This window comes from Myxine glutinosa, chromosome 8, assembly GCF_964187855.1.
Source record: "Myxine glutinosa chromosome 8, kmMyxGlut1.1, whole genome shotgun sequence".
Taxonomy (NCBI): domain Eukaryota; kingdom Metazoa; phylum Chordata; class Myxini; order Myxiniformes; family Myxinidae; genus Myxine; species Myxine glutinosa.
This window is the reverse complement of record NC_136268.1, coordinates 6,058,107-6,202,285: the sequence shown is the minus strand read 5'-3', so window position 1 is coordinate 6,202,285 and position 144,179 is coordinate 6,058,107. Positions and strand designations below refer to the sequence as shown.

Below are 144,179 nucleotides of genomic sequence, written 5' to 3'. Positions count from 1 at the left end.
AGAAGTACAAGAACATCAGGGTCCATGCTGAGGACTATAGCTCGTTGCAAATTCTTCTGAGCAGCATTAAATCCACGAATAACTAATCTGTTGTCTGCTTCTTCATGTGTGAGAAGTACAGGTTTTGAAGACACCACAAATTCAGGGTTATCACATTCCCCTGCTACTACAAGTTATTGATCCTCTGGTAGTTTATCTGCCTGTAACAAAAGTTATTTGGCCAGGGACTGGATGGGATTGACCTTATTTTCATCCATGTTGACGACATTGGCCCAGGATGTTGGTAGCTGGATTTTCCTAAGAATCAATAATTCTGTGAATTTTCCTTCCATTCATTGTTCGCCGTGCCATTGTTCTTGATCTGATTCTATTGGTTTGATGTGAATCGTAACACTACACACTTCTACACACAACATCCAGTCTGGTGCCTGATTCTGAGAAGTGGCTAAAAATATCTCGGCAATAAGAATCAGCAAGGTCATCAATTTATGTGCCGTCTCTCAACGTTAAACAGGTGACCCATCTGCCAGCATTCGTTGGTGGACATTAAAGGTCCCACGGTATCCTTCGTGAAGAGTAGGTGAGCTATCACCTGCACCCTGCCCAAATTACAAATTCCTGCCCTAACCAGCAGAGGGCACTGATTCAGCAGCACAGCCACACCCTCAGCCAATGATGCTATCTCACAGCCTTGTGTTGCATACCAATGAAGAAGTGACAAAGGTACAGGTGCTAGTTCATGCCTAAGTAACGAGGGAATGTTAATTTATCTATCACTGGCAGGAGCACTCAGAAGTCACGTGAATAGATCCTGGTCTGCCTTGATAATATTGGTTTGCTCAGATTTTGTGGTCGCTTGCACAGTATGAAGATATAGTGGATGCTGGTGTCTTCTGAAACCTCAGGGTGATGGATGCCCCGGGTGTCTGGGTATGCGGGTGTGTTCTGAAACCTCAGGGAGATGGATGCCCCTGCCTTGCATAACCCCAGGTCACCTGTAGGCAAGGTGTAGTACCTGTCAGCCCCTCTTACCCAGGGTAACGGTCCGCAGCCATGAGGTTTAAATGGTAGATGGCTCTGCACATCTGGTGGATGAGAGTCCAGCCGACTCCAATAGCACAGGCGGAAGAGGGTGAATTCCCCAACGGCCAGCAGAGGGATGGAGAGGACCCCCCTCCGCCCCCCCGCCCTCCCCCCGTTTATACTACACACTTGCCCATGTGTACCAGCCATATGCAATGTCATCAGTGCCCGAGGAGACTCGATTTCTTCTTCTTCATGAAGATAAACGAATGTTTTGAGTATCACTAAAATTTGCTGAGGGGTTCATGGGTTCACTTATTGCTGTAGGGGGCACTGCACTATAGCTGACCCCGTGTGACCCTGTTTACTCTTCTGTTGTTTCGTCGCCACTTTGCTTTCTATGAGTGGATTTTTATTGGTAAATGGAAGATGGAGATTCACGGCCTTCATAGCTGTCAAAATGGCTTTGGGGTTTTACTTCTCCTGCACATGTTGGGCTGGTATCTGTTCTTCACTTCACGGACGTTCTTTACAAGATGGCGTCATCACGTATACTCGCGAGGCCTTGCTGAACCAGCGTTTCAATGGTATTGGTGGTGCTACGCAGAGTTGTGAACTTGGCATTGAATGGTGTTTTCAGAATTAAGGAAAAGAAAAAATGAGGTTCTCGTGGAGGTCTTCGTCAGCGGCTTAAACGCAGAAACCACAAGGTACCACTTCCTGTTTTGACTTTGATTAAGTCTCGCTCGATAAAGAACAAAACTGATGAACTTGATGCCCTCCTGAGGTTCGACTGGTACTATCGGACCTCATCTGTGGTGTGTTTCACCGAGACATGGCTTGGTGAGGGGGATGACGTGTCCTTTGATGGATTCGAGATGATCAGGGCCGATAGAGTCGCGTCATCAGGTAAGGCCAAAGATGGCGGTTTGTGTATGTTGGTGAATTTGAATTGGGCCAAACATTTTACGGTACGTGAACGGTCCTGTTCCAAGGACGTGGAGATACTGACGGTGTCTTTCCGACCCTACCACCTGCCACGGGAATTTGGTCAATGCACTATTATTCTGGTGTACACACCGGGGCCGGACTTTAAATACGCATCGGAACGAATCGCAGAAAGTTACAATGGAGCGTCCGCCCGTTCAGTGGATCAATAAATCCTGATTCTTGGGGATTTCAATCGATGTGATCTCAATCAGGAACTCCCTCAGCTCGATCAGGAACTCCCTCAGCTCTATCAGGAACTCCCTCAGCTCTATCAGGAACTCCCTCAGCTCGATCAGGAACTCCCCCAGCTCGATCCGGAACTCCCTCAGCTCGATGAGGAACTCCCTCAGCTCGATCAGGAACTCCCTCAGCTCGATCAGGAACTCCCCCAGCTCGATCAGGAACTCCCCCAGCTCGATCAGGAACTCCCCCAGCTCGATCAGGAACTCCCCCAGCTCGATCAGGAACTCCCTCAGCTCGATCAGGAACTCCCCCAGCTCGATCAGGAACTCCCTCAGCTCGATCAGGAACTCCCTCAGCTCGATCAGGAACTCCCTCAGCTCGATCAGGAACTCCCTCAGCTCGATCAGGAACTCTCCGAGCTCGATCAGGAACTCCCCCAGCTCGATCAGGAACTCTCTCAGCTCGATCAGGAACTCCCCCAGCTTGATCAGGAACTCCCCCAGCTCAATCAGGAACTCCCCCAGCTCGATCAGGAACTCCCCAAGCTCGATCAGGAACTCCCCCAGCCCGATCAGGAACTCCCCCAGCTCGATCAGGAACTCCCCCAGCTCGATCAGGAACTCCGTCAGCTCGATCAGGAACTCCCCCAGCTCGATCAGGAACTCCCCCAGCTCGATCAGGAACTCCCTCAGCACGATCAGGAACTCCCCCAGCTCGATCAGGAACTCCCCCAGCTCGATCAGGAACTCCCCAAGCTCGATCAGGAACTCCCCCAGCCCGATCAGGAACTCCCCCAGCTCGATCAGGAACTCCCTCAGCTCGATCAGGAACTCCCTCAGCTCGATCTGGAACTCCCCCAGCTCTATCAGGAACTCCCTCAGCTCGATCAGGAACTCCCCCAGCTCGATCAGGAACTCCCCCAGCTCGATCAGGAACTCCCTCAGCTCGATCAGGAACTCGCTCAGCTCGATCAGGAACTCCCCCAGCTCTATCAGGAACTCCCTCAGCTCGATCAGGAACTCCCTCAGCTCGATTAGGAACTCTCAGCTCGATCAGGAACTCCCCCAGCTCGACCAGGAACTCCCCCAGCTCGATCAGGAACTCCCCCAGCTCGATCAGGAACTCCCCCAGCTCGATCAGGAGCTCCCTCAGCTCGATCAGGAACTCCCTCAGCTCGATCAGGAACTCTCTCAGCTCGATCAGGAACTCCCCCAGCTCGATCAGGAACTCCCTCAGCTCGATCAGGAACTCTCTCAGCTCGATCAGGAACTCCCCCAGCTCGATCAGGAACTCCCCCAGCTCGATCAGGAACTCCCCCAGCTCGATCAGGAACTCTCTCAGCTCGATCAGGAACTCCCCCAGCTCGATCAGGAACTCCCCCAGCTCGATCAGGAACTCCCTCAGCTCGATCAGGAACTCTCTCAGCTCGATCAGGAACTCCCCCAGCTCGATCAGGAACTCCCTCAGCTCGATCAGGATCTCCCTCAGCTCGATCAGGAACTCTCTCAGCTCAATCAGGAACTCCCCCAGCTCGATCAGGAACTCCCCCAGCTCGATCAGGAACTCCCCCAGCTCGATCAGGAACTCCCTCAGCTCGATCAGGAACTCTCTTAGCTCGATCAGGAACTCCCCCAGCTCGATCAGGAACTCCCCCAGCTCGATCAGGAACTCCCCCAGCTCGATCAGGAACTCCCCCAGCTCTATCAGGAACTCCCTCAGCTCGATCAGGAACTCCCTCAGCTCGATCAGGAACTCCCTCAGCTCGATCAGGAACTCCCCCAGCTCGATCAGGAACTCCCTCAGCTCGATCAGGAACTCCCTCAGCCCGATCAGGAACTCCCTCAGCTCGATCAGGAACTCCCCCAGCTCGATCAGGAACTCCCTCACGTCGATCAGTATGTGGATGTTGCTACCCGTGGTAACAGGACGTTGGACAAATGTTACAGTAACATTGAACATGCTTATGTGGCGAAATGTGCTCCTGCGATCGGACAATCAGACCATAAGGTGGTCCATCTCTTACCTACGTACAGACCATAAGGTGGTCCATCTCTTACCTACGTACAGACCATAAGGTGGTCCATCTCTTACCTACGTACAGACCATAAGGTGGTCCATCTCTTACCTACGTGCAGACCATAAGGTGGTCCATCTCTTACCTGCGTACAGACCATAAGGTGGTCCATCTCTTACCTACGTACAGACCATAAGGTGGTCCATCTCTTACCTACGTACAGACCATAAGGTGGTCCATCTCTTACCTACGTACAGACCATAAGGTGGTCCATCTCTTACCTACGTATAGACCAAAGGTGAAACGAATGCCAGTTCCGTGCAAGACGTTAAATCCAGAACGGCGGAGGATAACGAACGTTTGAAGGGCTGTTTCCTATGCACAGACTGGGATGTATTTTTCGACTCTTGTGACGACCTTGATGAACCTACTGAGACGATCACAGATTATGTGAAGTTCTGTGAGGACCTCGTGACCACAGAGAGAACCATTCGCATGTTTCCCAATAACAAACCTTGGGTTACCGCTGAAGTGAAGGTGTGTTTGATGAAGAAGAAGCGTGCATTCCTGAAGAAGGATGACTCCGCCCTCAGGGTGGCGAAGAAGGAATTGCGCTCTGTCATCGGCAAGTGTAAACGGTCGTACAAGGATAAGATTGAAGAACAACTCCACGATGGTGATGCTCGTAACGCTTGGAGGGGACTCAGGCATATGATGGGAATGAATGAGAGGCTCAAGGATGGTAGATTGTCCACTAATGTTGCGGATTCCAAATTTGTGGATGAATTGAGTGACTTTTACGTGAGATTTTGAATAATTGTGTATGTTTGTGTGTCAATTTTTTTTTGTTTTGTGTGTCAATCTTACAAGAATATTCAGAAAATTCGTAAAATAAAATAGGAATATAATTTGATTATGATCATTATCTCTTTTGTCAAGGGCGATGGAATATACAGATTTGATGTGCTAGGTTATGAGCAGCCATTAATTAAAAGTTAAATTGTGAGTAATTTTGGGATTCCATTTTTGATAGAATTTATATGAGAATAACAGCTATTTATGGATAGGAGCTTCATAAACAAAATGAGTACAAAATTAGCCAAATTTGGAAGTGGTCTTACACTGACTTTCCAGAGTACTCTGCTCATGGATTTTTACATATATAAACTTGACCTTTATCAGCATATAAATTGTGCTGTATGTATGGATGTGTCTTAGGCATAGATGATATGGGCAGATAGTAAAGACAAGTTTGTTGAATTGAACTATTGTGAGTTTTAAAACGGAATGCATTGTGAATCTTAAAACCAAGGGGCAGACGTGAACGCGCTGTTATGTTTTTTTTACACTCAGAACACGATGTTACGTGTACCTGCAACATATTTTGTTAATCTGCCACACCTATATTGGCATACTGGTGTCAGTAGTATTCACTAAGTTGCATAGAAATGGAGGAGCAACTTTTAAGGGAGTATACAACCACTTATTTGGATATTTTCTACAACAGTAGGGGTTTCAATAAGTGGTAGCTGTACACATGGGATTTATCAAATTAAGTGATGGAGTTTAAACAAAGTTACTGGTAAACAGAAGGGAAATGGATAGTAAATAAATTCTTCAATGCTGGGTACATTTAATGAGATATTACAAAGACTTATAAGAGCTACTGTTCTTCCTTATAGCAGTGGGAAAAGAGAGAATTAGAACCAAATGAATCTATAAATGAATGTGATAGGGATAATATCCTCAATTTGTGTTACTTATTTGATTGTGGGTAAAGGAATTATTTTATCGTAATAGATTGTTAACAGCAGCCTGCAATGTCCTGAGAGTGTGCATCCATGTAATTAGAAATCCCAGATTTGTTTTTACAAACAACATTTTGGTAGAGGTCTTATGTGGACGAGCACTTCCTTGGTAGAAAAAAAGGTACTGCATGTTGGCAGCCACTTTTGCGGCCATTTAGGCCAAATAAATTGAGAGGAAATTGTAGTTCAATAAGTAATTTACACATGGCTATTTGCAAAAGGGAAGTTGTTGCGATGGGAAACATTTCTGAAGGTTTATTAAAGTGTTATAATATGACATGTGTCAAGGCAAACTATTGGATGGGAAAATTAGATCTGGTTATAGAATGAATTTGCTGACCCTTTGAAGTAAATTCTTTGAATTGATTGTTTTACTAGTATTTTGAGTTCAACTTGGAAATAGTTTGGTAGAGCTTTGTTAAAACCTATGGTTGTGGTATTTTGGAACGAATTCACAGATCATAGGAAGTTGATAACAATAGAAACAAATATGGACCCCGGGAGATAGGGGCATCAGGAAAAGGCAAATAATCAGATTTATGTTACATATTAAGGGATTTTTCTTTAGTCACATTTTAAGAAGTTGTTAGTTTGGTATATAATGTTGAATGTCATTGACATATAATTATGTTATAGGTATGAACATATACGAGGAGTAGCAGCTGAGATACTCCAATATTTGTTTATTGGATTAGTGGTTATATTGGCAATAGTTTTAGTGGTGGCTTGCTTGAAAACCTTAGTGATGGTGGGTTTGAATAAGATAACAAACAACACTATGATAGTGCAAGCAGCCACAAAAGAGGAAATAAACAAAGCAACAAATGAGGAAATGAATGTGGAACCACAAGAGGAAGACGTCTATGGCGACATGAATACTGAGATTCAACGATTGAATCAAGTAATGTTGCAAATGAATACAGTAGAGTTAAAATAAGGGCATAACAACTTGTTGTGAACTATGTCCGTTTTACAAGATCGATGAACTCATATCACCACAAGTTACACTGTTAAAGAAAAACAAAAAGCGGGGAGGACTATGCTAATAATACATTATGCATAGTTTGCTTGTTTGCAAGATTTGTTGGGAATTAGATACTCCTGTTTGTGATTTCAATCATATATACTCATTATTAATGCATTTATTTTCTTTGAAGTTGGGTTACAATACCTGCATGAGTTTAATTTTTGAATTATATGAACCTGAAAGCAATTGTGGATGCTATTCTTAGTTTAATAGTGAAAAACACATGTCTGATTTGAATATTATTTGTGAGAAGTTGTTATAAAATATAGTGATTTCATGTTACAATGTACCCCATCTGATTCAATCTGTGTGGAGAGCAGATATAAATGTGGCTGAGTAAAGGGAAGACCAGATCACATCCCAAATGGAGTGCTAACGACATCTGGGAAAAGTTTGAAAGGACAATTTGTGAAAAATGAAGTTAATTCTGGCATACACCCTCTTTCTCAAAGAATGTTGAAGAAATACTCCGTTGTAAGATGGATGTTTACCTTCACCAAGGGAAAATTATGTGACCATTTGTCTGGATCACACTGCAACATACGAAAAAGGGCGATCACTTACTTTTGTTCAAATACCTCGAACATTTATCACATCAGCAATTGCAGGACGATGACATTGTACCTGCAACGTCTACGGGATACGGTGACGTGTGTCATTACTTCACCAACTTCCGGGGAGCCAGCATGGAGCTGCAAGCGAACGTCTGCGCCTTTTCCTTCACAACAGCTGTGCACGATTCTGCTGTGTGCTCCTGGTATGGACCATGGACAACTGAGTACCATGGTCCCAACATCATCATTGCGGATGCATCCGGCATCCCTGCTCCACATCTTGTTGATAAATCAACATCACATCAACACTTGCTCCATGCTCATGATGAGTGAGGAGGCAAGTCGACTACAACTGGATGGAGGCCTTGTTCAAATCTACTATGGCTCACAGCAAGAGTGGCAAGGATGCTGCATGGAGAGCAGAGTCAGTCTATGACTCTGCCCAGCTATCACAACAGCAGAAAATCCTACGCAAATAGTGTAGGTGTTATGAAGACATTTGAAGAAAAAATGTTTCATGCTGGAATTTCAAACACAAGTGATCCGCCCCTTTTTTTTCAAACAAAGAAAGTAAATATTTGATTAAAGGCAAACATTTTGCCAAATGTTGCAGATGCTTTATTATTTTAATGATGAACTGAAATTATTGCGTTTTGGTGAAGGTGAAATGTTTTGTGATCTTTATGCAAATGAGTTGAATTGAATTATCAACATAGAAAGAGTCAATGAACAAGGAAATGTATTGTGATCAAAATTCTTCCAGAATGACGGTGTATGCCTTGGGAAATTGAATTACCAGATTAGTGGTTTGAATATTTAATGTGGTAATGTTTAGATTAATGGTTAATATAAACATAAAAGAAAAAACCGGGGACTGTCAGGGAATAAATATTCTTATTGACAATATTGCTAGAATATATCTCAATGTGATCTTGTATAAAGTGGATTATGTTTTGCTTTACAAATGAGACAAGAGCAATATAATTCAAGACAGAATGTGTACCGCTCTTGGACTGCCATCTGTGTCTATCAATAGTTAGCCTGTGTTCCATAGATGGAGCACAGGCTGCAAATTCTCCCTCAGCAGGTCAGAGCATTTGACCTCTTGAACAGAAATAATGTGGTGCTCTCAGTCTCCCAAAATAGAGGGCTGGCCAAAAGAGCCAAATAAAGGCTTTTGGATGAAGGAGTCTGGGCCTTTAAAACCAAGAGAAAGTTGCGATTGGAGAGCAGAGAGAACTGGGAGAGTGACGGAGAAGCAGTGGACTGGGAGAGTGACTGAACAACTGAAGACCAGTTGACCTGATCAACCAACTGGAGACTGGTCAACAACTGAACAAGGTTCAACAAAAGACCTACAGAAGGAGCTACAGCCACGACCGACAGACAACGTCATTAATATCTAATTAGTACATTTAGTAGAATACAGCAAAACTCTCAAAAAGTGAATAAAACATGGATTTTGCTAAAATGAGTTTCTGGAAGTTTTAATATTAGAACAGGAGTAGAAATAATTCTTCCACACAGGAAACCGAGTCAAATGTGAAGCTCTCTGTGAGGATCTAGATACTCGAGCATGTCACATACCTGTAATTTGTGAACCTGATGTCGTCAGGTGTTTTAGGGCGTTGAGTAAAAAGAAGGCTTGTGGTCCAGATGGCGTCAAGTCTGGTATTCTGAAAGAGTTCTGTTTAGAACTTAGTAATGTTTTTGCTCGATTGTTTCAGTTACTTTTGGCGACTCACACTGTTACTATTTGTTGGAAAAAGTCCATCGTTATCCCCATGCCAAAAAAGGTTCACCCAAAGCAGCTCAATAGACCTGTTGCCCTTACCTCCATCTTGTGTAAATGTCTGGAGAAATTGATAGTGAAGTTTATAACATCAGATGTAACTCCGAAACTGGATCCTTTACAATTTGCATACAAAGCAAGACGAGGTATTGAAGATACCTGGCTCAGCTTACTTCATCTAATCACAAGTCACCTTGACCAGAATGGAACCTATGTCCGTGTGTTATTTATTGATTTATCGTCAGCCTTTAACACTCTGCAGCCATTTACCCTTTGATAGTGTTGAGTGACCTGTGCCTGAATCACTATATCATACTCTGGGTTGAAAGTTTTTTTTACGAGACCGTCCTCAGCAGGTGAGGGTGAATGGTAGCTTATCAAAGTTATCAATCTTGAATACTGGTGCTCCACAAGGCGGTGTATTGTCACCTCTGCTGTTCAGTTTGTACACCAATGGATGCGTGGCTCTTAAAGAAGTTTGTAACTTTATTAAGTATACAGACGATATCGCCATTGTTGGCTGTCTTTCCGATCAATCATCTTTTGTATCTTTACCTCGACGAGATTGACACATTGAATAAGTGGTGTGGGGACTTTTGTCTGACTGAATGTGGACAAAACTAAAGAGATGATTTTGGACTTTCGGAAAGGTCACAATCATGAGCCTGTAACCATAAATGGTGATAAGGTGGAAATTGTTAGCAATTGTAAATACCTGGGCACCTTTATTGATAGCAAGTTAACTTTTGATGGAAATACTGATGCTGTGTACAAGAAATCAATGCAAAGATTGTATCTTCTCAGGAAGTTGAATTCATTTGGTGTTAGGTCTCGTCTGATGCGGATGTTAACAAATTCCTTACTGGTCAGTGTTTTATCATTTAATTTGATTTCCTGGTCCAGTTATCTTAATGTGCGGAATAAGTCACGATTGAGAAAGGTCATTACACTGGCATTAAAAGCTGTAGGTGGGCCTCAACCAGTCTGGAGTCTCTATACTTGCGAGCATTGAAAAGGAAGTCGATGCAGGTGTGTACTGATGAAAGTCATTTCTTGATCGGACTTTTTGAAAAACTGCCATCAGGGAGACGCTTTCGTGTAAGGAGGATGAAGAAGAACATTTTCACAAAGTCATTTGTACCATGTGCCATTCAAATGCTAAATTCAAATTCCTCGACATTTTGCTGTTCAGTCAATCTTTCATATTTTATATTTATATTTATTTTATATTATTTTTATTTCATATTTTATATTTATTTTATATTTTGTATCTTTTTATTTCGTTTTCTTATTACTCCCGCCATGGAGTAATGCATTCACTCATGTCCGTGTGTGTTCGTGTGTTTGTGAACAAGATATCTGGAAAAGTTCTGAATGGATTTGGATGAAAGTTGTTGGGATGATTGCCCTTGGGATAAGGAAGAATTGATTAGCTTTTGGTGAAGCTCAGGATGTTATTCCGGATCCAGGAATTTTTTGAAGGATTGTTTACCATTGGAAGATAGGGCTCATTTTTTTTTAAACATTATCTTCTATATATTCTATATTTAACATTGTGATATGAAAATAGTTTTCATATTTGTTGTAAATGTAGTTTAAACTCGTGGTTATGCGTTAGAGTGGTGTATTGTTTTTTGTCAGCGTCGTCTTCAATGTTCATTTTTTTTTCTAATAAAGACATATTCTGTCATTTTAAAACCACAAAAGTGTGTATTAGGTTTCCCCATTTCATAAAATGCATCGTTTGATACATATAATGCTTTAAAACTGTTTTTTTTTTTTTTTTTTTTTTTTTTTTTTTTTACCTCAGAAGAGATATCAACATTTAGCTCAGCGAATGTCAATCGCGGTGTCAGTATTTGATGAACTTATAAAGACTTAGTTCCAGATTTGTCAATGACTGAGGTATATTAACAAACGAATAAAACAGATTTGGCAAAATTCCAACTTTTTTTAAAAAGATCGCATATTCACCCAGGGTTGTGAGAGGCTGAAGAAGAAGAAACCTCGCATGGGCTTTCCCAGACCAAATAAATAATTCTGGTTCTGGCTCTACGATTTTCAGGTTTATTACTCCCACCAGGGAGTAACGCATTCGATCGTGTCCATCCGTGTGTGTGTGTAGGTGTTCGTGTGTTTGTGAACAAGATATCTGGAAAAGTTCTGAACGGATTTGGATGAAAGTTGGTAGGATGATTGCCCTTGGGATAAGGAAGAATTGATTAGTTTTTGGTGAAGCTCAGGATATTATTCCGGATCCAGGAATTTATTTGGGAAATTTTTTTGGGAAAGATTTATTCTGTTTCACTGCATTAAAGCTTTTATACTTATTCTTAAATGATGTTTTTCTCCTCTAATTCCGAGATATATCAAAATAAATTCTCTGACAGTCAGGGCTTACTTTCTTTTTCATTTATTGTTTTGGGGAGAGGGGATGTTAAACAAAACGTATTATTCCAACTAAACCCACGGCGGGAGTATGCGCTCTACTGAGTGGCGTTCTAGTTACCTTTGTGTTTTATGTTTTAATGATTGTTAACTTACGGTGTCACCAAATAATAATTTCCCTGTATATGGGATAATAAAGATTTATTAGTAGTTATAAATCACTATAATAGAGAGTTCACTAATAAATCATGAAAAAGTTATACTTCCACAAATACCATGTTCAAGCATACTTGATTAAAATCATAAATAAAATAATAAATCATTACATCATGACATAGTTATGTAAATTAGCCTCCCATCCCCTTCTGCCCTCAAACATGACAGTTATTTTGACATTCGTGAAAATAACTACCATTATTATTATTTTAAACAACCAAACCTAAATCTGACATTTTATTACACAAATACACATATATCATGGAAAATATTTCCCAACTCGTTTCATCCAACAACAGTTGGTTTGATTCTGAAGATTTTCCACCCTTATTATGTCCTTTCATCTGTGTACCTAGGTCAAATGCGTACTATAGTATATCTATACATTAACACTGAAAATACCTGATGCTGGGAGGGAGTGAGGTGGTGAAGCCTCGGTCGACCCGTGTCTGTCTATTATTTATGCTTTTTGATTGTGAGTTAGAGTATGAGTACATCTATTAATTACATATTATTGGACTGGGAATACATCTATCAATTATGTACTATTGGAACGACTTTTAGACCCAAACAAATATTGGAACATACCCTATATACCTTTTGACCCTTCAGACACCAAATACCTTTTAAACTGTGCCCTCCATAAGTATTGGAACAGTGAAGTCAGAGTTGTTATTATTGCTATATGCTCAATAAATTTGGATTTGAGATCAAAAGATGAATATGAGGCCAGAGTACAGAATGTTAGATTTTATATATTGGTATTTATATGTATATATGTTTTACCATTGTACAACAATAACACTTTTTATGTTCACTTTCCCCATTTTAGGTAAGTATAAGTATTGGAACAGATGACTGACAGGTGTTTCATGTTGCTCAGGTGTTTTGTGTCGCATTGATTGTTCACACTTAAAAGAGCTGTGAATGTCGAGTCTTGGTTTTAGCCTTTTCTTTTGCCTTGGGAGTCTGTAGGCATAAACCAACATGAAGACCAGAGAACTGTCTATGAAAGAAAAACAAACACTTTGGAAGCTGAAAGAACAGAATAATTCAATTAGAAATAGTACAATAATCCATCGCACAATAATCGGGCAAAGAAAATACAACAATTTGGAATATCTTGAAAAAGAAAGAAACTACTTGGTGTACTTAGCAATGGACAATGGCCAGGTCGGCCAAGGAACAACTGCAGTTGATAACAAAAAAATCACCACAGCTGTGAGTAAAATCCCTAAAACAACTGTCAGCAACATCACCAACAACTTCCAGAGTGCATCGGTGAAAGTATCACAATCGATCGTTTGCAGAAGACTTTGACAGCAGAATTACAAAGGCTACACTGCAAGATGCAAACCTCTCATCAGCACCAAAAATATATAAAGGCAGATTAGAATTTGCCAAGAAGTACAGAGGTGAAACAGAGTTCTGGAACAAGTGTTATGGACAGATGAGACCAAGATAAACCTTTCCCAAAGTAATGGAAAAGTGAAAGTGTGGAGCAAAGAAGGAACTGCATCTGATCCAAAGCAAAATACCTCATATGTGAAGCAGGTTGGAGGTAGTGTCATGGCTTGGGTTTGCATGGCTGCTTCTAGAACTGGCTCACTCATCTTTATTGATGATGTAACTAATGATGGCAGCAGCAGAATGAATTCGGAAGTGTACAGAAACATTTTGTCTGCCTATGTACAATAAATTGCCTCCAATCTCATTGGGCAGCGCTTCACCATGCATCAAGGCAATGACCCAAAACACACTGTCAACGCAACCAAGGAGTTCATCAGGGGAAAAAGTTGAAGGTTTTTGGCCAAGTCAATATCCTGATTTTAATCCAATGGAGCATTTAACTTGCTGAAGAGGAGACTAAAGTCATAAACACCCAAAAACAAGCAACAACTGAAAATAGCTTCAGTAAAGACTTGACAAAGCATCTCAAAGATAGATACCAAGAGTTTAGTGATGTAATTTGGTCACAGGATCGATACTGTTATTGCATGCAAGGGATATGTAACCAAATACTAACTATTATATGACTTTAACTTACTTTAAGTTGATCAGGTCCAATACTTATGCTTACCTAAAATGGGGGAACTGAACATAAAAAGTGCTATTGTTTGACAATAATAAAACATATAAACACAGAAATACAAAGAAATAAAAGCTGACCTTCTGTACTATTGTGTCATATTCATCTTTAAATCTGCGAGCAGCGAGGACGGGGTCTGCAAGCAGCAAATTTGATTGGTCGAGAAGATGAATTATGCCGCAATGTTTTGTCCAGGTACTGATAAACGGAATGCTTTTGAAAGCGTGAAAAAGGCGATTTGTATTCTTCAGTGTTCAAGTCTATAACTCAATCTAAATAAAATAAAGATTTTAAAGGTTGTATAATTGTTTTTCGAAAGTTTACCACCACAGGTCTTCTGCCCCATATTACTTAACACGTTACATTATTTATTTTTGTCTGTTCTTTGTGTCCTTTATGACGTCCTTAAAAGCAGTAAGTTTCCTGTTTGGAATGATTTTCAATTTAATTTGACACCAGACAGACAGAGTTAAATAATTATCTCCTCTCTGTGCATGTGCGATCAGGACAAATTCAAAGCCAAATTACTGCTAAACTTCAGGTTCGTTTTTTTCCCGATTTGTGTTCCGATTCGTGTTCAAAATATAACATGAAATTTAAATTAAGCAAGTCAGGAGACGACGATGGTTCACGAGCGAGCGGTATTCAATGACAAAGGACAGACTATAACCGAAAAAGGCCCAGACTGTGGTTCGGGGGCCCACGTGGTAGGTGTCGGCCCCCGACATGCGGCGTACATGTCTATTTACAAAGGGCCCCAATGCGCTGCGTGCGCAAGCCTTTAAGAGCCAGCTGTACGTAATTGTGTGTGGTGCTGGCCTGGAAATGTCAAAACGAAGGTTACTGACCTTGAAATGAGATAGAAAATAATGTATAATCAGTTATGAGGTTAGTTAGCTACACAATACCGAAAATTCGGTTCGATTCCGACAACTTTGAAAATTTGACCTTTGTGACCTTCAAAGGTCAAAGGTCGAAGATTCTGAAATTTGTTGGAAAACTTGTATTTCATGATGTATGTGATAATATAAAATCATGTACGACATTTCACCCTATCAGGAAGCGAACAATGTAATAAAACCATCAAAAATCGACCTTTCTAAATTTCATGACCTTGTGACCTTGACCTTGGGGCGAAAATGAAAAATCGAGCTCCGTGGGGCTAGACACATGACATTGGCCTAACCAAATACCGAAACCCCTGTCAGATTCCACCAAACCCCTCGGAGAAGATGTAGCTTGAACTCGATTACCCCCTAAAAAGATCTTTTTCGGGCGTCGTTCCGCCCACAATTGGCGCAATACGCCCACTCTAGGCAGGACACAAATAGATCATGTTATAAACCTCCCACCCAAGTTTCATCAAGATCGGATGATATCATCGGGTAGTTATCCTGCGGACAGACAGACAGACACACACCCATGCCGAATATAGTGGTCACTCACTATCACTCTGTTTGATAACTCGTGAACCAATAGTACCTCGATCATAAACTGACGTTTGTATACGGATGGACGGTCAGACAGACAGACAGACAGACAGGCAGAGATAGACAGAAAAAGTGAACCAATTACATAACCCCGCTTTTCTTTCGCTTCACGCATGTGGGGTAACATTGTTGCGAATACGTTGAATACGTTGTTACGGAGAGGCACATGAAGCCAAATGTGCTTCATTGGGCTTGGGGCGACCAGTGAAGAGTGGCAGTTGAGGGAAGGGAGGAAGTAACACATGACTGCTTTTGCCCATCATTGTGCCAAACAGTTTATTAGCCCCCATTGGACTTGGTCTAAAACGGCGGCTTATGGATTGGGTCTCTTCCATCCGTCGGACAGTGTGTGCGTCTGCAACCATATCTTGGAGATGTATGGACCAATTTTATTAATATTTGGCACAAGACAATACATGATGGTTTACATATGCACATCATTTTGTTTCACGATGCGATCAAAGATGGCCGACTGGCGGCCATTTTAGATGTAAAAAAAGTCATTGTTGAACACGTCCTCAACCATTTCTCGGATATGCATTTACCGATGTTTTTCAAACTTAGCACAAAGATAAGGAATGATGGCTTACATATGCTCACGTCATTTTCTTTCGAGACCAGATCCAAGATGGCCGACTGGCAGCCATTTTGTTACTTCAATGTGTCCCCCTGCATTTCTCGACAGACATGGATTGATTTTCTTCAAACTTGGAACAAAGACAACACATGAGAGGATACATTTGCAGAACATTTTGTTTTGTAATCCAACCAAAGATGGCCGAATGGTGGCCTTTAACTCTGTACAGCAAAATTACTGAAACCACAGGAGCTATGACATTTTATCTCTTTCCCTCCTGCGCATTGCTATCTCTTGGAAAACATTTCCACCAAACTGTACTGTTGAGGACTTTTCTTTTCTCCCGCATTCACACTTCAATGCTCTGCAATGTGTCCAAATATATTGACAATACTACACAAGGGATTTCCTGGCAGGTAATAAGGATTTATCTCTTTCCTGAACCATTTACAATGTTGAGTGACTTTGAAGATGTTGTTGATGATGAATCTTGACAAATTCCTCAAGAAAATCTCCAGAATATTCAACATTATTTGTCATGTATTGAGTCTCACTCTGTACAAACATGGTGTTAATGCATTTGATTACTTTGGTTCCATTTTCTGTTTTATTTCAAGCAGGTCTGTGACACCACAGACGGACATCTCAGGTTATATTCACATCTGTCATCGAAGGTGGAAGGAGGTTGTGTTTAGGAAGGAGGAAGGAGGATATCTCAAAACATGGTGGACACATTCAGACAAAACTTGGTAGTGGAGCGGTTAAGTGCAAAAGTTGTGCACTTCTGGCAGAAAGCATGAAATTTGGCACACGGGGGTTTTCGAGTATGCTAAATTCAATAAGAAGAGGAGGCAAGTCGTAAAATGATTGCTTCTGGTTCAAAATGGCGGATTTCAAAATGGCCGCCAAGTAAACCGATAAAAACGTGTATCTCATATATTGGTTACATAGCGATGTGTTTGCAAAGCCAAAATAAGTAACATATCATTATGCCAACTCTACATTGCTTCTGCACACTAAGATTTACATTTAGTGCTGCCGGAAAGAGCATGAAGGCATATGGACAATGCTTACGTCTGCGCGCCGAAAAATTGAACCAATTGGTACAATATCGACACAATTTTTTAAATTAAACATGATTGATTTTACATAGTATTATGTTGAATAATATCACTTGAACTGTGAAAAAACATTGCAACCTTAACGCTTATCTAATATCATTAAAATATAGAAATTGTCTGCAACAAATATGGTAGCTTAATGAGAAATACATTATATACACGTAAACGTCCAGTGTTCTCAGTCCCTGGAACATTGGCCTGCACATAAATACAACTGGGTACACGGAAGGCTTGCTTTAGAACATTTGCACCTCCTAGACCAGCTCTTTTTGCACTGACATTTTATAAGTTCGCGGCACGCTTTCGATGCTTCCGGGAGAGTTGTCCACAGGGATGTCCAGCTGTCATCGGTGTCTGTCATCCAGCCCCATTCCTCTGGTGATGGTAGAGTTGGACTTGGGACAAGTGCTTGTCCCCATATATGACCAGCTTGATACGCAGCCCACTTTACATGTTGCTTCAGGGTGCCGGCTGTTGGAGGAATGTTCTCAATCTTCCGATTACCGTACGCAAACAGATGTTGACGAGCCTCGTTGACCGTTTTCAATGATGAAGTCCTACTGTAAAGCAGCACGAAATACCTCTCCAATTCGCTCATATCACTCTCAGATACCTCGCTAGGTGTACGAGACAGGTTGTTGAAGACATGTCCAAGATGTGGAAGAGAGCGCCAAACATCCCACACTGTCTTCTTCCCTACACTGTGGACGAATGATTTACACACAGAAGTTTCACTTTGAACAAATTGCTCAATCCGCTCACGAGCAATACCAGGATTGTCATGTGTCACATGTTGCGTTAGAGATAATGCAGTGCCATGAAAGGAATCTTGAGCTGATGATGACGAGGGATTGTGGTCTATATTGTCGAGGTTCCCGGTAGTGTAGAGTCCGGTTCTGATTAAAGTAGGGCAAACAACACCATCTCGCTCAAATTGATCAATCACTTTATTAGCTTCGTCAGTGGATACTTGTAGTACCCTATCGTACGACGCTGATATACCTTTCTCAAACATGATGTCTACCAAATCACGCTTTCTGGTCTTGTTATGGACCAGAAGACCCAAGTATAGTGGAAGTTGAGTCTCACGATCGGGATTGTGCCTTACAAGTTTAGTTTCCTTGCGAAATCGTTTCACAGCATTGTAGCATAACAACTGGGACAACGATGATACGGTGCTCTGTATCTGTAGCTCTGTATAGCTCTGTACTGTGTTGCTGGCAGTTTGGCTCTTGATATTTGTACCACAGAGTATCATCTGGACCAAGGCTAGCAAGGATGACGGAAGGTTGCTGTAGTGAAATCGTATTAATGCTGAACCCAGGAGATGCTCGCTGCTCGCTGACACCGCTAGGGGGGCGCGGCTATAAGACCCGATGCGGCCGCTGCTCTAGGGACTTCTCCTGTGACATGTTACATTGACTAGTAGACTCGTTAACGGTACGTACCGCATAGAATATTACGCTTGCTTTCATTGAACTATATTGTGGATTGACCTATGTGAAGCCAAACCTTATTTCTATTGCATCCCTGTATTTGCAGAATGATGTCAAAGGTCTTAATGGAATTAAACCAACAGATGGACTAAAGTTGTGGACTTGAATGATTTCCACAACACTTAATTCCATTAAAATCTACGGCCATGGCGGGCAACAAGATGCTGGTGGTTTCGCAATTCTGCGCCGATCCGCAAGCCCCGGATGCTGGTTTGCAACTGACTCACTGGTTGAAAACTTTGGAGAACCAGTTCGCTGACCAGGACATCGAGCCGACAGCTGCCGCGAAGCTAGCAGCGCTCCAGTCCAACGTCGACTACAAGGTGTACAACAGTATTGCGCGATGTGCGACGTACGAATTCGCTGTTGCGGAGCTCAAGCGATTGTACATAAAGAAAAAGAGCGTGGTGTATGCTCGTCGTTTGCTGTTATCACGACGCCAGCAACCAAACGAGCCGATGGATCACTATGCCCAGGAGCTCCGGCAACTCCTGCTAGACAGCATCCAGGAGCCACGGACTCACGAGCAGGTTCAAGATGACCTTCTCCTAGACGCTTTCGTCTCCGGAGTCTCCTCTCAGGACCTCAGGTTCAAGCTCTTGGAGAAGACCGACCTGACCTTCACGGCGGCTCTAGAACAAGGAAAAATATATACCGAAGCGTGGCTGCAGTCGAACGACTATGATCGCACGCGCCTCTTGGCGGGGACCTCGCTACACGCACGGCCGGAGAGCGCTACCGCCGATGAACCGGGAGCGGACCCGCTCGCGGAACTCCAGGTTGCCCCGGCGGAGGATCCGGGGATCCTGATGGCTGCCGCTATGGCCAGACCCAAGGCCTTATGCGGAGCCACATGCTACTTCTGTGGGGGTCAACGACATCACCGGTCAGTGTGTCCGGCTTGGGACGCAATATGCCATTTGTGATCGCAAAAGGGGCACTATGCAAAAGTGTGCCGGAAAACCACACGCGGTTCGCGGCCGCGCGCGACCTTGAATGGGCTTATTGCAGAGCCGATGGGCCGAGCACGGAACACGGCGCCTTACCCAGCTTTGATGGGCAGTGCCCCTCCTTGCGGGCCCCTGGTCGCCCAATCGACCTTGGCAAGAGACACCGAACAGCCACATCAGTCTCATCCTCAATCGGACACGGAACGTGCGTCCTTGACTAGACTCCGGGCAATGCGAGGGACTTTGGGGCCTCGCCAAACCCCGGCGGTATGTACCCGCTACGTCTCTCAAGAGCGTACAGCGTCCACTGGCGGCGACGCGTTTGGTACAAACTACGGAGGCCCATACTCGTCAAACGGCGATTTTGAATGGCAAGACTACGGAGGCCCATACTCGTCAAACGGCGATTTTGAATGGCAAGACTACGGAGGCCCATACTCGTCAAATGGCGATTTTGAATGGCAAAACTGCGGAATGCATGGGAAGGCTCTCTGACGGCTTTAACGAATGCCCCATGAACAACGAATACTCCGGCAACGACCGCAACACTGCTGATTGCATGGGAACGCTCCCTGACAACTTATCCGAAACTCCACGAGCACCCTCTGACGCCGGGAAAGCTGTGGCTGGCATAGGACCCACCCGCGAGGCGTGACCGACCCACTCAGGAGGTTCGGTCCCACTCCCAGCAGGCTCGTCCTGCCTGGCTCAAGCCGTTATTCCCCTCATGGTCGAGGGCCATTGTGTGCGTGCCTTGGTGGATACAGGGTCTACGGATAGTTTTATCGATCAGCGACTCGTGCACAGGCATGGTTGGCAGGGCTTGGGGACTACGAGACGGATCTTCATGGCTTCCCAGGGACTTCGGCTCAGCACGAAGGGGGAATGTCGATTGAAACTTGTGATAAAGGGACGGGTTTTCCCAGATGTACACCTCATGGTCTTACCTGCTTTATGCGCTGACATTCTGTTAGGACACGATTTCCTTAAGCGGCATGGACGACTGGAAATGGAGTTTGGTGGGCCAGACACGCTTGCTGTTGGTGGGACTGACACGCTTGCTGTGTGTGCCCTAGCGAAAATGGAAATCCAGCCACTTTCGCTGTTCCCCAATTTAACCTCCGACTGTACACCTGTAGCGGTAAAATCACGGCGCTACTCTCGAGCTGACATGCAATTCATTGCGGGAGAGACAGCTCAGCTCTTGAAAGACGGCATCATATAACCCAGCCGGTCGCCGTGGCGGGCCCAGGTCTTAGTGGTGTGAAGCGAAGCACACGGCAGACGCATGGTAATCGACTATTCCCAAACGATTAACCGTTTTACACAGCTGGATGCCTACCCCTTTCCGGGGATGGACGCGCTGGTGCGACAGGTGGCCCAATACTCGGTCTACAGCACTCTCGATCTCCGTAGTGCATATCATCAGATCCCTATCTCTAGGGCAGATCGTATCTATACCGCTTTTGAGTCGGGGCAAAGGTTGTACCAGTTTACTCAATTGCCTTTTGGGGTGACGAACGGGGTCACCTATTTCCAGAGGGCCATGGATGACCTCATTGCGAGGGAGAACTTGACCGATGTTTTCGTCTATCTAGACAATCTTACGGTTTGTGGGTATGACCAAGGGCACCATGATGCTAATCTGAAGCGCTTCCTCGAGGTCGAGCAGAGGTATCGCTTAACCATGAACGAAGCTAAGTGTCAATACTCCCTACGCAAGATAGATCTTCTGGGGTACACTGTGACCCATGGCTCTGTCGCTCCGGATAAGGAGCATCTGCGACCTCTGCTCGACATGGCCCCTCCCAGCGATCGGGCGTCCCTGAAGCGCGCTCTCGGGCTATTCGCCCATTACTCTAAGTGTGTCCAAAATTTCTCCACGAAACTTCGCCCCCTTGTGGCCTGCGACACATTCCCTCTGCGTCCGGCCGCTTTAGCGGCCTTTGAGGGCCTAAAGGCCGACATCGCCAGTGCCGCTGTGGGGACGATCGACGAGAGCGGATCTTTCGTCCTAGAAAGTGATGCCTCGGATCATGCCATAGCGGCGACCCTCTCCCAAGGAGGGCGCCCGGTGGCTTTCTTTTCACGGACTCTTACTTCCGCTGAGCGGCGACATTCGTCTGTCGAAAAGGAAGCGTACGCGATCGTCGAGTTGATTCGGCGATGGCACCCATACTTACTCGGGCGGTGCTTCCAAATTATCACGGACCAACAAAGTGTTGCGTTCATGTATGACACCTTACACGCCCAGCGCATTAAGAATGAGAAAATCACTCGCTGGCGTATAGAGCTTGCCGACTTCTGCTACACTATCAAATACCGCCCGGGGAAGGATAACCAGGTCGCCGACGCCTTATCGAGACCGGTTACGTGCGCGGGTATCGTCACTCTGGAGGGCCTACGCGTTTTGCAAGACACTGCAGGGCATCCGGGTGTGACGTGTTTCGCTCATTTTGTGCGTAGTGGTAATCTACCGTACTCGATTGACGATATCCGCCGTATCTGTCGCGACTGCGCTATATGCGCAGAAATCAAACCACGTTTCTATAACCCTCCCCTGGGGACACTGGTTAGGACTACGAGGCCGTGGGAAAGATTGGCGATGGATTTCAAGGGCCCGTTGCCGGTGTCGAGTAACTCTCGCTCTCTGCTCACTATCGTCGATGAGTACTCGCGATTTCCTTTTGCTTATACGTGCGTGGATATGACGGCTGCCACGGTAATGCGATGCCTGCAGAATTTGTTCTCTATGTTTGGGTAGCCGGCCTACGTGCATACAGATCGGGGTGCGGTCTTTTTGTCTCAGGAAGTGCGAGGCTACTTGCTCCAAAATAACGTCGCTTCTAGTTATACCACGCCATACAGACCCCAAGCGAATGGGCAGATCGAACGCTTCAACGGGATTATATGGAAGGCTGTCATGCTCAACTTCCGGACCCTCGGCCGGGGCCTCGATAAATGGGCTTGGTCGCTACCTGCGGTGCTGAACTCAATTAGGGCTCTCCTATGTACGGCCACCAACCAGACTCCCCACGAGAGACTTTTCCACCACCCGAGGAGCTCGGGGTGTATCCGGTCTTTACCCAGTTGGCTCGCTGAGCCCGGGCCGGCCTATCTCAAACGGGCGGTCCGCACGAGCAAGTACGACCCCTTAGTGCACAAAGTGCAGGTATTCCAGGCTAATCCCGAGCATGCACGTGTGATGACGGCAGATGGGCGTGAGTCCACTGTCTCCGTACGCCATCTTGCCCCATGCGGGGTCACCGACCCTTATAAGGAATCGGACGAGTCAATCTATGAGACTATGGACTCTTCCGACACTTCCGTCACTGAACGTCTGCCGACCCTCCCTTCGCCACAGCCACCCTTGCCTGAAGGCTTGGCGGTACCCCCTTCGTCACCTGACTCCGGCAGCTACTCCGACGCCGGGGTCTCTGGGTTACGTGATGCCGTACCCGGGGAATTTCGGACACGTGCTGGCAGGGAAATTTGCTGCCCGGACCGGTACGGTTGGGCCGACTGATACCATAATTCCGCACCCTGTTAATGCTGATGCCTCGCTCGCTTCTAGCCGAACGGCAGTGTAATTCTAACGGTGGGGAGAATGTAGTGAAATCGTATTAATGCTGAACCCAGGAGATGCTCGCTGCTCGCTGACACCGCTAGGGGGGCGCGGCTATAAGACCCGATGCGGCCACTGCTCTAGGGACTTCTCCTGTGACATGTTACATTGACTAGTAGACTCGTTAACGGTACGTACCACATAGAATATTACACTTGCTTTCATTGAACTATATTGTGGATTGACCTATGTGAAGCCATACCTTATTTATATTGCATCCCTGTATTTGCAGAATGATGTCAAAGGTCTTAATGGAATTAAACCAACAGATGGACTAAAGTTGTGGACTTGAATGATTTCCACAACAGTTGCTATGGTGAGTATCCAGTAAAGACCCTGAGAAGGACTGTTTTACCTCAAACAACTTTCTGCGTACAATTTGTGCGGCCCTTATGAGTGTGACAGCATCACTATCTGGGTCTGTCTGACGAGCAGTAAGTATTGCATCACCTATATAATCTTTGAATGAAAGGATCACATCATTTGATTTGGTCTTGTTTGCCTCTAAGCCTGGTAATATAGCGAGGAGCTTTTCCTTGAGTCTAGTGGCATGAATATACCCTGGTTTATCAGCTGTGAGCTGATGTAGGCGATCCTTGTACAAAACAAAAAGATCTGCCAGTTTAAAAATCTTGTTTCGCTTCTCATCGCTCTGGTGTGCATCTTCTATGTACGAGACCAATTCTGCTCGAGCCATCGAGTCTGGCGTAATATCGCGAGCTTTGTTTGTAGTGTCTTGGTGTCGTTGATATGATCTGTACCTCGTATACAAATCAGTCATACAGATCTTGTGATATGTAGCGTCTTTAGCTGGCATGTCGCCAGAACTAAGTTTAGCGAGCAACTTTGTATCATTCAGTGCTGTCGCCATTAGCCGAACATTCTGATCGACATTCATTGTCTCTACACAGTGATATTTGTGTTCAGTTTGTATAGGTTGATCGCAGAAGAAACATACGGTAGCGTCATCTGACTGACCGAAGGATAAGTTGCACCGAAGTTTATTTTTAACAGGCGTTGATGCTTTTGACGAAGTACCTGTGTCCTGTTTGGCATTTCGTTTCCGAACCCTGTCAATTTGTTGTTTGTTACAGGATAGATAGCATGTTTTGTGCCATTTAGCATTATTTCTAGTAAGCGTTTCTTCAATACCAGATCCATCGTCCAATCTGGCAATATTCATGGAGAATGGAACAGCGTCTAAATCCTTCAATGCGTGGAGATTCTCTGATAAAGTCTGGTATCCTATAGATCTGTAGGACACATTGCGGTTCCTCTTTGGATCTACCAATACTTCGGTGCTGGCTTCTTGACATAGAACACACAGTGACCAGTCTGTGCCTTGACCTGGTGTGTCTGGTAACACGAGCTTGATTTTCTTTGACATCACTTCAGTGTAGCATGGAGACTACCACCAAACACCAAACCCTGGAAAGATAGAACACACCTCAATCAGTACAGATGAATACTATTCATAGACTTCAACATCATTTATCATTTATGTTATGCAAATATAAGATAATAACCAGTGGACTGTTCGAACCATTTATCCACTGTACCAAACTGCAGAGAAAAACAACAACACAAGTTATTTTTACCACATTTTAATGACCATGGCACTTTCACTAAACACACCAACGGTGCTGTTAGCTCACCAACGTTATGTCAAAATAAACGTGATGACAAAATTAAAACGTCACAAAAATTCATGGTGTGATATTAATGAAAAATATTGTGTCAATATGGTGTCAGTTGTGTCAATTTTATAGGCACGCAGGGTTGAACGTTATTAATATGCCTTCAGGCCCTCACTGGTACCAAATGTACATCTTGATATGAAGAAGCAATGTACAGTTAATAATAATGATATTCTAGCTATTTTGGTTATGCAAACACATTGCTATATGCCCGATATATGAGATACACGTTTTTTATCGGTTTACTTGGAGGCCATTTTGAAATCCGCCATTTTTAACCGGAAGTAATCATTTTACGACTTGCCTCCTCTTCTTATTGAATTCAGCATACTCGAAAACCCCCGTGTGCCAAATGTCATGCTTTCTGCCAGAAGTGCACTACTCTGGTGTTTTTTGGCACATATCCGCTCCACTATGGTGGACTGGTTGGGGGTGAATTGTTTTGTTTCGATTTCGAATTGTTTCGACGAATTGTTTCGATTTCGGTGAATATCCGGATCCGGATACGAGAAATGTTAGTGATTCTTGACCATTGAGTTATCGGGCCAAAAACGATATACTGTATGGCATGATATTTCAAAAAGTTATGGATGGATTCGGACTAAACTAGATGCATGTTGAGTTGGTAAAGCCCCAGTCCCACTGTGGCGATTTTTCAAGCGAACCACAAGGAAACAGTACGAAAATGTTACAACGATTTAGGCCACTAATAATTTCAAAAAATGCCACCGGGATTGCCAGATCTGGTTGAGGAACGAATCAGCAGGACAATATTTGCGAATCAACTTGATTAGCAACGATGTCGTAGAATAAACTCGACGCAGAAAGAACTAGAACGAGGCAGTGCGACGTGTGAGCCGAAGTAACACGAAGTAGGTGAAGACGCACAACGACATGTTACGAAACGCAACGGAACAGGTAGACGAAGAACGGAAGCGCAACTAACTAGAACGAACTGGAAAGAACTGGAACGTGTCAGAACGATGCAGTACGAATTGTTCGGAGGCTAAAAATATCGCGCATTTCCGAGGCGCTTCGCCAGAGTTGTGAACATTTCCTTCCACGTTGGACCAGGTGGGCGACACCATGGTTGTTCTGAACATTCTGTAACTGGACCTGCAACAAATATGTCGGTAGAGTGAATGATACTGTATGAAAAACCTAGCTGTCAATGATACAAAAGTACTGGGCTAGCATGATGTTATATATTATTTTTAATAATTTCATGTAACTAATAACCTGCAGTAGGTCGTGTGCTCGGTGTAGTCTCTGAAGAGGGGTGAGGATGACAACCGACAGGAGGCACAGTGACTTTAAGAACCACATAGTGATGAACCACAGTGATGTGAGCTAGTCTGGAAACTGACTTCGAGGAGAATCGGGCCCTTCTTATATACCCCTCGTACCCAAAATCGTGCTGGGTCTACTGGCATCGTTATCTACCGTTCTACGTCGTCATGGTCGTTCTGTATTCTTTCTTCATCTCATACAGCCGTTGTAACTCCTTGTGCCTCGTTGCTTTGTCGCATCGCTGTTCGTTCTTAATCTTCTCTGCTTTCTGCGATTACCAACGACCGTCGTTCTTCCTCATTGCGCATCGAGTCAGGTCGTCCGACCACCGTCCTGTGTCTTCTCTCCTCGCGGCAGAAATTGAACCAGAACCACAACGGAAAGCGGCGATCTTAACAACGAAGCGGTGAGAGTCACAAAGAATTGCAAAGAAGAGGAAGGATTACACGCGAATACACAACGACAATGGGCGAATGTGATTAAATCGTTGCGGCGCAAGGACAGTTTGAACATTTCAAAACTGTCGTAGTGCCTCCACGAGTCGAGACGAGCTGCACGATGCGCAAGGAAAGTTTAACAGAACAAGGACGAACTAAAAATTATCAGAACGTCCAAAGCGATTTTCTCCACGAATGCCAGATCGTTGTGGTTCGCTAAAAGAAATCGCCGCAGAGGGACTAGGGCTTTAGGTGACAAGAACAAGCCAACTCGATTTGGGTTCAGGTCGGAGTCCAGATACGACCTATTATTGGGATACAAAATGTAAACTGTTCGTCCTGGTGGAGGTATGCACTCTACCGAGTGTCGTTTTAGTTACCTGTCCGCTGCACGGGTCATCCCGATTGACCTGGAATTTTAAGAATTTGCATATCGGGGCACTGAATTGGTTCATCAATCAGAAGCTAGAAACTCATTGTTTTTTTTTTGTTTTTTTTTTAGATCAAAAGGTCAAGGTTGCATAAAATCGCCAATTTTCACCAGATTGACCTAAAATTTAAGGGTTTGCATATTAGGCAGGTTCACTATGTCAATAAATTATATTTCGTTCAAAATCATGGTAGATTAGCAAACCTATACATTTTTGGAAAGGTTATAGCACAAGGAAACTAAAAATCAATGTTTACATTTGGAGAGATACCTGTATGGCGGCCATTTTGGATTTTCAAAATGGCCACTGTAAAATACATATTTTGTTCTATTTCTGCCTCTAATTACCCTAAAAACTTTTTAAAAATATACTAAACCTATATTTTCAGGGACAAGGAATCCAATGAAAGTATCAAATTAGTGCTATGGGGAATGGTAAGACACGAATCAAAGGTTTTGAATTGCAAAATACTGTCTTTATATTCGCGATAAGTTGCATAATCAAATACATGTTATCATTTTGTACAGGCAGTTAATAACATCAAAATGTGTCACAATAATTCATATCACCAAACATACACAGGCAGTCAGCAAAATCATATATACACATGCAGTCAGTATAACTTCACATCTACACAGGCAGTCAATGACAAAATATACACAGGCAGTCAATGGCATCAAACATACACGATTACAGAATATGCCATTTAGAGTTCGTCATCACTGTCCTGTGTGTCGTATCCGACAATATAGTCCGCATCGTTTTCACAGTCCGTTCCACACAAGCAAAGGTCGGTCAAATTGATTGGCAAATCGAATTGGTCGAATGGTCGATCGAATCGAATTCGATGAATCGAATCGAATCCGTCGAATGGTCGATCGAAGCGATTGGTCGAATGGTCGAATTGGTCGAATGGAATTGGTCGATTGGTCGAATTGGTCGAATCGAATTGGTCGGAATTGGCAAATGTAAACATTGATTTTCAGATTTTCCATGTAATAACGTTTCCAAAAATGTATAGGTTTGCTAATCTACCATGATTTTGAACGAAAAAACATAGTGAACCTGACTATATCGGGGCACTGAATTGGTTCACTAATCAGAAGCTAGAAACTCATTGTTTGTTTTTGGGTTTTTTTTAGATCAAAGGGTCAAAGTTGCATACAATCGCCAATTTTCACCAGATTGACCTAAAATTTAAGGGTTTGCATATCGGGGTACTGAATTGGTTCACTAATCAGAAGCTAGAAACTCATTGTTTGTTTTTTGTTTGTTTTAGATCAAAAGGTCAAGGTTGCATAAAATCGCCAATTTTCACCAGATTGACCTAAAATTTAAGGGTTTGCATGTCGGGGCACTGAATTGGTTCATCAATCAGAAGCTAGAAACTCATTGTTTTTTTTTGTTTTTTTGTTTTTTAGATCAAAAGGTCAAGGTTGCATAAAATCGCCAATTTTTTACCAGATTGACCTAAAATTTAAGGGTTTGCATATCGGGGCACCGAATTGGGTCATCAATCAGAAGCTAGAAACTCATTGTTTTTTTTTGTTTGTTTTTAGATCAAAGGGTCAAAGTTGCATAAAATCGCCAATTTTCACCAGATTGACCTAAAATTTAAGGGTTTGCATATCGGGGCACTGAATTGGTTCATCAATCAGAAGCTAGAAACTCATTGTTTGTTTTTTGTTTGTTTTAGATCAAAAGGTCAAGGTTGCATAAAATCGCCAATTTTCACCAGATTGACCTAAAATTTAAGGGTTTGCATATCGGGGCACTGAATTGGGTCATCAATCAGAAGCTAGAAACTCATTGTTTTTTTTTGTTTGTTTTTAGATCAAAGGGTCAAAGTTGCATAAAATCGCCAATTTTCACCAGATTGACCTAAAATTTAAGGGTTTGCATATCGGGGCCCTGAATTGGGTCATCAATCAGAAGCTAGAAACTCATTGTTTTTTTTTGTTTTTTTTAGATCAAAAGGTCAAGGTTGCATAAAATCGCCAATTTTCACCAGATTGACCTAAAATTTAAGGGTTTGCATATCGGGGCCCTGAATTGGGTCATCAATCAGAAGCTAGAAACTCATTGTGTTTTTTTTGTTTTTTTTAGATCAAAGGGTCAAAGTTGCATAAAATCGCCAATTTTCACCAGATTGACCTAAAATTTAAGGGTTTGCATATCGGGGCACTGAATTGGTTCATCAATCTGAAGCTAGAAACTCATTGTTTGTTTTTTGTTTTTTTTAGATCAAAAGGTCAAGGTTGCATAAAATCGCCAATTTTCACCAGATTGACCTAAAATTTAAGGGTTTGCATATCGGGGCACTGAATTGGTTCATCAATCAGAAGCTAGAAACTCATTGTTTTTTTTTTGGTTTTTTTTAGATCAACAGGTCAAGGTTGCATAAAATCGCCAATTTTCACCAGATTGACCTAAAATTTAAGGGTTTGCATATCGGGGCACTGAATTGGGTCATCAATCAGAAGCTAGAAACTCATTGTTTGTTTTTTGTTTTTTTTAGATCAAAAGGTCAAGGTTGCATAAAATCGCCAATTTTCACCAGATTGACCTAAAATTTAAGGGTTTGCATATCGGGGCACTGAATTGGTTCATCAATCAGAAGCTAGAAACTCATTGTTTTTTTTTTTGTTTTTTTTAGATCAACAGGTCAAGGTTGCATAAAATCGCCAATTTTCACCAGATTGACCTAAAATTTAAGGGTTTGCATATCGGGGCACTGAATTGGGTCATCAATCAGAAGCTAGAAACTCATTGTTTGTTTTTTTTAGATCAAAAGGTCAAGGTTGCATAAAATCGCCAATTTTCACCAGATTGACCTAAAATTTAAGGGTTTGCATATCGGGGCACTGAATTGGTTCATCAATCAGAAGCTAGAAACTCATTGTTTGTTTTTTGTTTGTTTTAGATCAAAAGGTCAAGGTTGCATAAAATCGCCAATTTTCACCAGATTGACCTAAAATTTAAGGGTTTGCATATCGGGGCACTGAATTGGGTCATCAATCAGAAGCTAGAAACTCATTGTTTTTTTTTGTTTTTTTTTAGATCAAAAGGTCAAGGTTGCATAAAATCGCCAATTTTCACCAGATTGACCTAAAATTTAAGGGTTTGCATATCGGGGCACTGAATTGGGTCATCAATCAGAAGCTAGAAACTCATTGTTTTTTTTTGTTTTTTTTTTCGATCAAAAGGTCAAGGTTGCATAAAATCGCCAATTTTCACCAGATTGACCTAAAATTTAAGGGTTTGCATATCGGGGCACTGAATTGGTTCATCAATCAGAAGCTAGAAACTCATTGTTTGTTTTTTGTTTGTTTTAGATCAAAAGGTCAAGGTTGCATAAAATCGCCAATTTTCACCAGATTGACCTAAAATTTAAGGGTTTGCATATCGGGGCCCTGAATTGGGTCATCAATCAGAAGCTAGAAACTCATTGTTTTTTTTTGTTTGTTTTTAGATCAAAGGGTCAAAGTTGCATAAAATCGCCAATTTTCACCAGATTGACCTAAAATTTAAAGGTTTGCATATCGGGGCACTGAATTGGTTCATCAATCAGAAGCTAGAAACTCATTGTTTGTTTTTTGTTTTTTTTAGATCAAAAGGTCAAGGTTGCATAAAATCGCCAATTTTCACCAGATTGACCTAAAATTTAAGGGTTTACATATCGGAGCACTGAATTGGTTCACTAATCAGAAGCTAGAAACTCATTGTTTGTTTTTTGTTTGTTTTAGATCAAAAGGTCAAGGTTGCATAAAATCGCCAATTTTCACCAGATTGACCTAAAATTTAAGGGTTTGCATATCGGGGCCCTGAATTGGGTCATCAATCAGAAGCTAGAAACTCATTGTTTTTTTTTGTTTGTTTTTAGATCAAAGGGTCAAAGTTGCATAAAATCGCCAATTTTCACCAGATTGACCTAAAATTTAAAGGTTTGCATATCGGGGCACTGAATTGGTTCATCAATCAGAAGCTAGAAACTCATTGTTTGTTTTTTGTTTTTTTTAGATCAAAAGGTCAAGGTTGCATAAAATCGCCAATTTTCACCAGATTGACCTAAAATTTAAGGGTTTGCATATCGGGCCACTGAATTGGGTCATCAATCAGAAGCTAGAAACTCATTGTTTTTTTTTGTTTTTTTTTAGATCAAAAGGTCAAGGTTGCATAAAATCGCCAATTTTCACCAGATTGACCTAAAATTTAAGGGTTTGCATATCGGGGCACTGAATTGGTTCATCAATCAGAAGCTAGAAACTCATTGTTTGTTTTTTGTTTTTTTTAGATCAAAAGGTCAAGGTTGCATAAAATCGCCAATTTTCACCAGATTGACCTAAAATTTAAGGGTTTGCATATCGGGGCCCTGAATTGGGTCATCAATCAGAAGCTAGAAACTCATTGTTTTTTTTTGTTTGTTTTTACATCAAAGGGTCAAAGTTGCATAAAATCGCCAATTTTCACCAGATTGACCTAAAATTTAAAGGTTTGCATATCGGGGCACTGAATTGGTTCATCAATCAGAAGCTAGAAACTCATTGTTTGTTTTTTGTTTTTTTTTAGATCAAAAGGTCAAGGTTGCATAAAATCGCCAATTTTCACCAGATTGACCTAAAATTTAAGGGTTTACATATCGGAGCACTGAATTGGTTCACTAATCAGAAGCTAGAAACTCATTGTTTGTTTTTTTTAGATCAAAAGGTCAAGGTTGCATAAAATCGCCAATTTTCACCAGATTGACCTAAAATTTAAGGGTTTGCATATCGGGGCACTGAATTGGGTCATCAATCAGAAGCTAGAAACTCATTGTTTTTTTTTGTTTGTTTTTAGATTAAAGGGTCAAAGTTGCATAAAATCGCCAATTTTCACCAGATTGACCTAAAATTTAAGGGTTTGCATATCGGGGCCCTGAATTGGGTCATCAATCAGAAGCTAGAAACTCATTGTTTTTTTTTGTTTGTTTTTAGATTAAAGGGTCAAAGTTGCATAAAATCGCCAATTTTCACCAGATTGACCTAAAATTTAAGAATTTGCATATCGGGGCACTGAATTGGTTCATCAATCAGAAGCTAGAAACTCATTGTTTGTTTTTTGTTTTTTTTAGATCAAAAGGTCAAGGTTGCATAAAATCGCCAATTTTCACCAGATTGACCTAAAATTTAAGGGTTTGCATATCGGAGCACTGAATTGGTTCACTAATCAGAAGCTAGAAACTCATTGTTTGTTTTTTTTAGATCAAAAGGTCAAGGTTGCATAAAATCGCCAATTTTCACCAGATTGACCTAATATTTAAAGGTTTGCATATCGGGGCACTGAATTGGTTCATCAATCAGAAGCTAGAAACTCAGTTTTTTTGTTTTTTTTAGATCAAAAGGTCAAGGTTGCATAAAATCGCCAATTTTCACCAGATTGACTTAAAATTTAAGGGTTTGCATATCGGGGCACTGAATTGGGTCATCAATCAGAAGCTAGAAACTCTTTTTTTTTTTTTTTTTTTTAGATCAAAGGGTCAAAGTTGCATAAAATCGCCAATTTTCACCAGATTGACCTAAAATTTAAGGGTTTGCATATCGGGGCACTGAATTGGTTCATCAATCAGAAGCTAGAAACTCATTGTTTTTTTTTTGTTTTTTTTAGATCAAAAGGTCAAGGTTGCATAAAATCGCCAATTTTCACCAGATTGACCTAAAATTTAAGGGTTTGCATATCGGGCCACTGAATTGGGTCATCAATCAGAAGCTAGAAACTCATTGTTTTTTTTTTGTTTTTTTTTAGATCAAAAGGTCAAGGTTGCATAAAATCGCCAATTTTCACCAGATTGACCTAAAATTTAAGGGTTTGCATATCGGGGCACTGAATTGGTTCATCAATCAGAAGCTAGAAACTCATTGTTTGTTTTTTGTTTTTTTTAGATCAAAAGGTCAAGGTTGCATAAAATCGCCAATTTTCACCAGATTGACCTAAAATTTAAGGGTTTGCATATCGGGGCCCTGAATTGGGTCATCAATCAGAAGCTAGAAACTCATTGTTTTTTTTTGTTTGTTTTTACATCAAAGGGTCAAAGTTGCATAAAATCGCCAATTTTCACCAGATTGACCTAAAATTTAAAGGTTTGCATATCGGGGCACTGAATTGGTTCATCAATCAGAAGCTAGAAACTCATTGTTTGTTTTTTGTTTTTTTTAGATCAAAAGGTCAAGGTTGCATAAAATCGCCAATTTTCACCAGATTGACCTAAAATTTAAGGGTTTACATATCGGAGCACTGAATTGGTTCACTAATCAGAAGCTAGAAACTCATTGTTTGTTTTTTTTAGATCAAAAGGTCAAGGTTGCATAAAATCGCCAATTTTCACCAGATTGACCTAAAATTTAAGGGTTTGCATATCGGGGCCCTGAATTGGGTCATCAATCAGAAGCTAGAAACTCATTGTTTTTTTTTGTTTGTTTTTAGATTAAAGGGTCAAAGTTGCATAAAATCGCCAATTTTCACCAGATTGACCTAAAATTTAAGAATTTGCATATCGGGGCACTGAATTGGTTCATCAATCAGAAGCTAGAAACTCATTGTTTGTTTTTTGTTTTTTTTAGATCAAAAGGTCAAGGTTGCATAAAATCGCCAATTTTCACCAGATTGACCTAAAATTTAAGGGTTTGCATATCGGAGCACTGAATTGGTTCACTAATCAGAAGCTAGAAACTCATTGTTTGTTTTTTTTAGATCAAAAGGTCAAGGTTGCATAAAATCGCCAATTTTCACCAGATTGACCTAATATTTAAAGGTTTGCATATCGGGGCACTGAATTGGTTCATCAATCAGAAGCTAGAAACTCAGTTTTTTTGTTTTTTTTAGATCAAAAGGTCAAGGTTGCATAAAATCGCCAATTTTCACCAGATTGACTTAAAATTTAAGGGTTTGCATATCGGGGCACTGAATTGGGTCATCAATCAGAAGCTAGAAACTCTTTTTTTTTTTTTTTAGATCAAAGGGTCAAAGTTGCATAAAATCGCCAATTTTCACCAGATTGACCTAAAATTTAAGGGTTTGCATATCGGGGCACTGAATTGGTTCATCAATCAGAAGCTAGAAACTCATTGTTTTTTTTTTGTTTTTTTTAGATCAAAAGGTCAAGGTTGCATAAAATCGCCAATTTTCACCAGATTGACCTAATATTTAAAGGTTTGCATATCGGGGCACTGAATTGGTTCATCAATCAGAAGCTAGAAACTCAGTTTTTTTGTTTTTTTTAGATCAAAAGGTCAAGGTTGCATAAAATCACCAATTTTCACCAGATTGACCTAAAATTTAAGGGTTTGCATATCGAGGCACTGAATTGGTTCATCAATCAGAAGCTAGAAACTCATTGTTTTTTGTTTTTGTTTTTTTTAGATCAAAAGGTCAAGGTTGCATAAAATCGCCAATTTTCACCAGATTGACCTAATATTTAAAGGTTTGCATATCGGGGCACTGAATTGGTTCATCAATCAGAAGCTAGAAACTCAGTTTTTTTTGTTTTTTTTAGATCAAAAGGTCAAGGTTGCATAAAATCGCCAATTTTCACCAGATTGACCTAAAATTTAAGGGTTTGCATATCGAGGCACTGAATTGGTTCATCAATCAGAAGCTAGAAACTCATTGTTTTTTGTTTTTGTTTTTTTTAGATCAAAAGGTCAAGGTTGCATAAAATCGCCAATTTTCACCAGATTGACCTAATATTTAAGGGTTTGCATATCGGGGCCCTGAATTGGTTCATCAATCAGAAGCTAGAAACTCATTGTTTTTTTTTTGTTTTTTTTAGATCAAAAGGTCAAGGTTGCATAAAATCGCCAATTTTCACCAGATTGACCTAAAATTTAAGGGTTTGCATATCGGGGCACTGAATTGGTTCATCAATCAGAAGCTAGAAACTCATTGTTTTTTGTTTTTGTTTTTTTTAGATCAAAAGGTCAAGGTTGCATAAAATCGCCAATTTTCACCAGATTGACCTAAAATTTAAGGGTTTGCATATCGGGGCACTGAATTGGTTCACTAATCAGAAGATAGAAACTCATTGGTTTTTTTTGGTTTTTTTAGATCAAAGGGTCAAAGTTGCATAAAATCGCCAATTTTCACCAGATTGACCTAAAATTTAAGGGTTTGCATATCGGAGCACTGAATTGGTTCACTAATCAGAAACTAGAAACTCATTGTTTGTTTGTTTTTAGATCTAAAGGTCAAGGTTGCACAAGATTATCAATTTTCATTTTGTATTTTTTGTTAATGGTGGTTTTCCTGCAGGTAAGAAGGTAAGAAAAATTGTTTTTGTTATTTTTAGCATATGGAAGAAGAAGAATACGTCTGAATACAAACGAACGCGGATGGGCTTTGCATTTTCAGATGCTTTCTCGTTTCATTTGTCCTTAATTTACAAGATTAATCAGTGTTCTCAGCAAGTGTGCAAAATAAAGATATTGTGCAATTTTGTCCATGAGGTGCCATGTTTTAAAATGGTGGAATGTTAGTTACGAGTCGTTATCTGCAGGCATGCTTTGTCATAAGGTGTTCCAATTAATCGATCACACATACACTTACACACACACATACACGCACACACACACACACATACACGCACACACACACACACACACACACACACACACACACACACACACACACACACACACACACACACACACATACACACACACAGCATTGCCAAACAGCCTTTTGGCAACCTTTGCGCAGGATTGATGGGCTAAATGTCCTCTGCATTGAGGTTCGTGATTCCATTGTAAGCGACCCCCCCCCCCCACCCCCACCCTTACCCCCCATCCCTGAATTGAGGTCAAATGAGAATCACGAGGCATCTGCTGATAAAAAGCCCTAGGAATGCAGTCCTGGAAGTTAGAACAAGAAACTGTACTGCATAACCCCTGCTAATGAGAAATCGGTGCACCTAGTGTGAAATGGAAGAATTGCCAGGCGACGAAGGGAAAAATGGTCATTTATGCCATCGTGTCCTGGTCACATGGGCATCCAATTGGATTTAATCCATCATCAGGATCTGTAATGACTTTTACATCTTCGTAAATACAACCAGGACAGCCAGGCTCGCATCCCCTCCATGGCACTGCACCAAATGGCAGTAATCATCAAATTCCACCGGGTATTGAACTCAAACCCAATAACCCTGAGAAAATGTTCCTACCACTGAGATATCCTTCCATTATAAATGGTTTAAAAAAAATTAAATTTGATGTTTTTCCCCGAGATATTCTGGTGAACTCTTCTTTCGGTTTGCTTCGAGAGGCTTTCCGAACCAGCTCACAAATCCAAACACAACATACTCAGTACAACTATCAGGGATGCCTCTTCGTGGTGGTTGTACCACCCAATGCAAGTCTGGTGCCAAATCTTCCCCATTCTGCTGCCAGGCTTCGTCAGGACAGAGCGGGGACTTTCAGAGAGCTGATCGGTCTTAATCGACCGGCCCTTCCCTCTTGTCTCGATCTCTTCTCTCTCTCTCTTTCTCACTCTCACGGTCGCTCTCTCTTTCTCTTTCTTTCTTTCTCTAACTCTGTCATGGCCTTTACTTTGTGAAAGCAGGAGTACACCATCCTGGATGTGGGGAATCTCTGGGTTGCTCCTGGGAAATCGATCGGAGTCTCCGTGCTGCGGGCTTTTTCGAGAGAACTGTCTGGGGCTATACAACAAGAACAACACCAACAACAACAAACTCAGAAGAGTCCCTCTTGGTGAAGTCTCCCATTGGTTCTCTTCAACCTGTCGAAGCGAGGCCTCTGTACACAGTGCAGCGGAGCGTGCTTCGAGCCAGTGGAGCTCTCTCGGTGGTTCTTGATGTTTTTACAGCAAAAACCTCAGATAGAGATTTGCCAGGAGGTACAAGGTCCTCGTTGCTCTCTCGTCGCAGACTTTTCAGTTTCCTTCTGGCTCTTTTATGCACAGTGCTGTCACCAACTGCTTTCTCTTTCTTCTTTGACATTCTTTATCAGCATACTGGCTCACAAAATTTAATTGCAAGATTGCGTGTGCCCATCAGTCTTTCTTCTGTTGAAACCGTCTGATCAAATGTTTATTTGCTTCCATGAAATCCCGTCTGCCATGCAATGGAAGAAGCACTGCCAACATCTAGGCTCTCTGCTCACCTTCACCGTTTCATTCCTCTTTTCTCCCACCTCTGGAACAAACTCCCTCACTCTCTTCAATCGCACTCCTTCCTCCAGGTCTTTAAAACAGCTGTTCACCACCATCTCGTATCCCCCATCCAAAACCTTGATCTGTTGTACCCCCGTTAATTCACCCCCAGATCCATTTTTTGAAATACCGACTTCTTTCCTGGAAGTCCTAGCAGTGTCCATGTGTTTGTTTGTTTTTTTTTACCAGAAATTCAGAAATAAACCTCCTCACGTCGGATTATGGTTTCCGACCTTTCATCTCCGAAAACCCATCAATCCAGGTGAAAGCCACTTCCGTTACCTGCAGATGCAGTCTGTGTCTATCCCATTGCACTCTCTACTACATTTCACAACAATGAACTGTCCAATTCTTTATGGTTCCCAGCGGAGGATTCATGCTTTAATGGCGAGGATTTATGTTTTAACGGCTTCATGGCTCACAAATTCGTTTTGATGTTCATTTTGTGGCCACGTAATGCAAACCGTGAAGCCAGTTCACAAGACGCAAGCGATTCTCTTGGAGATACACCAAGGAACTCCTTTCACCTCCATTGGTGGGACCCTTGGGTTGGTTGATAGGTGGCCTCGAGGTATGCACACTCGCTTCTAAAACACCTAGCCTGGGTTTGAATTCCGACCCAGCTACTGTCGACCTGGTGTTTCACAGGCAGAGTGATTCATCAATGTGTGTGCCGTCCATCTGATGGACGTCAAATAGGCGTCTCGTCTGCCGACACGAGTTGGTGGACGTTAACTATCCCAAGGGGTCCTTCGTGAAGAGTAGGTGAGATATATCGGACACTTTGAAACAAATTCCAGATTCCTGCCCTAACTACTGCTGGGAGAGCTATGGCAAATCATCCAGTGTGCCCTTGCCTTAGAAACTGCTTCGAATGGGCCAATGGCATCCTCCTACTTTGAAGTTCCTTGTAAGGGAACTAATTACCCTCGCCAGAGGAGAGGGTATTGCATTTGAGTCCGTTTGTTTGTTTGTCTGTTTGTTTGTCTGCACAGAATAAATATGATTTTCTCTGCAACCGTTGGTCCAATTGACAGTAAATTTTCACCATTGGTGCAACTCCACCTGTAGAATTTTTTAATGATAATTATGACGTCATAGGTCACGTGGTTCGGCCGCCATCTTGAAAAAAACCGAAAAACTTTGCACCTCTATCTATCTATAATTCCAGTAATCTCTGTCTGTCTGTCTGTACGTCTGTACGTTTGTCTGTGACCGCTGTTTCTCGACAACCACGGGTCCGATATACTTTTAACTTGCCAGGTATATTGCTGGGGACCCGAGGATGTGCCTTTTCAAGGTTTCATATTAATCGGACAATTACTTACCGAGCTATGTCCAAGAAACGATTCAACCAATCAGAGAGCAGCGAACGATCGCGTGTGCCGAACGTGGCGGGCACACTCTGCCTCGGATGGCACATTTGAGAGCGTATTCATTTATTTCACGTTTGCAAACTATGTTGGCGTTAAACTATGTTTTACAACTAATAAAAACGAATTTTTTTTTTTTTTTTTTTTTTTTTTTTTTTTTTTTTTTTTGTATACAAGATCGAGGCTCGTGAAAGAGCGAACATTAATCACACAGAAAGACAAACCGACACATAAAACATATAACATAGGGAGCGGTAGACAAGATGGGGGGAGAGGGGGAAGGACACAAACACAACATTTGAGAGCAGGGACCGAGAGACATGGAGACATCGAGAGATCTGAGAGAGGGCGAGGGCTTTGGGGGGGGGGGGGCATGGGAAGGGGGCGGTGGGAGAGGTATAAAACATATGGACACTGCCAGGACTTCCAGGAAAGAAGTTGGAATTTCAAACAAGGTGGATCTGGGGTGAATTAGCGGGGGTAGAAAAGATCAAGGTTTTGGATGGGGGAAGATAAGGGATGGTGGTGAACAGCTGTTTTAAAGACCTGGAGGGAGGAGTGGGATTGAAGGGAGTGAGGTAGTTTGTTCCAGAGGCGGGAGAAAAGAGGAATGAAAGAGTGAAGGTGAGCGGAGAGCCGAGATTTCGGCAGTTTAACCATCAGAGGGTTGCTGGCAGATCTTGTGCGACCTGTAGGAATATTTGGGGGACAGAGCACAGAGAGAGCTGGGGGTGCAAGGCCGGAGAGGAGTCGGTAGAAGACAGAAAGACCACCTACCTGCCTGCGGTGAGTGAGTGAAAGGCCCTCAGAGATAGCTTCATCGCGGGAGATTCCAATAATTCTGAAAGCTTTGGTTTCAACAGCGTGAAGCCGAGCTAGGTGTGAGGCAGGAGCACCGGCCCATAGGGGAGAACAGTATTCCATTGAGCTGCGGATGAAAGCCTTGTATGTGGTGAGGAGCTCAGGTGTGCCGAGGAAGGACTTGGCACGACGGAGGATGCCCAGTCGGCGACTGGCTTTGGAGGCCAGCTTGGAAATGTGGTTTTCCCAAGAAAGATCATGGCAGATAGTGAGACCCAAAATCTTGAGCGACAGAACTTCTTGGAGAGGATTGTTGAGAAAGTAGATGGGAGGGTTGTCCAGTCGATCTTTTCGGAGAGACATAGTAAGAGTGTGAGATTTGTCAGGATTGAAAGACATGTTCCACTTGTTTGACCAGTCTGTGATTTTGTCCAGGTCTTCAGAGAGTGAGGAGGCAGCAGACTGCCGATCTGAGGGAAGAGGAATGGAGCGGCAGAGAGTGGAGTCATCAGCAAAGAGATAGAGAGGATTTTCGAGAGAGTCAGAGAGATCATTGATGAAGAAGATTGATGAAGATCATTGATAAATTTGCGTTTCATTCGCTTTCCTGCGCGTTTGTGCACGCGATGGCGATTTCTTTACCAAACTCCGGAAGCCGTTCGCTTTGGACCAAACCATTGCATGTAAATAGAGGGGGGGGATTGTCACCACTCGCAAGCCGTTCGCTTTGGACCAAACCATTTCATGTAAATAGAGGGGGTGGGGGGGGATATAATTTTAGATATAGATATAGTACGGGCATGCCCTAGTATCTCCAAAAGCGCTGAATAGAAAAGTTTGAGACGTGGCTCATTGTAAAGAACTCTTCATGGGGAATAAAATATTTTAATGATGATGTCATAGGTGCCTCCATTATGATGTCATAATTCGACCGGTACAAAACTTCATCCAATCAAGATGACATTTCTTGAGCGCCATGTCAGCATAAACTGGTGGAGAAAATAAAAATGACGTCATCGGTTACGTGGTTCGGCCGCCATCTTGGAAAAACCGAAAAACTTTGCACCTCTATATCTCCGAAAGCCCTGAATAGAAAAAATTGAGACGTGGCTCATTGTAAAGAACTCTCCATGGGGAATAAAATAAGTTAATGATGTCATAGGTGCCTCCATTATGACGTCATAATTCGACAAGTACAAAACTTCATCCGTCAAGATGAAATTTCTTGAGCATAATCTCGGAATAAATTAGTTTAGAAAAAAAAAATGATGACGTCATCGGTCACGTGGTTCGGCCGCCATATTTGTTTGAACACAAAAGCCTTAAAACCACTGAAAATACATCCTGGCGAGGGTTTGCAATCTCTGATTGCTCTTTTTCTTGTTTATTTCTTGCAAAGTGCTTGCAGCTCTAATTCCATCAAATATCCACAGCAGGAATGGTCTTCTGAAACTATCTTTATTTGTACAGTAATGTTTTGCTAAGTTATGCCCTGTAGTTGTCATCAAGGCTTTCTTTTTAGATTAGACAACAGCCCGCATAGCTCAGCTGTGACATTTGCACAAACCTGTTGTCGGAATGTTTCTGCTGGGGATGTCAGATATGCTGGGAACAGAGTTGCTTTTCATATTTTACCTGGACGATCTCTTCGATTTAGCTGCTCAGACGGAAAATCAAAGCAGTCAAATCAAGATTATTGGATGTTGCCCTTACCACGGACGCACATTACGTTAAGGTCATCGGGTGATGAGGACTTGTGGGTTGAAGCATTCTGAGGTCATACCGGAACCTATTTTGGACCTTGTCTGCTCCACTGGATTAAATTTGCACCATCTCTCTGGCTCCGACCTCACCCTCTCTGACCACTTAGCCATCACTCTGACCATCAACATCCCCGCCCCAACACCAAGGCATTATCGCACAATCAACTTCCGTAAGCTAAACGCTCTTTCACCTACCTCATTCTCATCCACCCTCTCTGAAAAAATGTCCACTTCTCCCTTCATTGACCTCCACACCCCTTCCGACCTCACTGACTACTACAACCACACTCTCTCCTCCTGCCTTGACCAGCTTGCGCCTGTAAAAACCAAAACAGTTTCTTTCACCCATTCTGCTCCCTGGTTTACCCCTGAACTCCGCCTGATGAAAACTCGTGCTCGCCAACTTGAAAGACTCCGCAATAAAACGGGTCTCACAGTTCACTCCCAAGCCTACAAGGACCACCTACAACACTACAAAGATGCCCTCTCCCGCGCCCGCTCTGCCTACTACTCTCAAATTATCCACTCTGGCTCCGGAAACCCAAAATCACTCTTCTCGACAATAAACAAACTCCTCCGCCCCCTGAACACCACCACCCAGTCATTCACAGTAGACAACTGCATCTCCTTCCTCTCTTTCTTCCAATGCAAAATTGACAACATCTACAACAGCTTGACCACCGCTGCACCCGCTCCCCCTCCAACCACCTGCCCCCCCTTGTCCTGCCATCCCCTGTCTCGGTTCTCCCCAATCTCCCCTACTGACCTCTCTGAACTCCTCATAGGAATGAAAACTGCCACCTGCACTCTTGACCTCATCCCCTCCAGCTTTGTCAAAGCCTCCCTCCCTGCTCTCTCTCCACTTATCATTGCAACAATAAACTCCTCCCTGTCTACAGGCATCGTCCCACCTTCCCTCAAAATTGCTGCTGTTACCCCCATTCTAAAAAAACCTGGTCTAAACCCTGACACCCTAAACAACTTCAGACCCATCTCCAACCTACCCTTTCTGTCAAAAGTTTTGGAACGCGCTGTAGCCACTCAACTCAAACATCATCTCTCTGCCAATAACCTGTATGAAACATTCCAATCCGGATTCCGCTCCAACCACAGTACTGAAACTGCTCTCCTCAAAATCACCAACGACCTTCTCCTCTCCTCTGACGCTGGCAACCTCAACATTCTCGTCCTCCTCGACCTCAGCGCTGCCTTTGACACCATCGATCACACTATCCTCCTCACCCGACTTGAATCCACCTTTAACGTTACCGGCACTGCCCTCTCTTGGATTAAATCATACCTCTCTGACAGATGCCAGTTCATCTCCATCAATAACTGCAAATCCCCCACTGCTCCCCTCCCCCAAGGTGTCCCCCAAGGTTCAGTTCTTGGCCCCCTCCTCTTCATCCTTTACCTGTCCCCCCTCGGTCACTTAATCTGCCGTCATGGTCTCCAATTCCACTGCTTCGCCGATGACATCCAGCTTTTCATCTCCACCAAGTCCGTCTCCACCGACACCCACTCTATCCTGACAAACTGCATCACTGAAATAAAATCCTGGCTTCAAATCAACTTCCTCAAGCTTAACTGTGATAAATCTGAAATAATCATCATTGGCCCAAAAACGCTCACAAAATCCACCCATAACTTTGCCCTCAACATCGACGGTATCCCAGTATCCACCTCCCCTCACATCCGGAATCTTGGCGTCATCTTTGACCAAACCCTTTCCTTCGACAAATACACTAAACAGATCACAAAGTCAGCCTTCTTTCACCTGAAAAACATTGCCCGTCTCCGTCCATCCCTCTCCTCCACGGCTGCAGAAACCCTCATCCACGCCTTCATCACCTCCCGTCTGGACTACTGCAATAGCCTCCTCTATGGTTCACCCTCAAAAATCACCAATAAACTCCAATACATTCAGAACTCCGCTGCCCGTCTACTCACCCATTCCCGGACCCGTGACCACATCACCCCCGTCCTTTACAAGCTTCACTGGCTCCCCATCCCCCAGAGAATCCAGTACAAAATCCTCCTCTTGACAAACAAAGCCCTCCATAACCTGGCCCCATCCTACCTGGCTGACCTCCTCTCCAGACACACTCCCACCCGCAACCTCCGCTCTGCTGGTACCAACCTCCTGACCCCCTCCATCCGGACCAAATTCAGATCCTGGGGGGACAGGGCCTTCTCCATCGCTGCTCCCACCCTCTGGAACTCACTACCTCACACCATCAGAGACTCCTCCTCACTCACCACATTCAAAACATCACTAAAGACCCACCTGTTCAACACTGCATTCAACATTCAACCCACAGCATTTAACCCCTGACTATCTCTTCTCCTTCTCCCTCCTTTTGCTTTAAATATTTCCCTATTGATTCTTGTCTTTTTGCAATTGTTGTTTTCATGTATTGTTATGCATTATTTTTGCCACTCTGTCAAAGCGCCTTTGGGCTTCTGGAAAAGCGCTATACAAAATAAATGAATTATTATTATTATTATTATTATTTGTGGAAACGTATGTACTTTTCCTTCTGCAAATATATTATACCTCAAATAGCAATTTCCCGGATGAGAGATACCTGCATAATTTATGGTCAGGTCATTTCTAAAATAGATCATGTCTCAGATGATACTGGTAAACATGCAATCCAGTACTACTTGTTTGTGGTCAGTTTGTCGGCAACTAAACTGGCTCCCCCACCTGGGCTCGCCCAGGTGAGGAGGGTTTGTGACACACCCATCAATATTAAAAACAAGTCTTGTCAAAGGCAGAGGAGCTCATCATGAGCCAATACCATGTCAATACAACCCACCTTCTCCCTCAATCATCTTGCATTGCTTGTCAATGGGCATAGGGCAAGTTGGGTGAAGTATGTGCGGCAGAAGATGGCACGTATTCTGCAACACTTGAAATTCCAGCGCAGGTGTGGCAGGTATGGAATGTCCTGTAGTGACTTTGATGAAGCCATCTGCCAAAGTTTTGCACACCGGTGGTCTAAGTGTGATGGTCGTGTACACGTTGAGCAGAGTGACAGTGGTACACAGCAGCTACTCGGACAGACTCGGTCTAGACTGCCTTTTTCAAGGCTAGGACATCCGACCTCCATGAAGGAAGCCGCAAGAATAGGTGGGGTAAAAAAAGCTCACTTTGGCATCAACCTGGCCAGCATATCGCTGGAGGTACCCTCTTCCAGCGGTAGGAAGCAAATGAGAATTAATTCTTACACTTGGCACATGGAATGTCAGACCAATCGCAGACATTTTATCTACCAGACCAGGGCGCAGTTTACGACGAAGTCGACGGGGGCATTATGTTTTCAGGTTGTCTATCCATCCGTCCATCCGTGATAAGTTTTCGTTACCGTGATAACTTGAGAACGGCTGAAGGGATCTTAGTCAAACTTGGTACAGGTATGTATAATTACGTAAAGATTAACTGATTAGATTTTGGGGTCACGAGGTCAAATGCCAAAGGTCAGAGATCATGTTAGGTAAACATCCTGTTACCGCCAACAACTGGTGAACCAGTGATGGGATTCTGACCTAATTTGGTACAGTTATGTAAAATGATGTAAAGATTAACTGATTAGATTTTGGGGTCACGAGGTCAAATGCCAAAGGTCAGAGATCATGTTAGGTAAACATCCTGTTACCGCCAACAACTGGTGAACCAGTGATGGGATTCTGACCTAATTTGGTACAGTTATGTAAAATGATGTAAAGATTAACTGATTAGATTTTGGGGTCAAGAGGTCAAAGGTCAAAGTCTGTAATATGTCTATAACTGGAGAACGGCTGAAGTTATCTTATTCAAACTTGGTATAGGCATGTATAGTGATGTAAATATTAACTGATTCGATTTTGGGGTCAAGAGGTCAAAGGTCAAAGTCTGTAATATGTCTATAACTTGAGAATGGCTGAAGTGATATTATTCAAACTTGGTCTAGGTATGTATAATGATGTAAAAATTAACTGATTCGATTTTGGGGTCAAGAGGTCAAAGGTCAAAGTCTATAATATGTCTATAACTTGAGAACGGCTGAAGTGATATAATTCAAACTTGGTCTAGGTATGTATAATGATGTAAAGATTAACTGATTCGATTTTGGGGTCAAGAGGTCAAAGGTCAAAGTCTGTAATATGTCTATAACTTGAGAACGGCTGAAGTGATATAATTCATACTTGGTACTGGTATGTATAATGATTTAAAGATTAACTGATTCGATTTTGGGGTCAAGAGGTCAAAGGTCAAAGTCTGTAATATGTCTATAACTTGAGAACGGCTGAAGTGATATAATTCAGACTTGGTCTAGGTATGTATAATGATGTAAAGATTAACTGATTTGATTTTGGGGTCAAGAGGTCAAAGGTCAAAGTCTGTAATATGTCTATAACATGAGAATGGCTGAAGTGATATAATTCAAACTTGGTATAGGTATGTATAATGATGTAAAGATTAACTGATTCGATTTTGGGGTCAAGAGGTCAAAGGTCAAAGTCTGTAATATGTCTATAACTTGAGAACGGCTGAAGTGATATAATTCAGACTTGGTCTAGGTATGTATAATGATGTAAAGATTAACTGATTTGATTTTGGGGTCAAGAGGTCAAAGGTCAAAGTCTGTAATATGTCTATAACATGAGAATGGCTGAAGTGATATAATTCAAACTTGGTATAGGTATGTATAATGATTTAAAGATTAACTGATTAGATTTTGGGGTCAAGAGGTCAACGGTCAAAGTCTGTAATATGTCTATAACTTGAGAATGGCTGAAGTGATATAATTCAAACTTGGTACAGGTATGTATCATAATTTAAAGATTAACTGATTAGATATTGGGGTAAACAGGTCAAAGGTAAAAGTCTGTAAAAGGTCTATAACTTGAGAATGGCTGAAGTTATGTTATTCAAACTTGGTGCAGGTGTATAATGATGTAAAGATGAAATGATTAGATTTTGGGGTGAAGAGGTGAAAGGGCCAAGTCTGTAATATGTCTATAACTTGAGAACGGTTGAAGTTATCTTATTCAAACTTGGTACAGGTATGTATAATGATGTAAAGATTAACTGATTAGATTTTGGGGTGAAGAGATGAAAGGTCAAAGTCTGTAATAGGTCTATAACTTGAGAACAGCTCAACAGATCTGATTCTAACTTGGTACAGATATGTATAATGATGTAAAGATGAAATGATTAGATTTTGGGGTTCCAAGATCAAAGGCCAAAGGTCAGAGGTCATTTCAGGGGATTGAAATTAAAACATGGTACAGGTATGTATAATGCTGTCAACATGAACTGATTACATTTCGTGGTCAAAGGTCAGAGGTCATGTCAGGTAGAAACGTGATAACTTGTGAACAGCTGAAGGGATTTAAATTCAAACTTGGCACACGTATTGTTATGATGTAATAATGTGGGTGGAGGCATATCAGACGACGTCGTGACGTCGGAGAGTGCCATTCTAGTTTAATAGAGTACTGGATAAGTATGGAATTGACATTGCAGCCTTACAAGAGACCAGGGTAGCAGATCGCAGCCATATAAAATAAAGAGAATACACCTTTTACTGTTCAGGAAAAACTGCTTAGGAAAGGATGGAAGCAGGTGTTGGTTTTGCAATCAGGAATAGCATTATAAAGAAACTTTCATCTTTGCCAATCCCTGTCTGAGACAGAATCCCACACTCAGGGTACAGATAGGCAAAGATAGATATTCCACCATCGTATCAATCTATGCCCTGACAATGACTCCTGCTGAAACTACCATTGAAGCTTTGTACCAGCAGCTTTGAGATTCCACAATATCCTCTTTATGGGGGATTTCAATGCTTGAGTTGCCTTAGATAATGAGATCTGGAAGCGTGCCATCGGCTCATTCGGAAAGGGGAAGTGCAGTGCCAATGGTGAGAGATTACTGCAGCTTTACAATGAAAATAAATTGTCCATCACAAACACGTACTTTCAAATACCTGAGAAGTGGTTCTTTTCCTTGTTCCATCCGCGACCAAGAACTCACAATCGTATCGACCATATTATTACCAGAAGGAGGGATTTCACAGATGTTGGTTATACCAGAGCCATGAGGGGTGCAAACTGCTCCACAGAGCACTACCTCATCCATAGTAAGCGCAAACTGAACTTCATTCCCCCCCCCCCCCCCCCCCAAGAGAAAGAAAGGCCCAAAACCTAAAACAAGGCTCAACACTTCAAAATCGAAAGATCCAGAAGCACAAATAAAACTGGCAGCCAACATCAACACTGCCCTATGTGGCCTAAATTTGGATGGTGACATAAATAACCAGTGGGATCAGCTCAGCAAGCCACTGTATCTGGCTGCTCTTGAAACCCCAGGAAAAGCTCAAAGGAAGCATGCTGACTGGTTTGATGGCAATGATGCCATGAAATGCTGCTTGAAGCCCGAAGAAATCCCAACGCGGTCCTTCCAGAGACACAAGAAGGGCTAGGTTGAACTTGAAACAGATGAAGGCTGTGGTTCTGAAGAAGACACGTGGAGTGAAAAACAACTTGTTGGAGTATGAAGGCTGAGGAATTGCAACATCGTGCGGACATCAAAAACATGGAAGCCTTCTTCTCAGAGCTTAAGTCAGTTCACAGCCAACCATGTGCCTTCCTAACCCCAGTATAAAGTGCAGATGGCTCACAAACCTTTACAGAAAACAAAGACATCGTAAATCGTTGGAAAGAATATTTTGAAGACCTTCTTCAAATAAAAATAAAATAAACAAGTCAAGAGACGACGACGGTTCACGAGCGAGCGGTATTCAATGATAAAGGACAGACTATCAAGTCGATCTTCACGATCATCGACGATTGATGCATCAAATCGGGACCATAATCAGTTATGAGGTTAGCTAGCGACACAATACCGAAAATTCGGTTCCATTCCGACAACTTTGAAAATTTGACCTTTGTGACCTTCAAAGGTCAAAGGTCGAAGATTCTGAAATGTGTTGGAAAACTTGTATTTCCTGATGTATGTGATAATATAACATCATGTACGACATTTCACCCTATCGGGAAGCGAACAATGTAATAAAACCATCAAAAATCGACTTTTCTAAATGTTGTGACCTTGTGACCTTGACCTTGGGGCAAAAATGACAAATCGAGCTCCGTGGGGCTAGACACATAACATTGGCCTAACCAAATATCGAAACGCCTGTCAGATTCCACCAACTCCCTCGGAGAAGATGTAGCTTAAACTCGATTACCCCCTAAAAGGACATCTTTTTCGGGCGTGGCTGCGCCCACAATGGGCGCAATACGCCCACTCTAGGCAGGACACAACTAGATCATGTTATCAACCTCCCACCCAAGTTTCATCAAGATCGGATGATATCATCGGGTAGTTATGCTGCGGACAGACAGACAGACAGACAGACACACAGACAGACACACACCCATGACGAATATAGTGGCCACTCTGTTTGATAACTCGTGAACCAATAGGATTTCATGTCAGCCAACTGAATTCAACCACCAACTATTTTTGAGGTTAAAAGGATGCTCTACTGAGTACCATTCCACTCTGTTCTGTTTTTCCAAGTGTCGCTCTGCAAGTGATTTTTCATTTGTATGTCTGTCTGTTTGTTTGTCCGTACAGAATAAATATGATTTTCTCTGCAACCGTTGGTCCGATTGACAGGAAATTTCCACGATGGTGCACCTCCACCTGTATAATTTTTTAATAATAATTATGACGTCATAGGTCACGTGGTACCAGTGCCATCTTGGAAAAACTGAAGAAAATTTGCACCTCTATCTCCCAAAGCGCTGCATAGAAAAAATTGAGACATGGCTCATTGTAAAGAACTCTCCATGGGGAATAAAATATGTTAATCATGATGTCGTATGTGCCTCCATTATGACGTCATAATTCAACAAGTACAAGACTTCGTCCGATCAAGATGAAATTTCTTCAGCATCATCTCGGGATAAATTGGTGGAGAAAAAAAAAATAATGACGTCATTGGTCACGTGGTTCGGCCGCCATCCCAGAAAAACCAAAAAAAATTGTACCTCTGTCTCCAAAAGCGCTGCACAGAAAACATTGAGACGTGGCTCATGGTAAAGAACTCTCCATGGGGAATAAAATATGTTAATCATGATGTCGTATGTGCCTCCATTATGACATCATAATTCGACAAGTACAAAACTTCATCTGATCAAGATGAAATTTATTGAGCGTCATCTTGGGATAAATTGGTGGAGAAAAAAAATAATGATGACGTCATTGGTCACGTGGTTTGGCCGCCATCCGAGAAAATCCGAAAAAAATTGTACCTCTATCTCCGAAACCACTCCATGGAAAATATTTAAACATGGCTCATTGTCAAGTACTCCCCTTGAGGAATAAGATATATTAATGATGATGTCATCTGTACTTTAATTATGACGTCATAATTCGACAAGTACAACGCTTGATTCAATCAGTATGAAAAAAAATTTCTCCGCTATTGTTGGTCCGATTGACACGAAATTTTCACCATAGGAGCGCCTCCTCCTGTATAATATTTTAATGATAGTTATGACGTCATAGATCACGTGGTACAGGCGCCATCTTGGAAAAAGCTTGCACCTCTATATCTCTGAAACCGCTCCATGGAAAAAATTGAGACCTGCCACATTGTCAACTACTTCGCATGCGGAATAAGATATGTTAATGATGTTATCATCGGTGACTTCATTATGACGTCATAATTCAACAAGTATAACACTCATCCAATCATTACGCCTTTTTTTTATCTCAGCAACTGTTGGTCTGATAGACACGAAATTTTCACCATAGGAGCACCTCCTCCTTCATAATATTTTAATCATAATCATGACGTCATAGGTAGAGGAGTTTGTACTCACCCGATTGACGTGAAATTTAAAGAATTTGCATATCGAATTGATGGTTTTTCATGTCACTGAATTGGTTCACTAATCAAAAGGTAGAATTTGATTGTGTTTTTTTTTAGATAAAAAGGTCAAAGGTCATCAAGGATGCATAAAATCATCAATTTTCGTCCAACTGACATGAAATTTGAAGAATTTGCATATTGGGTCACAGAACTGGTTTACCAATCAAAAGCTCGAAGCTCATTTTTTTTTTTTTAGCTCTAAAGCTCAAAGGTCATGGCTGCATAAAATCATCAATTTTCATTTTTTATCTTTACCACCACCACAGAAGGTGGATCCACCGAAGGTGGATGTAGGTTATGTTTTCACCCCCGTCTGTCTGTGAACAAGATATCTCAAAAAGTTGTAGAAGGATTCAGGCGAAATTTGGCAGATAAGCAGCGAATGTGACAAGGACGAAATGCGTATTGATGAAATAACAAGGAGTTATTTGCAAGTATAGACTTTCGACACCATTACAATATTGATGAAATGTGTCAGCAATTTGCTCATCTTGTCATAATGGACGAAGTGTATGGCCAACCACGAATCCACGACACCATTAGAACCCTTAGACCCCCAATTAACTTAATAACCCCATTAGACCCTTTAGAACCCTAATACTCCTAATACACTTAAGAACACTATATAGACCCTTTAGAACCCTAATACTCCTAATACACTTAAGAACACTATATAGACCCCATGAGACCCTTTGGAACCCTCAGAACCCTTTTACCTTTAAGACCCTTTGACATCATTAGACCCCTTCACCGTTTATATCATTTCTAGCCTTTGAGACTCCTTTTAGACCCATAGACCTTACAAACCCTTTAGACCCTTACATCACTCAAATCCCTTGACTCCCTTTTGATGTCGTCGACCTTAACACCCTTCAGACCCTTTAGGCATGTTAGACATCTTTAGACCAGTTTAGACTGCTTGAACCCTTGCCCATTTAGAGCTGTAGACCTTTTTAGACATTTTAGACATGTTAGATCCCTTTAGTTTCGACGCCTTGAAACCTCTGAGACATTTACATCCTTTACAGATTAGACCATTTAGACCCTTTTGAGGCCTTGTACCCTTTAGAGTTTAGACCATAACTACTGTTGAAACATACCCTTTTGACCATTAGATCCTACCATCTAGAACCTTTTAGACACACACCACGCAAACATCTCAAGTCTTCTTGAAAAACAGATGATTATTTTGTCAGCAAGTGAGGCACAAACTCCCTGAGAGAATGGGTACCCTGCTAATGTAGTGAAGAGAGTAATTCGTGTAAACGGTTAAATGGCAAGTTGTGTGGTGGGCCTGATGTTTTTGCTGTATCTGTTTCTTCATAAGGTGTATCCTTGTAACTTCGTCACAGATGATGTGGCAAGCAACACTTACACAAGTACACTAAACACATATGATTTGTGCCTGCAATTTTCAGCGTCTTGGTGATGAATCACATGTCTGTGCACATTGTAACATTCAGTTCACAGTGCATTGTAATGCGATTAAAATGATTTCGTTTTTATGTTGGAAAGGAGTTTTTGTTAACAGCTTTGTTAATGGGGCATGAATTAGCATCCTGGAGCTCGTGATGCTCTGCAGAATTGCCAAGGGAAGTCTGGATGGATGGGAATTTTTTGTGGATTCAACATCTAGGTTCATGGTACAGCAAGGGCACCGAGGGCAAAAGGGCAATGTGGTGGCAGTGGGGTCACTCCTGTTTCTCTTCACAGCATCCATCACATGCTCTATTCCCATCATCTTTCGCAATTCATCATTTGTCTTCCTCTCTCTCAACGATACCCCACACATCCACCGATCCATTCACATTTCCACCCTTTCCAGCCTTCGTTGCTGCTCAACGTTCATTACCCATGTCTCGCTCCCATAAATCATAACACTTCTCATCACACATGCAGCATACACCTTTCCCTTCAGCTTCAACGACACTCCCCTCCTCGTCAGCACGCCACTCGGTTCCCGAAACGTCTTCCATGCACATCTCACTCTTGCAACCGTTGCAGAGTCTGATCCACCTTCTCCATTCAGAATGTCTCCCAGGTAACAAAATGTTTTCACACCTTCCAGCTTCACGCCGTCTCCAAGATCCAACTCAACATTTCCTCCATCTGCAGCTCCCTCTGTGCACACCTTACATTTGAATGTAGCTGCCACACTGGTTAATGACCCTCTCAGACCACTACATTTTTGATGAACCCACTCAGCGCACATTGTACATTGAATGGAGTTCACTCCGCCACCCTTCCTGCACACAGCACGTGGCCACTTCCCAGTTCTTTCCACCTCACCACATGCTTTACCACTTGCCATCACCTTCGCTTTTCCGATATTCACCTTCAGACCTTTTGTCTCCATACATTCCTTCCACTTGTTCATCTTCTCCTTCAGTCCATCCATACTTTCCGCAATCAACACCAGATCATCTGCATACAACAACTCCCACGGTAAACCCTCCTTTACGTTCTGAGCCAGCACCTCAATCACAGCTACAAATAGTAGTGGACTTAGTACCGACCCCTGATGCACTCCCACCTTCACCTCAAACTCACCACTGTTCCCGCCCTTCGTCCTTACAGCTGTGCGTGCTCTTTTGTACATTGCCATCACTACTCTGATCAACCATTCCTCCACTCCTAACTTCCTCAATGCCCATGTCAATACTTCAAGTGGAACCCTATCGAATGCTTTCTCCATATCAACAAACCCAAGAAACTTCCAACAAACCCAAGAAACCCTTCTTGCTTCACACAGAGCAGCAGATTATAAAAAAGTCAATGTTTAGTGGGGACTTGGTTTTGATTTTGGACTTAGTCTATAGTCTTCTTTTTAAAGTCTGCTCTTTGGCCGATCTTAGTTGACATTGATCCTCACCTTCCATTCGCCTCGATAAAGCTTGGCTGTGTATACAGTTCCTCTGTCTCCAGGACCGTATTCTTCTCCAACATGTTGACGTAGTTGACAGCTGTTGTTGGTTGTACCCTGGGGCTACTTTTTTTTTCTTTTCTTTTTTAACCAATCGATGTGTAACCTGTCATGTCTGGCAAAAAATGTGATATTTGAGAACAGCTGAAGGGATTTAAATCAAATTTGTTTATTTTTAGGACGACCAATGAGGGCATCTGCCTGTTGTTATGGGCAAGGACTACGCAGAGACATAATGGCTACGCAATCGCATTGCTATAGTTTACTTCTACGTCAAATGTTTCCACTTCAAATGCATGTACAAACTTTTCCCACATCAAAAAGGCACAACTATGCACAAGCACAACTATGTGCTTTCAAATCTAGCACATATTACACAGCATCTTATTGCATAGTGTACACCTGGACCACAAGGAGCTAAGTGGCGTCCTAAAGTCGTCGGTGAAATAGACCATATTAAAAGGGAAAGGAAAATTTTAAGTTAAATCAGTTGGTTAAAAAGGTGAAGATAAACGGTACAAAGAAACGTATACGCAGGAGAAGGCCATTTGGCCCATCGTGCCCGTACAATTTCCACCCAGCAGCCCAACCACCTGTTTAGGTGGTGCTAATTACACAGCCAACCCCAAAAACGCAGAGCATTTGGAAAGGTTACCGGAATACAATGGCCTAGTCTTTGCAGAATGTAACGTGTAATCTTGAACATCCACGATCGAAATGCAGACAGCCGGCTTCACACCCCCGTCCAAAGGACAGCGTGCGCATCTGGATTCCATACTCGTTGAAAACATTTGAAACCATGTAGTCTAGTAGGAAGACTAGGTCCCCCTGCACCCCCCGGAGATATACGTCTAATCAGTGTTTCTAGATTGGAAAAAATGTGTAGAAAATGACTAGCTATGGCCCCAAGCTGAAACAATGTCCCACATACCATTTTTATGCAAATTACTGCTGCCATTATCAAAAAAAGACTAGGTCCCCCTGCACCCCCCGGAGATATACTTCTAATCAGTGTTTCTAGATTGGAAAAAATGTGTAGAAAATGACTAGCTATGGCCCCAAGCTGAAAAAATGTCCCACATACCATTTTTATGCAAATTACTGCTGCCATTATCAAAAAAACGATTTTTGACATATCTCAGCCAATATTGCAGATAATTGAAAAATGAAGGTGTCTAGACCCATGTTTTGAAGGGCATAGATCATGATAGAACTATTCATAACATGATTACATGTGTCTATGGTATACTAGTATGCTAATTAGTGCTTTATTTACAAAATAATCACAGTTTTACGAAATAATAGACTCATATTAAGGTCCGTCTACACAGACGTTAACACAAAGTTTTATTTTTCTAAATACCCTGTGAAATTCACCGAATGCCCTGTGAAACCTGGGATTCTTCTCCAGCTTTTTCAAGGGCCCGACTTTTCCCTTCCCTTTGAAGGCACTGGTGCAGTCTTCTCCGCTGAACACATAGTACCCCAGGAGAGTGGCACAGTAGTCCTCTCCCAGGGATTCTGCCAGCTCAGAGACGTTGACAAGTTGGCGATGCTTCCCTGACCCTGTATCCAGGTACACCGTCAGCTTGATGTTGTGGGCATGGTGGAGCAGGATCAGGAGGATGTCTGTGTCCGGTGTTCTGACTACAGCGTTCTTGTATCCGATGGTAGCAGCATGATGGAGGTACAGAACCACCCTGGTATCAGTCTCTTCCTGGTTGCTGTAGATCGTGGGGAGTTCACGTACCTCGACCTGAAACACAAAAAGGCACCGCATTTCAATCACCAGTCACTGCCAGTTTCAGTATATCTCCGGGGGGTGCAGGGGGACCTAGTCTTTTTTTGATAATGGCAGCAGTAATTTGCATACAAATGGTATGTGGGACATTTTTTCAGCTTGGGGCCATAGCTAGTCATTTTCTACACATTTTTTCCAATCTAGAAACACTGATTAGAAGTATATCTCCGGGGGGTGCAGGGGGACCTAGTCTTTTTTTGATAATGGCAGCAGTAATTTGCATAAAAATGGTATGTGGGACATTTTTTCAGCTTGGGGCCATAGCTAGTCATTTTCTACACATTTTTTCCAATCTAGAAACACTGATTAGAAGTATATCTCCGGGGGGTGCAGGGGGACCTAGTCTTTTTTTGATAATGGCAGCAGTAATTTGCATAAAAATGGTATGTGGGACATTATTTCAGCTTGGGGCCATAGCTAGTCATTTTCTACACATTTTTTCCAATCTAGAAACACTGATTAGAAGTATATCTCCGGGGGGTGCAGGGGGACCTAGTCTTCCTACTAGACTAATGTTGCTAAAATAAATCCAGAGAGCTATTGTAATTGCATTTTTCAGCCACATGAAACTTGTATTAGTCTTAAAAGCTGCAGTTAGCTGTCATGGTTATCTGCATCACACATGACTCCACAATAAGGCGGCAATTTGGAACAGACAATGAAAAATAAAAATCCCACTCAAAAATATCTAATCATTGCACATCATTTTGTAAGATGTGATGAGGACATGAACACAACTTGTACCTCAAGATGCTCAGAACCAGGATTCAAATCCCATATACCATGTGCGTTTGTCCATTGTCTACTGATGTCCTTATACTTAATGTCCCTGGCGTGCATGTGGATTATGTACTAGATCCACCAAAGGCATTATAATCCTTACATCAATGGAGAAAGAAAAACGTTATCGTATTTAATTTCAAATAATGTGTCATTTACCAACGGCCAATAGACCTGAGGTCACAATCTGCTTTGTTATCTGCAACGAACAGAATTTCCTGCTTCCATTGTGCATGCCAACTGAAAGGGCTGAAGAGAAAGCGTTCAGATGCAGATACTAAATTAATTATCATTTGAAACTACCTTTCCTTCATGGAGGGACCAAACTTATTATTTTGCACCTTATTGTAAATGCTAAGCATTATACTCGTGTGTGTGTATGTATATACGGTATATATATATATATATATTGTTGCGGATCTCTCCATCGGCCTTTTTCCCTTTATCAAGGGGGGATCAACCCCCTTGTCTTTGACTGACCGACGTGAGTCCTGAAGTTGCACAGCTACCCCCAAAGAGGCAGGTGCACAACCTCGTTCGTACCGCAGACAGATGTTAATTGCCGAGCGGTTTAGCAACCGTGGCACGAACCATTAACAAGAGACTAGACCCGATTCCTAAACGTTGGCCAAATCGTGCCACAGGTGTCCAATGAGGGAAATCACAAAGACGATGGATGTAAGGGAAAGAAAGGCAAGGTAGGAAGAACAAATCTAATTTATTATTATTATTTACAAGACCAAAAGAACCAAGGAGAATGGAAAGATAAGAAAATAACGACAGAAAGAGGGATGGACCAGAAGGACACAGTGCAACACTAGCTTATACTATACAGTCTTACTTGACCCCAGGACAAGACAAAAGACAGACTACGAGCACACTTACACGGGGGATGAAGGCAGGAACGAAGGACTGGAAGGAGAGGAAGGTTCAGCTGGAGCAGAGGAATGGCTGGACAGACGAGGCGGGATCACAGGGCGGGGAGGATGCGGGTGGTTGGTATGATCGCGGCCCGAGTTGAGCAGCCACCGACTCTCCTCAACCGTCTCTCGTACGGCGACGTTGCTTTGTGGCTGCAGCTGCCATCACCGCTCAAGCTGCCGTGGTCAAAACGGCGATGGTCTCCAAGCTCGTTGGTTCGTGGGGGCTCCCTTGGTCATCCACTTCCTCAATCGTCTCAGGTGGGGGTGCGTTGCGTGCTTCCCAAAGACCCAGCTGCCGCATCACCCAAAAGGCTTGTGCGCATGCTTTTATAGTGCGCCTCGCGATCAACCCGTGCCACGCCCGTGCTGGTATCTCACCAGTCCTGACTTGCGGGTGGGGGCTCGCTGGCTCCACCTTCCGATGACGATGGCGGAGACACGCCTTTCTTCTCCGAAATTACCTCGTGGCTAATGGTGGAGTGCAGTTGGCAATTGCTGACAAATGGGGAATTGGAAGGGAATCTACCTTATTTTACTTCGGTGCAATGCAGTGGCAATTATTGGAAGACAGAGCCTTAACTTAATACACATAATAAGGAGATAACTACTGAAAAGGGGAATCTATGATTTGCTACGTGATTGTATATGGACTAACTAAGGGATGACCTTTGACCTTTACACACAACACGGAGGGTGATATTTACACACAAAAAAAACACAATTCTCAAATCCACAACACTGCACCCTCATCCTCTTAGGCACGTCCCGGGCCTATTAAACTTTTACCTTTAGTGTGGCACGTAGGTGTAATTCCCTCTACAATTAACCTGACCCTGAGTGCAACAGTTTTAAAACACAAATAAGTATGTCCCCCTGCTGCATTGCACCCTGCCTAACAGATTTACGCCCACAGGATAACCGAATTGTGGAATTGTCTTCAAACTACACATTTACGGTGGGGAGCATTATTTACAATTGACGCTGGTATTTACAAAACTAACCCAGGACCTGTGATTGTTCTTTTTTGGGGGGGGGGGGGGGGGAGACAGCCTGTGCTGCATCGACGCACCATAAAGCACCAAAAACGCATCAACCAGTGCACAGTCATCACAGTCCATGACAAAAATAACAACCCCCTGTTGGTGTCTTGCTCTTCGGCTCCCTCTGCTGGCTATTGTCGTTCAAGATGTTGTCTTTCTTCTTTGCTGGCGGCCTATTTGCAATAATAAAAACAAGCACAGAACATGTCCATTGTGTTTTATTTATGGCCCACAGGGCCGACTATGAGTGGTTCACCTGTATGGCATAGGTGCCATGTTACCAAGGTCCGCCAGCAAGATATCGGGCCATCATGGCCGGTTCCAGCAGAGGGGCCATGCCCCAACCCGTGGGGTCCATGAGTGGTGCTCAGCCACAGACATGTGGTCCATTAGTGGTGCATCGATGCAGGCAGCTGGTTGCGGCGGTTCTGGCACACAATGGCGGACTCCCGCACGCTCCCCTCGGCGCCCAGTGGCACACAGACCTCGTGTGGGAGACAAAGGGGGGTGGGGGGGAAAGACAGGTGAGCGAGGGGTAAGGTCATAAGGGTACACATCAATAAAGGCAATGCAAGGCGAGGTGCGTATGGAGACGGAGCGTAGAAAAGCTCGTCCCTACCGTACGTCACCCCCCCTGTCACCTACTCTACCCTTGCCCTTACCCCATATTTACAACAATCTACACATTTACAAATTCGTCACTACTGTCACGTCTCCCCATATCTCTCCTATACCAAATTCGTCCCCACAATCCCTCTAACCAAAATTTGCCATCCCCAATTCATCATCAATCCTCATAAGGAGGGAGAGATGGAACAACAAGCACAATGTCACACCCACATCATGATGCGTCTCACATTCCAAACATTTGCACAGAAACAAATAATCAAAACATGGCACGGTGTGGAGGTACATCATCGCCTCAGGTGAGTAGATGATGGTGCAAGGAGATTTCAAGATGTAGATGGTGCAAGGAGATTTCAATCCTAACTATCCTCTAAATGACTTTAATACACTTTACACTACCCGGGGTCTTTCCCTGCCAATCCATTGGCCATCTTACTCTATGCAGTTTTAAGAACCAAATTCCCATTGACCAAACTGTGGTGCTTCATCAATTTGGTGTCTCACTCCCCCGATTCAACTCCCTGTGCCTTTGCGCAATTTCCGGGCTGAGTCGTGTAGCTCTCCCAGTAGGTCTACCCACCTGCACACCTCCACCACTGCAGTTGCCTCCGAGCTTACCTGCTCCTTACCCTAACCTATCTAACCTGGGGAAGGCCCTCTGGCGCTCTCCCCACTCAGTGCCCTCTCTGGCACTGGGCTACCCGGGTCCGTCCTCCGGATCCTCGGGCCCCATCCACAACTCTACCAGCTCCCAGAGCCCACCTGCGGCCTCACCTGGCCGACATCCTAACAGTGGTGGAGTGCCCATTTAACCACACACACTAACAGGCCACACGCCCAGCCATTTCCACGTCACTAATGCACCCATCCAAACACCATTCCTCCACATGCACCACAGATGCCAATATCCAACCACAATTTACCTACTCCCTCTACCTAACTCTTAAACTACCCTCCCCGGGTATTCGTGATGGGGTCCATCCTCCCCCATCCACTGCCTTCGCACCATCCACTCCACTCCACAGTTTCCACCATACTCACTCCATACCATCCATTCCATACTCCATATATTCCATACTCCATGTATTCCCCACAACCATTCTCCATACACCTGTATTTGCACACCTGTGCAATCACTCCTACACCTGGTGCTTCCTGCACCCTCCTTCCTCCCTGGACCATTTGGTCAACACAACACACAATCACCATTACTCACTCATACACTGCTCCATACACTTTCGATTCTCAAAACCATTGCCTCAGGCACCCAGATTTTCCGACGCTCATACGCACATCTCTCCCGAGCATTGCCACGCAATTCCTCATTTGCTCGATATCAAGATTCTCACACACACGGCATCATCTGACCTACCTGGTGCCCTGCTTAAACTCGCGCTTCCCCGTCGCCCCTTTAAACTATTGCGCTCCCTCGTTATTATAATCCAGCTACCCTCTCTATGTCCCCACTACCTGTCCAAAGTCACTACTTAAATCTCCAGTTACCTATGGTCATCTCTAGGTCCCTATACATTTTATCCTAACCCTCCCGGGCTAGTTTTCACTGCCAAACCCCATAGCTATTGCTCATGTGCCCCCTGTTTGTGAGAGATGGCAAAGTTGCCATCCCACCACATCGGGCATGACTTCCACTATAAATTTTGCTCATCAAATATCAGCCAATCAAAAAAAAAATTTTAATCACAAATTCCCTATTCCTACCAAATGTCCTTTAACTTGAGCCTCGGTGCGTCGTTACATTTTCAAAGCCCGGCTTCGCACAGCCGAGCAATGAATTCGGGTGGTTTGGTCACCTGCAGGTTGAATCCGTCCAGCATTCGGTCCAGGGGGGGGGGGGGGGGCTTGGTCGGGCCAAGATTCCACGCACCATCTCGGCGCGGCACCTTGCGGCCTCCAGCCTGATGGCTCAATCTCGCCCGGTCGGAACCCCGCCCCGGCCCCCAGGGGGCACCGTTCCGCTTCCTCCAACCTGTCCCTGAACCGGACCGGTCGCCTTGCCCGACAAGGCCTGGACTCGACCGTGCGGGGCCTGGCATCTAACAAAGCGCACCGCGCACCGAGTGCTCGCATCGGCTATCCGTCACCCTAAACGCTGCCCCGTTCAACGTCGATGCCTTACTCGCCTGCTCGCACGCATACGCGACCCGTTTCACACTCACAAAGCCCGGCGTTCAAACGCCGTCCGTACATTCCACACACTCCGTCCATTCAACCACCGTACTCCCTGTTACACACCACACCTCTCGCGCACCTTCTTGCGCACACTCCCTCGGTACGTACTCCATACCACTCATGGGGGGTGCACTCTTGCATCCACCCACTCATGCGCTCCGATGTGCCCTGCCGCACACGCGCCACAACCAACTCAGGTGTACACTCTCGCACACGTTCCACCACCACCTTACTCTCCGTGTCACACTCCGTACACTCTGTTTCACACAGACCCTCCGACGTGCATTCTCGCTCGCACTCGGTTTCACACTCGCGCTCCGTAAGACGCTCATTCCCCGATGCACACTTTTTCCTCACACGCGTGCCATTCGCTTTAACACAGCACACAAAGGACCTTCCACGAACGCCCGGGTGCTTCCTCGATCCCAGGCGCGCGACAATTCTCTTCGCGCCAAACACAGCACGACTCACCTTTGGGATCCTTTTCTCCATGCGCACCTGCAAATCTTTATAAGGATTATTAAGCACAGCATCGTGATGTGAGCATGGACTTTGTACAGTTTACATTCCTTCCTCCAACTGCTGGGCTACCTCCGTCGTCTCTTCAATTTCAATTATACCCACTACTGCTTTTTCTTTATTCACCACGACGACTGCTGGCTTTAATAAAATTCCCTCTTCTATGTCAGCGGTCGCCGGCTGCCCCATACCCCGGGTCGCGATTTCTACCCCGGTCCAGTTACCTGTGCTTTTCTCCACTTCGCCCAACAAGTGCTCCTCGAGTCGCGTTACCTCCTCGTGCACCCGTGGGACCTGCTCGCCCAACCTGCGGTCTCTGTCCCTTTCCACCTGCTTTGCCTCATAACTGGCCTTGTCCCTCGCCAGTCCCTCATTTACTTATTTGGCCTGGGCAGTTATGTCCTTCAATTTGTCCCCTTTTATTCTATTACAACACCCTTCAATTAGATTTCCCAATTTTTCTCTCTGAGCCCTCGTTTCATCCCTCATTCTGCTTTCCAACCCTTCAATTTGGCTTCCCATTTTTTCGGTCAATTCGCACCTGCTCCCCCTTACCTCATCCCTTAATTCTTTCATTTCCCTGCGTCTTTTTTCGTTGTCGCACTTCGACTCCGCCATATATTCGCTGAACCGTGCCATGAACTGCTGCATGTCAAAGCCCGCTGGCACAGCGGGCTCGGCTACCGCGCTCTCGTGCGAGGCGCCATTTTGTGCGCCTGAACCCTCATGCGCGAGGGCGCCATCTTGTGTACCTGAAGCCCCCTCAACCACATCCTCATTTCTCCCCTCCTCCATTTCCTCCCTCTGGTCCTGGGTTACCCCTAACCCTTCTATCTCTCCCACCGGCACCCGATCACCTTGACCATCCATGGCACGATTTTAAATTTAGGATATTATAAAATAAAATTTTGGGCCACTTGTAATTTGAGCGCGATAATCACGCTTCAGCTCCGAATCCGACACTCCTGACACCAATTTGTTGTGGATCTCTCCATCGGCCTTTTTCCCTTTATCAAGGGGGTTGAACCCCCTTGTCTTTGACTGACCGACGTGAGTCCTGAAGTTGCACAGCTACCCCCGAAGAGGCAGGTGCACAACCTCGTTCGTACCGCGGACAGATGTTAATTGCCGAGCGGTTTAGCAACAGCGGCACGAACCATTAACAAGAGACTAGACCCGATTCCTAAACGTTGGCCAAATCGTGCCACAGGTGTCCAATGAGGGAAATCACAAAGACGACGGATGTAAGGGAAAGAAAGGCAAGGTAGGAAGAACAAATCTAATTTATTATTATTATTTACAAGACCAAAAGAACCAAGGAGAATGGAAAGATAAGAAAATAACGACAGAAAGAGGGACGGACCAGAAGGACACAGTGCAACACTAGCTTATACTATACAGTCTTACTTGACCCCAGGACAAGACAAAAGACAGACTACGAGCACACTTACACGGGGGATGAAGGCAGGAACGAAGGACTGGAAGGAGAGGAAGGTTCAGCTGGAGCAGAGGAATGGCTGGACGGACGAGGCGGGATCACAGGGCGGGGAGGATGCGGGTGGTTGGTATGATCGCGGCCCGAGTTGAGCAGCCGCCGACTCTCCTCAACCGTCTCTCGTATGGCGACGTTGCTTTGTGGCTGCAGCTGCCGTCACCGCTCAAGCTGCCGTGGTCAAAACGGCGATGGTCTCCAAGCTCGTTGGTTCGTGGGGGCTCCCTTGGTCATCCACTTCCTCAATCGTCTCAAGTGGGGGTGCGTTGCGTGCTTCCCAAAGACTCAGCTGCCGCATCACCCAAAAGGCTTGCGTGCACGCTTTTATATTGCGCCTCGCGATCAACCCGCGCCACGCCCGTGCTGGTATCTCACCAGTCCTGATTGGCGGGTGGGGGCTCGCTGGCTCCACCTTCCGATGACGATGGCGGAGACACGCCTTTCTTCTCCGAAATTACCTCGTGGCTAATGGTGGAGTGCAGTTGGCAATTGCTGACAAATGGGGAATTGGAAGGGAATCTACCTTATTTCACTTCGGTGCAATGCAGTGTCCATTAATGGAAGACAGAGCCTTAACCTAATACACATAATAAGGAGATAACTACTGAACAGGGATATATGGTGTCCTTCGTGTATGTTTTATGGAATTAACTACTGGAACGCCCATTGATCTTTATACAACAACAATTGCAGGAAGGAGGGTGACATTTTACCACAATTCATTACACAACAATAAAAAAAAAAAACATTCTCATATCCACAACAATATATATATATATATATATATATATATATATATATATATATATATATATATATATATATATATATATATATGTATGTATGTATGTATGTGTGTCCATGTCCATGTTGTCAGACAGGGAGATGTAAATGGAGTCATCACTGTTTGGAGGATGGTACAGAACACATATGAATAAAAGGTGGGAGCAGAGAGGAAGCCGTAGCCAGAGGTACTCCTGGGGGTGAGGTGGAGAGAGGGCAGTGCAAGGAGAGTGAGGAAGAGAGTTTTTGATAAAGATAGCAACCCCACCACTAGGATGAGGGTCAGATCTATCATACCGGAGGAGTGAGTAACCAGGAAGAGATATTAAGGAATCAGAGACATCTTGAACGAGGAAAGTTTCTGTTGAGCAGATTACGTCTGGTTTGTCAGAAGCAACCTGCATGGAGAGATCAATCAGGTTTGAGCGAAGGCCCCGTATGTTTGAGGTCCATACCGTTAAGAAGAATTTGCCTTTCACTCACTCACCGCAGACAGGTAGGTGGTCTTTCTGTCTTCTACCGACTCCTCTCCGGCCTTGCTCCCCCAGCTCTCTCTGTGCTTTGTCCCCCAAATATTCCTACAGGTCGCACAAGATCTGCCAGCAACCCTCTGATGGTTAAACTGCCGAAATCTCGGCTCTCTGCTCACCTTCACCCTTTCATTCCTCTTTTCTCCCGCCTCTGGAACAAACTCCCACACTCCCTTTAATCCCACTCCTCCCTCCAGGTCTTTAAAACAGCTGTTCGCCACCATCTCTTATCTTTCCCCATCCAAAACCTTGATCTTTTCTACCCCCACTAATTCACCCCAGATCCACCTTGTTTGAAATTCCAACTTCTTTCCTGGAAGTCCTGGCAGTGTCCATATGTTTTATACCTCTCCCACCCCCCCCCTTCCCTTGTCTCCTCCCCCCCCCCCCAAAGCCCTCTCCCTCCCACAGATCTCTCGATGTCCCTGCTCTCAGATGTTGTGTTTGTGTTCCTCCCCCTCTCGCCCTATCTTGTCTACCGCTCCCCATGTTATATGTTTTATGTGTCGGTTTGTCTTTCTGTGTGATTAATGTTCGCTCTTTCACGAGCCTCGATCTTGAATACAACAACAACAAAAAAAAAAAAAAAAAAAAATTCCACAGTTTGTTGACCTTTGGCCTATGTTGACCTTTTGGCCTGTGTTGATCTCCAAAATACTTGTTGGTTTAATTCAGTTCGCTCGAATGACCCCCCACCCTCGCCAGGGCCTTAATAAAAGCCCTCGGGTGCTTGGGGCTTTCTCTCTCTTGGCTGCTGCTTCCTCTCTCGGCTGCTGCTTCCTCTCTCGGCTGCTGCTTCCTCTCTCGTCTGCTTCTCGCTTCTCGCTTCTCGCTTTTTCTCGCTTTTTCTCTTTCTCTGTCTCTGTCTCTGTCTCTTCTCATTCTCATTCTCATCCTCATTCTCATTCTCTCTCTCTCTCTCTTTCTCTTCCATTCCTCTTTGTTTATCACCTTGCCGGCCATACCCAATTGTTGTCCTGCTATCCCACTGTCAATTTAGCCTTGCTCTCCCATGAGTCTCACTCTTGTAGCAAAAATTGTGATGTCAAGTAGGCCTACTAATGTCCTTGTGCAAGTATAAGAGTGAAGTGGGCTAAGTAAATTGAGAGATTAAATTGGATAAGTAAATGATGGGATGTAGCTATGACAGAGGGCTTTTGAGCCAAATTGCTTGTTTCTCTTCATAAATTGTCTTGTAAACATTTACAAGTTATAAGCTGAGAATAACAAAATGGGGCAAGCATAGGAACACTGCATCCACATATAAAAACATCGCCCCTCATGCCCCATCCCATCCCCCAAAATAAGTAAAGCCCCACATTTTGACCATTTCATTTAGAAAAAAATTTGTTTGGTACAAACGGGATTGTCCACCCAGGGTTCCATTCATTATTTTATTTGAATCATTGTTGCTTACCGAGACTCTGCTGCATAAATCATAAAGTGCAAACCTACTCGTTAGGTCGAGTTTGACCGAATAGTCTCATTAGGCCTCTTCTCTGCGGTCTGTATCTACCGGAGCGCTCCTTTATCAGAGAAGTTCTCTGCTGCATCACTGATTTCAAACCATGTCGCAAATTTGTATTTACAAATGAAAGAGTAAGAAACATGGGATGTTTACACTATGGAAACCGCAGGGCCAAATTCTCGACCTGTTTCGCATTCCATTCCTTGTACACAGACAGCTGGGTAAGTTCAGCCTTTCGCAGGGTAGAGTATACTGTGCGTCACAAGATCATGTGGTACAAGCCATGGTCGTTGGCATCATTATAAAGGCTGAAAAAGCTGTCCATTTCCACTTCACTTTCCAAGCCCTTGAGCATCATGTTCCGAACATATCTGTGCAATGAAGGTTACATGTTGGTGGTTATGGGTTCTGTCGGTAAGCCGGGTGTCTGCATGTTATCATGCACTTGTCCTGTCCTTGTTTATTGTCAAGACTTTAAAGGCAAGTTTTTTGTATAATATTGCAAACTAGTAATCATAATGAAATTAATAATACTAGGGCATGCCCGTACGTGGGTGCAATGCCCGTACGTGGGTACGTGGGTACGTGGGTGCGAGTACGGTGACAACCCCCCCCCCCCTCTATTTACATGAAATGGTTTGGTTCATGAAATGTTTTGGTTCATTCGCAACGCAAAGCGAACGGCGAACGCTTTACATGAAATGGTTTGGTTCATGAAATGTTTTGGTTCATTCGCAACGCCAAAGCGAACGGCGAACGGCTTGCGAGTACAGTGACAATCCCCCCCCCCCCCCCCCCCCTCTATTTACATGAAATGGTTTTAATTAGTTTTAAAACATAGTTTAACGCCAACATAGCGCCAACATAGTTTGCAAACGTGAAATAAATGAATACGCTCTCAAATGTGCCATCCGAGGCAGAGTGTGTTCGCCACGTTCGGCACACGCGATAGCTCGCTGCTCTCTGATTGGTTGAATCGTTTTTTGGACATAGCTCGGTAAGTAATTGTCCGATTAATATGAAACCTTGAAAAGGCACATCCTCGGGTCCCCAGCAATATACCTGGCAAGTTTAAAGTATATCGGACCCGTGGTTGTCGAGAAACAGCGGTCACAGACAAACAAACAAACAAACACACAGAGATTACTGGAATTATAGATAGACTAGGGCATGCCCGTACTATATATATATATCTAAAATTATATCCCCCCCCTCTATTTACATGAAATGGTTTGGTCCAAAGCGAACGGCTTGCGAGTGGTGACAATCCCCCCCCCCCCTCTATTTACATGCAATGGTTCGGTCCAAAGCGAACGGCTTCCGGAGTTTGGTAAAGAAATCGCCATCGCGTACACAAACGCGCAGGAAAGCGAATGAATCGCAAATTCGTTTTTATTAGTTTTAAAACATCGTTTAACGCCAACATAGCGCCAACATAGTTTGCAAACGTGAAATAAATGAATACGCTCTCAAATGTGCCATCCGAGGCAGAGTGTGTCCTCCACGTTCGGCACACGCGATCGTCCGCTGCTCTCTGATTGGTTGAATCGTTTTTTGGACATAGCTCGGTAAGTAATTGTCCGATTAATATGAAACCTTGAAAAGGCACATCCTCGGGTCCCCAGCAATATACCTGGCAAGTTAAAAGTATATCGGACCCGTGGTTGTCGAGAAACAGCGGTCACAGACAAACAAACAAACGTACAGACGTACAGACGTACAGACAGAGATTACTGGAATTATAGATAGATTATTAGAAAAGGTGTGGAAGAAAATCAAGATGGATGTTCTAACAACAGATGGATATTCCCCCCCCCCCCCCCCTTCCCATGCTTCCTCCCCCCCAAGCCCTCTCCCTCCCACAGATCTCCCGATGTCCCTGCGCTCCATCTTGTCTCCCCCTCCCTTTATCATATTGTTACGGACACGACTTAGATGTTGCTTGACCGAGCGGAATGGCCGCCGTGTTCGCACAAGTTACCCGATTACACTCGAACGTTGGCCGAATCGCGCTATGCTAAATCAATGAAGGAAAGGACACAACGGCTGGGTTAAATGACACGACACCAGGGGTACAGTTCTCAAGACCTCCGGAGGAGGATATAATATTGGTTATGCAGAACGGTTAGATTACACGGCAAGAGGTACAGCACAGCAAGATGGGCACTTAGACACAGCCTTATCTATCCCCGACAGACTACAGACAAACGGGACAAGACTGACTCACACAGGGATTGATGGCAAGGAAGGGCAGGCAGTCGATAGCTCAAGGTGCACCTTGGCTCAGGGGCAGAATCGACCCGGTCCGGTCCAGAGATGCGGGTAGGTATCGTCGCGCTGGAGGTGGCGTCCGTTTCTCTTCAAGCTGAGGCGCATCTGACGTCACCTCCGTCTTCCTGCGCATGTCCAGCGGGGAGTGACACGCCCTCGGCTCGTTAGCTCCGCCCCAGATGGAATCGGTCCGCCGCTTCTTATTGGGTGCGGGGGGTTACCGGGCTCCGCCCTTGACGAGGAGCTGACAGTGAGCCCCTGCGTGGTAACCCCGTCGGAACACATGTTCAATGGCGGCTAACCAAGCCGGAGTGAGGACGCGCACTCCCCGCGCTGCCGCCGCGCCGCCGCCGCTGTTGTTGTAGTTGTTGTTGTGGTTGTAGTTCCATGAGGAAGAGCTGCGGGGAGGTATTGGGAGGTCCTAAACTTTCTAACGGTGCCATACAATCACATTCTGGTGCAACGAAGAGTCAGAATTAATGGAAACGAGTCCTTAACTGACATAGACTAAGAATAACTAGCAAGATGTCCTATAGTTGTCTACGTGAGATGCGGTGAACCTGGGCACGACATTTAATGGGGGAAAAAGGGGAAGGTCGGGGCTACAGAGTGTTGTTTACAGACAATGGGACTAGGGAATGGGGGATTGGGGATAGTTGGGGAGTATTGGGGAAATAGGGGAATATTTACAAGCGGATATGGATGGAGGCCAAATCCCATATCCGCAACAATATGTTTTATGTTTTATGTGTCAGTTTGTCTTTTTGTGATCAATGTTAGCTCTGACACGAGCCTCGATGTTGTATACAAAAAAAAAAAGAGGAGGAACAAGGCTGGGCTTGGATCTGCTGAGTAGAGGATCTTCTGTCCCCCTGCCATGTGACCAGATCCGCTGCTCTGATTGGTGGACATTTGTGAGGAACATACATGCATAAACCGCACGGACAGACAAACGCTGTTCCAGATGCCATTGCCCTACATGCTACGCCGTAAAAATGGAATAAAATATATATTTAAATGGTCCACAGATGGATCCACGGGGTGTGCACGAGCTCCTGCCCCTTTCCACCCAAAGAAAAATAGAGGTGAAATGTAAAAAGAAAAAAAACAAGTACAGATACATTCAAAGTACACTGACCCCATGCCAAATAATTAAATATCCTCCAGCGCAGCATTGCCAGGGCGCCTTTCGGCGGCCGGAAAGACCGCCGTGCAGCTCATAGAGACTGTAGTTGGAGGGAGAAGTGTACAATATTTGATTAATTGCATAATTAAAATCAATAAAAGATTGTCATAAAATATTTTCTTAATCAATTGGCTAATAGCATAACTAAACCACTAGTGCTTCATCCGAAGATGTAACTTTTAGAAATTTAATTAAATAAGTCATTAATAAAAAAAATTAAATAATTAATTCATTAATAAAAAAATAAAAAATCGATTAATTGATTAATCAATAATTCAAAAATACCCTTTACAGACAAATCACTTGGTCACTGTCATGTCCAAATTTCAGCTTCCTAGCTCAAAAGGTGCCTGAGATATTGACCAGATGAGAAAGAAAATAAATAATTAATAATGAAAGTAAATAAATAATAATCATAAGAAAATGAAATAATTAATCAATTCGCTAATAGAACATATAAACCACCACCATTTCATCCGAATCTGTAACTAAAAAAAAAAAAAAAATTATAGTCATTAATCGAATAATAAAATAATTAATCGATTAATTGATTAATTGATTAATCAATAAATCAAACATAACCTTTGCAGCCAAATCACTTGGTCATTGGCTTGTCCAAATATCAGCTTCCTAACTCAAAAGGTGCCTGAGATAATGGCCAGAAGAGAAAGTAAGTAAATGTATAAGTACTTAATTAATCGCTAATAATTAAATAACTCATCAATTAATTGATTAATCAAAAAACAAAAAATACAGTTTTTGACGAAGCACTTTTCACTATTGTGCCGAAATTTCAGCTTCCTAGCTCAAAGGATGGCTGAGATATCGCTTGGATAAACAAGAAAGAAAACAAGAAAACAAACAAACAAGAAAACAACCAGAGTGAAAACTGAGTACCCCCTTTCAGCGTGCGTCACTGCCGAGCCCCCTTCGGTGCCCAGCAATGACGTTTTGCAGCGCCTGGAGATGGCATAGGAAAGGTGCGGTGTACAACAAGAAAACAACCAGAGTGAAAACTGAGTACCCTCTTTCAGCGTGCGTCACTGCCGAGCCCCCTTCGGTGCCCAGCAATGACGTTTTGCTGCGCCTGGAGATGGCATAGGAAAGGTGCGGTGTACAACAAGAAAACAATCAGAGTGAAAACTGAGTACCCCCTTTCAGCGTGCGTCACTGCCGAGCCCCCTTCGATGCCCAGCAATGACGTTTTGCAGCGCCTGGAGATGGCATGGAAAGGTGCGGTGTACAACAAGAAAACAACCAGAGTGAAAACTGAGTACCCTCTTTCAGCGTGCGTCACTGCCGAGCCCCCTTCGGTGCCCGGCAATGACGTTTTGCAACGCCTGGAGATGGCATGGAAAGGTGTGGTGTACAACAAGAAAACAACCAGAGTGAAAACTGAGTACCCTCTTTCAGCGTGCGTCACGGCCGAGCCCCCTTCGGTGCCCAGCAATGACGTTTTGCAGCGCCTGGAGATGGCATGGAAAGGTGCGGTGTACAATAGAAAGTGGGGTCTTGGTGGGGGCAGGAGGAGGGGAGGGAGAAGGGGAAAAATAGGAAACTTAATCCAGCCTGACTGTTTGCGCACTATGTTATGAATGTCGTAAAACTCCAAGGTTCTTTGCTCGAAGAACCCATGTTGTTCATCGGCCTTTGTAGGTCTGTCATTCTATGTGAGGACAGCCCGGCCTTGGCGAGGGCTGCATCAATAGTATACAGTGTATTGCACGACTGCACGTACACATACAACCATGTAAACCGACAAGGAACCAGATGTGAACTAAAGGTGTGCATGCATTCACTGAATGCGTCTCTGGATGTTTGTTTGTTGACCTTTCACCTCGGAATGCCAGATTTATATAAAAGTGCTGAACGATTATGGAGCAAAAAGAAGAAGGAAAGCCAGGGAACAATCCTTTCCTGCTTCAGGAAGAAAGACGAACACAAACTTAATTACAAAACTTTCACCACTGCCTTGTGTGAATATAAACAAACTCAATGAGTATTGAACATCCGTTTAGGCCTCGGCCTGTGTATGACATAATTCAGAATCATTTATACAGTGAAAGTGGAACAAGCTTACATCTGAATTTCTTTTTTTAAGTTAGTTTTGCGGTCGCAGTGAAACGGGGTATATTGATTGTGCAAATAATGAAATTGGAGGCAGATTATGATCAAACGGTTCCAGAGCCAGGCTCGCCGATTGTCATCGGTGCAACTCGGAGCACAGCTAAGTTTGTGCTCGCGGAAGGATCATTATTCACGTGGCCAGGTGTTGTGCGCATGCACTGTGCTTCGAACTGGTTAGTCTTCAATGAATGCAAAGAATAAAATTGCCATTAAAATTTAGAACTGAATTTTGTGTCATGAAATGTTGTTCAAAATTTAATTTGCAGGATGCAAGACCAGTCTCATCTAAATCTAATGCTGAGAAAGTGATGCCTGCTGATAGTGGTACAACCTGCAGTGCCAAATACCATCCAACCAAAATACCATTTGCTTCTCTATCCATATTGTCCACCCTATGCCTCCTCCCTTACTCCATGTATCCTCCCTTACTCCATGTATCCTTCCTTACTCCATGTATCCTCCCTTACTCCATGTATCCTCCCTTACTCCATGCGCCCTCCTTTACTCTATTTCGTCCTTCAACCCTGCTGTTGGTCTCCCCCCTCTCCCCCTTTCTCTCTCTCTACTGTTGTTGACCGCTGATGATGTTGCTGATGTTGATGCTCAGGAAAAGTTGACCAGCTTCTTGCAAGAGCGGGTGTTCAGTCAGAATACCTCCCTCCATGCACCCGTCCCTCTGAGCAAACGCTTGACTTTTGCCAAGATGCCAGACCGAGGAAGCCCGGAAGCTTTTGCCAAGAAGCCCGGAGGTGAACTCAAAGCAAGAGTTGCTGAGATGGAGCGGAGTGCTCTCAAGGCAGTGATCGACTTGGTCGAGGTCAGTCAGCTTGTGGATCTCACGGAATTGTTGGAACATCGTGTTGTCGAGGAGTGTGGCGCCTTATTCAACTCCAACTGCACATACAGGAAGACACAAAAGAGCAAGCTAATCCAGAGGCTCTCTCTGCAGTCTTTAGTTTTACAGGAACCTTACACCACTCTCATCGACATGGGCATGATTTGGTGGATGGCAACTCCATCAGCATAAGATAAGCAAACACAATATGGCATCACGTACAAGTGGTCGGACTACGTCCATAAGGTGTCATCTATCATCCTTGCCCGCCATGGTGATGCTGAACGTATCATATGTGTGAACGACCCATACGCCGCAACATTCTCAACTAAAGATGACGAGCGAGACCTACGGGTACAGGGTAAGGCACATATCCCCAACACCTACATTAAATTGAACGACTCCTTCCCTTCTGCCCAAGCATTCAAAACATTGCTGTGTAGCACGAGCAACAAGGGGCGACTGCAAAAACTGATATGCAACTACCTGACAGACCTTGCACAGACTGTTGATGTTGAAATGGTGTACTAGGTCGGCTCCCACTGCACCAACTTGTTAACCCAGCCGCCAATGGAGAACTACAGCTTTAACCAGTCAGAGGCTGATACTGTCCTCTTCTCCACATACGCAGTTCTCCGCGAGTCAGGCTACAGTGGCCCCGTTGTAATTGATGCCGCTGACACCGATGCCTATGTCGCGGCAGCGGCCATCTCGCACCAGCTCCCCGGATTACTCAATATAAAGAGGAAGCAGGAGATGGTCTTCTGCCGTGGCCTGGTGACTGACGAGATGGCAGACTGCATTGTGCAGCTGCACTGTATGAAAGGCTGTGATGCCAATTCAGGCTTCTACGGCAAGGGTAAGAAGTCGATGTATGACCGGGTGACGAAAAGCCCTGTGGCCCGGCGGCAGCTGTTGCGGTGCAGAGATAGCCTTGACCTCGAGGAGGAGGTTCTAGAGGAGCTCTTCCAGTTCACACGAGATGTCATCTATGGCGACAAAAAGAGTAGCACCATGGCTGAGGCCTGCGCAGCGAGGTGGAGGACACTGAAGAACAAAGCATTCATCCGTCTCCCTCCAGATGCAGATAGCCTACATCAACACTGCCTCCGTGCAAACTATTTGGCGTATCTTTCTCGCCATCCCTCCCTGAAGCAGCACCCCTCGCCACTCGGACATGGCTGGGAGCTGGTAGGCGGTCGCTGTCGCCCTGTCCGCCACACAGGACCTGCCCTCCCGACGCATCTACCTGCACCAGGGACAGCCGAAGAGAGTGGGGAAGATGACGAGGAGGAAGGAGATGATGCTGAGAACAGGGGGGATTCGTCGGAATCTGATGATTCAGACTACAGTGAGGCAGAATGCTCTGATTCAGACTGACCACCTATCAATCTCATTGATTCACCAGTTTACACAAAAGCCGACGTGGTAACTTATTAATGTGTTTCAATTGTGTTGTGGTCAGTTTTCTACAAACCATGGCCAAAAAGTGTAAAATGATTTCTGTTGATATGTCATCAGTGGTTTCATTTGAAAACTGTTCACGTTGCAACCATTAAAAGAATTGTTTTTGAAGTGCGAGTTTAGTTACTTTCATTCATTCATCAATTACTTTAATGCAAGAGATCCCGATGAATGTAGTTTGCATTACGTTACGTTTTCGCTCGACCGGATGGCGGCCATCTTGGATTCCTGGGTCAAAATGATGTTATGTCAAACCAATGTCAGATTCGGAATCCTCATGGTCGACTTTTGCCATCTTGGCAAAACTTGGATGGCGCCGACGGCCATCTTGGATTTGGGCCTAAAGGAAAAAATGCCGGGATTTTTGGGAGGGACATGGGTGCTAATTTTTTTATATAAGGTCCATAGAAGTCAAATCAGTCGTCAAACCTTACCAGCCAGAAAATGGTCATGGAATCGAGGTTTTGGACCTAACTAATATGTAGAAGATAGAAGAAGATAGATATATGTATGCAGTCCTTGATCTGTTTGCCCTTGATCTGTGCAAGGCGAGCGGCTTGCAAAGCTTTTGTTAGGGAACGGGTGGCTTGGCAAGCGATAGCAAGCTGCTTCCCACTTGTAGATTTGAAAGCCCAACAAACGCAGGTGTTCGTAATCGTATCATCTACAGATTGGATCCTTCCTTGAAGGAAACACGAGCTGAGATATTGAGAAATCCTTTGGAATAAAACAACAGATTGAAGGTGGAATCGGAATTACCGGATGTCGTGAGTGTGTCACTTACCAAGCAGCTTGCTATCGCTTGCTAAGCCGCCCGTTCCTAATCAACGGTTTATAATGGAGTGCTGCTTGTGTGCTTAAGCCACTTCGCGAGCGCTTGTCAAGCTGCTTGGTAACGGAACACACCTTGGGGTGAAGATCTGGCTCATCGGAACAAAGCACCAAAATCGTGAAAGTGTGGCGGACACGATGGCTCGCTGGCACGATGACATCATTCCGCGCACCAGGAGGGTGTCGGCCACGCCCGAGGGGTAGGCGTGGCCTCGGGATATACACGGGGCTCACAGCCCCGAGCACGGCAGTGCTATAGTTTGATCCTTGGAATAAAGACGCTTTTGATTACATACGTTGTTGCTTCCTTTATTGGCAAGACAAGTCGTGCGCATAGCACCGCACTACATTGGTGACCTCCGACTAGTTCAGCCGACGCTGACCTACAGAACGCGCCATGATGAGCAGCAACGCGGTAGCGGTGAAACTCCCTGAGTTTTGGGAAGCTCAGGCGGAGATATGGTTCATGCAGGCCAAAGCCCAGTTTCAGCTTCATGGCATAACGGCGGACGAGACGCGTTATTTCCACGTCATCGCCGTCCTCGGGCCCGGCACAGCCGCCCGAGTCGTGTCCGTCCTGCAGAACCCTCTGGCCGACCACAGGTACGAGGCGCTCAAGCGTCGCCTCATCGCCACGTTCGGCCTCACAGAGGACGAACGGGCCAACCGTCTCCTGGACCTTCCCGACCTCGGCGACACGCGACCATCGGTCCGAATGGACCACATGCTGTCGCTACTGGGGGACAAAGCACCGGATTTTTTATTCCGGGCGCTCTTTTTACACCAGCTACCGGCCCAGGTACGCCTCGCGTTGGCCGGTTCCAAGATAAAGGAACCCCGCGCGGCGCACGCTTGCCGTCGAGGCCGACAAGTTTTTAGCGGCGTGTGACATGCGGGCGAGCTTCAGTGCGGCCGTCGCGGATCCCGGGGCTGACGCTGATGCTGATGCACCACACTTCGGGGTTCCCGAGGCTGATGCACACCGCGTGGCCGCTGCCACGCCCCGCCCACCACCACCGCGAAAACCGCGGCCTACGCCTTCGCCGCAAACCTGGTGCCATTTCCACGCCAGGTTTGGCCACAAGGCGAGGAGTTGTCGCCCGCCGTGCTCGTTCGGCAAGTCGGGAAACTGCCAAGCGGGCACTCGGTAGCGGCCCTGAGTGTCGGCCATTCCGGCAGCCTTCTTTTTATAACGGACACCTTGTCCGGGCGCCGCTTCCTATGTGACACAGGTGCACAGGTGAGCGTTATCCCTGCCTCTACGTCCGACAAGCGAACCGCGGGCCGGGGCCCCGCATTGCTTGCAGCCAACGGAACACCCATACGCACGTTCTGGAAGCGCTGCCTCTCCCTGCGGTTCGGAGGGCAATGCTTCAAGTGGTCGTTCCTAACCACCGGAGTGCCCATGGCATTGCTCGGTGCGGACTTCCTCTGTGCAAACGGGTTGTTGGTAGACGTAAAGAACAGACGCCTCGTCCAGGCAGAAACGTTCAGCTCGCTTGCTTGCTCGCTGAGCAGCTCATTGACCGGCTCACTGAGCGGCTCACCGAGCGGCTCGCCAAGCGGCTTGCTGAGCGGTTCGGTCCCAGCGAGGTTGGTTTGTACGCTTCCGGCAGCGGACGAGTTCACCCACCTCCTCGCCAGTTTCCCGGCCCTCATGCGGCCCACCCTCTCGGCGGTGGCCGTAAAGCACGGTGTGGAATATCACATACCCACCGTCGGGCCACCGGTCTACGCCCGGGCCCGCCGCCTCGAACTGACAAAGCTCGCGGTGGCGAGAGTGGAGTTCGCTACGCTGGAGCGGCTGGGCATTGTGCGACGCTCCAAGAGTGCTTGGGCGTCACCGCTATGCATCGTGCCAAAGCCTGGTGGGGGATGGCGGCCGTGCGGGGACTACCGCCGCCTCAACGATGCCACCACCCCCGACCGTTACACGGTCCCCCACATACAAGACTTTTCCGCCCGGTTGGCGAACATGTCCTGCTTCTCTAAGGTGGACCTCATACGCGGCTACCACCAGGTCCCCGTCAGGCCGGAGGACATCCCGAAGATGGCCGTCATTATGCCATTCGGCCTCTTTGAGTTCCTTCGGATGCCCTTCGGTTTGAAGAATGCGGCTCAGGCGTTCCAACGTCTGATGGACAGCGTCTTGCGCGACCTGGATTTCATCTATATCTACCTGGACGACATCCTCGTCGCAAGCGCGTCCCGTGAAGAGCACCTCCACCATCTCCGCACGCTCTTCGAACGCCTGGGCCAGCATGGCCTGATCGTGAACCCCGCCAAGTGCCGGTTCGGCGTCGCCGAGATCGACTTTTTGGAGCACCGCGTCACCAGGCACGGGGCCATCCCCTTACCAGCAAAGGTGGAGGCGGTCAAGGGGTTTCCGCACCCCCGCACGAGCAGGGGGCTCCAGGAGTTCCTGGGCATGGTGAACTTTTACCAACGTTACCTGCCCGGCATCGCCCAGCTCCTGCGCCCCCTGCATGAGGCCCTCCGGGGGAAGCCGGGCAAAGGTGACGTCGTTTGGACCGAGCAGATGGACGTGGCGTTCGCGGGTGCGAAGCTCGCCCTGGTTAACGCCACCATGCTCGCGCACCCGGCACCCGATGCACCGATCGCCCTCACCACCGACGCGTTGGACTACGCGGTGGGCGTGGTGCACGAGCAATGGGTGCGTGGAGCTTAGCAACCGCTGGCGTTTTTCAGCCGGCAGCTTCGCCCGCACAAACGCCGGTACAGTACCTTCGACCGCGAGTTTCTCGGGCTTCACCTGGCGGTCAGGCACTTTCGCCATCTGCTCGAGGGCCGTTCGTTCACGGCCTTCATCGGCCACAAGCCCCTGGTCTTCGCGATGGCCAAGGTCGCCGAGCCGTGGTCGGCCCGGCAGCAGCGTCACCTCTCGGCCGTGTCCGAGTACACACTGGACATCCGGCACGTCGCGGGGAAGGACAACCCGGTGGCGGATTGCCTTTCCCGGTCCGTCGCCCACGCGGTCCACCTCGGCATCGACTATGCCCGGATGGCGGCGGACCAGACCACCGACCCCGACATCCAGGCCTTGCGGACCACCATCACGGGCCTCCGCATCACCGAGGTGCCGTTCGACGGCATGGGCACGGCCCTCTTGTGCGACGTCTCCCTCGGGCGGCCTCCCCCCATCGTGCCAGCGGGCTGGCAGCGCCGGGTTTTTGACGCCATCCACGGCCTGTCCCACCCTGGCACGAAGGCCTCCCAGAGGCTGGTCGCCGACAGGTTCATCTGGCATGGCCTCCGGAAGGTCGTCTGCGATTGGACCAGGACGTGCCTGCCAGCGCACGAAGGTGCACCGTCACACCCAGGCCCCGTTGGCCCCGTTTACGGTGCCCGAACGTCGGTTCGACCATGTTCACGTGGACTTGGTGGGACCTCTACCCCCCTCGCGGGGTTTCACCCACATCCTCACCATGGTGGACCGCACCACCCGGTGGCCGGAGGCCGTGCCTTTGGCGGCGACGATGGCGGCGGACGTCGCACAGGCGTTCATCGCCACCTGGGTTGCCCGGTTCGGCGCCCCCTCGGACATCTCATCCGACCGCGGCCCCCAGTTCACCTCAGAGCTCTGGGGGGCGGTCGCGCGGGGGCTTGGTGTCCAGCTGCACCGTACCACGGCCTATCATCCCCAGGCCAACGGCCGGTGCGAGCGCTTCCACCGCTCCTTAAAGGCCGCGCTCCGGGCCACCCTCCGCGACGGCGGCTGGGTCGACAGGCTCCCCTGGGTCCTGCTGGGCCTCCGGACGGCGCCCAAGGACGACCTGCGCGCATCCGCGGCGGAGTTGGTCTTCGCACAACCGCTGCGGGTGCCGGGCGAGTTCCTCCCCGACTCCACGGCACCATGGTCCGCGGCGCAGCAGCGCTCCGCACTGCAGGAGACCCCCCAGAGGTTCGCCCCGGTGCCGACGGCGCACCACGGGCGCCCGCCAACGCACGTCGCCCCGGAGCTTCGCACGGCGGAGTACGTGTTCGTCCGACACGACGCCCACCGGACACCGCTGCGGCCCCCGTACGACGGGCCCTTCCACGTGCTGGAGACCGGGGCGAAGCACTTCACCCTGGACATCAGCGGTACTCCTGACTGCGTGTCCCTGGACCGCCTCAAACCGGCCCACCTCGACGTGGACCACCCCCCGGCACCGCCCAACCCCGCCGGCACGCCGCCCCCCGGTCCCGCACCCATCCCACGGGCAGCCGGTGGCATCCCGGCATCCCAGATGCCGCCAGCCGCCAGAGGGCGCTTCGGCCGGGTCATCCGTTTGCCCCGCAAACTGACCCTTCAGGTGCGCCGGAATTCTGGGGGGGGGGGGCGCGTGTGGCGGGCACGATGGCTCGCTGGCGCGATGACATCATTCCGCGCACCAGGAGGGTGTCGGCCATGCCCGAGGGGTAGGCGTGGCCTCGGGATATACACGGGGCTCACAGCCCCGAGCACGGCAGTGCTATCGTTTGATCCTTGGAATAAAGACGCTTTTGATTACATACGTTGTTGCTTCCTTTATTGGCAAGTCAAGTCGTGCGCACAGCACCGCACTACAAAAGCATTGTTTTTTATAATCGTTATTACAATGACAGCAGCTTATTATTGCAATTGTCATGTTTATAGACTATAGCATTGTATTGTGCTTTTGATAAAATTCGAATCGGTGTGTCTGGTTCATCACTTTGCGATCCCTAACGAGAGCATCGCGGTGCTGTGTGAGGGGTTCCGCGCCTCCACGTTGCAGGCGGAGATAGGGCGGAGCTCAGGGCGTGGTTACAGTGAGTCCCGCCCCTTGCCGTGCAGGGGGAGGAATCCGCCTTGGTTCGCTGTCATTGTCGGTTTGCTCTTCGTGCTCTGGTGTGTGGAGCGCCTCAAGGCGACGCTGATCGCGATTCGCACACGTGGGTGGAAAGCGTGAGCTGCCGAGCCGTCTCGGGGTGCTCTGAGGTGCCTCGTGGTTGCCCATAACAGTTCGCATGAGTCGGGGTTCACTCTGAAGGAGGAGAGGTAAGGGTACGGGAAGTCGGGAACACACTGCGAATATATATACACGAAACGGGTACACACAAACACAATGCTTAATTAACCTGTACTGAGCGCACACGGGGACACACACACACACACACACGCGCGCGCACACACAGGGACACACACACACACACACACACACACACACACACACACACACACACACACACACACACACGGACACATACACACACGGGGACACACACACGTACACACACACACACGTACACACACACGTATATACACACACACACACACACACACGTATATACACACACACACACACACACACACACACACACACACACGTACAAACACACACGGGTGGATACACACACACACGTATACACACGTACACAGCGGGAGATAGACAGGGTTCGACCATGAATGAGGGTAAATATCTCAAAAGGTTCTCAATAACCTGGGACATTGACTGAACCACTCAGGTGCGGAACACGTCCGTCCTCGTCGCCGAAACGAGTTTACATCTATGAACGGGAGAAATAAACCGAATATCAAACGAAACTTGTCTCATCACTTCTGTGGTTTCTTTCAAACTCCTGTTGTTGTTGTGCTTCCAGTCGCTACCAAGAGGTATTACGGGGAATCTTCGCACCGGCGCGCACACACACACACACACACACACACACACACACACACACACACACACACACACACACACACACACACACACATAGCATAGACACACATGTAGCACACACGCAGCACACATACACATGTAGCACACACACACACACGTAGCACACGCACATACACAGGTAGCACACACAAACACACACACACACACGTAGCACACACACATGTAGCACCCACACGTAGCACATATACACATGTAACACACACGCACATACACATGTAGCACACACACACACACACATGTAGCACATGCACACATGTAGCACACACACACATGTAGCACACACATACGTAGCACACATTCACATGTAGCATGCGTGCACACACACACACACACACACACACACACACACGTAGCACACACACGTAGCACACACACACAGACACACACACACGCACACACATGTAGCACACACACACATGTAGCACACACATACACATGTATCATGCACACACACATGTAGCACACACACACACACACATACACATGTAGCGTGCGTGTGCACACACACACACACACACACACACACACATAGCACACACACACATGTAGCACACACACACACACACACACACACACACATGTAGCACACACACACACACATGTAGCACACACACACACACAGCACATACATACATATGTAGCACACACACACACACGTCACACACACACACATGTATCACACACACATACATACACATGTAGCACGCACACATACACACATGTATGTGTGTGTGTATATATATATATATATATATATATATATATATATATATATATATATATATATATATATATATATATATATATATATATATATATATATTGTAACGATTTTGAGAAGTGTAACGGGTTTTGAGAAGTGTAACGGGTTTTGAGGAGTGTAACAATTTTGGAGGAAGGGTAACGGATGTGAAGAGTATGGTTTTGGTATGGTAACATCCTGGTAATGTAAATAATGGTCGCAGCCGTCCTCCTAATTAATTTCATAGAACATACACGCAGGTCACGATATATCTTTTAAATAGTGTATTTCCTTATTCCATGTAGGCTAAGTATGTGTTTTCCACTAGATTGACTTTGCATTGTATCAAACAAAATAAGCGTAGGCCCTTCCAATTTCCCCAAAACCTCCCTTCCAATTGCCTTCCGCATTTTGGCTGGTTTTCTTCAAACCACCATTGGCCACGAGGTAAGGTTGGAGAAGAAAGGCGTGGCTCCACCTCGTCAGAAGAGGGCAGGAGTGAACCGGCCCTAACAGCCAATCAACACCGCGGTGAGTGACCCGGTAGGCGTGCCCTCGGAGCCGGCGGCTTAATTCCGCCGGAGGTGATAAAAGCGACTGCAGGGGACTGCTTTACGAGTCCAGATGAGAGATGACTGGAGAGGAGCAACGAGGCTGCACCAAGGAGAGGGCTTGAGAGATACGCTGGGGGATGACCTGGAAGAGGAGCGCAATCCACCGCAATACCTACCTGCCTGCCTGCATGCAATATCCCCTGCCGTTGGAGAGACGCGCTGAACGGAGGGAGACGGCTCCACCCCAGGAAGAGGAGCAGGTGTGCCGAGCCAGCGCGTGACGGCCGCGGATACGCGACGGAGGTTTTCCCGCCAAAACCGCGAGGGGTGCTGCGGCCTCCGACCTTGCCTTCCTCCACGCGTCCACCTCAGCTATTCCTTCCTGCAATATCCACCGTGTGAGTGTGAACGTCCTGTCCTACTCGTTTGTCTTGGGGATTAAGTAAATGAAATAGAATAAGTTAACAATGCACTGTGTGACTGCTCTTTTCCATCTATTGCTGTAAATAATATTGGTCGCTCTAAAATATTGCTTGTGCGTGTATAATAAATCTGTTCTTCCTCCAAACTCTGTCTTTCTTCTCTCTTCTTCTCTTTCGGTCGCTTTAGAGGTTTCCCAATTGAATATCCGTGGGGCGATCTGGTCAACGTCGGGTGAAATCGGGTTTTAATCGGGGAGTAACTGTTCGGACGCGGTTAAATACACCACCGCTCGGTCCATATAACATCTAAAAGCCGTGTCCGTAACAATTGGTGTCGAGGAGTTGGATTCGAACCTGGGACTAAATTTGTTAGGCCCAAAGTTTAAAAAAAATTTTTTGGTCAAAATTACGAGCTGCCGAAATTGTGTTGTTTTATAAAACCCGAATTTTGAGATCGCGCCATGGACAATCAAGGCGATCGGATGTCGGTGGGGGAGATAGACGGGTTAGGGGTAACCCAGGAACCAGGGGAAATGTATGTGGAAGAAAGGGAGGAGGAGAGCAATGAGGAGGCGGTTGAGGGGGTGTCAGACGCGCAAAATGGCGCTCTCGCGCACGTGGTATCAGACGCACAAAGGGGCGGCTCGCACGAGCGCGGGGTAGCCGCGCCCGCTGCGCAAATAGCGGGAATTGATGTGCGGGACCTCATGGCGCAGATTAATGCAACCATACTAATGGCAAATATGGGGCTAGAAGCAAAAATGGATGCTCAGAGTGAGCAAATGGGGGTAATGGGAAACCAAATGGGGGTAATGGGGAACCGGATGGATGCTCAGGGTGAGCGATTGGAGGGCCAAATGGGGGTAATGAGGGACGAAGCGAGGGGTACCGGTGAGGGATTAGAAAAGAAATTTAAGGAGTTAGACAAGAAATTTGAGGGATTAGACAATGGGATAGAAGGGGTGAAAAATGGGTTAATGGGGGTAGAAAACAGAATGGCCGCTCAAGAGAATCAGTTAGAGGGGGTGAAAAATGGGTTAATGGGGTTAGAAAATAGGATGGAGGACAAATTGCGGGAAATAGGGGAACAATCCGCCCGGGAAATCGAACAGATGGGGAACCAGATGGAGGAAATACGACGAGGGATGAGTGAGGAGGTCTCGGGGCTACGCGAGGAGGTAAAGCGAGGCGAAAAGCGTATCGAGAAAGAGGTGAGAAATAATACGGTAAAGTTACAGGGGGGAATAGAAGATCTGACGAAAGGAGTAGAACAGCTGACGGTGGGACAAAAAGAACTAGCGGACCAAGTGGAAAAGAACACTGCAATCATCGGGGGTTTAAAAGCAACACAAAAGGACATTAAAAATGAATTAATAGCGACACAAAAGGAATGTCAAATGGTACATGAGGGATTGACGAAGAGGTTGGAAGAGGTGACAGAAGTAATGGAGACGAAGGACCGGGAGGTAAGGACGCACATAGAAACGGTTAAAGTAGCAATGGAGGAAGAAATCGAGGGGGCGCACCGGGAGCTGAAAGAGGTAAAGGAAAAATTAGAGGAGGTGGAAGAAGGGGTGAGTGAAATTAAGAAGAGACGGAGGGAAGCTAAGAGGGAGATAAAGGAGGAAGTCATGGAATATGTACAAGGTCTGTGTTCAAATCATGATGCGGTGCTCACTAACCAAATAAAAAGTTTGCAGGTGGCAGAGGAGGTGCGACGAGGTACGGAGGTGAGTGGCAATGTACATGATGTGAGGGGAGATTCAGTCGGCTTGGGGGGTGGTGTAGACCCGGGTGTTCGTGAGGGACCAATGGTAAGATGTATGACTGGTCCGGAGTGTATGGACAGAAGAGGTGTGCAAGGAGGTTTGGCTATGGGAAGTGAGGGGGGTGCTGGTGAGCAAGGCTGTGGGGGTATGGCATGGGTAGCGGGTTGCGGAGGGGCGACCCAGGCATCGACACCGGGAGGGGTAGTGTTTGGAGGGACGGGGGATGCGCGGGAGCCCCCCGGGAATAGCGTACTGTGGGAGCCCGAGCGGTTTGGTCCCGCGTTGATCCCGCAAGGAGTGACGCGCGGGGTCCGACCTTCGGGCGCCCACAAGGTCCCACTCGCGCCGTATGACGGCAAGAGTGATTTGAGGGCGTACCTGGCGCAGTTTGAGTATGTGTGTAAAGGCAACGGTTGGAATCCGGACGAAGGTGGAGTACACCTGGTGGGGGCACTGCGCGGTGCGGCGGCGGAGGTGCTGACAGCTTTACCACCGGGTGCTCTCACCCTGCCAGCTCTCCGTGCGGCTTTAATTAACCGTTTCGGTATCGAGCAGCAAAGCGAGCTTGTTAAAGCTCAACTTGCGCAGCGTAAACGCAAGCCCCAGGAGACCATCGGGGAACTTGCTCACGATATTCGCCGCGCAGTAGGGATTGCACACGCAGACATGGCAGCGAGTTCCCAGGAAAGCCTGGCGCTGGATCATTTTATTCAGGCCCTTCCGGATCTGGAGCTCCGACAACAGCTCGCCATGTGGCGCCCGCAGACCATGAGTCAGGCGGCCGACGCTGCAGCCCGTTGGGAAGCAGCGAGGCCCCTGGCCCGGGGAGGCGAGCGCCATGCAGTGGCGGTGCGTCAGATGGGGCCCGTGATGGGGGGCGGCCCCCCAAGGGGGCCCGCCCCCGACGGGGGCCCTGATCTGGAAAGCATGGTCCAGAGGTTAGTGGATCGGCGCCTGGCGGGACCTGGACCATGGCAGGCGGCCCCAGCGGTGGCACCCGGTAGTCCCCGACAGAGTACCCCAATTCGGACATACAGGGGGGGGAATTTGGAATACCGGAGGCAAGCACCTTACCAGGTGAGGTGCTATAACTGTGCTCGGATGGGTCACCGTGCGTGGGAGTGTCGAGCTCCGCGCCGGGACGGTTCCCGCCAACCGATGCCCTCAACTCCGCCTAGTATCGATCGGCCTAGCCGACCACAGACACCCCCCCGCCAGGGCCCGGGAAACTAGAACGTGCCGGGCATGCAGGGCGGTGTTCGGCAGTAGGGGATGGAGAGAAGCCCTCGTTGACGCGACAGGTCATTCATTGTGGCCAAATTGGGACGGGTAGTTTGACAATTCGGTGCAAAATTGCCGGCGTGGGGGTAGACGCCGTGGTGGACACGGGAGCCAGCGCCACGATCATCAGCCCCGTGGTCCTTAATTCGAGTGCAGACGGCTGGGGTAAAATCCAGCGTCTGGAAAATCATAGTTTGCAGTTGGCTACCGGGGCAACGGCTCCGATCATAGGGCGTGGTTTTGTGACCCTCAAGTTGGGATCGGTAAAGCAAGAGATAGAGGGTTGGGTGGCGGAGGTGTGCGACCCATGCTTAATAGGGTTGGATTTGTTGACTGCCAGCGGTTGTAAAATCGACTTGAGTCGGGGGATCCTGCGATGGGGAGTGGAAGAGCTACCATTGGAGGGGGTGAGCACGGCCGAGAGGGTGGAGCTGGAGGCTCCTGAGGCCGTGACCATCCCTCCGGGGGCCGAGGCCGTAGTGCCGGCCCGATGGTCAGCTCGCCCGACATGGCAGGAATCCTGCGGCCTGGTCGAACCGGTGGCAGCGCTATCCGTACCTGGTTTAATCGTGGGCCGTACCCTTGTAAAAACGGACGGGCCGGTGGTGGCCGTCCGAGTAATTAATATTAGCACAGAACCACGCACTATAGTGAGGGGCACGAAGGTAGCTGGCTGCACCCCAGTTAGAGAAGTCGCGTCAGTGAGGGGCGAGAACGTCCAGCCGAGCCGGCCCCAGGGGGAGCCTTCAATAAGTTCTAGGAATTGGCCCGATTCCATTTGCGAGATGGTAAATCGTAGTAGCATAGAGTTGGGAGGTACCCAGAGGGAGGCCTTACACAAACTGGTTGGGTCCCATTTGGACCTCTTCTCCCTGTCCACCGAGGATATTGGACGTACGGGCCTGGTGAAACATCAGATCCACACCGGTGAGGCCCGGCCTATTCGTCAGGCCGCCCGACGGCTCCCTTGGAGCAAGAGGGCGGAAGCTGACGAGCAGGTTGAAAAAATGCTCGACGCAGGCGTGATCGAGCCCTCGGGAAGTCCTTGGATGTCACCTGTTGTGCTGGTCAAAAAGAAGGATGGGACCACGCGGTTCTGCGTGGACTATCGCCAGCTAAACAACGTGACACTCAAGGACTCATATCCCCTGCCAAGGATTGATGACACCCTCGATGCCGTTGCGGGCTCAAATTGGTTCACAACTTTGGACCTCAAGAGTGGGTATTGGCAGGTGGAGATGGATAGGGCAGGGAAGGAGAAAACGGCATTTTCCACAGGTAAGGGACTGTACCAGTTTACTGTGATGCCGTTTGGTTTGTGTAACGCCCCCGCCACCTTTGAAAGATTGATGGAGCATGTACTAGGCGGCATGCCATGGCAATCATGCCTGGTGTACCTGGATGACGTCCTGGTACATGCCCAAACGTTCCCCCAGGCAGTAGCGAATTTGGACCAGGTGTTCGGGTGCCTCAGACAGGCAGGGTTGAAGCTGAACCCGAGTAAGTGCACTTTGTTTGCAAGAGAGGTGGCCTATCTAGGTCACGTGATCGGCCGCGAGGGGGTAAAAACGGACCCAGACAAAATTAAAGCGGTAGAGGAGTGGCCCGCACCATGTACCATCAAAGAGGTGCGGGGATTTTTGGGACTCTGCTCCTACTACCGGCGCTTTGTGGCGAAATTTGCGGAGTTGGCCCGTCCCCTCCACCGGCTTACGGAGAAGGGGACGCGATTTAATTGGACACCGGAGTGCCACGAGGCCTTCCAGAAATTGAAGGGGTGTCTAACATCCGCACCCCTTCTAGCTTACCCCACTAGTAACGGGGCATTTACCCTGGACACGGATGCGAGCCAGGAAGGATTGGGCGCAGTTTTGTCCCAGACACAGGAGGGCGTGGAGAGAGTGATTGGTTACTATAGTCGGGCCTTAAGTAGGCCCGAGCGAAATTATTGCGTCACTCGCAAAGAGTTATTGGCCATGCTGGCTGCCATGAACCATTTCCACCCGTACCTGTACGGGCGGAAATTTTTGGTTAGAACTGACCATTCCTCCTTGCAATGGCTCCTTCGGTTCAAGGAACCGGAGGGCCAAATTGCAAGGTGGTTGGAAAAGTTGCAGCAGTACGATTTTGATGTGGCCCATAGGGCCGGGAAGGCCCATGGTAATGCGGACGCACTCTCTCGGCGTCCTTGTCTGGGGGAAAACTGTAAATTTTGTGCGAGACACGAGGAGAGGGAGCAATTGGGCGATTCCGCCCCGATTCTCGTCGTCCGGGCAACCCGGGTGAGAGGGCCAATTTTGCCACTAACCGCGGACGAGGAATTTGGAGAGTTGGCTTGGAGCACGGCCCAGCAGGAGGATCCTGTTCTGGGGCCGGTGTTCCAATGGGTCAAATTGGGGCAAAGGCCAAAGGGGGAAGAGGTCACCCCCCTCGGGGCGCAAACAAAGGCATATTGGGCTCAGTGGCAGACCCTGGAGTTGAAAGGCAACATCTTATATCGCAAGTGGGTGGAGGTTCCCTCTGATAGAACTTCCTGGCTGGTGATAGTCCCTGACAAATTCAAGAGCGTCATATTGCAACAGGTGCATGGTACCCGCTCCGGCGGCCATTTGGGCAGGACAAAGACAATATCTCGGGTCCGCCGGAGGTTCTATTGGGTGAATATGGGGCGTGACATACAGGACTGGTGTCGGAGATGCGACGCCTGTTCTGCCAAAAAGGGACCAGCACGGAGGATGAGGGCCCCCCTTCAATTACATCAGGTGGGGGCCCCCCTTGAGCGGGTGGCTATGGATATTCTAGGACCGCTGCCCCGCACCCGCCAAGGTAATAAGTATATCCTCGTTGTAATGGACTATTTCACCAAGTGGCCGGAGGCCTATGCCCTCCCCAACCAAGAAGCAGGGGTGGTAGCACAGGCCTTCGTAGAAGGATTTGTATGTCGGCACGGGATTCCACAGGAGCTGCACACCGATCAGGGTCGAAATTTTGAAAGCCAATTGCTAAAAGATGTGTGCAGACTCCTGTCAATTCGGAAAACCAGGACCACGCCCTTGCGGCCACAATCGGACGGGATGGTGGAAAGGTTCAATCGAACATTGATCCAACAACTGGCATTGTTCACCACCACCCGTCAGGATGACTGGGACGAACATCTCCCGTACCTGTTGATGGCCTACCGAACTAGCCAGCACGGGGCCACCGCATGCAGTCCAGCGTTGCTTATGTATGGGCGGGAGTTACGGGCTCCCGCCGACTTGCTATGCGGTCCCGTGCCAGACACCACGGATACACCGCCGAGGGAGGGGTACGCACGTCACCTGGAGGAAGGCATGGAGCGGGTCCATGCCTTCGCCCGCCGCCAGCTCCATCTGGCGGGGGCCAAGATGAAGCGCAGGTACGACGACCGGAGCCAGGGGAGTCAATACGCTCCGGGGATGAAGATTTGGTTCTTTAATCCCCGGAGGCGGAAGGGAAGGTGCCCAAAACTCACCTCCCCCTGGCAAGGCCCAGGAGTCGTCCTGTCGCAAATCTGTGACGTGGTCATTAAGATCAAAATGGGGCCACGGACCCCCCCTCGGATCGTCCATGCCGACCGGATAAGACCTTATGCCGGCGAGCAGGCGCCCTCATGGATCGCCTCGGCTCTAGATGCCGAGGCAGGACCCAGTACCTCTTGCGACGGGGGCTCGTAGCGTCAGAGGACTGGGGGGATGGTAGTAGGAGATGCCCCGCTGTGGGGGGGATGGCAACTCTGTCATCCCTCACCAGTGGGGGCAAATGCGCAATAGTTTATGGGGTGGCTATGACAACCGAGCCAGGGAGGGCTTGGATAATGATAGGGATCTAGAAGAGATTGACATTAGGTGACGTTAAGGTTAGTTAGTGACTGATACCTGTAGTGGGGACACAGGTAGATTAGTATGGATGATAATGACGTGGGAGCGCAATAGTTTAAAGGGACGACTGGGAAGCGCAAGTTTCAGAGGGGAGGAGTTAGCTGAGATGATGCCGTGTGTGGGAGTGATTGAACAGGTGTGATTGCACAGGTGTGCAACTGAACAGGTGGATGGAGCAGTGTATGAGTGAGTGATGGTGATTGTGTATTGTGATGACCAAGTGGTCCAGGAAGAAAGGAGGGTGCAGGTGGCACCAGGTGAGATTGCACAGGTGTGCAACGACAGGTGAATGGAGGGCAGGTGTATGGAATAAATGGTATGGAGTATTGGAATGGATGGTCGTGGAGTGAGTATGGTGGAAATTGTGGAGTGGAGTGGATGGTGCGAAGGTGTGAATGGGGGAAGAGTGGACCCCCATCACGGATACCCGGGGCGGGTAGTGTAAGTGTTAGGTAGAGGGTATAGGTAAATTGTAGTTGGATATTGGCATCTGTGGTGCGGGTGACAGAATGGTATGTGGATGGGTGCGTTGGTGTTGTGGAAATGGCTGGGCGTGTAGCCTGTTAGTGTGTGTAGTTGGGTTGGGCACTCCACCACTGTAAGGATGTCGGCCAGGTGAGGCCGCAGGTGGGCTCTGGGAGCCGGTAGTAGTTGTGTGGATGGGGCCCGAGGATCCGGAGGACGGACCCGGGTAGCCCAGTGCCAAAGGGCACCAAGGGGTGACAGAGCCAGGAGAGGGGCTGCCCCCAGTTAGATAGGTTAGGGTGAGGAGCTAGGTAAGCTCGGGTGGCAACTACAGTGGTGGAGGTGTGCAGGTGGGTAGACCTGTTGGGAGAGGTACACGTCGCAGCCCAGAAATTGTGCTAGAGCACCGGGAGATGAATCGGGGGAGTGAGACCCCAAAAAAATTGAGGAGCACCACAGTTTGGCCAATGGGAATTGGTTATTAGAACCCATAGTGTAAGTTGGCCAATGAATTGGCAGGGAAAGACCCCGGGTAGTGTAAAGTGTGTTAAAATCATTTAGAGGATAGTTAGGATGAAGGATCTCCTCACACCATCTGCATCCACTCACCTGAGGTGACAGGTACTCCACACCATGCCATGTTTTGATTATTTTTTATGATGCAAATGTTTGGATTGTGAGACGCATCATGACGTGGGTGTGACATTGTGCGTAATTCCATCTCTCCCTCCTTATGAGGATTGATGATGAATTGGTGATGGCAAATTTTGAAGTAGAGGGATTGTGGTGACGAATTTGGTATAGGGGAAATATGGGGAAGACGTGACAGTAGTGACGAATTTGTAAATGTGTAGATTTTTGTACATATGGGGTGAGAACAAGGGTAGGGTAGGTGACAGGGGGGTGACGTACGGTAGGGACGAGCTTTCTCACTTCGCCCTCCGTACGCATTTCACCTTGCATTGCCTTGTTTGACGTGTACCCTTGTGACCTTACCCCTCGCTCAATTGTCTTTCTTTTGTCTCCCACATGACCTGTGCGCCATTGGGTGCCGAGGGGAGCGTGCGTGAGGTGGCCATTGTGCGCCCGAGATTCCCAGAACCAGCACGCATTGCGTTGATGTACCACTTTATGGACCGCTGTTCGGCGGCCAAGTACCACTTGATGGACCCCAGGTTCTGGGGCAGAGCACCTCTGTTGGAGACCGGCCATAGTGGCCAGGGAATCTTGCTTGCGGACCTCGGTAAGGTGGCACCTATGCCAGACAGGTGGACCACCCTTAGTTGGCCCCTGAGGCCCTAAATAAAAATGGACACAAGTTGTGCTTTTTTTAGTATGTCCAAATAGGCCGCATGAAGCCAGAAGACGTCGGGAAGAACATCGGCCCAGCAGAGAAGGAGAAGACCACCACCAGTTGTTTTGTTGTGTTTATTATGAACCATGGTAACCGCACCGGATGGTGTTTTTGGGTGCTTTGTGGTGTTTGGGTGCTTTGGTGGTATTGGTACTGGTGCATCGATGCAATGCGTGCTGTCTCCTCCCTCCCAACAGGAATTTCTTTCTCTTGTTCCCTAAAAAGAAAAGAAAAAAAAACACACAGGTCCTGGGTTGCGTTGTAAATAAGAAATCACGTCATTGTAAATAATGCTCCCCACCGTAAATGTATAGTTTCAGAATAATTCCGTAATTCGGTTAGCTGTGGGCTTGAGTCTGTTAGACAGGATGCAATGCAATAGGGGGACATACTTATTTGTGTTTTAAAATTGTCACACTCAGGGTCAGGTTAATTGTAGAGGGAATTACACCTACATGTCACACTCAGTTAAGTCTAGTAGGCCCGAGGACGTGCCTGAAGAAAGGAGGGTGCAGTGTAACGATTTTGAGAAGTGTAACGGGTTTTGAGAAGTGTAACGGGTTTTGAGGAGTGTAACAATTTTGGAGGAAGGGTAACGGATGTGAAGAGTATGGTTTTGGTATGGTAACATCCTGGTAATGTAAATAATGGTCGCAGCCGTCCTCCTAATTAATTTCATAGAACATACACGCAGGTCACGATATATCTTTTAAATAGTGTATTTCCTTATTCCATGTAGGCTAAGTATGTGTTTTCCACTAGATTGACTTTGCATTGTATCAAACAAAATAAGCGTAGGCCCTTCCAATTTCCCCAAAACCTCCCTTCCAATTGCCTTCCGCATTTTGGCTGGTTTTCTTCAAACCACCATTGGCCACGAGGTAAGGTTGGAGAAGAAAGGCGTGGCTCCACCTCGTCAGAAGAGGGCAGGAGTGAACCGGCCCTAACAGCCAATCAACACCGCGGTGAGTGACCCGGTAGGCGTGCCCTCGGAGCCGGCGGCTTAATTCCGCCGGAGGTGATAAAAGCGACTGCAGGGGACTGCTTTACGAGTCCAGATGAGAGATGACTGGAGAGGAGCAACGAGGCTGCACCAAGGAGAGGGCTTGAGAGATACGCTGGGGGATGACCTGGAAGAGGAGCGCAATCCACCGCAATACCTACCTGCCTGCCTGCATGCAATATCCCCTGCCGTTGGAGAGACGCGCTGAACGGAGGGAGACGGCTCCACCCCAGGAAGAGGAGCAGGTGTGCCGAGCCAGCGCGTGACGGCCGCGGATACGCGACGGAGGTTTTCCCGCCAAAACCGCGAGGGGTGCTGCGGCCTCCGACCTTGCCTTCCTCCACGCGTCCACCTCAGCTATTCCTTCCTGCAATATCCACCGTGTGAGTGTGAACGTCCTGTCCTACTCGTTTGTCTTGGGGATTAAGTAAATGAAATAGAATAAGTTAACAATGCACTGTGTGACTGCTCTTTTCCATCTATTGCTGTAAATAATATTGGTCGCTCTAAAATATTGCTTGTGCGTGTATAATAAATCTGTTCTTCCTCCAAACTCTGTCTTTCTTCTCTCTTCTTCTCTTTCGGTCGCTTTAGAGGTTTCCCAATTGAATATCCGTGGGGCGATCTGGTCAACGTCGGGTGAAATCGGGTTTTAATCGGGGAGTAACTGTTCGGACGCGGTTAAATACACCACCGCTCGGTCCATATAACATCTAAAAGCCGTGTCCGTAACAATATATATATCTGTACAGTGTCTGTCTTGTCTTGTGTTGTCACTGAACTACTCCCTCAAACTTTTGTGAAATCGTACCAAACTTCTGGTATGCACATATCTCTCCCGTCGGTATGTCCTAAGGGTATTTTTTTTGGAAAAATTTCCTTTTTTTTTTTTTTTTTTTTTTTTTTTTCAACTTCAATTGTTTATAAAATGTGATATCACGTATATTACAAATACATTTGTGCATTATGATTGTTTGAATTATGATTGGTTTAAACCATGACAAAACGGCAACTCGGGTACAGCCATGAGGCATTTAATATGGAATATATATTTTTTCTTGACTTGGGTTTACTTTCTGAACTCAGTATATCAATCTGGTGAGTTTCTTTTACCCTTCGGGGATGTCTTTGTTGAAAGAACCATGTCACTGATTGTCTTTCACAGCAAGAAGTCAATAACAGGATTATATCACAGGTGGCGTGACAAAATGTAAGGACAGGTACATTTGACGATTGGCTTCACAATCGGGTATATAAGGGTTGTTGCATTCTGTATTAGTGGAAAACAACTGCTGCATGTCTACAAAAGTTATTGCCGCTTCCTCTGGAGATGGTCCGTCAACTTGACAATGTTGTTTGTCATGGAGTGGTGGCTTTACGAAATTCTGGCATGAAACAGCGTGCTATTGCTCGGCAGTATGGCATCACTCAAGGTCAGGTGTCAAAGATCCTGAAACGAAATGCTCAGAGGGGTGTCCATACTCCAATACCGAGGCCAGGACGTCCACGCAGAACCACAAGGAGAGATGATCGCCAGCTGCACCGGTTAGTCCGCAATGGCCTTACCAAGTCAGCTAATCGGCTTAGGGCTGAGTGGCTGCAACTGACAAATGTGCCTGTATCCAGAAGACTAGTCAACCAACGACTGGTTCAAGCAGGCTATCGTGCCAGGCGTCTCCTGAGAAAGCCACGCCTGACCAGACAACACAGCCAGTGCCGATTGCAGTGGGCCAGAGAGCACCGTCAATGGCAGCCAGGACACTGGAATCACGTGACCTTCAGTGACGAGTCTAGATTTCTGGTCTATCGTCAAGATGGCTGCGTCCGAGTGCGCAGACAAGTGCATGAAGCCCACAACGAAGATTGTATAGTGCCAAGAGTCCAAGCTGGAGGCAGTGGGGTGACCGTTTGGGCTGCTTTTCATGCAGGGGGAAAAACTGACCTGGTTGTTCTGAATGGAAACCTGAACCAGTTCAAGTACAGGGCCATTCTGGAAGAAACATTGCTTCCATTTGCTTGTGCAGCCTTTCGAGGAAACTTTGTCTTCCAAGATGACAATGCACGACCTCATCGTGCTCGCATGATCCAACACTTTATTGCTGACCGTGGTGTAGAGCATATGGAGTGGCCTGCCATGTCCCCGGATATGAATCCGATAGAGAACTTGTGGGCAGAATTAACGCGTCAAATCGACCACTTGGACCAGCAGCCTGCCTCTGTGCGTGAATTGCAGCAGGCTATTGCAACTGCATGGCAAGCGATTCCTGTCCAAACCTTGGCAAATCACGTGAACAGCATGCCTCAACGTGTACGTGCTCTCCTGAATGATCGTGGGGGTTACACGAAGTACTGAACTGTAATTTTACTGTCCGTAATCCCAGTCGTAATTTAACTTTTGTTTTTGTTGAAAATTTTTTTGGCTAATGTGTAAAATAAAGAGATACTTCTGGAAAAGGTACAGAAGTTTAACACAGTACTGTCCATGAATTGAGTTCGATATCAGTTTACATCACTTTCAAGGATCAATTTATTTGCTTCAAAATGTCAAATGTGGTTTTTGTAGCTTTTAAAGGTCACATTAACAAAATCTAGAATAATTTCAACATAATTCCAATGAACTTTTGGTTCTAAGTCATCTTGAAAAATAAGTTCACCCCCACAAAAAAAATATTCCATATTAAATGCCAAGTCTGTATCTACACATCTTGGCAGTGTCTGTGTTGTCACTGAACTACTCCCTGAAACTTTTGTTTCCGTGGTTGTGAAGTGTTTTTAATAACGTGGTGGTGGTTTTGAATCACGTGGTGGTGAGGTATTTTGAATCATGTGGTGGTGAGGTGTTTTTAAATCACGTGGTGGTGAGGTGTTTTTAAATCACGTGGTGGTGAGGTGTTTTGAATTACATGGTGGTGAGGTGTTTTGAATTACATGGTGGTGAGGTGTTTTGAATTACTTGGTGGTGAGGTGTTTTTCATTGGTTGGTGGTGAGGTGTTTTTCATTAGTTGGTGATGAGGTGTTTTTAATTACGTGGTGGTGAGGTGTTTTGGATTATGTGGTGGTGAGGTGTTTTAAATTTGGTGGGGGTGAGGTGTTTTAAATTAGGTGGGGGTGAGGTATTTTAAATTACATTGGGATGAGGTATTTTAAATTACATGGGGGTGAGGTGTTTTAAATTATGTGGTGGTGAGGTGTTTTAATTATGTGGTGGTGAGGTGTTTTAAATTACTTAGTGGTGAGGTGTTTTAAATTATGTGGTGGTGAGGTGTTTTAAATTATGTGGTGGTGAGGTATTTTAAATTACATGGGGGTGAGGTGTATTAAATTACTTATTGGTGAGGTGTTTTAATTATGTGGTGGTGAGGTGTTTTCAATTACATGGGGGTGAGGTATTTTAAATTACATGGGGTTCAGGTGTTTTAAATTACTTAGTGGTGAGGTGTTTTAAATTATGTGGTGGTGAGGTGTTTTAAATTATGTGGTGGTGAGGTATTTTAAATTACATGGGGGTGAGGTGTTTTAAATTACTTATTGGTGAGGTGTTTTAAATTATGTGGTGGTGAGGTGTTTTCAATTATGTGGGGGTAAGGTGTTTTAAATTACATGGCGGGTGAGGTATTTTAAATTACATGGGGGTGAGGTGTTTTAAATTACTTAATGGTGAGGTGTTTTAAATTATGTGGTGGTGGCGTGTTTTAAATTACGTGGGGGTGAGGTATTTTAAATTATGTGGTGGTGAGGTGTTTTAAATTACTTAGTGGTGAGGTGTTTTAAATTATGTAGTGGTTGGGTGTTTTAAATTATGTGGTGGTGGGGTGTTTTAAATTATGTGGTGGTGGGGTGTTTTAAATTATGTGGTGGTGGGGTGTTTTAAATTACTTAATGGTGAGGTGTTTTAAATTATGTGGTGGTGGCGTGTTTTAAATTACGTGGGGGTGAGGTATTTTAAATTATGTGGTGGTGAGGTGTTTTAAATTACTTAGTGGTGAGGTGTTTTAAATTATGTAGTGGTTGGGTGTTTTAAATTATGTGGTGGTGGGGTGTTTTAAATTATGTGGTGGTGGGGTGTTTTAAATTATGTGGTGGTGGGGTGTTTTAAATTACGTGGGGGTGAGGTATTTTAAATTATGTGGTGGTGGGGTGTTTTAAATTATGTGGTGGTGGGGTGTTTTAAATTATGTGGTTGTGGGGTGTTTTAAATTACATGGGGATGAGGTGTTTTAAATTACTTAGTGGTGAGGTGTTTTAAATTATGTGGTGGTGGGGTGTTTTAAAGTATGTGGTGGTGAGGTGTTTTAAATTACGTGGGGGTGAGGTGTTTTAAATTAAATGGGGGTGAGGTGTTTTGAATTGCGTGGTGGTAAGGTGTTTTAAATTATGTGGTGCTGGGATGTTTTAAATTATGTGGTGGTGAGGTGTTTTAAATTACGTGGGGGTGAGGTGTTTTGAATTGCTTGGTAGTAAGGTGTTTTAAATTATGTGGTGGTGGGGTGTTTTAAATTATGTGGTGGTGGGGTGTTTTAAATTATGTGGTGGTGGGGTGTTTTAAATTATGTGGTGGTAAGGTGTTTTAAATTATGTGGTAGTCAGGTGTTTGAAATTATGTGGAGGTGGGGTGTTTTAAATTATGTGGTGGTGAGGTGTTTTAAATTATGTGGTGGTAAGGTGGTTTAAAATATGTGGTGGTGGGGTGTTTTAAATTATGTGGTGGTGAGGTGTTTTAAACTATGTGGTGGTGGGGTGTTTTAAATTATGTGGTGGTGTGGTGTTTTAAAGTATGTGGTGGTAAGGTGTTTTAAATTATGTGGTGGGAAGGTGTTTTAAATTATGTCGTAGTAAGGTGTTTTAAATTATGTGGTGTTGGGGTGTTTTAAATTATGTGGTGGTAATGTGTTTTAAATTATGTGGTGGTGGGGTGTTTTAAATTATGTGGTGGTGAGGTGTTTTAAATTACGTGGGGGTGAGGTATTTTAAATTACATGGGGGTGAGGTGTTTTGAATTGCGTGGTAGTGGGGTGTTTTAAATTATGTGATGGTGGGGTGTTTTAAATTATGTGGTGGTGAGGTGTTTTAAAGTACGTGGGGTTGAGGTGTTCTGAATTGCGTGGTAGTAAGGTGTTTTAAATTATGTGGTGGTGGGGTGTTTTAAATTATGTGGTGGTGGGGTGTTTTAAATTATGTGGTGGTGGGGTGTTTTAAATTATGTGGTGGTGGCATGTTTTAAATTATGTGGTGGCAAGGTGTTTTAAATTATGTGGTGGTGGGGTGTTTTAAATTATGTGGTGGTGAGGTGTTTTAATTTATGTGGTGTTGGGGTGTTTTAAATTACTTAGTGGTGAGGTGTTTTAAATTATGTGGTGGTGGCATGTTTTAAATTATTTGTGGGTGAGGTGTTTTAAATTACGTGGGGGTGAGGTATTTTAAATTATGTGGTGGTGAGGTGTTTTAAATTACTTAGTGGTGAGGTGTTTTAAATAATGTGGTGGTGGGGTGTTTTAAATTATGTGGTGGTGGGGTGTTTTAAATTATGTGGTTGTGGGGTGTTTTAAATTACATGGGGATGAGGTGTTTTAAATTACTTAGTGGTGAGGTGTTTTAAATTATGTGGTGGTGGGGTGTATTAAATTATGTGGTGGTGAGGTGTTTTAAATTACGTGGGGGTGAGGTGTTTTAAATTAAATGGGGGTGTGGTGTTTTGAATTGCGTGGTGGTAAGGTGTTTTAAATTATGTGGTGGTGGGATGTTTTAAATTATGTGGTGGTGAGGTGTTTTAAATTACGTGGGGGTGAGGTGTTTTGAATTGCTTGGTAGTAAGGTCTTTTAAATTATGTGGTGGTGGGGTGTTTTAAATTATGTGGTGCTGGGGTGTTTTAAATTATGTGGTGGTGGGGTGTTTTAAATTATGTGGTGGTGGGGTGTTTTAAATTATGTGGTGGTAAGGTGTTTTAAATTATGTGGTAGTAAGGTGTTTTCAATTATGTGGTGGTGGGGTGTTTTAAATTATGTGGTGGTGAGGTGTTTTAAATTATGTGGTGGTGGGGTGTTTTAAATTATGTGGTGGTGGGGTGTTTTAAATTATGTGGTGGTGAGGTGTTTTAAACTATGTGGTGGTGGGGTGTTTTAAATTATGTGGTGGTGGGGTGTTTTAAAGTATGTGGTGGTAAGGTGTTTTAAATTATGTGGTGGGAAGGAGTTTTAAATTATGTGGTAGTAAGGTGTTTTAAATTATGTGGTGGTGGGGTGTTTTAAATGATGTGGTGGTAAGGTGTTTTAAATTATGTGGTGGTGGGGTGTTTTAAATTATGTGGTTGTGAGGTGTTTTAAATTACGTGGGGGTGAGGTGTTTTAAATTACATGGGGGTGGGGTGTTTTAAATTATGTGGTGGTGGGGTGTTTTAAAGTATGTGGTGGTAAGGTGTTTAAATTATGTGGTGGGAAGGAGTTTTAAATTATGTGGTAGTAATGTGTTTTAAATTATGTGGTGGTGGGGTGTTTTAAATGATGTGGTGGTAAGGTGTTTTAAATTATGTGGTGGTGGGGTGTTTTAATTTATGTGGTTGTGAGGTGTTTTAAATTACGTGGGGGTGAGGTGTTTTAAATTACATGGGGGTGAGGTGTTTTGAATTGCGTGGTGGTGGGGTGTTTTAAATTATGTGGTGGTGGGGTGTTTTAAATTATGTGGTGGTGAGGTGTTTTAAATTACGTGGAGTTGAGGTGTTCTGAATTGTGTGGTAGTAAGGTGTTTTAAATTATGTGGTGGTGGGGTGTTTTAAATTATGTGGTGGTGGGGTGTTTTAAATTATGTGGTGGTGGGGTGTTTTAAATTATGTGGTGGTAAGGTGTTTTAAATTATGTGGTGGTGAGATGTTTTAAATTATGTGGTGGTGGGGTGTTTTATATTATGTGGTGGTGGGGTGTTTTAAATGATGTGGTGGTGGGGTGTTTTAAATTATGTGGTGGTAAGGTGTTTTAAATTATGTGGTGGTGTGGTGTTTTAAATTATGTGGTGGTGGGGTGTTTTAAATTATGTGGTGGTGAGTTGTTTTAAATTATGTGGTGGTGGGGTGTTTTAAATTATGTGGTGGTAAGGTGTTTTAAATTTTGTGGTGGTGGGGTGTTTTAAATTACGTGGGGGTGAGGTGTTTTAAATTACATGGGGGGGCGGGGTGTTTTGAATTGCGTGGTAGTAAGGTGTTTAAAATTATGTGGTGGTAAGGTGTTTTAAATTACGTGGGGGTGAGGTGTTTTAAATTACATGGGGGTGGGGTGTTTTAAATTATGTGGTGGTGGGGTGTTTTGAATTATGTGGTGGTGGGGTGTTTTAAATTACGTGGGGGTGAGGTGTTTTAAATTACATGGGGGGGCGGGGTGTTTTGAATTGCGTGGTAGTAAGGTGTTTTGAATTGCGTGGTAGTAAGGTGTTTAAAATTATGTGGTGGTAAGGTGTTTAAAATTACGTGGGGGTGGGGTGTTTTAAATTATGTGGTGGTGGGGTGTTTTGAATTATGTGGTGGTGGGGTGTTTTAAATTATGTGGTGGTGGGGTGTTTTAAATTACATGGGGATGAGGTGTTTTAAATTATGTGGTGGTGGGGTGTTTTGAATTATGTGGTGGTGGGGTGTTTTAAATTACATGGGGATGAGGTGTTTTAAATTATGTGGTGGTGGGGTGTTTTAAATTATGTGGTGGTGGGGTGTTTTAAATTACGTTTTGATGTGTAATTGTCCCAAACTTCCAGTCTGCACTTTCCCCTCCCCGATGTTTGTGCTGAGGGGTTCTTTTTTGTAATACATATATTTTTTCAACCTGAATCTTCATCCTAAATTGCCTATGAAAATGTAATATCACAAACACTACAAAAACTTTTTTGCAAAGTAATTGTTTGTACTAGGGCATGCCCGTACTATATCTATATCTAAAATTATATCCCCCCCCCTCTATTTACATGAAATGGTTTGGTCCAAAGCGAACGGCTTGCGAGTGGTGACAATCCCCCCCCTCTATTTACATGCAATGGTTTGGTCCAAAGCGAACGGCTTCCGGAGTTTGGTAAAGAAATCGCCATCGCGTGCACAAACGCGCAGGAAAGCGAATGAATCGCAAATTCGTTTTTATTAGTTGTAAAACATAGTTTAACGCCAACATAGTTTGCAAACGTGAAATAAATGAATACGCTCTCAAATGTGCCATCCGAGGCAGAGTGTGCCCGCCACGTTCGGCACACGCGATCGTTCGCTGCTCTCTGATTGGTTGAATCGTTTTTTGGACATAGCTCGGTAAGTAATTGTCCGATTAATATGAAACCTTGAAAAGGCACATCCTCGGGTCCCCAGCAATATACCTGGCAAGTTAAAAGTATATCGGACCCGTGGTTGTCGAGAAACAGCGGTCACAGACAAACGTACAGACAGACAGAGATTACTGGAATTATAGATAGATAATTATGATTGGTGTAAATCATGACAACACAGCAACTCAGGTACAGTCATTTTCCTCAGCTAAAATAAGCCCGTTCCTCAGTAACGACGGTTGGTGAGGCAAGCGCAGCGAGCAGAGCCAAGCAAGTATATATATGTATATATATATGTATATATATATATATATATATATATATATATATATACGTATATATATATATATATATATATATATATATATATATATATATATATATATATATGTCGCACACTTGGCGTGTGTGTGTGTGTGTGTGTGTGTGTTTGTCCGCATACATATGTGTGTGTGCATCGTCGATTATTATTTCCATGTGTGGGATTCAGAAGTTGGAACCCCTTCCTGAAAGTATCCACATCATCATGTGTGTGTGTCAGGTTTATCTCTCCGTTTTTAATATTTTTTTTTCCAGTCCTCTATCCAGAACCCATGGATGAAGCGCTTGCAGAGTGTGGAATCTTATCCCTTGTGTCTCGGCTCAAAACACTGAGATAAACCAGCTAATAATAGAGAAACCGAGGCAGACCTTGCCCCATGCCCCACCCAACCGCTTTCCTGTTCAAATACACCACTCAACGTGACGTTCCAATAAACTTTAACACTCGTGAATACCATATAGTTTTGTACGTTTGCACCACTGTTTTACTCTCACTTTTTATTCATCACCTGTTTGTTTCGGCCATTTGGTTGTTCTACAAGTTTTCCTGCGGCTCTGTTCATTTGGTTGGAGGAATGATATGTCTAGGTGTTGTTGATTATACCAGTGGAGTACTAACTCTCTGAGTGGGTAGAGTTTGTGCGTTACTTCCTGAAAAAAGTGTAGTCTGTGTTTTACAAGAAAACTATGGATGTTTGTGTGGTGTGCGTCTAAAAATGTTCTCGATGATCGAAGGTGGGATGTTCCAATAGTAGTTACGGTCTAAAGTTTCTAATCTCTAAAGGATGTAAATGTCGAAGTGGTCTCAAGGATCTAAAGCTCTGAATGGTGAAGGGTCCAAGCAGTCTAAGCGGTCTAAACTCCTAAGACTTATGGGGTGCAAAGGTCGAGGGTGTCTAAAAAAAGAGTCAAACGGGTATAAAAGTTAGAAAGGGTGAAGGGGTGTAATGGTGCCGATTGTGTCTTAGGGGGTTTAAGCGTTTTAAGGGGTCCTGTGGGATATTACAGGGTATTAATGGCTCTTATGGGTCAATAGTCTTAATGCGTCTTAATCTATCTATAATTCCAGTAATCTCTGTGTGTATGTATGTATGTATGTATGTATGTATGTATGTATGTATGTATGTCTGTGACCGCTGTTTCTCGACAACCACGGGTTCGATATACTTGAAACTTGCCAGGTATATTGCTGGGGACCCGAGGATGTGCCTTTTCAAGGTTTCATATTAATCGGACAAGTAGTTACCGAGCTATGTCCAAAAAACAATTCAACCAATCAGAGAGCAGCGAGCTATCACGTGTGCCGAACGTGCCGAACAGACTCTGCCTCGGACGGCACATTTGAGAGCGTATTCATTTATTTCACGTTGGCAAACTATGTTGCCGCTATGTTGGCGTTAAACTATGTTTTAAAACTAATTAAAACTAATTTGCGATTCTTTCGCTTTCCTGCGCGTTTGTGCACGTTATGGCGATTTCTTTACCAAACTCCGCAAGCCGTTCGCTTTGGACCAAACCATTTCATGTAAATAGAGGGGGGGGGGGGGATTGTCACCGTACTCGCAAGCCGTTCGCTTTGGACCAAACCATTTCATGTAAATAGAGGGGGGGGGATTGTCACCGTACTCGCAAGCCGTTCGCTTTGGACCAAACCATTTCATGTAAATAGAGGGGGGGGATATAATTTTAGATATATATATAGTACGGGCATGCCCTAGTCTCTATATAATTCCAGCAATCTCTGTGTGTGTGTGTGTGTGTGTGTGTGTCTGTCTGTATGCGACCGCTGTTTCTCGACAACTACCGGTCCGATATACTTGAAACTTGCCAGGTATATTGCTGGGGACCCGAGGATGTGCCTTTTCAAGGTTTGAAATTAATCGGACAAGTGGTTCCCAAGGTATGGTCACCGTACTCGCAAGCCGTTCGCTTTGGCTTTGCGAATGGACCAAAGCATTTCATGTAAATAGAGGGGGGGGGGGGGGGGTTGCGAATGGACCAAACCATTTCATGTAAATAGAGGGGGGGGGGTTCTGTGGTCGTTACTGCCACGTGGTTTCAAAGTTTTTTTTTGTTGTTGTTGTTTGCACGCATGTTTTTTTGCACGTACGTGCGGGCACGCCCTAGTGTCCCCAAATCTGCCTCTTTGAACCCCCAACTTCTTTCCTGAAATTCCTAGAAGTGTTCATTTGATTTATACCATGTACCCCTCCCTCCTCCCCAGCCCTCCCCCTTCCACAGATCTACCGACGTCCCTGTTCTCTACTGTTGTTGTGCTTGTGTGCTTCCCTCTCTTTCCCCCTCTTGTCTCCCACTCCCTTCATTGCATGTTTTATGTGTCTGTGCATGTTTTCATGTTCAATGTGTTAACTCTTTCAAGAGCCTCGATTCTGTTTACAAAAAAAAATAAAAATAGTGTCTCAAGAGGGTCTAAAGGGCTATACATTATGTAAATGACAGATGATGATGAATGATGCCTCCAAATGATGTCATCACAGTTGTTTCACAGTCATAGGCACCACATTCACCAATGTGTTTGACGTCCCTCGGATGGACGCTAAACTGGCGTCCCATCTCCCGGCATTAGTTGGTGGAAGTTAAAGATCCCACGGTATTCATCATGAAGAGTAGGCGAGCTATCGTCGGGACCCTGAACAAATGACAAACTCCTGCTCTAACTACTGCTGGGAGAGGGCAGAGCAAACCGTCCAGCATGACCCCACGCCCAGCATGACCCCACGCCCAGCATGACCCCACGCCCAGCATGACCCCACGCCCAGCATGACCCCACGTCCAGCATGACCCCATGCCCAGCATGACCCCACGTCCAGCATGACCCCACGTCGAGCATGACCCCACGTCGAGCATGACCCCACGTCGAGCATGACCCCACGTCCAGCATGACCCCACGTCCAGCATGACCCCACGTCCAGCATGACCCCACGTCCAGCATGAGCCCACGTCCAGCATGAGCCCACGTCCAGCATGACCCCACGTCCAGCATGACCACGCCAAGAAACTGCTTCAGCAGATCCATCGTTTTGTAACATACAGCATGGTACATTGGATGGGATACATATACATATACATCCCATGCATACATGTACAGTCACGTGAAAAAGTAAGTACACCCCATGTAAAGTTTTGACTTTTTCAACATATTTCAACATGCAGCTATTTGATCTTCATTTCAACAATATTGATAGATAAAGGTGATATAATGTAACAAATATCATGAAACATTTACAATTTGTAGTCCATTGTATAATTTAAATAAACATAAATGCAAATTCCGCATGTGGAAAAAGTAAGTACACCCTTGGCTCTAATAGGTGGTATTTCCCCCTTTGGCAGAAACAACCTCAAGTAGGCGTTTCTTATAACTGTCCACCAGTCTCTGACATCGACTGGGAGAAATTTTTGCCCACTCCTCCATGCAGAATTCTTTCAGCTGTGCGATGTTTGAGGGGTTTCTTGCATGCACAGCTCGTTTCAAATCCCCCCACAACATCTCGATGGGATTTAGATCCGGGCTTTGACTTGGCCATTCCAGAACCCTCCATTTCTTTCTTTTCAGCCATTCCTTGGTGGATTTACTGGTATGTTTAGGGTCATTGTCATGTTGCAAAGTCCCCCTTCGGTTGAGCTTCAACTTTCCGACAAATGGCCTCACATTATCCTCAAGCACCCTCTGGTACAATGAAGAATTCATAGTGGATTCTATGATGGTGAGCTGCCCAGGCCCTGATGCAGCAAAGCTGCCCCAAACCATATTTCCACCACCATGCTTTACAAATGGTATCCTGTTCTTGTTGTCAAATGCTGTCTTTGGTTTTCGCCAAACATGTCTTCTGATACTGCGGCCAAATAGCTCTACCTTTGACTCATCTGTCCAGAGCACATTGTTCCAGAAGTGTTCATCGGCAAACTTTAGTCTTGCCCTGATGTTCTTTCTGGACAGCAAAGGTTTCCTCCTGGCACACCTCCCAGGTAGATCAAATTTGTGCAGCCTCTTTCTAATGGTAGACTCGTGCACTTTGACATCAACAGTGGCAAGAGTTACCTGTAGGTCCCGTGATGACATTCTGGGGTTCTTAGAGACTTCTTTCAGCATCTTGCAGTCTGCTCTCAGGCTGAACTTGCTGGGGCGGCCTGGCCTGAACAAGTTGGCAGTTCTTTGGAATCTTCTCCACTTGTAGATGATCTTCCGGACAGTCGAATGATCGATTTCAAATTGTTTGGAGATCTTTTTAAATCCCTTCCCAGACTCGTAGGCATCTATAACCTTCTTTCTGAAGGCCTCAGAGAGCTCTTTTGATCTAGACATGGTGACGCCGCACACTTCAACAACAAAGAGCAAACCAAACTAAATGTCTGAGGTTTAAATAAGACAGGTTCCTCCAAGATCCTCTCTAACGATGTTCTAATCATTTGCACCTGAGCTGGTGCACCTGATTCTAATTTTCGGTATTTGAAGTAGTGATAAATGTCGGGGTGTACTTACTTTTTCCACATGCGAAATTTACATTTGTGTTTACTTAAATTATACAATGGACTACAAAATGTAGTAAATGTTTTATGATATTTGTTATATTATATCACCTTTATCTATAAATATTGTTGAAATGAAGATCATATAGCTGTACGTTGAAATATGTTGAAAAAGTCAAAACTTTACATGGGGTGTACTTACTTTTTCACGTGACTGTATATATATATATTCTTGATGGCATATTATGATCAGTTTTGGATGCGGTTTGCGACACAGTCCTATGTAACAGAGTGGCAGAAGTTGGAAGTGGGGATCCCGATGGGATGTACCATCTCCCCGATTTTGTTTGTGCTGGTTATGGAGTTGTTGATACGTGCGGTGAGTGGACATGGGGAAGAAGTGGAGCTAGCCCCTGGTCAGAGGTTGCCAGCAATGTTTGCTTTCATGGATGACCTGACTGTTGTCCAACAGTCCGCTGATGCAGCAGTAGAGGTACTGGGACGAGTGGAAAGGTTGATGCGGTGGGCAAGAATGGGATTTAAAGCAAGAAAGTCGAGGAGTGTGGTGGTGAGACGAGGAGTGGTGGATAACATGCACAGGTTTGAGCTGGGACGGGAGGTGGTTCCATCATTGGTAGAGGCCCCTGTGAAGAGTTTGGGAAGATGGTATACAGTGGAGTTGAATGATGTGCGAAGAGTGGAGGATGTCAGAAACAAGCTTTTGAGAGGTTTGAAGAGGATTGATGGATGTGGTTTGCCAGGTAAGTTGAAGGTATCGTGTTTGAAGTTTAGGTTGATGCCACGAGTATTGTGGCCATTGATGATGTATGATATTGCAATTGGGCATGTAGAGAGGATGGAGGTTGTGGTGAGTGGGTTTGTGAGGAGGTGGTTGGGAGTGCAACGCTGTTTGACGAACATTGCCTTTTATGGTCAGGGTGGAAAACTCAAGTTTCCCTTGACATCATTAACTGAGGAGTTTAAGGTGGTGAGGGTGCGGGAGTTCATGATGTTGCGGGATTCAAGTGATGCAGTGGTAAAGAATGCTCTCCCAGAGAAGAAGGGAAGTCGGAAGTGGAATGCAAGAGCAGAGGTGGACGAGATGGAGGAGCGGTTGCAACAGGAGGAGGTCATGGGTATGGTACAGCATGGGAAGCATGGCTTGGGGTGGATGGAGCATGAGTGATGGGGAAAGGCATGTGTGAAAGAGAGGAGGAAGATGGTTGAGAGGGAGTTGAGAAGAAAGGAAGAGGAGGGGAGATATGTGAAAGCAGTCGGTCAGGCACAGCAAGGTGTTTGGACTAAGTGGGAAGGTGTGCGGGTGAGGATATTGAAGTGGCAAGAGATTTGGAGGATGGAGCCAATATTGTTGAATTTCCTGTTGCGGGCAACGTATGATGTGCTTCCGTCACCAGTAAACTTGAGATTGTGGGGGTTGTTGCAGGAGGAGAGATGTTATTTGTGTGGAGGTGTGGGAACGGTGCAGCATGCACTGAGTGCATTCTCAGTAGCATGGGTAGCAGGAAGATACAGGTGGCGACATGATCAGGTGCTGGCGGTGGTGGTGCAGATGGTGCAACAAGAAGTGCTGAGATCGAGAGAGAGAAGAGTGGAGAAGGAGACTGATGGGGGAGAGGTGTGGTTTGTCAAAGAGGGCCAAGTGGAAAGAGGTGGAAAGAGGAGGAGGAGGTGGAAAGCAAGAGGGCTGTCAGATGCTTAGTGATTGGCAGGTGGTGGCAGACCTAAAGCCACAATTGGTATTCCCAGAGGAGATCTGTGTGACAAGGTTGCGGCCTGACATTGTCATTTGGTCAAGTGCAACAAGACAGGTCATCTTAGGGGAGTTGTCGGTACCTTGGGAAGAGAACATGGAGGAGGTGCACGAGACGAAGAGAGGAACGTACAGTGAGCTGGAGGCAGAGTGCCGGGAGAAGGGTTGGCACGTTTCGTGTTAGCCATTTGAGGTGGGGTGTAGAGGGTATATTGGCAATGCCTTTTCTGCATTTCTTGCTAGGCTGGGAGTGTGTGGGACAGAAAGAAGGGGGATGTGTGACAAGGTGGCCCAGGTTGCCTTGAAAGGCTCATTTTGGATAGGGAGGAAGTTTATGGAGGCACGTCGAACGGTGTAGGTTGGTTGTGTGTGTGTGTGTGTTTTTTTTTTGTTTGTTTGTTTTTGTTACCATTATTACATCTTATTTTGTGTATATGAGTGAGTGGGTGAGGGTGTGTGTTTTTGCATGAATTAATTTTTGCATGAGTGTTTTTGTGTGTTGAGTGGTGTATGTTGTAAGGGTAGGTGGTTGTTTGGTTGGTGTTCTGTATGTATGTGTGTGTATGGGTGTGTATGTGTGTGTGTGAATGATCTGGTGTGTTTTGTTGGTGAGTGGTGAAGGGTATAAAGGTGGGTGTTTGAGTGTTCCACCATGTTTGTTTGGTGCTGTGGATTCTCGATGTGGAGGTGGTGTTGTTGTTGTTGTTGTTGTTGTTGTTCGCACTGGCTGGGGTTGGGGGTATGTACGCATCCAGATGCAGTTGCTGCATGTGGATGTGTACGTGCCCCTGCTGGCCCACCTTAGCTGACCGTATCGAGGTTGAAGGGCCGAAACGGGATGATGCTGAGGACCTCGACTGAGGACCCAGTCAGTGCGGCACACTTGTGACCAGGTGTGTTTTGAACTTATGTTTATATATATATATATATATATATATATATATATATATATATATATATGTGTGTGTGTGTGTGTGTGTGTGTGTGTGTGTGTGTGTGTGTGTGTGTGTGTGTGTGTGTGTGTGTGTGTGTGTGTGTGTGTGTATATATATATATATGTGTGTGTATATATATATGTGTGTGTTTACGTATATATGTACAATGCCAATAGAAAGTCTACACCCCCTTTCAAAATTTTCACCTTTCGTTACCTTATAGCCTGGAATTAAAATGCATTAAATCAGACTTTTCCCACCTTTATTTACACATCGTAACCCACAACTTCCAAGTGAAAAACAAATTCGACAAATTTCAGAAGATTAATTAAAGATACAAAACTAGAATATCTTGGTTGGATACGTGTCCACGTCCCTGAATTAATACTTGGTGGAAGCACCTTTGACAGGAATTACAGGTGTGAGTCTGTTGGGATAGGTCTCTACCAACTTTGCACACCTTGATTGGGGAATATTTGCGAATTCTTCTGTACAAAACTGTTCAAGCTCAGTGAAGTTGCATGTGGAGCGTTGATGGACAGCAATCTTCAAATCATGCCACAGATTTTCGATCGGATATAGGTCGGGGCTCTGACTCGGCCATTCAAGGACATTTATATTTTTGTTCCTTTGCCATTCCAGTATAGGTTTGATTGTGTGCTTCGGGTCATTGTCATGCTGAAAGGTGAACTCCATCCCAATTTCAGCTTTCTTGGAGAGAGCAGCAGGTTTTCCTCTGGGGTTTTTTCTGTATTTTGTTCCATCCATTTTCCCTTCTACCCTGGCAAGTGCCGCAGTCCCTCCTGATGAGAACCATCCCCATAACATGATGCTGCTGCCACCATGCTTTACAGTAGGGATGGTGTTCTTTGGTTGATGTGCTGTGTTGGGTTTGCACCAAATGTAACGTTTTGCATTTAGGGCAAAAAATTCCATCTTGGGTTCGTCAGACCACAAAACTTTTTGCCCCATGGCTTCGGAATCTCCGGTGTTTTTTTGCATACCTTAAACAGGACTCAAGGTGGGATTTTTAAAGTAATGACTTCCTTCTTGTCACCCTCCGTTACAGGCCAGACTTGTGGAGTGCTGGGGATATTGTTGTCACATGCACACATTGACCAGTCGTTGCCATAAATGCCTGTAGCTCTTTCAAAGTTGCCATAGGCCTGTTGGTGGCCTCTCTGATCAGTCTCCTCCTTGATTGGTGATCCAGTTTGGAGGGATGGTCTAATCTAGGCAGGGTATTTAACGATTGTCTTGACTGTGCTCCAAGGGATATTCAAGGCCTTTGAGATATTTGTGTACCCATCCCCTGATCTGTGCCTTTCCACAATTATATCCCAGAGGACTTTTGAAAGCTCCTTGGTGCTCATGGTTGAGTCTTTGCTGTGAAATGCACGACCCAGCAGAGGAAACCTACAGGAACAGCAGATTTTATTCTGAAATAATCTGAATCACTACAATTTAACACAAATAGAGGCCAATTAACTTGGTGTGTGATTTTGAAGGTGATTGATTACACCTGAACTAATTTACAATTGCTATTATAAGGGGGGTGGACACGTATCCAACCAAGAAAATCTAGTTTTGTATTTTTAATTAATCTTCTGAAATATGTAGAATTTGTTTTTCACTTGGAAGTTGTGGGTTACGATGTGTAAATAAATGTGGAAAAGTCTGATTTAATGCAATTTAATTCCAGGGAATAAAGAAACAAAGGTGAAAATTTTGAAAGGGGTGTACACTTTCTTTCGGCACTGTATATATATATATATATAATTTTTATTATTGGCTAACCCCCGCTCTAGCAGGGAAAATGGCCTTAAAATGCCTGTTGTTGTTGTTTATTATTATTATTATTATTATTATTATTGTAAATTTCTCCTCTCAAAGACATTTTTAAATGGCTCTCATATTTGGATGAACACAAATGTTCATCATATTTATTCATCTGCAGGCATCCCTGATCCAACTGAGATTAATTAACAGCAAGGAAAGGTGTAATGTTTTATAAATATAGACCAAGTCTCATGGTGTGAAGACAAACCGGGCACAGTAAGGACAGGGGTGCTTTTGTGGATTATTTGTCACCACTGTTAACACCCCACAGGGACCACATTCATTTCACCCACAGAGCCCGAGCGGTTGGGTGGCTGCGCGCTTGCACCGGGCATTTCGAAATCGAATGACCATGGCCTAGTGATACATTTTCACATTGTACTCGGGATTTTAAGACTTATATTTACCTCCTATTGGCTGGATGCTTTTAGCAATTTGTCTTTCAAGAGTGATGTCATGACTTCCTGTGTTTTCTTCAACTTTCCTTTTTTTAATGGAGGTTGCGGATGGAGGGAGAGATGATGCTAAAATTTGGTGCCATCGTCGTCGTCGTTCAGATTTTTTTTTCTCATCCAGTTCTGCAGGAGAACATCCAGATTAAACACTCCTCCTGTATTTGCTCTTCATTCGTTGATGTTTATATTGAAAGTTAGTTAATTTAAATTTCTTGTTTGTTGATGGATTTGAGCAATGTAAGTGGGTGACTCAGGAATATATTAATTCTGCCACCAAAGGTGGATGGAGGTTATGCGCAATTCCACGGTTACTCACATTACATATACATTATATAGATGCATTAATGTAATTTATTGTAATGTGAGTAACCGTGGAATTGCGCATATGTCTTCAGCTCTGTTTGTCTGTGAGCATGATATATCAAAAGGTTATGGACGGATTCGGACAAAACTTGGTGGACACATCAGGTGTATGATGAGGATGAATTGATTAGATGTTAGTGCGGATCCAGATCCCGATATGAGAATTTTTTTTTAATTTCCAAGTAATTCTTCACCATTGAGTGAAAGGGCCGAACACTTTGGAATCTTGAGAAGCCTTTTATTGGTGAGCCATGCACTTAATCAAACATTGATGTTGATGTGTTTGTCTGTATAAGTATTATTTAGGCCTCTAGAGAAGGGCGATTGTTTGTACGTTAACATACCTTTCCATCGTGCTAAGTTGCATCCCCAAGTCGTGTTATTACAATGGCGACACGACGCATACTTTGTGACTATATCGCTGATTGCAGGTGAAAAATGAGATAGCCAGCTTGAAGTCACCGCAAAAGGATGAGCCATCCCAGAGGTGCATGGTGCGATATTAAATCCGATTCCGATCTAATAATATCCCTCACCGTTGACACTCATTGGATTTCCATGGACAAATTGACGCACGTTGGTTGCTTTTCAGTTGGAAGTTCAACAGTCGTGCAATTTAGAGACGCGTCACCTGTATTTGAAGCCTGTCGTCAAAACATCCCGTGTTTTATCCGTAACCTTTCTGATCTGGGAATGATTGCTTTTCTAATAGTGCATCGAAAAGATGACTTCAAGTTCCAAATCCTAACATACCGGTCATTTTCGAGCTCCGTGCTCCCTCTGCTGGATCTGCAACCTGATCCCAAATTTTTGTGATGTCACAAACATTCAGTAAATTTCCTTTTTATTGCAATGTGACTCCATTTTTTGGGGGATTCAATCACAGCTTTTGTTTTGCAAACAGATGCTGGTGTAATCACATGTCGATTACATGAAATTACATCATGATTACATGATTACATCATGATTACATGTCGATTACAGTATATGTTTGCATTGCATTTATCACCATCACTCACATCAAGGAGTGCATGGTGGAGAAGACCATGGGACCATAAATGAGGGATGGGAATGCATCTCGGTGACGGCAGAGGATTTGCAACTATTTGGAGTAAATGTAGGATTTCATAAGAGGTAAGAACATAAGAGCACCTTTAAAAATAAACACTGCAGGAGCCAAAACGATTACAGTATTTGCTAACAAAGCCGAGCGACAGGTGTAGAATCCTGAACTGTAAGGTGACTCCAGGGGAGGCTGTCGTGCACCGGCTTTGGTTATCGATGTCAGATTGGAGGCTGCTCAAGAGTTGGAGAGATCAGAAAGGGAAGAGTAGGTAGAACATTGGGGTGCAAAAGTACAATGCGATCAAATTGAAGGAAGATGTTGATGGGGCTCGGAGATTCAAGAGGTAACCAGACAGAAAAAAAGGCTTTAAAAATGGAAAGGTAACCACCACGAGGAGGGTAAGAGAATGTATGGCGAGAAGACAAAATAAGGCAAAGATTGTGCTCTGAAAACACAGGAATTTCCATCCTCCCACAGGAGGTTTTTCCATCCTCCCACAGGAAGAGTTGAGAGTGTGGTATGAGAAGTTAGATGGGAAGAGGGTGTAAAGATTATTTATAAGGTGGAAAGGATTATAACTGTGGAGGAAGGCCAAGGAAGGATATTAGAGACATGAAAGTGATAAAGAGCAGTGGAGCGGAGTTTGCTGATGAGCAGAAGGACATTCTTAGTAGATGGGTGGATTGTTTTAAAGATCTGATAAATGTTGAGACTGGAGAGGTGTATTACCACAGATGAGCAAGATGGAAGGGGCAGTAAGAGGTATGGATGTTGTGACAGCTTCAGGGATAACTGTGGTAGGGATAACGACTGGTGGTGGTAGTCGTTGTCGTCATTATTTTGCAGTTGTACATGGCTGTGGCTTGGCATCGGTTCTCGCAGGGGCATGGCAGTGCCACTGATGCAGTGCCTCCTGTAGGACACGGCAGGAATTTGGCCATGATGTCGGCCATATATCTTGCCTACTCTTTGTGAAGGACACCGTGGGATGTTTAATGCCGGCAGACAGGACGCTCAGTTTAACGTCCGTCAAAGGAGCGGTGCACACATTGATGCCTCGTCCTTTCTGTAACACATCGGGATGGCAGTTTTGTCGCTGGGCCGATATTCAAACCCAGGATAGACAGCTCAAAGGAGAATGCGTATACCTCTTGGGTATCCTGCCAGCCCAAGGGGTGGTAATGGGGATTATTGAAGGATTGGGGAACGGCCGAGTGGATTCGCTTTGGCAGTTGGTTGTTAAGATCTGGGAGGATGAAAGGAAACCAACCGATTGGCAGGAGTTATTTTTCAGAATAAGTGGATGTTATGGAGTGTGGAGTATCGAGCTGATAGAACAAGTTGTTCTAAAGTATTGGAGAGGGTGGCGAATGATTTGCTGAGGTAATTGCTGGGGATGAATGAGATGAAGTTTGGTTTTATGCCAGTTAGGGGAACAACTGATGCTGTCTTTATTCTTTAGCGGAAATGGAGTACATTTTTGGAACAGAAGAGTAAGTTGTTTTGTGGGTTTGTGGATTTGGAGGAAGCTTATGATATGGTTCATAGGCAGGTGGTGTATTGGTGTCTGAAGAAGAGGTACAGGCCTAAACGACAGGTAAGAATTACTTTAGGTGATCATGTGAGGGGGCTAAGACCTCAATCAGAACTCTAAATAGTTGCTCAAAGGTGTTTGAGATGAAGATAAGGTTTGCATCAAGGGTCTTTGTAACGACGATAGATGTGTTGAGTGCGGGAGCAAGAGGAGGAATACCTTGGAAAATGTTTAAAGATTACTTTGTGGTGATGTTGGGACTTCAGAATGCAATACTTGCATAGCAAGAGACTTTGTAAGTAGGGGACCGATTGTGGTGCACGCAAATGTATTTTTAATGGGGTTTAGTGATTTGCGTGACTTCTCGACCGAGAACTACACGTGTTTTTGACTGCAAGTTATGCTTTGAATATGTGTCTCGAATCCCAGTTCGGTCTATTCGGCACATTGACTGGAAACGTGAGAAACGGGCTAAAATTATTGTGAATTAATACGGAGCGGTTGCGGTGGATTTACTTTTTGAGCACAGCTTCAGTCACGGAAATATGAGGGCGGAGGAGGGATATCTTTAACCACCTGTGCACCTTTGTTGTTTTGTAACCTTTGAGTAATTTATCGTTCCTCCGACTATTGGTAGCCGTGGATCCTGAAGATTTCAGCCTGGATGTCCGAGTACCGTTTGTAGTGGATGCAAAAGTGATTTTGATTAATACCTCTCAAGACGCACACACAGACAGACAAACACACACACGGACTCGCAACATTTGGGGATAAAGGAATAGAGACCCACAATTTTTTACCAGATTGCCTTGACACCGTGGTTGCCAGATTTGACATTAGCAGTACTTGTGGTTCATCTTCCAGAGAATATTATGTGCTTGAATCATCACCTTTCCAGGTGAGCATTGACATTCTGGGAGCTTGGCCAGGCTCGGTTAATAGGCAAGTATGCAGCACGCCAAAATGTAACCTTTACCCGAGAGTTTGAACTCGGTTTGCAATTTACACTCGGAGTGCTCCTTACGAAATCTCACAATACATGTTTCCAAAACAATGATGAAGGCTTTCCGACTTCCAGAAGCAGAGACGGATGAAGGAGTTTGTTTGTTCTGATCCATGGGGCTTCTTCCTCTTTATTGGGAGGCCCCAAGTCAAGTAGCACATAAGGTAATGGATTTGAAGGCTTGTCGATCAGTTTGTGATCTCGTCGGAAAATGGCGAGGTGGAAAATGGTGGGTGGACCTTCTCGTTGGAAGTACCCGACTCACTTCCTAGTTTGTTCTGTGCTTCAGAATGCTTTAGTGATTACGGGAGCCTGAACTTTACTTTAATTTGGGGTGTGGGCACTTATTTATCATACACACCAGTGTGGTGGGTTCTTGATGACTGCCTCCACCCCCACACGCACCTATGTATGCCCAATGGATGCCATCACTTCCATAATTTCACAACTTCAATGTCTCTTTTTCTTTCTCCACCTCTCACTCTGTTCTGGCACCCCGACATCCCACACCCCACCCCCCACTACCCACTCAACATGTGTTTTTATATGCCAATAGGTGTTTCCATAAGACTAATGAAATGACTATTATAACAAATACAATGCAGATTAGAAACAAACTCCTGTGAAAACCGTGATAGCTTTGTTTTTCCATTCGCTAAATCCACTCCCCACCGATTCCCTCACCAGACCCATTCGCAGTCCACATCTTAGCAACCACTTCTCATGGTGTGGCACCTGTGACATTTTCCTTCCCATCTGTCTGATCGTGACCGGACAGGTCGGTATTGCACTGTTACCCCTCAGAGTTGTAAATCGTGGCGAGCGTTTGAAGCCTTCCTCAATTCGCTCGCTTTTGTCCGATAGCATCTGTGCACCTGTGCATGTGTTTGCCAGAGTCATCACGAGGGATGATGAACAAATCAACGAAGCTTAAAGCAAGATCGAATGTTTATCTGTGCGGATTTATCCAAATGGGAGTATTTCTTCCTTCCGGAGATTGCTCTGGCGCGATAATGTCGCAATCCTGTTAAGGAATTGGTATCATGTGACGGCGCATTTCAACTGCTCTGGTCGACTGAACTGACGGGACATCTTGGAAACTCTCGTCAAATCAAGATCCAGGAAAGTGACATCAAACCATCGATCTTGACCGTTGATCTGAGGAGAACACTGACTGTGCCCAGTCAACACTGTTAACCCTTGCCATTGAAATTGGTCTCGGTGTTTTTTTTAAAATTCCGCTCACGTTTGACAAATGTCACCATTCAGATGTGATCTTTGCTGTTCTAAAGGAAGCTGTGGTCACAGAAATGCATTGAAAGCCTGAAGGTTTCTTTGTGTCTAAACAGGTGCTGCTGCGTACTCGATCCTTGCTTAGCCCAGCGGAACATGCACAGCAGGTGCAATCGACGGTGGCTGCGTCTGGCTGGACTTGGCCTTCTCAGCTGCATATTCTTGTCTCTCTTGCTCCTCATCTTTATTGACAAGGAAATTTCCAGCTTTGGCGAGGTGAGCCGCCAGACTAGTATATTGATCACTTTCCATCATTAGGCTTCCGGTGAGGTTCCCACTGGAAGCCTATTTTTCTTGTAAGGATTATTATTCTCACACATTTTGTGGAAACGATTCCGACAAAACCGTAATAGCGAGCTCTACGAAACTTTAACTCATTATAGATACCAATGTAACTTGGTGCATCATGAACTTTGTTTTTGCAATTTAGACTTACATTGGCTGCCATTGCCTATGACGTCATAAACTTTAAACATCTTCTCCAGAACCGCTGAACGGATCAATGCATAATTTTACAAATGTGATCAGCAAGCCATGGGGATGAAAGGATAAAGAAAATGTCATTGGTCACGTTGTTTGGCGCCGGCCACGTTGGATTTTAAAAGAAAACTTAAAAAAGATATTTTTCCGTAACCGCTTTTCCGATCGATACGAAACTTGAAACACGTTTACATTCCGATGGGGGAAAATATTTGCAAACTATGACGTCATCAGCCATGGGATTTAGCGGCCATCTTGAATTTTAGGAAAAAAATTAACCTTTCTGGAATACCTCTTATCGGATCAATGCAAAATGTCAAACATATGATCAATTACTGATGTGGAAAAAATATTTGTAAACTATGATGTCAGCAGACACGTGGTATGGCGGCCATCTTGGATTTAAGGAAAACCTTTAAACGTCTTTTTCTCCAGAACTGCTGATCGGATCAATATGAAATTTCATATGTATTGTTGCGGTTTTGAGAATCCACACTTGTAAATAAATATAACATCATTAAAGGTTAAAGGTAGCACCCCATAGATAGGCCACAAGCAACACATAGGTCACCATAGGACATCAGTTATTTCTTAGTATGTGTATAGGTAAGGCCATTTTTCCAATAGTTGAATCTGCGTTGTGTCAATCAAATAAGAAGTAGGCCCTTTCGTCCATTTTGCAGCCTCCGTCCAAGCGACGCCATTAAGCGCTCTCCAGTCTGTGCCCCATGGCCCCTCCCAATTTGATACGCTCCTTGGCCAGCAACAGCAGCCTTCGCTGCCCTTGAGCGTGAGCTCGCTCAACGCCGCCATAAGCCACGAGGTGAAGCCCGGAAAAAGGGGGCAGAGCACCAAGGAGGAGGTGTGGCCACGTCACCCAGCCGTCAGGGCGGGGCCGGTAAGCGATAACCAGCCAACTAGGGCTGGAGTGACATCGCCTGACAGGGCGTGGTTGGGGCTCACGGAGCGTTCGCTGGCTTCACTTATAAAAGCCAGCGCACAAAGCCCTTTTACAGGACTTACCGAGGAAGCTTGCGCTAACAGGACTCGAGAATATATGCGCTTGTGAAAGGACTCGAGAATATATGCGCTTGTGAAAGGACTCTCTTAGAGGACCGTCCAGGACTGATCGGTGTGGAAAGCGCTGAGGACTGTCGTGATTACAGAGGGCTCGCTGGCATTGGGATTCCAAAGCAGGACATTGGAGAGGGGGCGTTTGGCGCGAGTAGTGCACAAAGTACGTACGCAGTATACCAGCCTTCCCCCCCCCCCCCCCCCCGTCATTATAAGTGTCCGCTTGCGTTACGTTATACGAAGAGCTGGCTGCCGGTTTTCCATCGCCTGGACCGGAGCCAGACTGGAGCCTGGACGCGCTGGTGACCTTCCACCCGACTATCTGCAATCCCCGTGTGAGTGCCTGTATGTGAGACGGGCCCGTTTGTCCAGGGAATAAGGCAAGACTGTAATTAAGACTGCCCTGTGTTTTTCCTTCCTCTTTCTTTCTTGTACATTCCTTTCGTTTCCTCTTCTTCTTTGTACATTTGTTAATAAACCCATCTGTTCTTCCTATTCTCCTGGTTTCCTCTTATCCGATCGCATCAGTCTTTTCTCTAATTGGGTAAGCGTGGCACGATCGCAACCGCTTAGAATCGGGTCTAGTCACCTGTTAACAACTCGGATCGCGGATTGCTATCCGCTCGGCATATCCCATCAATATCCGTGGTTCGAGCGGGAGTTATTCTCTTGCTTTACGGTCGGTGGTAGTAATTAGGTAATAGAACTAAAAATCGACCAACAACCCTATTTACCACTGACCGGAAGGAACGTTATAACTTCCAGGACTCGCGTCGGCAAGGGGATTAACCCCCTCTTGATAAGGGGAGAGCCGACGTCGGAGATCCGCAACAGTATGATCAACTCCCCATGTGGAAAAACGTTTCTGAACTATGACATCATCGGTCACATGGTATGGTGGCCGTCTTGGACAAGGAAAATGAATAGAAAATCCATATCTCCAGAACCACTTAAACGATCCAAACCAAAATTTCCAGATAAGATCGACTACCGATGAGGAAAATTTGTTGAAACGATGATGTCATCAGTCAGGTGGTATGGTGGCCATTTTGCCTGGAAGCCTATCATCACTGTTAGCAGTTCTAGTTACCCTCACCAGAGGAGAGGGTATTGCATTTGAGTCCGTTTGTTACTTGCCGGAAAAGATTCCGGCAAGTATGTTGATCGGTTGGTTTGTCTGTCTGTTTGTCTGTCTGTGCACAGCACTACATCTACACCATTGCATGTATAATCGCCAAACTTTACACACATATTTGTCTTGTCCTGGAATAGACTGTGCCCAATTTTTAACTATCTCGGCCCAAGGCCTCCATTATGACGTCATAATTCGATAATTCGACAAGTACAAAACTTAATCCAATCAAGATGCAATTTCTTGAACGCCATGTTGGCATAAACTGGTGCAGAAAAAAAAATAATGATGATGTCATCGGTCACGTGGTTCGGCCGCCATCTTGGAAAAACCGAAAAAATTTGCACCTCTATATCTCCGAAAGTGCTGAATAGAAAAAATTGAGACATGGCTCATTGTAAAGAACTCTCCATGAGGAATAAAATATGTTAATGACGATGTCATTGGTGCCTCCATTATGACGTCATAATTCGACTAGTACAAAACTTCATCCGATCAAGATGAAATTTCTTGAGCATCATCAAGGAATAAATTAGTTTAGAAAACAAATGATGACGTCATCGGTCACGTGGTTCGGCCGCCATATTTGTCCAAAATGGCCGATAAAAAGTACATTCCGGCAAGTCCTCGGTCTCTGACCGATTTTTCATTTGTTTGTTTGTGTGTCTGTCTGTTTGTCCGCACAGAATGAATATGATTTTCTCAGCAAACGTTGGTCCGATTGACAGGAATTTTTCACCATACGTGCAACTCCATGTGTAGAATTTTTTAATGATAATTTTGACGTCATAGGTCTTGTAGTTTGGCCGCCATCTTGGAAAAACCGAAAAACCTTGCACTTCTGTATCTCCAAAAGCGCTGAATAGAAAAAATTGAGATATAGCTCATTGTTAAGAACTCTCCATAGGGAATTTTAAAAAATCATGATGTCATAAGTGCCTCCATTATGACGTCATAATTGGACAAGTACAAAACTTCATCCGATCAAGATGAAATTTCTTGAGCATAATCTAGCGATTAGTTGGTGGAGAATAAAAATAACGATGACGTCATCTGTCACGTGGTTCGGCCGCCATATTTCTTTTAACACAATAGCCTTAAAAACCACTGTGAAAACATATCCTGGCGAGGGTCTGCAATCTTTGATTTCTCTTTCTCGTTCTTTTTGTTTTTTGTTTTCCCCTTTAGTTAAAAAATAACTTTTATTATATAAAAGAAGTATAAAACACATTTACACCAAGGACTTCCAGGACAGAAGTTGGTATTTCAAAAAAGTGGATTTGGGGTGAAATTAGCGGGGGTAGAAAAGATCAAGGTTTTGGATGGGGGAAGATAAGAGATGGTGGTGAACAGCTGTTTTAAAGACCTGGAGGGTGGATGTTAAAAACAATGTTGCCCATTCAGGTGAAGCTTGCCTTTGACTTGACACAATTATTGATTTTTATAATTTTTATAAAATAACAATTGCTCCCCTCCTCTCTCTCCTATTTTCCTGTTTGTTCATTCCCTTGTTTACCATGTCCAACCTGTTGCCCCACTTTCATTCCATTGCCTTTTTATTATCCATTACCTTGCTCATCCAAGTTAAATCCTGTTAAATCCTGTTAAAAAACAATTCATTAAATAAATATTTTGGAAAAAAGAGGGTTCAAAACTCAAATCGATCAAATCAATCAGGGTTGTGGGTTTTGGATAAGATTTCCTTTTCCATATTTTACACAAATTGCTTTATTTCATGTTGTCCTTAGCGTATATAAAACTTGAGCACGAGCTCTCAAATGAGAGGTAATTTTGCAGAAACAACCAAGAGGAGGAAAGTGTAAAATTAAGAAACTTGTTTTCAAATCACTTTTGAAATTACAACACTGCATTCGGAGAAAGGAAGTTCGTGGAGATGCATTCCTCTTTTCTTTTTGTCAGACGCAGCAACAGAGGCTTGCGAAAGAGATCCTGATGAAACAATTGCACTCGGGAAGGAATGGATGGTCGTTCCGCAACCTCACCGACGCAAACCTTCCTCTGAACATCACGTATGAGCACCTTGCTGGATTTCTCCTCCCCAAGAAGAGTACGTGAGGTTGTGCATGTCCACTCTGATCAGTAGTAGTGGTAATCGTAGACTGATCACTGCTATCTAATACATATCGTGTATTTGCACACCACAGGCTTGTGAGAGCAGTCATTAGCTAATACTATTATACTCTTAAAGGTACTCCTTTGAATTGCATTTACGTCTGGGAAGATTCGAAAGAATGAAAATTTCATATAAGAACCCAAAGGTAAACCCTCCAAAAAATTCTCCAACTTCTGTACTTCCCTTAGCTAATCTGCCATCGTCACCGCATATTGAAGCATTACGAACTGTTGTCACGAGTGGGTCGACTCCCGACGGTATGGAGGTAAAATTAAGGTTTTCCATTCAATATGGTGACCGCTCAGCTTATCGTACAGAGCAGTTTTTAGCCGCGTCGCAGACGCTGCTCATAGAGTGCCCTCTGCTGTTGTTGTTGTTGTTGTTCTTCTTGTAGCCGCGTCGCAGACGCTGGTCATAGAGTGCCCTCCGCTGTTGTTCTTGTTCTTCTTGTTCGTCTTCTTCTTGTTCTTGTTGTTCTTGCAGAGAAGACAAAACCTCAAAGCTCCACCCATTCTGGGAACCATAGCTCCACCCATTCTGGAAGAGGCTTCATATAAACAAATATCCACCATTTTATTAACTCGCATAGCTTTGAGGCCTGTTTTGTAGGCCCGTGGTGTCTTCCTCTCTCACACAGTTTTATGTCAAATCAAATTCGATATATCATTTCATTTTTCACAGTCACTAACATAGTTTTAGACTCGGTTGAAAAAAAACGGGAAGAAAATCCGATGAAAGTTGCCCTTTATAGAACGAAATGAATTCTCAAAGGCCTGTAACTTCAAGTCCATTGAGATATATATTTTTAAATCGCGGCATGGTCAGTCATACACTGCCCGAAATAACAGACGGGAAAATGCCGAGATATATATATTTTGTTTAAATCGCGGCATGGTCAGTCATACACTGCCCGAAATAACAGACGGGAAAATGCCGAGATATATATATTTTGTTTAAATCGCGGCATGGTCAGTCATACACTGCCCGAAATAACAGACGGGAAAATGCCGAGATATATATATTTTGTTTAAATCGTGGCATGCTCAGTCATACACCGCCCGAAATAACAGACGGGAAAATGCCGAGATATATTAAAAATTCGTCCATTTGATGACAATCGTCATGATGAAATATTTAATTTATACGTCGTCACAATAATGTGGAGAGAGGAGCATAGCTTCGTTCACGTGTCGCCACACACGGGAAATTGCCGAGATTTTTTTTTTTTAAATCGCGGCATGGTCAGTCATACACCGCCTGAAATAACAGACGGGAAAATGCCGAGATATATTAAAAATTCGTCGCCACACACGGGAAATTGCCGAGATATATTTTCACTTTGCACAAAAATAACATCAAGTAATCGAATCAATAGGAATGTCCTGTGCCTATAACATCGACGTTATAGGCACAGCTGCATCTAGGCATTGTGTAACATCGACGCGGCTTTTGTTTTAATTAAAACTTTTTGTACTTGTTAAATATCTGCTCGGCCTGGAACCTTTCTCATAATCGACGCAGACTTTCCAGAGTTCTAGGCAAAAAAGCCAAGCAGTCTTTGCACGATGAAAGGTTCAGGTATTCTGCGTCACGGCACCCAAACTTTTTGAAACCCAGGGGAATTGAATGACGAGAAACTCGGGGAAGTGAAAACAAGTCATTCTTGTTTATATATTCACCACGACGTTTCCTACTGTTGTTGCTCTTGATAGTCGCAAGGCAAGAATGGACGACATGCTCGTCTTGTATCTCTGGGATGAGGATAGTGTGTTGATGAGTTTATTCCTATGAAAAGATTGCCCAGGTGCTAAGTTGTCGTCGTCACCCCCCACTTCCTCCCTTTAATCCACACATACCCCCACAACCATCCACTCGATCAGTAAGTAACCTTGACAGGTGCGGTGGCAATGCAATTCTTGGGAAGGTCTCAGTGTAAGTCTCATGAATTGTTTCCACCTGTTGGTGGTAGTTCTATCAACCCAAGTACCGAGCTCTTCGGTTATCCCGCCTCTCAATGCGTCGTATGCAGCGCGCACGGTATGTTTGTCGAAGCCAAGTGCTTTCAGAATCAATTTCGCTCAGCTCGAACCTGTTGTGTTTGCAAATAAACAGCGTGCGGTTTGGCCTTCAGTATGCAGTCCACGCTCGGCAAATGGTGAAAGCTATTAAAGGGACAAGGAGATCACGTGTATCCGCTAATATGTTGTGAGGAATTCGAACCCCTTTTGTGTGTTCTCTTGTTTGAGGAAGCAATTGGGGAGCCTTGCGGCCACGACCCGAACCACCCACATTGGTGTGTCTCTGGGCTAATAGGAGGATGAAGAAAAATGGCTCCAGGATGGGAAGGGTGACAGAGGGGAAGAGACTTTTTTTCTTTTTCTAATCTTCCACTTCTGTAATGATGGCTCATCATGGGAAGGTCATGTATTTCTTTAATGGGGGCTGCCCACACCATTTCCTTGTTTGGTTTAATTTGAAGTGACAAGTCTTGGTAGAAAATCTTCATGTTCATGCAGATAAACACTCATAGATGTAGTTTATTGTTGATGCGGAAGTGAAGGCTGGCCTGTTTAGGGTTCCCATCTGAGCGATTGCCGTATGATGTGTTCAGAGGTACAAATGCAGTACTTTGTGTTCCTTTGTCCATTGCCTACTCATGTCTTTGCAAAGAAACGTTGACACAGGAGGAGGCCATTTCTGGCCCATCATGACCATGCCATATCCACACCACGTTAACCTGATCTATAATATTTTGACTTCCTTGTAGTATATGTACTAATCCTACCATTACCATAAACCTAATGCAGTATAACCTAACATCCACGTTGGTTTATAATATACAGTCAGGGGGTATTACCACATTGCCCACACTAGACCAAAATGCAGAAGGAAAGGTCAGTTTCACATATCTTTCCAAAGCAGAGAATGCTCCGCTATTCCTTTTTGTGGAATCGATTGAGTTCCAGCTTTTTCTGGTTACAATGGAGACAACTGTATATAATGTTTTTTTGGGATACTTCGTCTTGGCTCGTAGGCTCGTATGAGAGCTAACACATATAACATGTAATAATGGGGCGGGAGACGAGAGAGGGAGAGAGAGGGAAGCACAACAATAATAGGGACACAGGAACATCAGGCTGGGGTGGGGTACATGGGATAAACAAGATGGAGACTACAAGGGCTTTCAGGAAAGAAAACAGGGGATTTGAAAGAGGTGGGTTTGGGGTGGATTAACGGGGGTGGAAAATATCAAGGTTTTGGATGGGGGTAGATAAGAAGGTGGTGAACAGCTGTTTTAAAGACCTGGAGGGAGGAGAGGGATTGAAGAGAGTGTGGGAGTTTGTCCAGAGGTGGGAAAAAGAGGAATGAAAGAGTGAAGGTGAATAGAGAGTCTTGATTTTGGCAGTTTCACCAGAAGAGGGTTACTGGCAGATCTTGTGCGACCTGTACGAATATTTGGGGGACAGAGCACACAGATAGAGGAGGGGGAGCTAGGCCAGATAGGAGTCGGTAGAAGACAGAAAGACCACCAACCTGCCTGCGGTGAGTGAGTGAGAGGCCCTTGGAGTTAGCTTCATCGCAGGAGATTCCAATGATTCTGAAAGCTTTGATTTGGTTTCTACAGTGTGAAGCCGAGCTTAGGTGTGAGACAGGAGCACCAGCCCAGAGGGGAGAACAGTATTCCATCAAGCTGCAGATGAAAGGCTTGTATGTGGTGAAGAGCTCAGGTGTGCCCAGAAAGGACTCCGCACGATGGAGGATGCTTGACTCTCTCTCTGTCTCTCTCTCTCTCTCTCTCTCTCTCTCTCTCTCTCTCTCTCTCTCTCTCTCTCTCTCTCTCTCTCTCTCTCTCTCGCTCTCTCATGTTCAATGTTTCTCACCTCACTACTTTCTGGGCATGTGTTACATGCTCATTTGGTGTTCAGCTCTTCCATGGGCTTGGCATATAGCAAATAAGTTACAAGGCCTATCTCACCGAGATTTGTTGTAAAGCCACCTGAAGACCCACCTCACCAAGATTTACAATTGAAGTAGTGAAAGCTTTTAATGTATTAGACTCATAATTGTGTTTATCGCCTCCTCCCCCCATTCCCTGGTATTTGCTGATTACTCCATATCTCTATCACTCCCCATTTTTCAGAGTTCCTGGCAGTCGGTATGTCTTCAATTCACCGTCGTAAAGGCAGCTACCTGATGCCAACCCTAAGCTCGGTCTTCGAGCAGCTGAGCAATGAGGAGCTCGCCGACATCGTCGTCGTGGTGCATCTCGCCGATGACAATGTGGAATGGTGTCGCGAAACAACCGCCGCCGTCGCCTCCAAATTTGCACCGCACGTGCTGCGTGGTCGCCTTCTCATAATCCACGCACCACACTCGGCGTACCCCCCTCTCAGAGGTCTCAAACGCAACTTCAATGATCCTCAGGTTGGAGAACAGATCCACATTTTTTACCATTTCCCCATGTTGTGTACGTTCATTAGATGTACAGAAAATGCTTTGATACTTTCAATCCATACAATTGTATTTATAAGTTGCTAGTGCCTCCATCTAAGCACACAGCTCATTATTCTGGGATCCCAGGCTCTTATCCAATACATTGTGTACAAGTTTTTCCATGAGCCTTCAACGCTGCCGTAAGTTGTTCTGTACAAAGTATGTCTGACGTTTTGGTCACAGTAGTGCAGCGGCATAGCAAAAATTTAAGAAGAATTGTGCATTTTGTGATGGAAGCACCAAATTTGGCACAATGATAGAATGTTATATTTAGAACATTTTCAGATATGGAACCACTTTGAAATTCACCCAAGGTCGCCGCCATATTGGATTTCAAAATGGCGGCTTTAAAAATCTGTAACCCTTAGGGGGGGTGGCGGAAACAAATCCTACAGGCACAATTATTGCCCCATTCACCCTATATCTTTTCTAACATCAGTAGACACAACAGCGGCGATTCTGAGCTCAAGGGAACATCTAGGGGTCTGGGGAGTGAAAAATTTGAAAATTTCGGCCAAAAATACCCCTAAAAGAGGTCATTTGGTGTCAAATTTCAGGGGGGGTCGTGTATTGTCCTGTAGATAAAACATGCTGGTCCGTTGATTAACCCCTAATTAAACGACTTTTTTGTTTGTTTGCTCCATCCAGGTTTCAATCATGTCGAAGCAGTTCAAGTTAGTTCATGTTACCAAGCATGTAACTTCAACGCCAAAGATGCCACTGGACTGGGAACTCTGTGTTCTGTGTCAAGTTGATATAGGAGAGTCCCTACAGTGTCCTGCTGTCACGAAAAGAACTGATGCAGGTGCTGGATACAAGACACTTGAAGACAATCTATCAGCATTCAATAAACTAGGCAAGCTGCCACAAGACGTGGACTTGCAACGACTGGATGAAGGCCAAGGGATAGCTGCCACTCTAGCTGCCCACCAAGCCAAGTGGCACACGTCATGCAGGGTGAAATATAACACTACCAAGCTACAGCGGGTACAGAAGAGAAGTCATTCAGAGGGAAGCCCTATCCCCAGTACAATCACAGATAAGTACAAGCTTACTAGGTCTCAGGCAGCTTGTGTTGATAGCATATGCGACAATTTGTGCTTCTTCTGCCAGCAAGAGCTTGGTTTGGAGTTTCATCAAGCAGCGACATTGGAACTAGATAAACACGTTCGCAAGGCTGCAGAGTTTCTTCAGGATACCACTTTGTTAGCCCAACTGAGTGCTGGGGACATGGTCGCAAGAGAGGCCAAGTACCATAAGAAATGTTTGACATCCCTATACAACCGCGTGAGGGCAGCAAAAAAGCTTGCTGAGCAAAGCCAGAGCACGGTAGATGTCATTTCAGCAATAGTCCTTGCTGAACTGGTAACGTACATAGAGGAAACTGCTAAAGAAGAAGACACTGCTCCTGTATTCAAGATGGCAGACCTCACCAAGCTCTACACAATGAGAATGGAACAGTTCGGAGTTGTGCTGGAAACACGAGTCCATACAACCAGACTCAAGGAGCGTATCCTGGCACACTTCCCTGATCTGCAGGAGCACAGGCAGGGAAGAGATGTCCTGCTGGTGTTTCAGGAAGACATTGGCAGTGCATTAGCCAAGGCATGTCAACATGATATTGACAGTGATGTTGTGCACCTGGCACGAGCTGCAGGGATTATAAGGAAGGATATGTTCCAGTCATCTCAGCCTTTCAATCGGTCCTTCTCAAACAAATGTCAAGAAGAGTCTGTGCCACAACTGCTGCTGACAATGGTCTCCATGATTTTAGAGGGCGCAGGCATCAAAGATCAGGCATGTCAGTCATCGGCATCGGCGTCTGTGACAATAGCTCAACTTCTCAAATACAACAGTGTGAAGCATGAGAGGAGAGGTGCAGGCACAGACGTACGACACAGCATTAGTCAAGAGACTCCTTTGCCAATATATCTTGGCTTGATGCTTCATGCCCATACGAGAAAGAGGGAACTGGTTGACACATTATCTGGACTAGGGATCAGCATTGCCTATGATAGAGTGCTACGGATCTCTGCAGAGCTGGGGAACGGGGTCTGTCAGCGCTTTCGGGCGGAGAAGGTGGTCTGTCCCCCAAAGCTCCGCGGTGGAGTGTTCACCACATCAGCTGTGGATAATATAGACCACAATCCCAGTTCCACGACAGCACACGACTCCTTCCACGGAACTGGTATTTCATTGATACAACATCCAGACTATGACAATCAAGGCACAGACCGAGGTATTGTCATCATCGGGGGTGTCTCAAATGTCAAGACTGTGGAGGACCTTCCACGGTATTACACAGATGTACAACCAGTTAGTTCACTTGCCAAAAGCCACCCTGTACCAGCTGGAACCCAGGCGTCGCTGCAGAGGAATCCTGCACAAGCTGAACTGGATAAAGAGAAGAGGTGGCTCCAGACTGTGAAGGATGCATGTGACAGTGGTGACACACAGAATCCAGGAAACATTTCTTGGGCTGCACATCACGCAGAGAACCAATCGGCCAAGGATACTAGTATCACAGTCACACCCACTGCCTTGCTTCCCCTCTTCCATGACCAAGCCCACTCAGTGGCAATGATCCGCCATGCCATGGATGTCGTGAAAGCAGCGATCAATGAGCTAAACCCTGGACAGATACCCGTCGTCACACTGGACCAACCACTTTATGCGATCGCCAAGCAGGTGCAATGGAACTGGCCAGACACACATGGTGAAGATCTCTTTGTGGTCATGCTGGGTGGTCTACACACAGAGATGGCAGCTTTGAAGACAGCAGGAGACTGGCTGCAAGACAGCGGTTGGACACAGGCATTGGTTCAGGCAGAGATAGCAACAGCTGGCACAGCAGACTCCTTCTTGCGTGCAGCTCACGTCAGCCGTACAAGACGCGCCCACCAAGTAACTGTTGCTGCCCTACACATACTGCAGCATCGTGCATATGACATATACAACGAAAGAGCAACTGCAAGAAGTGAGGAACCATTGGAGTTCGAGGCATGGTGTGACCAGAGAGCAGCGGCATGTCCACAGTTTCAGTACTGGGCCACTGTACTTAACCTGGAGCTCTGTATACTCCTCTACATACGTTCACTGAGAGAGTCCAACTTCACGCTGTACATGGACACCCTACCAGAGCTAGCTGCATGGTTCGCTGCATTGGGCCATATCCACTATGCTCGCTGGTTACCAGTCCACATCAGGGACATGGTTGGCATTGCAGAGAAACACCCAGATGTTGCTGCCAAGTTCCATGCGGGGCACTTCACATCCAAGAAGACTAGGCATGCTTTCTCCGCCATCTCCCTAGACCGGCTCATGAACAAAACAATGCCACGGTCAAAGGCGATGGCGGGGCAGTGGGCCTAACTGAAAATCCAAGTGCCCTTCGACGGTGGATGGTGGCTGGCCCCGAAGTTGCTCGGGTCATCACAGAATTTGAGACCTCACAGCAACTGCGCCAAAGGGGAGAGCACACCCACCACCATGAGCAAACCGACAGTGTGCAGAAGAAGTTCGTCCAAGATGTCCGTGCACTGACAACAGTCATCGAAGAGATGGGCAGCCCCTTTGAAGAAGAAAGCACAGATTTGCTGGTCCTGGGCACACTGGAGATCTTGGGCCCAGCTGTTGTAGATACTGTGCGTACAGCTTTACAGATTGGGAGAGATCAGTTCCATTCATTTGAGAAGGAACGTCTGGGAGACAGATCCAAGCCACTCAATGATGTCATCAAACGCAACAAACTCCCGTTGTTTTCATCCATCAAGGTCAAAGCTGCCCAGAAGAGCAAACAACAAGTAGCCTCTGCAAAGAGTGATTCAGAGCTCTTCTCCAGACTATACATCGCATGCCAAACCAGAGATGGGGGTCTCGAGCAGTTCTTCAAACATGAGAACAGCGCACATCCGCCAGCACTCTCGCAAAATGGACAGCTCCGCTTTGGTTCCAAAGCTGACTTGTTGCAGCCCTTAGAACAGCTTGTCGAAACAAAGTCGGACCCACCACAAGTATCTTCTGTGATCCTCGATGGAGCTGTAATAGTTCAAATGCTGAGCCCAGGCCAGACCAAAACATTTCTTGACTATGCCACAAAAGTATTCGTTCCATACATTATGTCACAGCTTCAACATCGATCTCGTCTCGATCTAGTGTGGGACCGCTATGCAAAGTCAGGCAGCCTGAAGGCAACTGCAAGGACCAACAGAGGCAAGGGAATACGCAGACGTGTCACTGGCTCTGCCCTCCTACCAGGCAACTGGCACAGTTTCCTCCGTGTCGATGAGAACAAGGAGGAACTCTTCAGCTTTCTGTCTAAGCAGGTCACGGAGTCCATCGATGTGCCAGACAAAAAGCGTCAGTAAATCAATTTCCGCCATCTTGAAATCCAATATGGCGTCAGTAAATCAACTTCTAAGTAGAACCATTCAATTCCTTGACCTCAAGTTTGTACATCCAGACACTAAAATCAAGGCTGTAGCTGGTATAGAACCAGAAATATTTGTAATTAAAGATTTTTAAGCCGCCATTTTGAAATCCAATATGGCGGCCACATTGGGGTGAATTCCAAAGTGGTTCCATATCTGAAAATGTTCTCCATATAATATTCTATCATTCTGCCAAATTTGGTGCTTCCATCACAAAATGCACAATTGGTTTGCTATGCCGCTGCACTACAGTGATTATCCATCCCTGCAATGTAGGCCTGATGTTAACTCACTGTAGTTTAGAGATATATCGAAAGTGCAGAACACGAGGAGACTGTTACAACCAAATCTGCAGCAAAACTTGTAGTGCACCTCTCCATCTTGGGAATGAAAGTTGGGAATGAGACTGGACCTGAACTATAGGAGCAAAATGAACGAGGATTTGATGGTGGTCCTTTGGGGAAGAAGTTTTTATAACGAAGGAAAAATAAATAAAAACAGAAAAATAAGAATTGAATTAAGCGGTGTATGAGTATTAAGTTGCTCGCTTTTTCAGGAACCTCCTGAAAAAGATGGATGAAAGTCGGTCCCTCATTTGGACTTTATATCTCATCATCATATTCTTCTTCTTTAAGGACCAAATGTACTCCCAGCGACCAAGTTTCGATGTCCTCAAGGTGCAAGTTTTCCAAACACCTTTAGCACTCTTTGCATGAACTCCAATTTGACGCCGCAGCCTGTAAAGTATTATGACGGTCACCTTTGATTGATGTTCGGATCATCGATTCGGTGAAACATTTACGTGCCTTCTGGATGCTGCTGAATGTGCTTTTGAAAGTTTTCTTTTTCGTAAATTAGACACCTGCTCACGCGCTGGTGAACCCTCGAAACAAACTGCCCCTGTATGCTCGCTCTTAATGTGTTTATTAGGAAAGTGGACTTGATGTAAACGGATGCTGCATAATTCATCTTTGGTTGCTTTGCCTGCAGGGACACCTGGGATTAGTTCCACATTCTATGTTTTTCCCGTTTATCATTGTGATCCGATGAGTTTGCCTCGTCTCGTTGTGTTTCGCCGCATGTCTGCTCATTGCTCTTCCAGCCGTCAGCGCGCATGCTAATATTTCACAATAACTGTTCGCTTGAGAGGATTATTACGGCGTAGCCCTTCGGGCAAAGCCGGCTAGAACAGTGTTTGTCCGTCCGTATGTACAGTCACGTGAAAAAGTAAGTGCACCCCATGTAAAGTTTGACTTTTTCAACATATTTCAACATACAGCTATTTGATCTTCATTTCAACAATATTGATAGATAAAGGTGATATAATATAACAAATATCATGAAACATTTACAATTTGTAGTCCATTGTATCATTTAAATAAACATAAATGCAAATTTCGCATGTGGAAAAAGTAAGTACACCCATGGCTCTAATAGGTGGTATTGCCCCCTTTGGCAGAAACAACCTCAAGTAGGCGTTTCTTATAACTGTCTACCAGTCTCTGACATCGACTGGGAGAAATTTTTGCCCACTCCTCCATGCATATTTCTTTCAGCTGTGCGATGTTTGAGGGGATTTCTTGCATGCACAGCTCGTTTCAAATCCTCCCACAACAGCTCGATGGGATTTAGATCCGGGCTTTGACTTGGCCATTCCAGAACCCTCCATTTCTTTCTTTTCAGCCATTCCTTGGTGGATTTACTGGTATGTTTAGGGTCATTGTCATGTTGCAAGGTCCACCTTCGGTTGAGCTTCAACTCTCCGACAGATGGCCTCACATTATCCTCAAGCACCCTCTGGTACAATGAAGAATTCATAGTGGATTCTATGATGGTGAGCTGCCCAGGCCCTGATGCAGCAAAGCTGCCCCAAACCATAATATTTCCACCACCATGCTTTACAGTTGGTATCAGGTTCTTGAGTTCAAATGCTGTCTTTGGTTTTCGCCAAACATGTCTTCTGGTACTGTGGCCAAATAGCTCTACCTTTGACTCATTTGTCCAGAACACATTGTTCCAGAAGTGCTGGTCTTTGCCTAGGTGTTCATTGGCAAACTTTAGTCTTGCCCTGATGTTCTTTCTGGACAGCAAAGGTTTCCTCCTGGCACACCTCCCATGTAGATCAAATTTGTGCAGCCTCTTTCTAATGGTAGACTCGTGCACTTTGACACCAACAGTGGCAAGAGCTACGTGTAGGTCCCGTGATGATATTCTGAGGTTCTTAGAGACTTCTTTCAGCATCTCGCGGTCTGCTCTCTGGCTGAACTTGCTGGGGTGGCCTGGCCTGAACAAGTTGGCAGTTGTTTGGAATCGTCTCCACTTGTACATGATCTTCCGGACAGTCGAATGATTGATTTCAAATTGTTTGGAGATCTTTTTAGATCCCTTCCCAGACTCGTAGACATCTATAACCTTCTTTCTGAAGGCCTCAGAGAGCTCTTTTGATCTAGGCATGGTGACGCCGCACACTTCAACAACAAAGATCAAACCAATCTAAATGTCTGAGGTTTAAATAAGACAGGTTCCTCCAAGATCCTCTCTGACGATGTTCTAATCATTTGCACCTGAGCTGGTGCACCTGATTCTAATTTTGGGTATTTGAAGTAGTGATAAATGTAGGGGTGTACTTACTTTTTCCACATGAGAAATTTGCATTTATGTTTATTTAAATTATACAATGGGCTACAAAATGTAAATGTTTCATGATATTTGTTATATTATATCACCTTTATCTATCAATGTTGTTGAAATGAAGATCAAATAGCTGAATGTTGAAATATGTAGAAAAAGTCAAAACTTTACACGGGGTGTACTTACTTTTTCACGTGACTGTATGTATGTCCCCTCAAACGTATACCAATCAGAGCTGAGGATCTGGTCACATGACAGGGTGATGTGATTACGTCTGATGTCATTACGGCGGTGCTGCGGCTGACTCTTCACACACCGCCATTTTGATTTATATGCCGTTCAAGCCGAACATATCGTCGAACCAGTCATATATCACAATCGCCATGCTCTACCTTCACGTTTTACATTCAATGTGAAACACAAACAAACCGATTGTTAAAATGACCATGAAATATCGAAAGCATCGGCGTTACGGCTCTTCCAACAATACGGTATGTATAGGCAGGCCATAGGGCATAGGCGTTGTGCTTCACCTTCGGACCGCTTCCGACAAATTAAGCCCAGGTTTCTTAATACAGTGGTATATCGTTTCAGTAGTATCGTTTCAGTAATAATAATAATATAGTAAATATAACCACAACACTTTAATCCCAATGTCATGAATACAAAGTTAATGGATTGAAGCGGTGTATGGTTCATGAATCAGTGATAAGTGATGTTCAGCACTAATATTAATAATCGCAGAAGTAAGGAATTAACCTCGGTTTTTTGATAGTAATATCATTTTCGAAATATAACGTTAACATTATAGTGAATGTAATCGTAACACTAATCCCTTCGTAGTGACTGCAAACGTACTGGAAGTTAAAATATATAATCTCTCTATATTATAAAAAAAGTTTTTGTTTGTTTGTCTGTGCAAGCTAATCTCCTGAACGGTCGGTGAAAGACAGGAGGAAACCTCCAATACAAAAAATGTCGGGACGGGCCCCGGGAAGGTTTTAGGTTAGGTGGCGTGGCCGGTCGAGGCCCATTTCACAATTAATAGCTAAGCTGAATTATAGTAGTCAATCTTCTACGGCCGCGAGTAAAAGCTGAATTGTAGTAGTAAATTCATTCAAAAAGAACTAAAAATGTCGGGACGGGCCCCGGGAAGGTTATAGGCTAGGTAGCGAGGCCTGTCGAGGCCGGTTCGGCCGGTCTGGGCCCATTTCACAATTAAAAGCTGAGCTGAATTGTCGTACTCAATCTTCTACGGCCGTGAGTAAAAGCTGAATTATAGTAGTAAATTCATTCAAAAAGAACCCGGGCAACGCCGGGTGCTTTTGGCTAGTCATTTATATATTAAAGTAGCGGCCGTTTTGTGTCCGTTACGTCATTACATCTATGATGTCATTACGACGGCTGACTCCACCGACCAACATTTTAATTTACTAGTAAGCCGACACCCTGTCACTACGGGAGCTGCAGAAAGGGTCATTCCTCTTTGGGGTATATAGATTACAGCCGATCTATGGTCGGGTCTCAAGAACATTGCGTGTGTTCATTTACCAAGTTTCTTGTGGAGAGATCGCCAAGTGGTTTAAGCATTCGAGCAAGCACTCAATTCAAAACCCTTAAGGAACGGCTGGCTTGGCAAGCGCTAGCTAGCTCCTTGGTAAATGAGCACACCTCCAACCCTGTGGGGTATATAGATTACACTAGATCTTCCCTCAGTTATGTAAGTAAAACTTACCTCACGGATGTCGGGATTCCTCCAAATTTCTTTGTTTAATGTTATAAACAGCATTAGCGACTGTTTAAAAAGCTAATCATATGTGTTTGTTGTTTATAATATTTTACAAGTCCGGCTACGCCGCTGTTCGACTTTTGTTCTTGTTTTTTGTTGGGATTTTAATTGTTTGTCCTGGAGCTGGATTCAGCCACTCGTTGTGAAGGTTCCGTCGTCTGCATAGTTTAAATAATTTCTTAAGGAAATGGTAAATAACTGACTTTTGCACCATCTCTTTCCTCCAAACCCCTTTCACTCCTCTTGTCCTCCTCATCTTTAGAAGACTTTGAGTCAAATTTCAAACTTCGGCGTAAACTCCTGGAAATGTCTACGTGTTCGATATTGTGGTCCTGGAATGTTTCAATGTCAAATCTGTCTTCCTTTATGGCATTTTCTTGCAAGGATATACAAGGAATTTTGAAGTGACAGGGCTGTGCTCCATCAACACCACTGATTGTCGCTGTTCAAACTGTAAGAAACCTTTCGTAGAGTCAACGCTTGCTGATTGGTTCACATAACACTTGTACAGTGTGAAACAAAGTCAGGTCTCTAGTACTCAAATTAGAGACTCAAACTTGGGTCATTCTCGATTTGTATCATTTTATGACTTGTGACTCGAGCTGGACGTCGACAGGATCCTGCACTCAAACGTTTAAGATGCGTACACACAATCTCTACAAACTAATCCACGTTAGTTCCCAAGAATTTTGATCCGTAGTAAAGTTTTGGCATTTACATGAAAATATTTAGTACTGGTGAGGCAGGTGCTCGTGAAATGGTTGGTGTCAGGGGAAGGTGTGGCGGTGCGTCAAGTGATACCGTGTTATTACCCGGTGCACGTGAAGTGAAAAGCGGGGTTACTTTTGTCTGTCTATCTTCATACAAACTTCGTTTATAATCGAGGAACAACTTCATTTCAATTGAATGTTAAATTTTGAACATTAATCGGAAAATGAACCTGGAGTTTAGCAGTACTTTGACTCTGAATTCTTCCCGATCGAGCATACGCATAGAGGAGTGAGATAATTATTTTACTATTTCTCTGTCTGACAATCAAACAAAATTGAAATTCATTCCAAACAGTAAACTTACTGTTTTTAAGCGGTGAAGCTGCTTCAATATCGGGCTAGGTCTGTCCTTCCATCAAAAAATGAAGAAGAACTTTTCTGACCCATTGTATTTAATTCTAAAGAGTTCTAAAGGGTAATTATAATGGACTGTAAAGAGTAATTGCAACGGGTAACTATAAAGAATCCGAAAGGGTAATTATAAAGGGTACTAAAGGGTAATTTTGCTGAAGCTGCAGAATCACAATGGAAACGGCGACAGAAGCAGCAGGGTAATGTGTTCTATGAACTCTATAGTTAGAGGATGCAATCGGATCATGCTTTTTGTTAATGGAAATCGCCCTAAACGAGGCATAAAGTCACTGTAGGTAAGGGGCTAAGGGAAGGTTAATAAAGGTAAGAATAAAGCAAAATAAATAAATAAATAAAATAACACAAAGACATCCAAGGCACAGGAAGTAGCAGAAGTCATGTAAAATGTGATTAAACCTCAAAGATGTATGAAGTAGGAATTGACATTCCCCTTGAAGCAGAGTAAATCGTAGGATAATGGGAAGCACATTACAGCTCGTGAATTCCAGAGCGAGACAGCTCGAAGGATAAAACTATCTGCATAGTCTTTCGTTCTGCACTTTGGATCAGGTATCGTGTATGGGTGAGCGGAGATGACAAACCGAGTCTTACGTCAAACACTCGTACGGGAGGAACCAAGTTAGAAAGTCCAACAGAACATTTGCCATGAAAATATCTGTAGAACAAACCAAGAATGGCACCTGACCTACGGTGAGAGAGTGGTTGAAGAGTTGAACCCATCTCCACACCAACCAGGTTGACTATGCGTTTTTGGAGCCTATCAAGTAAAGATAAGTGGCAGGCTGGTGCTCCAGCCCAAATGTGGCCACAGTACTCCATGGGGGGATTATAGTTGCCTTATACAGGTACAAAACAGCCTCACGAGGTAAATACCTTAGCGCTCGATGAAGCCAACCCACTCGTTTGGAAGCACTCTTAGCAATACCAGAAATGTACTTATCCCAACAGAGGTTAAAGGAGATGTCAGGATGAAGAAGCCGAAGCTCCGATGATTCTGTTAAGGTTGAAGATCCCATGTGCACAAAAGGGAAAGACCTGTTTCTACAGTGAGATATGGACAACAATTTAGTTTTCTTTGCATTGGAGGTTACCAGGCAGTCGTGTCCCCACTTCAGCACATTCTCTAAATCAGTGTACAGAGAAACTCCAACCTCATAACAAGTGGAATTGAGTGAATCAGCAGATGTACAATAGAGTGAGGAATCATCAGCATACATGGCTAGCTGAGAGAACATCATCAGGAAGATCATGATAAAAACAAGGAACAATGTGGGAACAAGGACAGAACCCTGTGGAACACCAGAATTGATGGAGCAAGTAAGGGAAGATTGATGCTCAAGTACCACCTTCATCTTGCGATTTGTAAGGAAAGCTGAGATGATTGAATGCATCACTCCTGATACACCATATGACTGAAGCTTGTGGAGCAGACCGCTGTGCCACACATTATCAAAGGCTAATTAGATATCCAAATAATCTAATCAAGCTTCACCCTCGATCTCCAATGGCCTGTTGAAATGATCCGTAATGAAGGATAGCAGATCACCAGTAGAGCGAGATTAACGAAAGCCATACTAGCAGTCAGTGAGAAGTTCATTGTCCTCCAGATGGCTGAGAAGTTGTTCATTGATGAAGGAGTCAAATACCTTACTTATTACAGGAGCTGGCTGATGGGGCGATAGTTACTTGGTTCAGAATGCTCACCGGCACCATTGAAAACTGGGACAACAGAAGCTACTTTCCAGGATGAAGGAAACACTGAAACAGATAGGTACAGGTTGAATAGCTTGGCAAGAATCGATGACAGTTCAGGAGAACACATCTTCAATACAATCATAGGGATTCCATCAGGACCAGTCGTCGCTTTTGAAACATCTAGAGTACGCATAATTCTGGCAATCTTCTTAGGATTGATAAATGGAACAGGAATATCCGAGTCTGTACGAGATGGAAAATCAGGAAGAGGGTGTCCCTGATCATTGAGGGCAGAATTAGAATCAAAGTGATTTGAAAAGAGGTTAGCCTTATCCAGAGGTGAAGTAACAACCTCAGGTCCATGAAAGAGTGTAGGTATAGAAGATTTATTGCGGTTGAGTGCACTGTTGGCAATCCGACAAAAGTCCTGAGAGCCAATCCACCGACTCATCATGGAATCGCTGCAGAAGCTGCATATTTCCGCTTGGCATCCTCAAGAACTCTTTTAGAGGTTACTTGCTTTGCAGAACAGATATTTCGACTCCAGAGACCCTTGTACTCGGTACTGCTTGAAATAGTGGTTGCGATGCGATGCTATTTATGATGACTAGGCCCCAGTCTCAGACAGATTAAGTGATGTTGTTCGTCGCCTCGACATATTAACTTATGTTCATACTAATTTCTTTATTAAAATGTTGACTATAGGTTGAAGTAACTTCTTTTTTTTTGTGAATCCATCTTTCAAGTGAACTATTTAAACATGCAACGCGATCAAGTCATAATCCAGTCATTGGGTACTTACATTAGAATCCGAAACATTAAGGACCATCTCCCTACAAAGGGGCAATGCAGTCACCAAGAGGGATAACATTTAGGTGGGCACCAGAGAAAACCTCTGGCGACATGGAGTCATGGCCATGTAGGGGATACCCCATAGAGCAGTGTTTCCCAACCGTTTTCTGATCGAGCACCACTTGGAGGTCCCGTACCGTCGCCGCGTACCACCTGGTTCCAGAAAAACTCAATCCGTGTACCACCTGGTTCCAGAAAAACTCAATTCGATAAGATATCAGGCTTATTTCAATTTAATGCGAGGGCTGCATCTGTTTCTTCTCCACCAGCTGGTCGATGCGGGGCATAACTTTGCTCACAGCACATCGGAAATCATGAAATATATCAGAAATCAGAAATAAAAAAATGATCAGGCCAAATCTTTTTTTTTAAAGGTTGAGTCACGAACCACCTGGAAGGCCCTCGCGTACCACTAGTGGTACGCGTACCACAGGTTGGGAACCAGTGCCATAGAGGCTGGGTTGTTCATAATTCACTGTCACGTTACCAATGGGATTATTGACGGTATGGGTGTTGCGTGCGCTCGGGTATTGGAGCCACGCCCCTTTAAGGGGATCGGGCGGAAGTGACGGGGGGTTTATTTAGAGGAGTTCCGGTTTGGTTACGGGAGGTTTGTTCGAATAAAGGAGCCTTGAGCTATTCAAGAGTTTTCAGCCTTTTGATGCCCGTAACTCCTACAGCAGCATCGTTTTCGGGGCAGAGCCGCGTAATTAAGCAGACACTGGAGAGTTCATAGAACGCTTTACACTGCACTGTCTTGAGAAAAAGGACATGGGAAGGGTTACCACCTTCTTTTTTATTTAGACAAAGTTAGTTCAGGTGTTGTATTGCCGGGCACCACCATTTTGTCTGAGTCTCGATGATCTCTCGCCCTGAGAGTGCGAACGGCAAATTGATTTGGTGGGGACGGCACACAATATTGCCGAAGCGCTGCTAACTGAAGGTTTCTGGAAATGCAAACAAAGCGGAAATTTGTGTTATACGGTGTTCAAAACAGGTGATTAAATTGAAAGAAATAAAATTTGAAAGGTTGTACAAAAAACCCCATTGAATCAGAAGTTTATCGCCATTGATGCATTTGTAATACACCACCTTATTCAACATGTTAAATTAGTTATTCATGCTTGTTGTTTGTGTCCTTTATGATGTCCCTAAAAACAGTCAGTAAGTTTCCTGTTTCACAGGATTTTCAATTATTTTCGACAGACAGATAGAGAGACTTGAAGCAATGGCCTTACCCCCAGTGTGTGCACGCGCAGGACTACACGCCCGCCGTACAATATTGCCAAATTCAGCACCAGAGTACTGCTAAACTGCAGCCGATTTGTATTCTAGTGTTCAAAATATGAAATTTAATTGAGATAAAGTGGTTCCTCGATCATAAAATTCCCGTTAAGAGTCTACTCCAGGTCTGGTGCCAGTTCACTCATGTTGTCCATGTTCCATTGGGTGGAAGGGAAGGAGGAGCAATATGGAGTCTCTGTATCTCTCACTGTTTATGAAGTGTTTGTGCATTGTCACAAATATAATCTTAACATAATTATTGCCTTCTAAGTTTGGATAAAGGAGATCTTTTCGTTAATAAAACAAATTTAATCAACCACTTTTTTTTCAAATACCGACTTCTTTCCTGGAAGTCCTAGCAGTGTCCATTTGTTTTATACCTCTCCCCCTCAATCCCCCCACCCTTTCCATGCTCCCTCCTCCCAAGCCCTCTCCCTCCCACAGATCTCCCGAGGTCCCTGTTCTCTACTGTTATACTTGTGTGCTTCGCTCTCTCTCCCCCTCTTGTCTCCCGCTCCGTTTATTATATGTTTTGTGTGTCCGTTTATGTTTTTTGTCATTGATGTTAGCTCTTACACGAGCCTCGATGTTGTGTACAAAAAATATTTTGGTATATAACTAGTTCCTGCTGTGTGCATGTGTTGTGCAGGACCGCGTCACGTTTCGTTCAAAGCAGAATGTGGACTACGCGTTCCTCATGAACTTCTGTGCTAACATCTCAACGTTCTATCTCATGCTGGAGGATGATGTGACGTGCGCTCGAAACTACTTGAACCACATCCGACAGTTCATCGCATCCCGAGGCCCGGATACCTGGGCCACGCTTGAGTTTTCCAAGCTGGGGTACATTGGCAAGCTGTACCGCTCTGCCGACCTGCCACGCCTTGCACGCTTCCTGCTGCTGTTCTATCAGGAAATGCCCTGCGATTGGTTGCTCAGCCATTTCCGGATATTGCTGGCCCAAGGTGATGCCATTCGCTTCAAGCCATCACTGTTTCAGCACGTCGGCTACTATTCTTCATTTCGCGGCACCGCCAATAAGCTCAGTGATGACGATTTTGAAGAGGAGCCGACTGACATCCCAGACAACCCGCCGGCGGGTTTTGTGACCGACATTGAGGTTTTTGAGGACTACCACCCACATAAAGCCTACGGCATGAACAATGAGTATTTTTGGGGCAAGTCACCTAGTGTAGGGAAATCTTTCCGTGTATTATTCCGAAAGCCTGTGAACATCATGCGTGTGCGGGTGCAGACTGGCTCTGAGGATCGTAAAGGAGACTTTCTACGGGGCGGAACCGTTGAACTAGGCCACAGGCCTGTGTTGGTGAACAAGGGGCAGGACTGCGGAGAGTACATAGTTCTTGGAAGCCTTAAAGAGGGCTTTTTTGAAACAAAAGACGTGACAGAAAAAGCTCAATTTGCCGCAAACTGTCTCCGCCTAAAGGTCACTCAGAATCAGAGCGAATGGCTCATCATCAGGAGCATATCTGTGTGGATGGCTGACAATACGTAGGCCTTATTGTGATTCCTGTGTGCTTCGTAAAGATGAAGTACTGTTTACTTCCGGGAATTCATCGAAATGGTTGTGCGGCATTTGAATGAAGAGAGGCCGCGTATTTGTGCCAGAGTTCTCAAAATATTGCCCACTGGAGGACATAGTACACTATTCGACATGCAAAGCACTGATCTTTTGAACCTATGACGTAATTGTTTTTGATCTCCTTCGTGAGGATTGTCTTGACTATTGAGCTGTTTCACATTTGAGTTTTGTGTTCATATGATCATTTCTCAATACAGAGAGCATCGGCAGATTGTAGCACGGAGCACCTGCAGTATATGCGCATGCTTGAGGAACATCAACAAGGAAAAAGGTAGTTATGGTGGTGGCAACAGTGGATCTGTATATCAGAGGTCTTGAGGGTTCGCATTCTGTTGAAGGCAGCACGCTATTACAATATATTACAAGCGGTACAATATTACTAATTTGGACTCTACGCTTTTGGAAACCAAGCGAGTCTAAGGGAAATGATCAGGTAGCTGTTAGGCCTGTCGGTAAAAATACCCAGCTGGCTTATTGTTCACCTTCAGGAAAGGTGTAGGGTTAGGCCTGTTCCACCCGGTTTGGTGTACATATGTCAGGATACACTTTGTGGTTGACATATTGCCTTCAGGGGAACTTGGTATCAGCAATAAATACTTCCTGTGAAATACAGGATTACCCAAAATCCCCCGAATCGAATAGAGAGAGACAGAGAGATAGATAGATAGATAGAGACACACACAGAGAGACACACACAGAGACAGAGAGAGACAGAGAGACACAGACACACAGAGAGAGACAGAGAGACAGAGGCAGACAGAGACACAGAGACAGACAGAGACAGGGAGACACAGAGAGACACAGAGAGTAGTTGAGGGAGTGTGGCTGAGGTGTGGGTGAAAGATTGTGGTGCCAACTCAAACAAGACAGTATTTATATGGAGAGAGAGCTTTGGTGCCAGATATGAATAAATGCTCCTAAGGAGTAGGGTGGGCACAGGCTTGTTTTTGTGGTTACATGACGGATGACAAGGCCCAACGAAATGCACAGGCCTGCATTTCACCATCCTTCAGGAAGGTTACATTAAGATCTGGTACTCTTGTCTTTGAAACACTCCAGTGAAGGTTATCGTGCTACCGGAACGTCTGTCTGAGCCCTTTTGTCTCCATTTTCCGCAAGATTTGTTCGTGTTGCTCGGGCTTCCTTTACATTTTCCCATCACATTCCCATTTTTTTTGTGACCGTCGAAGGGCATTTAGAGGCGAGGCAAATCTAGCAGTGGCAAACGACTTGCTTTATGCGGGTGATATTGATGTGGTCGCGATTTGCCGGTGCAAATATACTGCCTCTCCAAGGGCACAATTTATGGCTGTGAGAGGCAAAGCCATCACGTGGACGTAGACGAAGCCTCGTGCTTACCACCTGCACATTTCTTCACCCGCAAAGCATTGTCCATTTCTTACTGTCATCGTAATAGTTGGTATTGCGGAATTGAAATGGAGTAATTTGCTTTCTTTAAATTACTATTTTATGGAAACTTGTGGGTTAATTTATTTGTTGCTTTTTGGGGGGCGGTGGGTTGATGTTTGTGGCGAGGAAGTTCCAAATGAAATGTTGTGGTTTTTTTTCCCTCTTCGCTGAATTCCTTCTGGATTTCTGAAATTGATTTTTAGCTTCTTTGTGGATAACCTGTAAAAAAACGAAATGATGCGCATACACATAGAAACAATATGGCGGTGAAATGCTTCTAGAACCAGAGGATCTCTGGTTCGTGTCGCTTGCACCCTTTGAATGTAGCGACCACCGGATATTCCAACCTAAGCCGTGTCCCTATACCTGGTGATGGTCGTCGTTCGTATGCATCACCTAGCTGCGGGTTGGCATCGGTTCTTGCAGGGACGTAGCGATGCCACTGAGGAGTGCCCCCTGTAAATTAGAGCTGGAATGGACGGCGCACGCATTGATTAATCACTCTACCTGTGAAATACCTGGGTGACACTTAATAGTTGCGTTGAGATTCGAACCCTGCCAGCCCCTGATGGTGGTGACACAAGGTTGCCACATTAACTAGCTCCACCACCCCTAATGCTCTGCAGTACAACTTCTGCCACAAATCTGCATTTTATGTACACAGGTCCAACCCCTGGAAGTTTCTTCGTCATTGATTTCAAAGTGCTCAAACTTGGACACCTGTTTGTTATTGACGTAGGATGTTCAGTCGTTTTTCTGTGTCACTTTTTGGATCAACTGCGATTAAAGCCGATGTGAGTATTTTTAATGCCTCCACCGACCAAGTCGCCGCAGCGATTATGTTGAATATTTGTCCAAGGGATCTGAGTCAAAGTTGGCACAAGTCCGTAAAATGATGCAAAGATGAACTGATTGGTTAATTTGGTCAAACGGTCGGACAAAAAATACAAAAACAAGAAGACGTCATGCGGAGCATGAAACTTGTAAAATCCGCCCCCCACCCCCAAGAAAAAAAAATTCCATTGATACAGCAAATTGTCCATTTCATCAAGATTAAAATTGACAATCTTGATCAAAGATCGGGTCAACAGGAAGAAAAGTGATGATTTTTCAGATGAAAAACGATGATTTTGGAAGGTTGACCTTGAGTTGACCTTTGACCTCAAAAATAGTTAGTTTCCCTATTTAGTGACTCGATGTGCAAATGCTGTTCAATTTTCAAGTCAATCGGATGAAAATTGAGGATTTTAAAAACTTGGCCTATGTTGACCTTTTGGCCTATGTTGACCTCAAAAATACTTGGTGGTTGAATTCAGTGACCAGATATGTAAATCCTCTTAGAATTTCAAGTCAATCAAATGAAAATTGGTGATTTTATAATTTCGGCCTATGTTGACCTTTTGGCCTATGTTTACCAAAAATATAATTTGTGGTTGAATTCAGTGACCAGATATGCAAGTCATCTTTAGATTTCAAGTCAATCGGATGAAAATTGAGGATTTTAGAAATTTGGCAAAGTTGGTGACCTTTGGCCTTTGTTGACCTTTTGACCCCAAAAACAATAGGCTTCTCAATTGGGACGACCTATACAACTTGAAGTTTCGTGACGATCGGTTTCGAATTGTGACCTGTAGGCCGGTGACAAACAAGCAAGCAAACAGACAGACAGAGAGAACCACAAACGCAACCGACCAATATACTTGAAAAATCTTCGATTTTGCAAGTAAAGATGCAAACACTGAATACAAAATATACGAAATGCATAAACACAAAAATTACAAAGTACAAAGTAAAAAAAGTACAAAGTAAAAATACAAAAAGATACAAAAAAGTTGGCACAAAGGTCCCGTTAGGTAAAAATTCTGTTACTGAGCTAACTTGTGAACCAGTGATGGGATTTTGACCAAACTTAGTATCAGTATATATTAAGATGCTAAGATGAACTGATTCGATTTCAGCATCAAGAGGTCAAAGTCTGCCACAGGTTTTCATTACTGCGATAACCTGAGAATGGCTGAAGGGATCCAAGTCAAACTTGGTACAAATATGTATAATTAATGATGTAAAGATAAACTGGTACCTCGCTATTATTTTATTTCCATAAATGTAATATTGAATAACAATCGGGATTTCTCGAGGCATGATATTTCTGCTGATATTAATTGATGTCACATTCTCACACATAATACAAAACCACACTGAGGCAAATGTGTCTGGCGGCCCCGCCCCCATCAGGCTGAATGACAGTCGGTGCCCCACCCTCCCTGCATCTCCCGTCCTGTTCTTTCACAAAGGAATGTAGGTGTCCGTTCTTTCCGTGGAATCAAGCGGTTTAAAATTACATGATAGAGGCAGCTCAGAAATATGCCGTCTGAACATGATTATTATGATTATGATGAATGAGAAGAATTCCAGGTTGTGACAAATTTCGTTTTGTTTTCTTTTCTTTTCCATTTTCCATGGTGTGGAGGACTAAAAGGTTATCCCTGCCGCGACAATCAGTTAAACAGACTAGGTACAGTCACGTGAAAAAGGAAGTACACCCCATGTAAAGTTTTGACTTTTTCAACATATTTCAACATACAGCTAATTGATCTTCATTTCAACAATATTGAGAGATAAAGGTGATATAATATAACAAATATCATGAAACATTTACATTTTGTAGTCCATTGTATAATTTAAATAAACATAAATGTAAATTTCGCATGTGGAAAAAGTAAGTACACGCCAACATTTATCACTACTTCAAATACCTAAAATTAGAATCAGGTGCACCAGCTCAGGTGCAAATGATTAGAACATCGTAAGAGAGGATCTTGGAGGAACCTTTCTTATTTAAACCTCAGACATTTAGTTTGGTTTGCTCTTTGTTGTTGAAGTGTGCGGCGTCACCATGCCCTGATCAAAAGAGCTCTCTGAGGCCTTCGGAAAGAAGGTTATAGATGCCTACGAGTCTGGGAAGGGATTTAATAAGATCTCCAAACAATTTGAAATCAATCATTCGACTGTCCGGAAGATCATCTACAAGTGGAGAAGATTCAAAACAACTGCCAACTTGTTCAGGCCAGGCCGCCCCAGCAAGTTCAGCCCGAGAGCAGACCGCAAGATGCTGAAAGAAGTCTCTAAGAACCCCAGAATGTCATCACGGGACATACAGGTAGCTCTTGCCACTGTTGATGTCAAAGTGCACGAGGCTACCATTAGAAAGAGGCTGCACAAATTTGATCTGCATGGGAGGTGTGCCAGGAGGAAACATTTGCTGTCCAGAAAGAACATCAAGGCAAGACTAAAGTTTGCCAATGAACACCTCGGCAAAGACCAGCACTTCTGGAACAATGTGCTCTGGACAGATGAGTCAAAGGTAGAGCTATTTGGCCACAGTACCAGAAGACATGTTTGGCGAAAACCAAAG

The 144,179-nt window shown here is 45.1% G+C and overlaps 1 protein-coding gene across 2 annotated transcripts; it reads left to right on the top strand.

Moving 5' to 3' along the window:
* The first annotated feature begins 78,878 nt into the window (after positions 1-78,878).
* MGAT4C (MGAT4 family member C) lies at positions 78,879-141,567 on the top strand. Of its 2 annotated transcripts, XM_068123994.2 has the most exons (5): positions 78,879-79,084; positions 114,671-114,830; positions 119,221-119,368; positions 123,576-123,859; positions 138,401-141,567. In XM_068123994.2, the coding sequence occupies exons 2-5, from the start codon at positions 114,711-114,713 to the stop codon at positions 139,265-139,267; spliced, it is 1,419 nt and encodes a 472-aa protein (XP_067980095.2). In that variant the 5' UTR covers positions 78,879-79,084; positions 114,671-114,710; the 3' UTR covers positions 139,268-141,567. The 2 variants fall into 2 exon arrangements, with proteins under 2 accessions (XP_067980095.2, XP_067980097.2); XM_068123996.2 differs by lacking the exon at positions 114,671-114,830 and having other exon boundaries at positions 78,909-79,084.
* Positions 141,568-144,179: the final 2,612 nt, after the last annotated feature.

What these genes read in the sequence shown, in the direction of transcription:
- MGAT4C (XM_068123994.2), top strand. Translation starts at nt 114,711, where the DNA reads ATGCACAGCAGGTGCAATCGACGGTGGCTGCGTCTGGCTGGACTTGGC. An exon ending in ATTTCTCCTCCCCAAGAAGA is followed by an intron (nt 119,369 to 123,575) that starts GTACGTGAGGTT and finishes CCCATTTTTCAG; the next exon opens with AGTTCCTGGCAGTCGGTATG. An exon ending in GCAACTTCAATGATCCTCAG is followed by an intron (nt 123,860 to 138,400) that starts GTTGGAGAACAG and finishes TGTGTTGTGCAG; the next exon opens with GACCGCGTCACGTTTCGTTC.